This window comes from Vitis riparia, chromosome 12 (assembly GCF_004353265.1).
Source record: "Vitis riparia cultivar Riparia Gloire de Montpellier isolate 1030 chromosome 12, EGFV_Vit.rip_1.0, whole genome shotgun sequence".
In the NCBI taxonomy this organism is placed as follows: Eukaryota; Viridiplantae; Streptophyta; class Magnoliopsida; order Vitales; family Vitaceae; genus Vitis; species Vitis riparia.
This window is the reverse complement of record NC_048442.1, coordinates 20,001,745-20,117,896: the sequence shown is the minus strand read 5'-3', so window position 1 is coordinate 20,117,896 and position 116,152 is coordinate 20,001,745. Positions and strand designations below refer to the sequence as shown.

Genomic DNA, 116,152 nt, shown 5'->3' with positions numbered 1-116,152 from the left:
ATAGACTATAAGAGACGATTTCTCAAAAAAAAAATTAATTAATGATATATATATATATATATATATTATAATTATTTAGATATTTATCAATAATAATATTTATAAAAATATAAATTAAGTTTAATATTTATATATTGATTTTTTATTATTATTTCTTTGTTGATGGTTGATATGAACAAAGTTATTGGTTTTTTACGCTCATGATAATAATTGATTTTTATCATGGTTGATACTTTATTAATTGTCGGGATATTTGTTGGTTTTTTAGTATTTACATGAACAATTATTGGTCTTATAATTATGGTAGTGACTTGGATTCTTTAAAATTAAAAATATTTTATAATTAAGGATTGACTTGGTGTTTACATTTTTGATATTGTGTGTTTGAATTTTAAGGCGTTTATTTGGATATATAGTTTTTGAAAAAATGATTTCTTAATTTTTATTTATTCTTTCTTATTTGATCGATATTCTTGAAACATATAACATTAAAAATAAAAAACAGATTAAAAATTTTATATAACAAAATATTTCCTCAATTTTTTCTTAATAAAAAATAGTTAATAATTTCTAAATTTAAGTGTATTAAATTATTTTTAAAGAAATATTTTATTATTTTTTCAAATTACTTTAGTTGTTTATCATTTATAATTACTAAATAAAATATTTTAATATAAAAATGATTATTATTTCTTTTTAAATTGATTAATACTTAAAAAATTATATCTCTTAATGCTGAAAATTTTATTGAAAATTAATTTATTTTTCTATATTGTATTCCTTTTATAGTTAAATTTTGAATTAAAGATTAATATTTTTAAATTTAAAAATTATATAATAAAATTAATTTAAAAATTAAAATAAAAACAAATGTATTTATTTTGTAAATAATTATTTAATAAATTAATAACAATTTTTTTATAAACGCATTTTTCACATAAAATTGATAATAATTTTTTTTTAAATTACAAAGCAAAAAATAATTAGATAAATATTATTTATCTTATAAATAAAAAAATATCAAAGTAATTAATTTTATTAGTTACAATTAATTGAATTAATTTAAAGAAAAGATTGAAGATTAAGAAGAAAATATTTTTTAAATCAATATGTAAAGATTAAACATAATTTATATTTTTATAAATATTATTGCTGATAAATATCTCAATAATCATAATTTTTTTATATATTAAATTTAGTAAATAAAATTAATTAATTTTATAATATATATTTATAATAATTAAATTATTAAAAAAATATATCATTAATTAAAAAATTTATAGGGAATGAAAAAAAAAAATTTCTTTTTATGGAAATCATCTCTTGAAGAGACAATTTTTCTCAATTTTTTTTAATAGAAAATCATCTCTTCAAGAAATGATTTCTCCCAAATTATTATTTAAAGAAATGTCTAAATTAAAAAAAAATGAATTTTAGAAATCGTATCTTCAAAAGAAATTTCTTTGGTATATAAATAATCTTTTGAAAAGAAAATTTTAAAAAGAAATAACGGTCTCTTTCCTACTTGGCAAAAACTATGATAAATTTGGAATTATTTTTTTCTCCACAATGGTAGTTTAAGAATTATTTTTTTAAACTACCGTATCTTATAAAAAATCCGAAATAGGTAGTTTAGGAATTATTTTTTTAAACTACCACACTCTTATAAAAAATCCGGAATATGGTGGAATATAAGAAGATATTTCACGTAACTTATTTTTAAAAACTGTTTTTGAAGTTAAAAAACAAAATATAATTTATTAATATTTTATTAAATTAAGGGTATTTGACATATTGTTTTTAAAAATAAAAAATAAAAAACTTATTTGGATAAATTATTTTTCAAAATATTTTTCTTTTGTTTTGGTTTTGTAAAAATATTACAATGCAATTTATATAATATAAATTAAATTTAATTAAAGTTTTATTAAAAATGAAAATATTTTTGTAATTACAAATAAATTAAAGAATAAATAGTTTTTAGTAAAACATGAATAATAATATTATAATAAAATTATAAATTATATATATATATATATATATATATATATATATATATATATATATATAATATTATTTTAGTATATATTAGAAACATGAGGCTTCATATTTTTTTTTTTTTGGTTAAAAATGAATAATAATAATTTTTAAAAATATTTTATTTAGAATCAATAATAAATAAAGTTGATTTTTTTTTTTTAACATGTAAATGAGTTAGTTTTTCATCTCATGTACATATTTAATATTGAGCAACAAAAATAATGTTTTAGAATGCTTTGATTTAATATGTAATTAATTGGATCGATTTTTTGAATTCAAAATTATTCTTAAAAATTGTTAAACTCGTTAATAAATTTAATACAAAGTATCACTTGATTTGAAGTATATTTTTATAGCGATAAAATTTATAAAAAAAAAAATATAATTATATGAAAATAATAATAATAATAATATATCTATTATGAATCAATTTTTATCCATTAATTTATGATATTACTAAGTTGATTATTTGAGTTTCGAATTACTAAACTTGTTAATGAATTCAATTCATTAAGTCTTGTTTAATTTAGAATTATTCTCTAAAATTTTGTAAAACAAAAGTCTACTTGGGATTCTAAAATATTATTAATATATTTTCTATGTTTTTAAATATGTTTAAAAATAAATTTTATATGTAATGCTTTATTTTTAATTATTTGTATAATTGTTTTTGAAAACAAGAAAAAACAACCAAAAACAACTAAAAGATGTTATTTGAAATACCTTATTTTTTTGTTGTCAAATATGTTTTTCTATTTTTTTTATTCTAAAAAATAGAAAACTATTTTAAAAAATTATTACCAAATAGGATCTAAGTATAAAATAAACTAAAAGTAATGAGATTTTTTCCTTAAAATTTTCTATGATATGATAATATTACAATGACACCATTAGCAAAATAAAATTTTAAAACTAAATATAAATTCCCATAACATGAATAATTAAATAGCATACAATGTAATATAATTATTTAATTTATGTCTAATTTAGACATTATTTAATTAAGTCTCGAAATAAAAAATAAAAATTCAAACTTAAAATTGAAGTGAACATACAATTTTAAACAATTATTTAATAAATTATCAAATACAAAATTACTAAAAAATTAATATTATTAGAAAAGTTATGATAATATATATATGTAAATGATGAAATAATGAAAAATAAATAAGATGTTGCATGCATATAAAAATTAAATTAAATTTTAAAAATTCAAAATTAAATTTATCTTTTTTGTAGTACAAAGTTTATATTTTATTATTTATTATCAAATAACCTTTAATTATATGTATGAGTATTTTTTGGGGAAAAAAAATTTGGAATGGGGCATGTGCCCACGGCCCCTATTAGCCCCACTAGTATACATATCTATTTACTACACATCAATCCTAGTTTTATCTTGTATTCATAAGATGTTAAACTTGTACTAAGATTTTGTGAAACCAATTTTCTATCATTTAATTTGTAACGTTGTGAGGCTTAGCAAATATGGGGATCATGTGAGGAACTTAAGAGTAGGGTATCTCCTAAGAGGTTCCATTGGAACCATAATCCAAAAAATATGGTTTGAAAACTTTATCTTTAAATGTTTTATTGTTATAAGGGTCCCTTAGAACCATAATTCAACTATAAAGCTTAAAGATTTGTGTTGAAACCTTTGTAGGGTTGTTTAGGCCAAAGTATTATGAAAATATTAAATTTGCAATTTTTTTTCACTATTTAATTTATAAGCAATTCGTTATTTATGATTTTGTTATATTATTACATATAATAATTAATTGCATTCATAATTGTTAACTTTGTAAAAGGTAATAAATCACTCAATCCACATCCTCTTCCCCACCCTCTACACTCTTTTAGGTGATTACCTTAAGTTGATTAATATATAAATTTAACATTATTTGATTATCCTAAATGCCTAAGACAAAAGTGAGCAAGCCTAAAGGAGCCTTCATTTCACATAAATCAATGCCAATTGTTCAACTAATTTCGATTTTTTTCCCTAATTGCTCACTTCCTTCAAAACCCCAAATGAACCTAAAAGCAAATGCCTCTATAATCGCCACCATGCTTCCTTTTCACTTTTCTCTTTTCTTTTTCTTTTTCGTCTTTTCTCTCTCCATATTCATGGGCAAAATCTCGTCTTTTCTCCTCTTTATCATTCTCACTCTTTCTTACTCCATACCCACGAATAGTCATCATGGATTCTTTTGCTAATCAATTTCCTTCACACAACCATCTCACCACCATGGATTCTAAATCCACCCTCCTCAAATCCTACATTTTCTTTTATTTCTTCTAACAACATCATGATAGGAACGATGTTGTAGTCCATGGCGATCATTCCACTATAGCTCCTTCAATGATGTTGTCCCCTCTCCCATTTCACTTTGTACAACATCGTGGCTGCCACAACTTCCCTTCATTCCATTAGATCAAGAATCTCTAATGTAGTAAAGCATTTTTTTTCAATTAAAAAAAAAAAAAAAAAAGAACATGTAAACCTAAGGAATTGTCCTAACTAGACCAGGGTTTAGCAGTTGAATCATTGAATGGTCTAATTTAGTATTGGGCTAACTCATTTTCAATCCAAATGGTAAATTAGGGTTTGACAACTTGATAAACCAAGACAAGGAAATCTCATTCCCTTTAAGGAAATTCAAGACTTTTGAGGTTTGACAACTTGATAAATTGAAGCATTACATTTTTTTAACTTGTTCCTGATTATTATTAAAAAAGTACATGATTTGGATGTTAAAATACGATATATGTTACATATTTTGGATAGTAATCATGTCCTTTTAACTCAATTGAAAAATTAATACTCTTGTAATTTTACTAACAAATCTTTTACATCGTGAAGTGGTTTTTAAGGATACATTGAAGTGAAATTGACAAGAGGATTTGGACTAACTTTTGTGGAAAGAGGAAACCAAGTTGTTTGAAAAAGAAGCCATTCAAAGGAAGATGAATTGTTGGAATAAAAATTGTTTTGATAAAAATGCACATGTTTAAGTAATGTTGGTATGCATTTCTAACATAAAGGAGGTTAAGTTCACATAACAAGGGTGCATTTATAAAGAGCATTGTGTTTGAATTTCACATACTATATGAAGTTCCCATAGCCATGCCAAATATAGAATCAAACATGAGTTTTAAAAGGACATTTTTACATGGGAGGAAATGATCTCACATGGCTTATGTTTTAGATGAATTTTTCATGTGAAGAAAATCAAGTTTGCATGCCAATACCAACATGACCAAAAAGGTGCACTCTATAGATTTTTGGAAGCTATTTTATGTTTTCAATTTCACATACCCATGCGAAACATGAAGTTCTTATGTGAAATTTGATTGTAACTCAAATTGTAGCCTTTAATTTTAAAGGAATGTTCTAGATGTTATTAAGGATGTTGTCAAGTATTCATTTGACCATGGAGAATAAATAAGAGTTTGAGACTCTCATTTAAAACTTTTTATTTTATTTTATCTTTTAATCAATTCTAGTTGTTTTGTATTGGAGATATTTTTTATCACATACAATTTTCTTTCATTTTATCTCATTTTCTCGCTAGCCAAACATGTATTATGAGGTTAAATCTTCAAATATGAGTACCTAAATCTCATTTTTCTTAGAGGAAAAATGATTTAGAGGTGAGATTTATGATAATTTAGGGCAATGAAGCTTGATTTGTCAAAGTATCTTGATCCAATTGATTGATTAAGTGAATTTTGAGGATTTTTCTTTTTCAGTTATCTCGAGTGACTAATACAATACAAACTAGGTAAATTCATTAAATTCTTAAAGTTAGATTTAATGAGATTGAATAGTTCCAATGAATTTAGATGAATTGAATTGATATTTTGGATTAAATTACCTAATTTGAAGAAAAAATTTAGATCTAAACTTCAAGTTAAATAAAAAATACATTTAAATGAGAACTTATATTTTCAATCTAACTTGATGAAGAATAGATCTCAAACCCTATTCACCATAAAGATTGTTCCTTAAAGAATCCTAACTCCAAGAGGTTTTATTTTCATATTAATCTCCTTTAAAAATTTGCTTGTTTTAGATTGAAATGTTTTTCCCGATTTGAACTCATTGTCATTTTCATTTTTTTAATCATAATTTTTCACATTTTCACCTGATTACACTAATTTTTTTACTTCCCATTCAAGCCTTAATCACCAGAATTAATCTTTCCTAGTGTACGACACTTAAAATCACTATATTATCTTAACTTTTTCTAAAAGTCATTTTTGATCAAGTAAAAGCTACCTTAGCATAGTTGAATTAGATTAAATTTTTTTGTTTTGATATGATAAAGAACAAAATCTATCAATAAAAAATGGTGTTATTGCCAAGAATGGTGCCAAGGTGATTGAGACAAATTTTCATTGGTGAAGATTATCCCTTGTGATCCACATCACAAAATTGATGACACTCTCTTTACGGATTCTCCATTTTTCATCTTATAAACCCTAAGGGGGTATTTATAAGGCTCCTAATCGGGCTTAAGTGACTTGAGTCCATTATCAGTTTAGGTCATTAAATGTAACCTAAAAATGGTCTAATTGATTAATTAACCCAATAGGGTTATCTAATAAATCAATTAGCCCAATTAAAAAATATGGTTCATTAACCCCTATGTAACCTTACAAAATTACCAAAATACCCTTATACGTATAAGTGATCCGAGAGCTAATCCAACCCTCATAAATCATGTCATCACGGTACATGAGCTTGAACGTGGACCATTGAGACCCATAGAAAAGTATTGACTCTATCATAATGCAATTATGAAGTTGATTCAACATCCAACAATAGAAAATCAACCGCACTCTAGTATCCTATGTAAATAACAAGACACTAATTGCTTCAGTTCGTGACATGCTATCTGCTATATATAGTCTCTTTATAAATAAGTGTCTGTAATCTAATGAGGTAAAAACTATTAGCCTCTTAAGATTACCTCTACTATTCTTGAGTTTCAAATCCTCATATAATGTGATCAATTGACATATCTTAGCTCATAAAGAGCTTATGATGAGTTTTACTTAAGGAACTATTATGGTTATAGTTTTCATAAATACACATCCTTAGGATCGCCCAAAGGAACATATTATCTCAATCCCATGAACTATCATGGTGCCTCTATTGAGAATATTTATTACTACTAGCTTCCATCAATAATGATACAATCTATAGAGAATTATGACTGCTTAAGGATCTCACCCGTAGGTCAAAGTTAATTGTGGCATACGCTTAATATTATCTCAAGGTTAAGAGACCATACAACATTGCAGTTTGATGAAGTCATGACTACCCGCTAGCCTTATATCATGACTCACCGTAAGTCTTATCTAATGTGTAACCATACACACTAGTGCATTCAATATGGGAAACTCATCCTAATGGTTAAGATCAATCATCCCTCCAATTAGCAAGTAGCACACTACAACGTCAAATAGGTTGCCTAAGCCCCTAAACTAGCAATGAACAAATCATCTACTTACAAGGAACCCTTGACTTGGATGTTATGTGCAACTCCTAATGCACCCAACTCATGTACAATGCAAGAAAGACGAGTCAAAATGCTCATAATGTACAATACATGAAATAATGATAGATTAAAGTACAATTGAAACTTTATTAAATAAATAATAAACTCCAAATTTGTTACATCATATCATACTTTAAAGGGCTCTATCCTAATAGCTTCCTTTATCATTACATCATGAGCATATGTTTTCTTTCATTTAGGTTCCAATTACACGTCTGGTTGCTACTTAAAGTGTATCCAATGGAAGGTGCTACTATTATAGTTATCATAAGGCTTTAGTATATGAGATTCAAACCCATTATGGAAATTTACTCTAAAGCTTCTCAAAATTTTGTAATGATCATCCTATAAGGTAAAAAAAATTTCTTATTTTCACAACATTATTTCATATGTTAGAAAATGACATATTCTAGATCATTTTCTTGCTAACCAAAAATAATGTCAATAAAAAAACCGTCAAAAAAGGAAACATCATACTTGCATCCATCCTTAGGAACAACAATATAGCTAGTCATATGATGTATAAGTATACTAGCAATGGTTAGAGATTGAGTTGGAGGTCAAGCTATGATATTGGAGAAAGGTAATCAACATAAACTTTGTACTAAACTTTGGCTAGTTCTTGGATTTGTAAATACATAGTCATTTGGTATCTCCGAAACGAAACACTACCTTAGAACTTCAAATGAAATCTCTACTCTAACTTTAGTGAAGATTGATCCTCAAAATCATATCTCATGTTGGAGCAAAAACACTAGATCAACCTTGGGTACATAATCTTAGTCTAAGAAAGCACAAAAAGTAGCCCATCTCCACAAACAATCTATCAAAACCAAAATATCTCAATTTAGAAAAATCAATATTTCATCCCATAATTACTTTCTTCGTCAAGAATAACTTGGAGAAACAATTAACTTAAGCATTGGTAGTGAAAAAGTTAGGGTTGAATCTAGCTTTGGTATGAGCCTCAATCTTCGAATCTTCAACTCATCATTTTTCTTTGCACGTGTCTACGATCAGAGCCTTTCATGGAGCCATAGAGTGAAAGCTAGGGTTTTAAAGGCTAAAAGTGTCAATCTCTAGGAACTACAAAACCTCATGAAGAAAATTTGAGAGTTAGGAAAATGAAAAATCTGTGCACTTTTAAAGGGCTCAATCCCAACTTAACCGACTTGGTCAACACTTAGGTCAAACCTTATCCGAAATTGCTTTTATGCTCAGTTTTTGCTTCCTTTCTCTAAGTACACATGATTTCCTCAACTTTTGATGCTTAAGAGTGACACAAAATTTTAATTTTGGGTCAATTTAACTTCTCAATGAAAAATCATAATAGGATGCAATAAATGTATAAGTTATCTTATAAACATAAATTGTGCATGAAAAGTAAATATTTTGGGACATTGAGCCTTGTTTGTATGTTGACAATTTTGTTTCAAGTTACTTTGGCCTTAGAAATTTTTTTAGATAGTGACTTACTCTTAATTAAAGATCAAGGGTTATTGTTCATCTAACCTAGAAGTCACACGTTCGTTTAAAAATGTTTAGTTTGTGGCAAGTTAGGCTCTTAAAGGGTACAAAGAGGAACAATATTCTTTATAAAACAATAGGACCGCTCGAGCGGGGAACAACGCTCAAGTGATGGGATTGCTCAAGCACTTGACCAACACTCAAGTGATTGACTAGCGCTCGAGGCACTCAAGCAATGGTTAAGTGCCCTGAAGCTTTCATGCCAATTTTATTGAAAATTGGTAGAATATTTTCGAAGATTTCACCCAATTTTTTTTCAAAACCTTAAGATACCAACCCTTTTTAGCCTCTAAGCTTATATATACTTCATTATAATCCTTTTAGGGTTAGAGATTGGAGAGATTTCAAAAGGACACTTTGAGATGAGAAAGCCTAATAAGCCACACCATTCTCGATATCTCAATCAAGGAGGATTTAAGCGTTGAATCTAGTTGGTTGAAAAACTGCATTCCTTCAACGAGATTGAGGTGTATTCACTGAAGTAATCAGAGGTTGCTATGTCGTAGACACGAACACTTTGTAGGTACTAGAGGATAAGTCTTTAGGGTAAAGTGGTAAGATAAATCTATATAATTTGATCTCGAATAATGGGTTTTGATTAATGGTCTTAGACATTGTTGTTTTTTATCTCCATAGTTAGTGTTGATGTTTTCCACATAAAAATCCCGTGTCCATTACTATATCTTTTGATTATCTTGATTGTTTGGATATTATGTTTATTCTTATTATCTTGCAAGGCAAACATTTGGTATAACATATAATTTTTTTAATTATACCCATTCACCCCCTTTTGGATGTTACCCTACCAGACTCTTGTTTTTCAAAATCAACATCCATATATTAGCAATTTGTTAACCAAACCATCAATAAAAAAAAAACAATTAAGCAAGCATTAAAGATTAATTAAAATTTAATTATCTTTAATTCCTTTTTAATTTCAATAAACCTTTTTTCACTTAAGAGTTTAAAAAAAACGTTGGTCAATTGATCTTTTGGGCTAACAAATTCTAAAGTATAAATCACATTATGGTCTTTAAGAAAGTAAAACATATTCCTTATGTGCTTAGTTCTAGTGTATTGAATCGAGTTAAAGTGATAATTACACTTAATAGACACATGATCATACAATATACGTACCAAAATCATGCAATATTTGTTTCATCCACAAAATTTGGGCATAACAAAGACTAGTTGCAATATATTCAACTTGGGGTAATTATAATGAAAAATGTTAATTAAATATTAGTGTATTAGGAAGAATTTGGATAATTTTTAATAGATAATTGTGCATTTATAAGATGTGAAATATTTTTCCTAAATTAATTAAGGATTAATTGATTTTTTTTATTGTTTAAATAAGATTATTTATTCATTCTTGGGGCATAGATCACTTCAAGTGGAAAAATTCTCTATAACCCTCAAGGGGTTAATAATAATTCTATACCCAACAAAATATTATATATATATATATATAATATCAATAACAAAATATTGGTGTAAAACAAATAATAAAAAGAATGCATTAAGCCTTAAAAATGAAATTAAAAACTAACAAAGTTTTTATTCGACTTTCATGGAAAGAGATAAGAAGAGGATGCATTTTAATAAATAAAAAAAATTGAATTATTAGAATACTAGATACCAAATTATTATTAATTGCATGAGGATATCTAGGAGAATCTGTAGTAATTCTTGATAAATATGAATACTATTTTTTTCTTTCCACCTACATACTTAAGTAAGGGTATTATATACTTTTTTCACCAACAAACCATGCCCTATCTCCCAAGTCCCATCTTAACTCATTTTATCTAGTATTTAATAATCCCTATGTAATAAGATGGAACTAAGATATAAAGTAACGAGTCTTCATGTGTGGTACAAAAGAGTAATGAGACCTGAGTTGCATGCATAGTACCACTTGATTAGTGGAACCTTTTTGGTAGGTACCCAAAAAAAAATATTTTGATAACCCTTTATTATATGTATTGATCTAATCTATATGAGATGGATATTTATAAAAACTAATAGCATCATATCGCTCTAGGATATATGTAACCATAGTGTGTTGTATATAGGTGATATTTCATTCTGTTTGTCTTTTAAGGCACAAATCTTTATTATTGAAAAGGACTTGTCATGAATGGTTATGATGTGCTCCAAAGGTGATTGATAAAGTGTTTAATTATTAAGCATAAAACTTGGATAGCTTCAATTCAATTCAACACGTACACAACTCAATTTTGATAGTGTTTGGGTACTGTTTTTTTTTTTTTTTTTTTAATTTGGTTTGATATTAGGCAAAGTTAGGCTCGGGTTGGGATGTCGAGCAACCCAAATCCAAATTGACTATTTAATAATTTTAATTAAACAATTATATTTTATTTTATATATATATATATAATTTAATTAGTGATATTTAAACTTAATTAACTTTGGAATTTAATTAATACTCGGATAATTTATCTTATATAAAAATAGATAAATTAACTTTTTATCTATTAAAATTAAGTGGTTTATCTTACACCAAATTTGTTGCATTAGATTGATAACTTTGATGTTTATATTAATGATATGATTTATTTTTCAATGGACAAGTTTTCTCTTTACCTACTAATATATTACACACTCTTCTCTCCATAGTGAATCCGACTTGACCCAATCCAACCTAAGTTTTGACTTGATTAACCCATCTAACTTGACCAACACAAATCTAAACGCCCAATTAGATAATTTTAACTTGAGTTTAAGAAAAAAGTTTGAGTTGAGTTTGACTTAAATAACTCAAATTACAAATCATATAGGACTGAGCTTCAAACATTTTTTTTTTCTTGAGTCGAGCATGGAATGGTGAATGGCCCAACCCAGCCAGTTTCACCCCTTCTAATAATGTATGTTTTGAATTTTCAACTACGACACAATGTCCTTTTGCTCCTCTTCTGCATCTATATATTGCTGGTCTAGGCCTTTATAATTTGTCTTCTGTCCTTGGATGAAGGAAGAAGCTGGAGGACTGGCAATTTTTTTCAATTAATCACTCATTTAATCACCGATTATCGACGATCGACTGCGAGAGACTGACTTAGTGCAACGTGGGCCAAGCTTTCTAAAACACATTTTTCCCTTCTTTCCAGTAAAATCAGCTATTTTCTCTCCCAGCAAACGTCCTTCCATTGTATATTGAAATTCCGCTGACATTTACCTATTATTTTGTCCTTGCCCCAAGACTGTTAAATTAGGACATACAAATTCTGAAGCTCCATCAGGGAAGCCTCCTATTGGTTATGTGTAGCACCTCACTGCTACCGTATGATGAGTTAGTACTGAGTATGTTTCACCACATTCCAGCAGCTAGCACAGGAACCCTTGATGAGTAATATGATATCCGAATGATTTGAATCAGTATCATAAACTTCAATGTTTGGAATTCTATCCGCTTCTGCCGTGTAAGTGTTAGGCATCTTGATAATGATTTGAATGGTTCCATTATTGCTTTGCTGTGGATCAAGAACCATAACTCATAGGAAAAGATGTCCATGCACATTCACCATCCAAATTTATGGCGGATTCTGAAACTGAGTGGGCCTATTCCTGTTTGTTCCACAGTATTATGAAATGTCATAATATAGACTAGATTCCAGAACGTAGCACAAGTGAGTCATGTAGATTGGCCCCGTTCCGTGGGGCTGGACTCCAACAGACATGGGCTGACTCATGATTCGACATTTTGGCACCGGTGGATCCGTCACTGCCACGTCTCAGTTGTGGTACTGCTTGCTGTTGTGATGATAAATTGTCTACAGCTAGCTAAGCACCCAATTTAGCTTTCCACTGTGACAATAATTGACACAATTTTTCTGGTCAGCGTTTTAAGCTCAAAGATGGCATAGTCTATATCATTTAGGCATCATTGGGTAGAGATTACGGATTTTTTTTTTCTTCCTTGAGAAAGAGTTGTCTCCACGCAAAGAATTCCATGGGTCATCTTTGGAGTGCTTTTAACGGGGTTACTTATGGTAAAAGTGCTTTTAACATGTAACATTTTTGTTAATATGTAAAATGAATACCTTTTAGGGTTGTAATTTAGGTGGGTTGATCGGATTAATCGGGTTAATGGCTAATCTAGACTCGATCCAAATTAAAAAAAAAACAATCAACCCAATCCCAACTTGATTTGATTTCTAACCCAAATATTCAACTCAAGAAAACTCAACCTTATTTCTTTAAGTTCATATTGGTCAGGTTATATTCGGATTGGTTGAATTGATGAGGTTATATAATTCAAAATACATCTATATAATTCTTTTCTATACATTTATGTAAAAATTTAAATAATAAATATGACAAAATTTTCAAAATAGCAACAAAAATGTAAGAAATAAATTTATATATCTTTCTAAAATAATGAAAAAATATATGATATAATATAATTTGATTTAAAAAAAATGAAAAGAAAATGAATATTATTAATATAGGATAATATATATACATTATAAATATTGTAAAATCATTAAATTAGGTTTAAGTTATTCAAATCTTAGTCCAAACTCAACCCAAATTGACAAGTTCGAGTTAAAAAAAAATTAACCTAAATCCAATCCAAATATTAAAAACAATTATCTAAGTCCATCCAAATGTCAGGTTGCATTACAATTAAGTTAGATCAACTCATCCAAGGTTCACCCCTAATTCTTTCATGTATTAAGCACTTTTAATCCTCCAATATATATTAATTTTTAAATGGATTTTATATATTTTTTAAAAAAATCATCTTATAAAATTTTGCTTTGACTCTTAGAAAAATCACTTCTCCATTAATTAATTAATTCTAAATATCAAAAAAAGTTTTTAGCTCTTTTCAAAACCTTTCTAAAAAATGCTCATAATCTCATTGGAGTTTATAACTCTCCAACCTTCTTATTTTAAAATATTTTAGGCTCTTTTGATAAAGTTTATTCTTCCTCTTAAAAGGGTGATGATGAGTTTTATATTTCAATTAATTAAAAAAAAAAGCTATAAATCACTATCAACAACTTGCCGGAAACCACCAAAATGGCATACGTAATGAAACCTAATCCCTGACCAGGTTGAGCTTATCCGATGAGCTTTCATGCTTTGGAACTACTCAAACCTGCAAATCATTGTCCAACAAATGCACAATAAATTACCTCTCCAAAACTGCATGCCTTTATTTAATTATTAGTTAGGTAAATGCATCCAAGTTCATATCATGAAAGCATGCAACCATAATTTGAGGAGGGACACGCCCCATATTTCAAATTAATTAATGGGAAGGAAGGCAAATGGAAGGATGTTTCCTTATTGAATAAGCAACTTCTATGATGACCACTCAAAGTGGGGCGCACCCTTTTGAAGATACGGCTCATTTATTCCAAACCCAGCTACCCCAATTTGAAAGCTGCATGCCCTTAACTTGACTTGAAGATCCCAAATTCTTTTATTCTTCCCAATCCATCAACTTGGGTATTAGATATGTTATAAGAACAATCAGCCAATCACTCACAACATGATGAAAACCCTAGGGAACCAGCCATCTAGAACAAAGGCCCATCTATTGGGTGATGGCTGTGGTTTTAGCTGGCAGGATCTGACCAAGACTTGCAAGCCGGCCCTAATTCAACAGCTTTTTTCATGGCTTTCGTTTTTCTTTGAACCAAAACGTGGGGATTGGGTTGTTTGATACAATGGATGAATCACATGATGTCTATAATATTTACTACTTTTGGGTTGTAGGGCATAATTGGATTATTATTCTTCTCCAATTCACACTACCAACACGTTTTTTGAATAGAAAGTTTTGAGAATTTACTTTTACTTTTGAAAATTTCTTCTTAAAAAAAATGTTAACTTCAAGAATAAATGAAGTTTCAACTTGACCCAAATGATGAGCTTTCTGAGTTAATTGGGGACATTGCATATCGCTCACTAGCTGGCTAGTCTTTGGGCCCATGCATTTGAAAATGAGTATAGAGATGAAACAGTTATACAATAATGAAATGGTTGATTTGAAGACAAGTAATTAATAACCATGTCCAAGTTTCTATATGTATATCTTAATCAACAAACCAAACTCAAGAATTAATAATAAGCCCATTTTTCCAAAGCCTTGAAAAGCCTTCAACATCGGTGACAAATGGTTCAATGGGTGTCAAATGGGGCCACCATAATGTGGGCAATCATGTGAATTGAGGGAGCATTGAAAGAAACTATATATGGAATGGGGTCATAATTAGCAGCCTTGTAACGCACTATTTGTTAGTCTTTTTGTGTAGAGGTTTTCTCTTGGACTCTGATTCCATTGGGACGTGGACACCCAAATACTAAACTCATTGCTTCTTCCATTAAGTCGCGTATGGTTGGGGACTACTTCAAATCCCGTGACAAAAATGAATATCTTCACAGGGCAACTTTTTTTTTTTTTTTCACCTTTTGCCTCGACTTGCTTTTGTTTGGGGACGGCCGCTTGAAGACACAAATGGAGGTTTGATTTACTAAAGTGAAACCATTTAATGCTAAAGAGAATCAATGGGCATGCCCCAGAGGATTTTTTAAAGCTCCTTTGGTCAACCTTTATAATTGCTCCGGGACCCAATTTTCTAAATTGAATATGTATTATAATATGGAATATTTTATAAGGGCGCCTGCCAAACTTTTCAGACACCGCGATTGAAGAAAGTATATGGAGGTAACATTTAACTTATGGGGTTACAAATCAAGGCATAAAAGGATGGGATCATTAGGTAGAAAACAATAGGTCTAATGCTTAAAGTATGTATTACAATATGTGACTCGAGAAAGACATATATGAAAAAATATGGGCAAATACTGCAACGAAATAATAACATTTGTCATTTATGTTTAAATTTTTATTATTAAAGACGAACGATAGATTGGGGGTGCAGGTGTTACCCTCTATGGCATGATTTAAGGGTATTTTTTAAATTTAATTACGTAAGAGTTAATATAAATACCCTTTTATATAATTCTAATTTGATATATAATGAAAGTTTTTTTTTCTTATTTTTGTGGACGTAAGTAATCTATCAAATCTATGTAGTTCTTTTTTTTTTTCTTTTTTTTCTAATTTCTTAACCAAGAATGTTACACGAAGATCCACGATATGGGATCAAACTTGGTATAAATAAGATGCAGAAGATGGTGCCTTCACGGTGTTACTAAAAAGGTACATTTTTGTTCTTAATGTTTAAGTAAACGCATTAGACTGTAGAGTTGCGTGGAATGGCTTTCACATTTGTCTCAAGTTTTCAGGCTTCTATCTAATCACCACTGTGGATGAAATGGGCAACATATTGCTCAGATAAGAAGAGGAATTGGGGCGGTCGCAGTCAGTCATCGTCCTAATTTTAACAACATTTCATCAGCTTGTACAATAACCCTACAGGACGACAAATCACACCAGAGAGAAAAGTATTTGGCCGGCCTGGTTCCGCGCACATGGCAGATGGTGAGCGTAGTGGCACTGTCCACCACCTGTCGGCCATCCATCTAATCCTATCCCACCCACATGATTGCCTTTCCTTCCTTTGATCCCACCATCACCTTCATCCTCTTAAATCTCTTCCATATCCTTTAGTTTGTACAAGTCTTTTGGTTTATAATTTAAAAATATTATGACAAATCATTTCATAAAGTTATTTTCCTTTAAATTTTTAAAAATTTTCCATTTTTGAAAACAAACTTTTTAATTTAGTGAATAAAAAAAGATGTGCTTTTCGAACTTTTCTTTCGTCAATGACAGCTAATATACAATTTTTTTTATTTGAAAATTTAAAGTATTCAAGAGAGAGTGTTTAAAAAAATAGCTGGTTAGTCTAACTTAGCCTTACCCCCTTGATGAGAGAGCAATAAATGCTCAATTATTGAAAAAATAAAATAAAATGAAAAGGAAGTTCAAAGACTTGGAATATTTAAAAATTGTCTAATATATACCTTTGGAATAGTTTAAAGATAAGATTGGTTTGAAACCTTGGAATATTTAAAATTTGTCTAATATATACCTTGGAAGAAAGATCTACTTTCTTCAAGAAAAAAAAAAAAGAAAAAAGAAAAACGGTTTCTAACCTTTTTAAAAAAGAAAAAAAAAATTAAATTCTTAAAAATATAATTTTTTTTTAAAGAAAAAATTGATAAAATAGTGTTTTAAGATTTGTTTGGTAATTTTCTATTCTCCAAAATAAATAAATAAATAAATCAATAAAGTATGTTAAACAAAAAAAAAATTTATTTTTCATGTATAAGAATATAAAAATATATTGTTTTTAAATAATATTTTTTTGAGGTTTTTCTATTATTTTTTAAGGATTGTTTTAAAAAAAAATTATATAAACATGTAAAATGATTAAAAATAAAATATTAGACATAAAATTATTTTTAAAATATATTTAAATATAAGTTAAAACATATTTTAGGTTTGTAAATAAATTTTTGTTCTACAAAAATCAAATTACAGTTTTCAAAAATTGTTTTTTAAATTATTTATTAAAACAGTTATCAAATATGTTCAATCTCTATCAGACAAGTGTTTTGGGAAACAATTTTATTTTAAAATGTTTTTTAATGTTTTATAGAATAACAATTTATTCGAAAATTTGAAATATTTTTTAAATATATTTAAAAAATGACTTTTTATATGTGGTATTTTACATTAAATTATTATTTATATTTATATAATTAATTTTTAAAATAATCTTCAAAAAATAAGTAAAAAACAATAAAAGATATTTTCTATATAAAACAATTTTTAATTTTCTTGCACCTCATATACTTTCCGACAAATAAAAGATCCACAAAGTTTTAATATTTTCTTTACAAAAACAATATTTCATATCATAAAACACATATATTAATCATATGTTTATAGAATACAATTAACTTTAGTCTTATGTTCGATCCCATCAACTTGATCCCATTCCAACTTCTTTTAATAATCAATTAATCAAACATATTCCACAATTCCATTCGGTCTGCACTCAACTGCACAGGATCGACCTAAACCCCGAATTCATCGACCCACATGGACCATTGTCATTAATTAATTAATTAATTAATTTTTTAATTTAATAATCTTGCTAACACATACGATAAAAGTACCGGATTAGACTCCTGAATGTTGTAATTTAGCTTTGTCCTTACACTTTGACTCCACACATTGGCCATGTGGCCCCCCTAAAATTCATTCGACCTATGTGAAATGGGTGATCCTATATTAATTAATGCCATGGTTGGCCCTTGATTTTTGAACCTCTGTACTAAATTGGATTTAATTTTGTCATTTGATTCCATCATGTTTGAATAGTGACACAAAAACTTCAACTTAGTTCAAGTATTTACTTGAATGAATTTATTAGTGTACTATAATCTTATAATAAAGTTTTTATACCACATGCCCATGAATTAAATTCATTAGAGAGATAAGGGGAAACAATCTTTCCCCACATCTTAACTAGCAAGCATCTTTAAAAAGCAAATGCTTTTGTATGATGTAAGGTTAAATAAATTAATTTAAAAAAAAAATTAATTAATTCCCACCACCTTTACCTTTAAGAAATAAATTCATCAGCAACATATAATGTCAAAAATGGTAAAGTGTTTTTTAACAAATTTATGAGACTATTGACATTTATTTAAGCATATTTTTTAAAAACATGTTTCGTACATATAGGAATAAAAAAACATGTTTCGTGCGCATAAAAATCAAAATAGAGAAAATGAACACAAATCAAAACCCTGATTAGTATAAATTTGATTTAAATTTTTAGAAAAAATGATAATTCAATATATTATCAAGATTTGGTTTGACTAGATGTTTTAGGTTTGATTTACCTTCCTCTCTACCATTTGTATTTTTATTTATTTGTTTGTTAAATATGAATTCAAATTTTGTTTGTCTCTCTAGGTTTGAGGGAGGATACTGGGAAAATTGTAAACTTAAATTTTAAAAAAAATTGATAATTCAATACGGTATCAGAACTTGATTTAATAGAAAGTCTTAGATTTGAGTCACTTCTATGCAATTTGAATGTTTATTTACTAAATATCTCTTTTTGTCTGATTGCAGTGAATCACATGTTGAAATATCGAAATATATTTATATCACGCAATGTATTTTTTTTAAATATGTGAATAAAACTTTGTTAAATCATTGGACGAATCCCAAAAGGGGACAAATTTTAGTGGATTGGATTTCAAAATTGAAATGTGAGATCATGAGGGAATGAAAGAAAAGGGAAACATGCAAGATAAAGAAAGGGAGAGGGGAAGAATAAGCGTAAAAAGAAAGGCGAGATGTGGTAATCATCTCCTTTGAAAAATGGTATTGAATCACCAACCACTCAATCCACCAATGCCCAACTTTTGAAGACTAAATTCCCTTTTTTTTTTTTTTAGACTAACAAACCAACATGAATGATTAATTTTCATTTTTCAAAACAAAAAAGCAGAGGATCCAACCCACATGCTACAGTAAAACGAATCCATCCAAGATTTAAAAAAAAAAAAAAAAAGAAAAAGTCAAGAAAAAAAAAGTCATAAAACTAAAAATACTAAATACACAGACCATGTGATTCCCTCTCACTCCTCCCTTGTTTTCTCTCTCTAGAATTCATTATATATATACGCATATCTCAGACAACTTTTCTTCAGTCTTAAATTCTGGATCGAAATCCAAGATGGGTCTGTTGTTCAAACCCATGTTCCTCTCTTTACTGTTGTTTCTGCTTTGGCACCAAACAGAAGGGGAGAATTTCAGTAATGCAAACACTACCAGGCTCTCCAGAGCTAGAGAGCTTGCTGGTAGGTGCAATTTCTTTAGAGGTAAATGGGTCTATGACTCTTCTTATCCTCTCTATGATTCTTCAAGCTGCCCCTTCATAGATCCAGAATTCGACTGCATCAAGTATGGCAGACCTGATAAACAGTACCTCAAATATAGGTGGCAGCCCCTTTCCTGCAACTTACCAAGGTACTTACTTCTCATCTCTCCTTCTCTTTCTCTTTCTTTTACAAACTTCCTTCTTAATTTAACAATTTTTTTTTTCTTGCAGGTTTAATGGGCTGGATTTCTTGGAGAGGTGGAGGGGGAAGAGGATAATGTTTGTGGGAGACTCGCTGAGTTTCAACCAGTGGCAGTCTCTATCATGTATGATACACTCATCGGTACCCAACGCCAGGACCTCTCTGATGAAGAGCGGGCCTCTTTCTTCACTCACATTTGAGGTTTGCTTTGCTTCTCCTCATTATTTCCTCCCCCTTTCTTTTCCTTAATAATTTTGTCAAATCATTGCCCTTCTCCAGTGCATGCATGCCATGTCCCTTTCTCTGTCCCCCCCCCCCACAATTTTGCTTTGATTTTCGGCCCAACTTTGCTACTTCCACTCCACCACTGTCCCGTAAGACGCATCATGAATAACACCCACCGCAACCAGAAAATTCAGGCACTGTTTATTTTGAGGAAGGAGGAGGTTTAAACTAGGAAAAGGTCAAAAGGAGAAGCCGTAAGAGCTTGGGAACAGGGAGTGAAGAGGATCACATGAGGTTGCCGCTTGTGGGCTGGAATTGGTCTTTATCAAATGTGTGTTGGGGCGTGATTGGTGCCGAGCCCTTTTCACTTGTCTGCCCGTATGCATCACTGGATCTTATAGTAATTTTTTTTTAACTGTTGGAAAAGTTACCTTTGTTTTCAAATTAAGATTTGGAATGCTTTTCAGACAATTTTCAGCCCGATTTATAATCATACACCAAATGCCCGCTTCTTTCATTCGGTGCATTCAAACTTCTTTTAAAAAGTCAAAAATTAAAAATAAGACAAAAAATATTTTCATTATCTTTTTTTATTTTATACGTTATCATTTTGGTCTCGATGTTGACTTTTCTTGTTTGCCATAGCTTTGTGGACCCATGTACCCTCCAACATTGGCTTGGCTCTTTGATGATCATCGAAATCACAACTTTTTTTTTTTTTTAATTTTGGTGAATTGGTCAGGACTATGGGGTGAAGTTAATGTTGTACCGTACAACATACCTAGTGGATTTGGTGAGGGAAAACGTGGGGCGAGTCTTGAAGCTTGACTCAATCCAAAGCGGAAATGCATGGAAGGGCATGGACATGCTGATCTTCAACACGTGGCACTGGTGGACCCACACCGGAAGAACACAGCCGTAAGATTTTTTTATCTCTATCATACCACTGGGTGTGATTAAGGTTTCATCTCTAGATCTGACGGAGAGTGTTGCATTTGTACAGATGGGATTACGTGCAAGAGGGGAATAAGCTGTACAAGGATATGAACCGTCTGATTGCATATTATAAAGGGCTGACCACATGGGCGAGGTGGGTCAACATCAACGTTGACCCTTCTAAAACCAAAGTCTTCTTCCAGGGCATTTCTCCCACCCATTATGAGTAAGCAAATCTCTTAATCTACAAACCTCCTCTCTGGTTTAATTGATTTTAGTTTACTGATGGAAAACTGAAACCAGGGGAAAGGACTGGAACCAGCCATCAAGGTCATGTGATGGAGAAATGCAGCCATACATCGGCGCAAGCTACCCAGCCGGCATACCCATGGCCGCGGTGGTGGTCAACAAAGTTCTAAGTCGGATTAAGAAGCCTGTATATTTACTTGATGTCACCACTCTCTCGCAATATCGCATAGACGCACACCCGTCCGACTATAGCGGCGAGCGTGATGGCATCACCGACTGCAGCCACTGGTGCCTTCCTGGCCTGCCCGACACTTGGAATCAACTCTTATATGCCGCTCTTGTTAGCTAGAGCTACATCGTCATTTATGATTAATTTCATCTTGTTAGTACTTTTGTTCACAATTGGAAGGGGAAAAAAAAAAAAAAATCATTGTTTAGGCATTAGGGGTTTTCCAATAAGAGGTTGGTTGAATTGATTCATCATTGATGATATGGTTTAATTGTAAAGAAATATATTATTATGGCATCAAGTTGCCTTGATCTTAAGAAATGTATCTCTAGCAATTTTGAAATCATTGCCTGTTCTTATTAACATTACGTTGGAATGCTCATTTGCTTGACCTCTGGCCTAGGTTTAAGCCCACGCTCCCGTCTAAAAAGGGAATGTGGGAATCATATGATTATGAAATTAATATCAATCAAATATAATAAATGAGTATATCAATTATTAATGTCAAATGAAAAAAAGAAGAAAGGAGCACAAATTGATAGAGTTTGCTTAGCCCATAGCTAGATTAGGGATTGTGGGGACTCCTTTTCCACATGTTAGTGTCCACGTGTCACTTCTCTTCAATACTGCTCCAATAACTGTCACAGTGCCCGGAGCCCTCCATTCGAACCACATGGACATACGACAAATGACATCAGACTCCCTGAGCGGATGACATCTCCCAGCCAGCCTTCAAGGCCCCTTGCTACGTGTAATTATTTATATCTGACATGAAAGTGGCTGATGAGATCTCCCTTGATCCTCACGTCCATGTCAATTAATTATCACACACTGTCCCATACTTCTAACAAGTTGAAATGACGGGTAATTGCATTATGATACAACTTTTGACAACACTTGTCGACCACCCAAAATTGTAATGATTGCCTTATCACCTCCAAGGTAACCATCATTATAGAGAATGTCAAAATGCTTAATCAACACTACAATGGCTTTCTCTTAAGCACTATAAAAAGCCCTCCTAATGCAATACCCAAGTACGCACGCATAAGCAAACCTATTCACTCTCTCTTTTGAGGGACCTGACCTATCCTTGCCTGACTTAAGTTTTGGAGGGACGTGCCCGGACATCCTTTGTGTAGGAAGAGGCTTACCTAGTTCTCCATCGTTGGACAGAAGCTCTAAGAGGCACAACGTAAGGAGGATCTAACCTCAGTTGACCTTGCATCTTCCATTATATACTAGAAGGTGTTGTATAAGAGATTTGTTATCCATGTGATAGATAATAACAAAATAGCTATAAAGTTACACCCTGAGATGTCAAGAATCAAGATGAGGTCAACAGTTTAGTTAGTCATGATATTGGCCACTTGACCAATTGATAGAGTGTATTCAACTGTTAACTTTTTGTCAATGACACACTCTAGTACAAAATGGTAGTCAATCTCAACGTGTTTCATTTTTACGTGCAAGACAAGATTTGTGGCCAAATGAAGGATACTAATGTTGTCACAAATGAGAGCAAGATGTGAGGAAGAGGAAATGCAAATATCATGCAGTAAAGTTTGAAGCTATAACACTTTTGTTGGCACATTTGCAAGACCACGATACTAGAGAATTATTATCCATGTGGCAAATAATAACAAAATAGCTACAATGTTACACTCATAATAATATCAATTGACTATAGGTCTTGAAGAAACTTAGACCATAGAAGCCAAAACCCACTAACCAAGGATTTTTATTTATTTATTGAAGTATGGATAATTTAAAAAAATTATTTCTAAACTATCACACTTTTCAAATTAATTCCAAATTTACCACAAACAAGAATTTTTTTAAAAAGTAATTTGCAAAATATAGGAGTCAAAAAACTATTTAAAAGATTGATATAATTTGAGTGAGGTAGGATAGCAGAAATTGTCACGTAGGAAAATATCTTTTGAAATTATCTTGTTTGCTTAAGAAAATTTTTTATAAACAAATTTCATAAGTCTTCTTTCAAAGGGATGATTTCAGCTCAATAAGAAAAAAATAGGACAAAAAAATTTCCTGCACAAAAATCGATACTAGCCAAGAAAAAAACCTATCTCTTAGAGTATATATATATATCAACTCCAAAATAATTATTTTTTTAAATAAAACCCCAAAAGAAAAACCATTTCTTTAAAAATAAAAATATTTATATAATTATATTTTACTGTGATATTTATTGAAAGTGGGTTTGGATGTCTAGAGTTGATCTTATCCAACCCAATAAATAGAAAATGAGGATAGTAATTTATGAGAGTTTTATAACTAAAAAAAAAAAAAAAAACCTATCACTATAAATTTAAAAATAATAAGAAAGATCATTTTGAGAAAATTGGAAGGGAACATGATTCTTCTTTCTCATCTCTTAAAGTCTTTCTATTTTGTCTATGAAAGTGAGATCTTACGTTAAGAAAATAGAATGATTATCGCATTTTTAGTTTTATTTACAACTCGAGGTAGAAAATTTGCTAATGAAACAACTAATGGAGATTTTTGGCCATCTTAGAGGGAAAATGAAACTTTTTTTTCTTTGATACTAACATTAATCCATCTAATAGAAACTTAAATTAATTAATTCTCTTTTACTATAATTAAAGAATTGAATAAATAACAAATAAACAAATTATTGATGATTTAGGAAAATACTGCATTAATCTATAATAGAATGATGATTTAGGAAAATACCACTTATTATTATTATTATTATTAGTAAAGACAAATATGATTTAAAAAATTAAGTTTTTTTTTTCAAACATATTATCAAAAAGAAACTTTACCCATTTATAAATACAAGGGGAAATCGTTTCCCTAAGAAACGATTTTCATATACTAAATATGTGAACATGAAACATGTTTCATGTGATGAAACAAATCCCATGTTTTGGTTTCATCCCATGAAACATGTTCTTAACTACTATTTTGTTTGTGAACAAGCCAATAAAAGGTTGTTATGTGAAGCTCATATTTCTAGTCATCATGGCTAAGCCACTCCCCAAGTCGTGTTTCTGTCTTTTGTGATCCAAGGATTGGTACCTCTCTAATGGGAGCACTATCTTCCAAGGAATTTTCCACATTAATCTCCTCATGAACAATACCTCAATCTCATATAGATGTATAGAATCTTCTTGTTTTTGTTTCTATATAATTCATTATGATTGACATAATTCTTTCTTTGATTAATTAATACTTGATACATTTAGCTCATGTAAAAATGAAACAAAAATGTGCAAAATAAATATGGTGAGATTGTGTAAAATTGTAAATCATTAGCATGGTTTTTTTGGGCCTCTCTTGAGATGGTGTTGGATCATGAATGTGAGCCCAATGAAACCTCGCAAGAATCCAACCTCAGAACTTCCATCTTCACATATATGGGTTGGGCTGTGCCTACAGCTTACCTCATCGCAGAGGATCATGAACCTGTCTAGAGATCAACACAGCGCAAACGACGTCGTTTTAATGGTGTGCAACTCTCCTCGGTCATGCCAACACGTGTATTTCAGCTTAAGTACTTTATGGATGAGTCACCTCTCAAGTTTTCACAACCCTAACACGTTGCAGAACACAGCCACCACATGTCCACCTGTGCATGTCATCACAACTTTCTCCTTTTCAGACCGCCATGGCTTCTTCTTCTTAAGAGCTTGTTCTTGCTTCACTTCGTTTTCATACACAACCCACAACGACCCTTGTCGAAAACAATGGCATCTGAGCAAGAAAGGAGAGACAACACGACTAAGGAGAGGGAGACTCATCTGGAGGTGGAAAGAGTCCCCAAGATGACGAGCCACTTTGAGTCTCTCTCTGAGAGAGTGAAAGGTGGTGATATGGCCAGAAGTGAAAGTACAGTCCCTCCGAGTGAAGAGGGGTCTGGGAAAGGAGGAGAAGCACGAGGAGGGGAGTCAAGAGGGCCTCGTGCCATAGGGAAGTTCGAAATGAATGTTGGAGAAGAGAAGGGGTCCAGTAGAGGAGGAAGGGAAGAACGAGAAGTTGATACAGAGAGGAGTAGCAAAGAAGGTGGTCGTGATGAGGAGAAAGAAACCACACCTTCACTAGAAGAGATCTCCAAGTTCAGAGAAAAGGCGCAACAGAATTCGATAGAGGCTATTAGGGCCGCTGAAGAGAGGTACCAGAAGGCCAAGGAGCTGGGTGCGTCGAAGTTGCAGGATGTGAAAGAATCAGTGGCTCCTCGAGTGGAATCTGCAACTACTTATGCCACAGAGAAGGGTGCCCAAGTAAAGGACACAGCCTTAGAGAAGAGTCAACAAGGCTACACCACTGCCAAGGACACCCTTGTAACTGCAGGCAAGACTGCAGCGGATTACACAAAGCAAACAGCTGAGCAAGCGAAGGACTACACCTTGCGAAAGGCCACACAAGCCAAAGATGTGAGCTTGGAGACTAGCAAGGGAGCTGCGGGGTATGCAGGGAAGAAGGCTGCGGAGTTGAAAGACAAGACATTGGCCACTGGATGGGGTGCGGCTCATTACACTACTGAGAAAGCTGTGGAGGCTACTAAAGCAGCTGCTGGTGCTATTCAGAGTACTGCCGAGTATACGGGTGAGAAGGTGGTGGACTACACTGGCAGGAAAAGGGAGGAGGCTCAGCAAGAGTTGGCAGCCAAGCAATCACCTGAAACCAAGGTATTCTTTACCAATTATCCGTCCATTGTATGTGTGCTATTCTGCTCTTCTCCTAAAGCAGTAGACATTATATTTGGACTTATTTTTCTACCGTTAGATTCATGAAAATAATGCCCATATACCGTGGTCTCAGTTTATGATATTAACTGTACAGGGAAAGCCAGAAATGTCGCCAAGGGGAACTGAACATAAGAGCATTGAAGGCGTTGGCGGAGTGCTGGAAGCTGTTGGCGAAACCGTGCTTGAAATCGCACAGGCAACTAAAGAGCTTGTTATTGGGAAGGATCAAACTAGAGCAGGAGAGAAGGGTGGACATGGAGAGAGTCCAATGGAAAGCACCAAAGCGGAACTGAGATGAGAGAAAGGGAAGAAGGATGCGTCACAAATGCGTGGGGAGAGAAGACATATTAGACTAAATGAAGGTTTATGCGATAGATTCTGTTTGTAAATATTGGAACCCCTGAGAATAAAATCTGAATATGTGATAGAAGTTCAGAACCATATGCTGCTCTTTATTGCTATATGTATATATCAATTTCAATTTTTGAATTTATTTATTCATAAAAGTATAATGTAATTATTATGACACAAAATTTTAAAATATTTCATAAAAAATAATTAAAAATATATACATTTTGTTTCCAAAAATAATGTATGCTCAAACCGAATTTTCAAATAAATAAATAAATAAAATCCAAAATTTCTGTTTCTTTCTATGGAAATGAAGTACTTGATGCTAATAGTAAAAAATATGAAACCAAAAAAAAAAAAAAAAAAAGACAAAGTACTCTAGAATTTATGTTGTTTGATATAAAAGCTACATCTAATGGCCAAGGAAAACTTTCTTTATGATTCAAGAAGATATGCAATTCTAAAGCTTTTAAATCCCAAAATCTGCACAAAAAAATTATCATCTTTTAATCAAAATATCCTTCTTATTTTTTCTAATTATACAAGAAATTAATTGTATAATTATTAAATCTAAAAGAAATACTTATTATAGGGATATTTTCTCTATGATAATAGGAAAGATCTAACTTACAAGAACATATCTTAAAATATTCTTTTATAATGATAAGAAAGTTTTTTTTTATATAAATATTTCTTATTAGGAAAATGTAATGACTCACATATTAACTCAAAATAGAATTTTAGATACTTTCCGACAATCTTCATTTTTGCCCAAATTCCTGGATTCAAACAAACTCAAAAAGTTTTCTATGTTATTTTGTTCTACACTTTTAAGGAGCCTTCAAATTCCATTGTACCAATTAAGCTCATACAATCTTAAATTTAAAATATAGGAATAAATTGGGTAGTCACACCTATTGGACTCTCTAATACAATGATATTTTTTTTTTAGTATTTGTCATGTTAAGTGTGTAAGCAACAAAATTATTAGACGCATACCCTTGGGGTGGTTCAATTTGCCTCCTCATTTTGTCCTTAATCAAATTGTATTTTTGCTCCAATGACACATTTTCTTTATCATACTATTGTTGTATCGTTTCCTTTTTTTATTTTATTGAAAACTTTTTTCTATGATTTTCAAAGTTTTAGGCTCAAACTCCACATTTTCTCTCACTAGTTTTTTTTAATCAAAATAAATTAGCAAGGGAACCAAGTCATATTTCTTTAGGAGTCTTGCAACTAATAAAAATTAAAGGAGATTTATTCACAAGATAACAAGATGAATTAACTACATCAGCCTAAAATTCCTTTGAGAACTTTGAAAACATCCATCGTGTCCTCTTTAGAAAAGTTTTCTTCATTCATTATTCAATACTTCTGTTGTGCCCACCTATGCAATGTCTCGCAATACCTCAATTCTTTCAAGACTTATTGAACTTTTTCCCTTGAAACTCAATGTCATTGTTAGTTCTTAAGTGTTTGATTTGTTTCTTTGCCAACTTCTCAATCATATATATATATATATATATATATATATATATATATATATATTAATATTAATTATGTGATATAATCGGAGAAGCACCCCAAAGATCTGAATGAATGTAATTCAAAGTACCTTTAATCTTATGAATTGTTGTAGTGAATTTAACCATGCATTGTAGTAGTTATGTGTTATACAATGTTTTGTTATTATTATTTTAATTATTTTCATGTAAAACTGTCATTAAAATAATGATGATTAATAAAAAATCATAAAAAATAATTTAGTTCAAAGAAAATATAAGAACAAAAATCATTTTCTTCAAAAATATAAATACAAATTATTACAACATTTAAAGACAAAAAAGTCTTACCACCAATGATATTTAGGGATAAAATCTCAATATTGAATATTTTTAATGACAAATTCATCAAAAAAAAAAAAAAAAAAAAACACTTTTAGTGATGACATATTGTTGTGAAAACAAAGTGATGAATTTTTGGTTTATTTGCTAATCAACAACATAAATTTTATATATTTAGCAACTTAATGTTTAGTCCTTAAAACTTTGTGTTAACTTGATGATAGAAACAAAAGTATTATCAAGAAACATGTATTATTGATGATGATGTTTTCACTATTAGATTGTAATAAAAAATTTCTCATCATAAAATATATATAGGAATTAAATATTTAATCATTTTGGGAAACAATATATTTTGTCCCTTATACTAGATTCCTTATGGAAAAATGACTCATCTATCTTGCATGAAGTAGAGTTTTGCGCAATTTTTGGAAATGTGACATGTTACTCATACTTTATTTTCACTTAATTTGTTTGTGGAATAAACTATTAGGTTTAATCTATGAACTCATATAGTGAAACCAAGTACATTTTTAAATGGAAGCTTTAGGCCGATCTTGAGGCATCTCAATGTGATCTTGCCCTAGCAATGGAGGAGGCCATGGGGTTACAATCCAAGGTGTTGATTGTTGAGAAAGAGCTAACTAACCTTACACCTAAGTACATAGAAGAGGTTGATTGAATCTTTGAGATAACCTATGAAAATTGCATGAAGAAGCACAGGATTGAAAACGATTGAGTTACAAGTGAAAAAAAGTTACAAAGGTTGTCGAGGATGGCACAACTACTAGTGATAACGCTAAAGGGGTTACCCAACCCTATGTTATGGGTTTGTCTACTTTTTGGATAACTTGAGACTATTTTTTACGTTTTTGACTTTGTTGTTGCTTAGATGATTTGTTGTTTAAATTATCTATTCAAATTACTTGTCAAGTATTGTAAGGACATACCTTAGTTGAATGGGCTAAATGACCTTATAGGATGTTAAGAGGGTACACCTTGGTTAGATAGGCTAAATAGCTTTGGCCAAATACAAGAGCACACCTTGGTAAGATGCTACAAGGGCATACCTTTTGCTAAATGGATTGAATGACCATGTTGGGCGCTATGAGAGCTTACTTAGCTAAATAAGCTAAATAGCATAGGTTGAGTACTCCAAGAACACACCTTGGCTAAATAGGTTGAATAGCCTTGGCCAAGTGCTACGAGGGCACAACTTGTCTAAATGGGCTAGAGAGCGTTACTTGATGCTATAAGGGCATGCTTTGGTTGAATAGGTTGAACCTTGGTTGAATGGATTGAATAGGCTTTGTTGAGTGTAGGGCATAACTTGGCAGAATGGGTTAGATAGCCTTTTTGGGTGCTACAAAAACATACCTTGGCTGAATGGGTTTACCTTGGTCGAGTGCTACAAGAGCACAACTTGGTTGAATGGGTTGGAGAGCCTTGCTAGGTGCTATGAGGGCACACTTTGGTTGAATGGGCTTTATAGCCTTGATTGAGTGCTATGAGGTTACACCTTGGCTAAATGGGTTGAACCTTGCCAAGTTCTATGAGGGCATGCCTTGGTTGAATGGTTGAATAACCTTGTTGGGTGCTATAAGGGTACATCTTGGCTTAATTGATTGAATAACCTAGGCTAAATGGGTTAGATAGCCTTATCAAGTGCTACAAAGGCACGCTTTCACTAAATAGGCTAAATAGCCTTAGAAGGCACAACATGGTTGAATGTGTTGGATAACCTTAGTTTTGAATATATTCAAGTTACCATGCAATTTGGTTGCAAGAGATATATTATAGGTAAAATTTCTTTATGTAAAGTAGTTGAGCAAATTTGAGGCTAAGCTCCATGAACTGTGGGATTATTAGTCATTCAGTTTGATCTTAGCCATTCAGTTCGAGGTGTGACATTGGAGAAGTTGTTACTATTTGTTGTAATGTCATGTGCAAATCATCTTCAAGCATCGCATACTTATTGGCCCTATGGAAAAGGTCATCCATGATTTCCAAAGGTTTCTTAGAGATGGATTCAAAAATGGAGTTCTTAGGATGATATTTCATTTAAAGGCTTGCATTATTGTGTCCATGGTACACAAACTCATTTAAATTGCCACCTTCTTGAATATTTTGTAAAGTCATGAAGGGATTTTGATTCCATCATCTTGATATTGGTAAGGCTACTCATGCCTTGCTTTTGTTGAATCAAGTAGAGGTAGCTAGTGGGCTACAAAGATTTCATATAGTTCTTGAAAGCAATGGATAGAATTAGGGGGCAAACAGTGAAACTAGGCTACGACTAGTTGTGAATGATTGTCGAAAACACTTTGCACAATTGTGGACTATACTTAACGTCCAAAGTCATTACTTGACGGTAGTGTATCAAGTGGTCAAAGGGATTTATTATGTTGTTGTACATTGAGAACTTAGTAAAACTTGATAGGTGATTTTGTTACCTAAAGTGTGTCGTTAATAGGGTGGAAAACATGTCATCTAATATCTAAGAGGCAATTCCAAATGGTGTTTGAATAGGATGGTTGGGGAAAAATGCTCTAGTTGGCTTAGTGAATGTGTATGTTTGGACTATATATCTTAATTAGGCGACAATGCTTTGGTTTCTCCCAGGTGAGGCTAGTGTCTTCACTTAGTTTGCACACCTCTCACAAGGAGTTTGGGGCTTCCCTAGTTTCCCAAGATTATGCAACATCACATCTTGCATTGAGATCCTTAGAGTTGGGTCAACATGGCTTGCTCGAGATATTAGTGTACTAATACTTCTTAACCAGCTTGTGTGATGCCTTGTCACCAACCGAGTGTGTCTATGCTATTGCATTAAGTTAGGTGACCATGATTTTATTCTCTCATCTAAGCTTATCAATGGTTCTTTTCATTTTGTCCAATTGCTCTTGATAAGCGGCTAGTTAGGATTCAATCATCCATTACGCAGCTAAGGATTGTTCTTCTTGTTTTGACAACGATGTCTATGTTTGTTTTGCATGGTTGACTACTCAAGTGGTCACTATAGCGGCTCCTAGTTTTCAGTCCATTCCCACATACAATGCCAATTGTTAGTGTGTAGCCTTCTAGGGCCTCGATTGCTACTATCTAAATCCAACATTATTATGTGATGACTATAAAGCCCTTTGAATGCTTTTAAGCTTGGGAGTAAGGGGTGGAAAAGTGAACACAAACTTTCAATGGGGATATGATGTGTTTTTTCTCCCTTTCTTTTCTTAATTTTTGGGAAGGACTTGCCTCTTTGAATCCAAGAGACCTACTTATATAGTTTTTGTCTACTAGATCTTGATTGGTTAAAGAAAAGGACAATCTTTCCCTTGGGAAAGAACAAACAAGTGGGTGAGATGTTGGAAAACTCACCAAGCTTGTTATTGGTTGATTAAGTCTATGTTATAGAGAAATAAAATATGGCATACTATTCTTATTGATAATGATGGATATTTATATACAAATACATTTGAGTTCTACTATAATTCTAACTCTGTCTCCTATTGTAATTCAAACTAATAGTAAACTTCTCTATTTCAAATTCTATATTCTATTCTAATTCAAACTAATATATAATAAATAAATAAATACCAATATGTAAATTAAGGATAATATTAACTTTCTCTAATATGCCTCTGCAAGATGGAGTTCTGATTGGAGGTTCCAATCTTGGTCTTGAAAGAAAGAAAATAAATCCGCTTTGGTGGAGGGCAGTTAGGCATTCTCCCTATTTCTGTGGAGAGTCGTCTCCCTGTTTCTATGGACGGTAGTCTCCCTATTTTTGTGGGGCCAATTTCTTGACCGAAATTCTCTATTGTACCAAAATACTTAGCCTTTTTACGTAGTAACTCTGGTCAAGAAAAACTAGAGAAAGAGTCACTACGGCTTTTGTAGTATTCCGGGTATCGTTTTCAAAGACTGGCTTATGAAAATTGTCAATACTAAAATAAATGAATTGTTTTTGTTTAAATCTTTAAGTGAAAAACAATATGTGAATAATGTGAAACTAAGTAAAAGAAATTAAATTAATAAGAAAAAAAATGAATATTGATTTTAAATTCAATTTATTCAAGTTGGGGTTTTCCACAATCCAACCTAGGGTATAGAAATTAGAGAAAACAAGGGTATTTTAAGTAATATGATCTTAAGGTTTTGGGATCCTTGGCCACTCGCGATCAAGTTGAGTTCTATAACTCAAAATTGCATCCAAAACCTAATTTTTCCTTTTTAAAATAGATTCCTAAAACCATCAAATGAATGAGATTGATTATCAATTTAAGATTTGGCTTTTTAACCCTTCCTACTCCTTATAGCTTTGTTTAGGGGCAAATAACGGTAGGTAAGACAAGGATAACTAATGATCAAGAATTACCAAGAATCACTAGTATCAAGTAATAACCTACCGTATCATTCCTTAAACGAACTCACAAGGATAGGATAAAAAAAATGATAAATTGTCACCCAACCAATAATTAATCTCATTGTTATAATAATTTACCCATTGTCCCTATAGATTTCCTAGCCCTTAGGTTTTCATGCTTCAAGCCCTAAGTTGGCTCTTAGCCTCTCATGGGGGTGATGTCACATTCACAATCCATAATAGGGTAAAAATCCATAATTTGAATAAAAAGAAACTAAAAACAATATATTCAATAGAGAATAAAAAGAAAACAAACCAAAGTTCTCGTCTTCTTCCACCTTCAATGTCAAACTCTCTAGAAAAAAAATCCAAGATCCCTAAAACCTAAAATTGAGAGAGTTTATATAATATCCTTAATTACCTAACATGTGGCACACTCTCATTGGCCACTTATTACAAAATAATTTCCTAAAAATGATTAAAAAAATAATAAAATGGTGATTTCTAGTCGTGTGGGGTCCACCTAGGGCGGATGGAGTGCTTTAGATGCAATTCCTAAGGTAGAGGAGGCGAAACATCAAAGTGGTAGTAGGTGAATTCGAAATTGGTGTCATTTCGAAGTGGATTTCGAATTCATAAGTTGAATAGATGCAATTCCCGGGGCAGAGGAGGCGGAACATCAAAGTGGCAGTGGGTGAATTCGAAATTGGTGTCATTTCAAAGTGGATTTCGAATTCATAAGTTGAATTTCGAAATCATTTCGAAATGACCCTCCAGCTTGGTGCAGTTGTCTTCAAATGACCATAACTTCTTCATTTCAGCTCCGATTTGCAAACCGTTTGAAGTGTTGGACTTTTGACTTCCCGAGCTTCGAAATTATATATAGTATGTATATAATGGACTCCATAAAGTGCTCCAAATTTGTCCTCAAAGTCAGAGTATATAATGTCATCAGATTTTTTGAGTTCTAAATTTCCATGCAGCTAAATCTTACTTCATGCCTCATTTCCCACGCTTTCTTGCCTTCTTTCTTACTCCATAATGGTCATTTATCATCTTCCAACCTCATGATATCCTTGTTTTGCCTTTCCTTACGTTCAATGAGTCTTGACTTACTTATTTCCTCATTTAGCCCTTTTTTGATTTTTCAAAATCTAAAGTCATTCAATTTGCACAATTTTCTTCCCTTGAATCTGAGATAAGTCTCCAAAGTACAGATTAAACTCATGGCTAGGGCCTTAGCATTGATTTAGGTCAAGTTGGGTGATTTGAATGTCCTTTGGTGCACAAATCATATCGAATATGTGTTATTATAGCACATATTTTGGCTCTAATCAAAGTCAATCTCCCTGTTTTTGTGGGGAGTCAATATCCTTGTTTCTGTGGAGGGCGGTCTCCCTGGGTCTAGACGACAAGTAGATTCGACTTGATAACTGAAAGATCAGGTAAGAGTAGTGGGATCTTTCTAAGCCGAATTTCCAAAAACTTTGAAGAACCTTATAGAAAGAAAGTTTGTTGAAGGAATAGTAGGATTAAGAGCCTTATTTGGCATCAAACTAAATAATATTTCAGAAGCTAATGTAGATGATATAGAAGGTAAACAAGAAGGTAGAGTATAAGGCAAATCTCAAGTAGAGGTAACAAAACATGAGCATGTTTGTTTTCCCAAAACATACAAGAAAGCAATCAAATCTCTAAGAAAGCTTTTAGAGAAAGAATATATATATATATATATATATATATATATATATTAAATTAAGGGAACTAATACTGGTAGGAAGCAAAGGAGAAGAAAATTATGTTAGATTTGAATCAAGAAAATTTGGAGCTCTTGGCTATAAAGAGGTATTGAAATCAAGATATTGCATTGAAGACCGTAAGAAAAATGACATTGAAACCAAGATATTACATTGGAGACGATAAGGAAGAAGGCATTGTCAACACATAGACATAGTAAGGTCACTACCATTTGCGGTAGGGTTAGGAGGAGACCTGTAGGGCCTAAGCTTTGCATTCTAAATTTGAGACTAGGTTTTAGGGTTCAAAGACTCATAGAAATAAAATATGACATACTATTCTCATTAATAATGATGAATATTTATATATAAACACATTTGTGTTCTAGTATTATTTCCTACTATAATTCAAACTAATAGTGAACTTCTCTAATTCAAATTCTATATTCTATTCTAACTTAAACTAATTCCAATATGTAAATTAAGAATAACATTAACTTTCTCTAATATATGTCAGGCAGTACGTGGTAGATTTGTAGGAATGTTCTCTGTTAATGGGATGAATCCTAGCCTCAAATTCAGTCCTCAGTATATGGTCATAGGTAGAGAGACCCTTGGTAATTGTGTCCCATGAGTCTAGCATCATCTGAATGCTTGCCGGATAACTCTTGTTAGTCAATCCATCTGTGGAATCTGCGACCACTTTGCTGTCCAAGAGTTATCTTCCGGCACAGTTAAAAGCATTCGGGCCAGACACATACGACAAGCATTTGATCCGGATGTAAATGACACTGTTTGGGTTTGGGGGTCGGATGTGCACGGCGAGCATTTGGTCCAGATGCATATGACACCGTTCGGGTATGGGTACCTCCACATACTATAATTTTTTAAGCTAGGGTAACGTCATTATACATAATTGCAAGGGAAAAAGATGCAAATTGAGTACAGCGTTATTTTCCTGTATCATCTCCATGATGTTGCAGGAGCAACTTCATTGAGCCAATTGATGGATGTGACCCAGTCCGATAAGAAAAGTAATCCAATCTAGCAACTTATAATTAGCTTCTTAGAAGTTAAATCACCCCAAAAGATCGCGTGACCTACCCGCTGCTGTCCACTGATATCATGTTACTGCTTTGGGGCCTAACTGAAATGGTAGGTACACATTTAAAAGTGATGGGAATTGAAGGTAAGTAGAAGTACGGCATGGCAATGCAAGACCCATTTCTGAACCCCTAAACCTAAAAATGTTATATATTCATTGGACACTGTAAATGAAGGTAAGTATTAGTCTGGTATAGCAAGCAAACTCCATTCCTCAGGTTGCTTCATACAGCTTTCTTACTGGTAACATTATGTTAATGTAGGTTCTTTTTCTTTAGGTCTATGCTAATCTCTTATTCACATTGGAGGTTGTTGGGGTTGGACACGAAGGGAACTCCTGAACCCGGCTAATCTGGGAAGCCCTTATCATCAAAGCTTGGATGGTTTCGGATCATAATTCTATGTTTTCCGTCTTTGACCCAGATGATGGATATGGAGTACTGACTCAGGTTTGCAAGGTTCACAAGGTGAAAAGAAACCCAGAACTGCAGTTTTAAAGAACTGCCCCAACTGATAAGGAGCAGCTGAACCTTGACTAGGTAGGTTTGCTGGCGGAAATGATAAGAAGCATAGCAAAAAGATGGCGGACTCTAAGCGGACAGGATGACTGGAAGAACCTCCTGGACCCTCTTGATATTGATCTCCGACAATACATTATTCACTATGGTGAAATGGCTCAGGCAACCTACGACACTTTCAATAGAGAGCTGAAGTCAAAATTTGCTGGAAGTAGCATATATTCAAGGCGGATATTGAAGCCCAATCATAGGAGCTATTCTTTAGCTGTTAGTTTTTTGTTGTAACAGATTACTTCTGATGTATTCAAATGTATTCAAATGTTTGTTTTCATTGTAATTGACTTGATCACGTTTTGTGGGATATTTTCTGTAACCGTTTGGGATGTTTATGTTATATAAACCCCATTCAATGTGTTTAATAGTAAGAACATAATTTAGCAATTACTCTTAATATCTTTCATGGTATCAGAATAGTAAAGACTCTAACGAGTTTTTTTCTTGATCCAAAACCTCTCTTTGCAAATATCCTGCACCATGGCCGAAAACACAACCAGCAGTCACTCATTTCTTCTACTTCTTACTTTGATGGAATTATCTCCATTAATGCAACTGCTCAACTACCCATCAAATTGAACAACAACAACTTTCCCTCTTGGAAAGCACAATTTGGCGCCCTACTATATGGTTATGACCTCATGGGATTTCTTGATGGGACTAAGACATGCCCATCCAAGGAAATTATTGCCGAAGATGGAACAACTGTTTCAAATCCAAATTTTGCTATTTGGACTAGGCAAGACAAATTGCTCCTTCATGCAATCCTTGCATCTCTTTCAGAAGGAGTTGTGCCTTTGATTGCTGCTGCTACTTCTTCTCGTGATGCTTGGGTAAAGCTTCACAAGCTTTATGCTAACAAATCCAGATCACGAGTAATGAATCTCAAGGAGAAGCTTACCAACATCACTTGCAATACTCGTTCTGTTGCAGAGTATCTTCAAACCATCAAAGGAATTGCTGATGAGGTAGCTCTCATTGACACTCATTTAAGTGATGATGATCTGACTATTTTTGCTCTCAATGGCCTTGGTAGTGGCTTTAAGGAGATTTCTGCTGCAATAAGAGCCCGAGACACTCCTATTTCATTTGAAGAACTTCATGACAAGCTGGTAGAACATGAATCTTTCTTGAAAAGAGAAGAGTCACATGGTGGTTCAAATGTCACTGTGAATAATACTCGCACAAGTCTTGGCAACACCCAACCTTGATATGGCAATGGACAAAGTTATAATGGGAAAAGGTTCTTTAATAACCACAATCACCAAGGAAGGAAGTTCAACAACAATGGTAACCATAACAATCAGTTTCACTCAAATGTTGTATGTCAATTTTGTCAGAAAAAGGGGCATACTAATAGACAATGCAATTCAATCAATAGGCTCCTGCAACAATAGCCAGAGGTTCATCACACCTCTTTTGGGAACTCGTCGTCTTCAAATTGGATTGTGGACTCTGGCGCCTCTCATCATGTTACTGGCGATTTAACTAATCTTTCCCACCACCAGCCTTATGAAGGTCCTGATGACATTCTCTTGGGTGATGGTTCAAGCCTCGAAATTACTCACACTGGTTCTTCTAAACTCCTTGCTCCTTCTAAGTCTTTTTGTTTGTCTAATGTGTTATGTGTTCCCTCCATAAAGCAACACTTAATTTATGTCTCTAAGTTTTGTAAAACCAACAATGCTTCTATTGAGTTTTTTCCTTCTTCTTTTGTTGTCAAGGATCTCAAAACGGGGGCACGTCTCACTCAAGGGCGGAGCAAGGATGATGTGTATGAGTGGCCTTGGCCTAAAAAGGGAAACGCAATGGGTACCTCTCCTAAACAAGCCTGTGTTAGTGTCAAGACATCACTTGCCAATTGGCATCATCGTTTAGGACATCCATCATCTCGTATTTTTCAGTTTTTAATTCACAAACATAATCTTCCAATTTATCCCACTGAGTCATTCCACAGTTTCTTTTGTGAGTCATGTTTATGTAATAAGAGCCACAAGTTGCCTTTTGGAGTTTCTTCACTTCAAAGTCGTGGTCCTCTTGATTTAGTTTATTCGGATGTATGGGGGCCTTCCCCAATTGAATCAATTGATGGCTTTCGGTACTATCTTATTTTCATCGATTATTTTACAAAATATGTTTGGTTATTTCCTATGGCTTACAAGTCTGATGTTTACACAGTTTTTCCCAAATTCAAGTCTATGGTCGAAAAATACTTTAAAGCATCATTGGTAACTCTTTACACAAATGGTGGCATTGAATATAAAAGTCTTAAATCCTACTTTGTATCACAAGGTATTCAACATCAAGTGTTTCCCCCTTACACACCCGAACATGTAGGCTCTGCTGAAAGGAAACATCGTCACGTTGTTGAAACAGGTTTGGCCATGCTCCACAAAGCTTCTCTACTTTTAAAATATTGGTCTCATGCTTTCCTTGCTGCTGCATACTTAATCAATCGTTTGCCCACTCCAGTTCTTAAACATCAAACACCTTTTGAGTCTCTCTTTCAACAACTGTCAAACTATGATAAGTCACGAGCTTTTCGGTGCTTATGTTTTCCTTGGTTGCGTCCTTATTTTGATCATAAACTTGATAAACGCTCCAAGCCCTATGTCTTTATAGGATATTCCAACACTCACAATGCTTATAAGTGTTTAGACTTGTCTTCCAACCGTGTGTACATTTCTCGTCATGTCTAATTCATTGAACATCAATTTCCTTTTGCCTCAAATACTTCGCCTACAGATCTTGACCAAGTTGTCTCCACTTGGTCTTCGTGTTCCCCAGCTCTTGCTACTATCCAACCTTTTTTTGTGGTTCCCACTCCTCTGAATCTTTCCCACACCAAGGATCTTCTTCCACTACCACACAGCCTAATCAGGGGTTGCTCTCATCACGTTCTCCTGCTAGTTCCAGTCCATCTACTATGACTTCAGCTCCTCTCTCGGTGTGTGATGCTACTCCAAGGTATGATATCTCCTCTTCCCCTCTCCCTCTGTCTTCTGACTCCTCTAATACTTCCTCTCCATCTTTGTCCTTGTCACCACCTACCCAAACCCAAGGGTCCAATCCTCCACTCAAGCCATTTCATTGAATTGTAACCCGTTGTCAAAATAATATCCATTGTCCCAAACAGTTTCCCAGCTTTAAGACAAGTTTTCATGTCACCAAACATCCGCTTCCTGCGGCCCTTGAGCCTACTACTGCCTCTCAAGCTCTTCAAGATCCCAACTGGTGTGCTGCCATGGATGATGAGCTTGCTGCTCTTGCTCGCAACTGTACGTGGGTTCTTGTACCTCCTCCTTCCAACCATAACATTGTGGGGTGTAAATGGGTGTTTCGTATCAAACAAAATCCAGATGGTTCTATTTCTTGATACAAAGCCCGTTTGGTTGTCAAAGGATTCCATCAACGCCCTGGGGTCGATTATCATGACACTTTTAGCCCAGTTGTTAAGCCAACCACCATTCGAGTTGTTCTATCCATTGCCTTGAGTAACGGTTGGCCTATTTCACAGCTTGATGTTAATGATGCTTTTCTTCATGGAAATTTAACCGAGGATGTTTACATGGCTCAACCACCTGGGTATGTTGATAAGGATAATCCTACTCATGTTTGTCGCTTGCAAAAAGCTCTTTATGGTTTGAAACAAGCCCCTCGAGCTTGGTACAGAGTTAAAGACATTTCTCCTCAACTTTAGGTTTATCAATTCTAAATCTGATACTTCATTATTCATCTATCAATGTCGATCAGTCACAATTTATTTTCTGGTATATGTGGATGATTTACTTGTAATAGGAAATTGTTCTCAGTCCATTCGGAAGTTCGTTGATGCTCTTGCTCATCGTTTTTCCCTAAAGGATCTTGGTCCTTTGAGCTACTTCTTGGGAGTTGAGGCCATTTCCATTTCTGATGGCATGTTTTTATCTCAACATAAATATGTTCGTGACTTGTTGGCAAAGTTTCATTTAGAAGGCATAAAGAATTCTTCCACCCTAATGTCTTCAACTAGCCATCTAACTCTCAATGATGGTTCTCCTCCAGCTAATGCTACTCAATTTCGGAGCTTGGTTGGTGGACTTCAATATCTCCAGCTCACTCGTCCTGATATTGCTTTCGCCATCAACAAACTTGCCCAATTCATGCATGCCCCCACTCAAACTCATTGGACTGCAGCTAAAAGGTTGCTTTGTTACCTCAAACATACAATACATTTTGGTCTCACTTTCCAACGACCACAACCTCTCCATCTTCAAGCTTATTCAGATGTCACTCCACCTCTTGATCTTCAAGCTTATTCCGATGCCGATTGAGCTGGCGACCAAGATTCTTACAAGTTTACCATTGCTTTTGTTCTTTTTCTTGGTGGCAATCCAATCTCTTGGTGTTCAAAGAAACAGAAGAAGGTAGCTCGTTCTTCAACAGAGGTCAAGTATCGGGCTGTCGCTTCTACCGCTGCTGAAGTCACTTGGGTTTCTCATCTCCTTTCTGAGCTTGGTATCACTCTTCAACAATCTCCTACTATTTATTGTGATAATTTAAGTGCCACCTATTTGTGTGTAAATCCGCTATTCCACAGTCGAATGAAGCACATCGCGTTGGATTACCATTTTGTTCAGGAAAAAGTTGTTGATGGTTCTCTTAAAGTTTCTCATATTAACACTCACTCTCAGTTGGCTGATGTCCTTACTAAACCTCTCTCCAAAGGTCGGTTCCTTTTTCTTCGCTCCAAGATTGGCATTTCAGATGGAATTGCCATCTTGCGGGGGCGTATTGAAGCCCAATCATAGGAGCTATTCTTTAGCTGTTAGTTTTTTGTTGTAATAGATTACTTCTGATGTATTCAAATGTAGTCAAATGTTTGTTTTCATTGTAATTGACTTGATCACGTTTTGTGGGATATTTTCTGTAACCATTTGGGATGTTTATGTTATATAAACCCCATTCAATGTGTTTAGTAGTAAGAACATAATTCAGCAATTACTCCTGTTAATATCTTTCAACGGAACCTATTCTCACAAGTTGGTTTAGCCAAACCCAACCCTTATACATACACGCCTACCAAGTATTTATATGCCACATCTGAAATCAAGGTTCCAACAGCATTTATTTTGAAACCAATTCCAATTGACGCTTGGAGCAAGCAATCGAATTGGATAGGGTACGTTGCGGTGGCCACAGATGAGGGAAAGACTGCATTAGGAAGGAGGGATATTGTGGTTGCATGGAGAGGATCCGTCCAGATAGTGGAATGGCTTAAAGATTTTGATTTCCCCTTGGCATCAGCTTCCATGATAGTTGGGGAGAAGGGTAATCCTTATGCGCATAGAGGTTGGCTTTCTATCTACACTTCTCATGATCCCAAGTTACGGTTTAACAAACAAAGTGCGAGGGATCAGGTGTGTATATATATATATATTCCAACAGTCCTCATTCCTAGTATTTGTCAGGTAAAATGAATGGCAATTTTGTTTGAAGATGTATAATAATCAATTTCACCAGGTTTTGTCCGAGGTGAAGCGGCTGGTGGACAAGTACAAGGATGAAGAAATCAGCATAACTATTACTGGACACAGCTTGGGTGCAGCGCTTGGAACACTATGTGCAGCTGGCATTGTTGCAAACAAATTTAACAAGCCCAAAGACAAGCCCCAAAAGTCCTGCCCGGTAACCGCCTTTCTGTTTGGCAGTCCCCGTGTTGGAGACTTGAACTTCCGAAATGTGTTGTTGTCTCTGGAAAATCTTCACCTTATACGAGTGACCAATGTGCCAGATATAGTTACTACCTTGCCACCGGAGGGATATTACTCAGAAGTTGGACAAGAGCTAGTCATTGACACCCGATTTTCAAACTTCTTGAAGCTTCCTGGATGTTATGATACCTGGCATAGCTTAGAGGCCCATCTGCATGGAGTTGCAGGAACACAAGGGAGCAAAGGAGGATTCCATTTGGAAGTAGATCGCAGTATTGCACTTGTGAACAAAATGCTAGATGCTCTGAAGGATGAATATCCAGTGCCTGCTTCTTGGTGGTGTATGAGGAATAAAGGGATGAGGCGACTGGCTGATGGTTCTTGGGAGTTGAAGGATCATGAGAAAGATGATAATAAGCCTTGATCATAACTCATTTGGCTAATTGGTTAAATAATACTCCCAATTTTCATTTTAGGTTGTTTCAGTCCAGTATAAACTTCCAAGCTAGTAAATGTTTTTCCCCTTGTTGCTTTGTGGTTATTGCAATAGCCCTAAAATCCCCTCAGGAATGTGAGGTCTAAGAAAAATCCTAATTAGTGCGATCACTTCTTTCCATTGGCATAGTGCTTTTTTTTTAAAAAAAAAAAAAAGACCCAATGAGTTAAGACCTATTTGGTAACTGTTTTTTAAAACAGTTTTGAAAACAATTTTTAAAAATAGTTTTATAATGTTTTATAAAACAAAAGTTTGTTTGAAAACTTAAAATATTTTTAACTTATTTTTAATATTTTAAATATGTTTTAACAATAATTTTTATTTTTAATCATTCTACATGTTTATATAATTATTTTTAAAAATAACTATAACAAAATAACTAAAAATAACTAAAAAATATTATCTAAAAACATATTATTTTTTGTTCTAAAAAAACATAAAACATAAAATAGTTTTTGGTTGTTAAACATATTTTCTAGTTAAAAACAACAAAGAGAAAATAATTTTTTGTTGTTAATATGTTTTCCTTGTTTTTTTGTTCTAAAAAACAAAATCTATTCTCAAAAACAATTACTAAACAGAACTTAATGTCGGACATAAGTAAATTTTTTGTCATGTTGAATTGTTGGCCTCTGCTTGAGAACAAAGTTCAACTAAAACCAATTAAAAGTCATCATACATTCTACCAATAAAATAATATTATGTGTATCATAGTCCTCGCATAAATATATGATAAGTTGTCTTCCATTTAAATAAAAATATATATAAATTTTGACAATTACAATATAATAATTAGATTAAACAAAAATGGTAAATTTGATATTAAAGAAAAAGTCATTATCAACTCTTACTAAAAAAAATTAATTGAAGATTATCAAATATAGTGTTCTAAATCTTATGCTAAAAGTACTAAATATAATTTTTCAAATTTCCTTAAATAGGAAAAATATTTATAAGTAATTACAAAACTATCTATATGGTGTTTTCAATCCCTATAAATAAGACTAATTTCAACGCTTTTAGACTACAAATCACAAGAAAATTCGAAAGACAAGTATTAGAAGCCATGCCGGTTCTTCTAAGGAGATCCAATGGCATCTTTAAAGTATCTTTGAATTGTTAAGATTTTCAAAACTTCCAAGTTTCAAGCTTTAAAATAAAAATACGCCAAAACCTTATCGATCTAATATGACATTCCTTAAACTCTTAATTGATATTGTTCAAGTCAATCGAAGGCCCAAGTCATTCCAAGTCTCAAATCATGCCAAGGTTGAAGTTACACCAAAGCCTAAATCAAGTTGAAACTCATATTCACACCATGGCTCAAGTCATATCAAGGCCCAAGCTAAAGCAAGATTCAAATCATGCTAAGATGTAAGTTTAAAAGAGACCTAAGTTAAGTAAAGACTTCAAACTCAAGTTAAAGTTCAAATTAAACTCAAGTCATTCACGATTAAGCTTGCTCAAGCTCTCAGTTGACAACTAGAGAAGAAAAAATTAGAGGATAAAAAAAAATTGTACCTACTTCATTCTTTAAGTCAACAAAAATCTAACTTGATCATTTTTCTTGTAATTAGTTGTTTTACCTAGTGTTACTACCTCTTGAGACTTTTAATATTTATACCTACACTTTGGTGGTGTTTGTTTTTTTTTTTTTTTTTTTTACTTAATTGTAAATAGAATTTTAATGCTTAATAGTATTAGGAATTAGGTTGTTTGTTTTTTAATATTTTATTTTTATGAAACATTAAAAAGTAAAGAAAAATCAACATTTTACTTTTTCCATTTAGAAAAAAATCAAATATTTTGATCTTTTCTATTTAGTAAAAAGTTTATAGTAAGTAATGAAAAAGTAAAAAATCAAACAACGTAAAATATGAAAGCAAATCACTTTTAGAAAAAAGTTAAAAAAACAAATACCCTCTTACTCACATTTCACAACCTAGCACTTCTAAGCTAGCTCCTTAATAAACTCCTCAATATCCAGAGGGGATGTGATCCTCTACCACAAACTCAATAAACAATGATGAATTCCTTGTGAGAATGTTGGGTTAAGTTGAGAGTGGCAAAGTAAAGCTTAGGCACATAAAAGAGTAAATTGCACAATATTAGACATATATATATATATATAGGACCAGCCCTAATGGACTTGGACACAATTTAAAAACATTATTTTACCCAAAAAAAAATCAATTTCAAAATCTTAGAAGAACTGGGAAACTTGGAAAAACTAGGCAAATCCATGTTGAACGCTCAAGTACCTTTTAAGGCTTCATGAGAGCCAAGAGTGCTTGAGCAATCCTCCATGGAAATCGAGCACTCTTATAAAAATTTCTATTTTTTCAAAAATTTCAACACTTAGTTTCCTTTTTCCCAAGCTATATAATTAAAATTTGTTTCCAAAATAATTATATTTATGATTTCTAAATCCACCTTATATCATTTCTGTCATTATTCATAATTAACTCAATCATGCTTATCTATGTAATTTTGAGTTGATTCTATAGCAACTTTAAGCCTTTAAAGATAATATAAATCACAAAAACATACATACACAAAATTCCAAATCATGATGAATGGGATAAAATTGTCAACTTAGCTAAATAATCTAATAATTTCCAATGTTACCGTTGTAATACTCCTAGCGCAAGTATATGAAAAATATTATATAAATACCAAAATAACTAATTAAATTTTTTACATTAACATGTATACTATAACATTTAATATCTTCTACTTTAGTAAAATGGAATTCATGGTTAATTAATTAAATTCAAAAATAAAATCAGTTGAACAATAAATGGGCCACCGACCCTGTGATTATATGCCCTGATTTTATTAAAGAAAATGGTGGAGGTCATTAATCCATGCACCATGATCACTTATTAGAGGTTAAGAATCACTTTCTTGGCAATGAAAGCATATGCGGCCTCTGTTAAATGGATGCCATCCCAATTCACATATGTCGAAGGATCATCACAGGCTTTGGACCCAGGTTTCCCACACATAGCAGAGAGATTGAGATTGTATGCCTCACCTCCTCCACAGCAAGCTGATAGCACATGATCCTTTATAAATCCTGCCAATAAATACATGCTTCACAATGTTATATATAGATCATAGACTTTGATGTTAGATCCCCTAATTAAAAAGGCATTGTTTTGAAGTTAGAGATAAGGAAATTTCTATAGATTATATATCTTTGGTACCATACCCAAATTTTAATTCGGGAGATACAAATCAAGAAGTAAAATATCAAAATATATAGAAATAAGACCTAAAAGAAAAAAAAAATATTCAAACATAGGAGTTGAGAAAAGGGAGACTATATTACTAACATACAAAGAGATGAATATGTGACCAGGTGACCATTTCCAATGTGTTAATATGAGTTACCCAAGTTTTTTGGAACTCAGTTAAATGAAATTGTCAGTAAGATCCAATGGAGTACCACCATTAATGGAGAGCTCACCAAACTTTTCTGGAGAATTGAAGAAAGGCATTGCAATATTGTAATAATCCACATAGATGATGTTGGCATGGGTGAGCTGTCTTTGCAACTTGATCAAAGCAGCTTTGAGACGCCTATTGTGATATTGAGAGAAGTGGTTGTAAGCCACCAGACATTTGTTATGTGAGTCATAGTCCTCTTTGTTTCTACTCTGAAACAAACTTTGATAAACTGTTAAACAACCAACCGGAAAATTCCCCGGTATAACCAGATTCACCGCGCCTTCCTTGATCAGTGTCTTGCATAGAAAAAATGCCTATTTTGTTAGTGTTCAGGATACAACTATACCTCACCAATACGAATTAATATGATCGAAGAAATCGGGTCGTAGTTCTGTTCAGCTGGCATACCTTGGTAGCTTCAACAATGGCTCTGACAACTCTGGGGACAATTTTTTTCACATCTTCTATGGTTTGTCCCATTAAGAAGGCGAAGTTATAGTCATTGCCTCCAATCTCTCCCACGAGGAAAAGAGATTTTCTGAGAAATTTGGTGCAATCTGTTGAAGAAAGGATGAAGAAACAATTAGTTATAAGAAATACATTTTCTTCAACATTTTTTTTTCCTTTTTTAAAACTTCCCGAGAACCAAACAAGGGAAAATCCACAGTTGAGCTGCAGTGGCAAATTAATGGGATTATATACTAAACCTGTTGCTTGTTTGCATATAGAGGGTTTCAACTTCTTGAACCAACCAAGCTGAATACTTAGTGAACTATTTGTCCATAGAAATGCATCAAGGCCCCGTTCATAGAAGAAGGACGTATCCAGCGCTGTGGCGCCTGCTACTGCAAAATTTACTCCATGCCTGAGATTTTGCCCTTCTGCAGTTGCCAAGTATGGTGGCAATTCAGGAACTCCAAAAGCCTCAGCTACGTACAATGAAGTAACAGAAATAAGCAGTCATTTGATTATATGAATAATGAATGTAGGTCATTCAAAATTATAAAATGGGTTACCAATGAAGTCAACAACCAAGCGGCCATCGGAGCATCGCCCTGTTGGTCTGTGAAAGTAGGTTATACCATAAGGAGACTTGTCAATGGCCAAAATGGCTTCCCTGCCATACGTGAGATAGTTCCCGGTATCCGCTAGCGAGTCACCGAAACTGAAAATAGTCTTGTAGTTAGAGGAGGTGGAGATGTTCATGAAGATACAGAGGGTGGAAGGAAGAGAAATGAGGAGGAAGAGAAGATGAATCCTCATTGTAATTGGAGTAAGAAAGAATGGACATTGCTTCGTTTGTGTGTTATACTTCACTCATTTATGAGAGAATACAGAGGTACACGCGTGGCTGTGGATATGGCGGTCCACGGTAACTGATGACATGACATGACCTAAAGGGTGAAAATAAATGACGACATGACCTAAAGGATGAAAATAATTCGCTTGGTTTGGACTTTGGATATGAATTGGAATTTATATTGTGCCGTAAACTAGCAAATCATAAAGAAAGTTATCATTGCTTTTAACTTAAAATTGACTATTAGAAGAGCTATTTTCCACTATCAAAGTAAAGAAAGAGGTGTTTCTAATGCCTGAATTCACGATGGGATACAAAATTTAGGTTATGTTTAGTCCTTGGAAAGTATTTAAAAAAAAAAAAGAGATTAAAGAAAATGATATTCTTATATTTGATTGTCTTAAGAAAAATTCAAAAAGAAAAATTATATAATTGAAATTAGTTAGAAACTTATGCATTTTTAAATTATTTAATTTTTATATTAATGAATTAAAATAAATAATTTAAGTTCGAAATATCAAATAAAAATAATTTATCAACTTTAACTCTATTTTTTCTTCTTCTTATATTTATCCTTTATATTTTCTTTCCCTCACATTTTTAAGAACCAATATTTGGTAAATCAATTTAATCAAGTAATATGATTTGAGATTTAAAAGTAATTATATTTGTAAAATGAATAATGTCACATAAAATCGAAATTATTAAAAGCAATCATCTTTTTCAAATCCAAAGTAGTTTCATATCCTACTTCTCGATAGTCTCGATTTAATTATCATTAATTTTTTATTATGAGCATCAACAACTCTTTCTCTACTTTTTCTTATAATGCTACAACTTGGATAATTTTGACCACCCAAGATGTTCGAGTTGGCATTAGGACTAGCGCAAATTGAAGGTCTCAGCAACACATTGAAGGTCCAAGCAATCTACTTCGGTTTTTTCCTTTTGGTAAAGTAAAAGGTGAGCTCCTTTGTTTAAATGCTAATTTTACAAAATGGTAGTCACCATCTTGGGATGCTTAGAGCCACACCAACTTGACAACTACGATGAGCATCAAAAGCCAGCCCCCACGTTAAGCTGGAGGACAGGGATGGTTCCTTAAGAGGTCCAGACGTAAATAAATATGCCGAGCTGGATGTTGTACCAGCCATGATTTTAAAATTTGCAATTAGTTCGCGGTACTATCCTGTGACCATGATAACTTTTCAAAATTGGTGAACAGCCACACAATAAGTGCACTCCCATGCCTACACGGAGTTGATCTCCTTCAAGCCTCAAGACTTCATGTATATGTTGATTTGATCCACAATTTCAATCTTTAAGCCTCTGCTAAAATGAATAAATAAAATCCGGAAACCTCGTGACAGAGACGACAGAAGGCTCTTTGCGGCAAGAGTCTGTTGAGTTTTTAACATATCAGACGATGAAGTGGTTGTGGTATTATTTTTTTTTCCTATTTTTGGATAAAAATATCAATATATATATATATATGTATGTATGTATATTGGGCTGATGGATTGTTAAATGAGAAGCAACGCAACTATGCTCAAGGTGAGGATCAACTCTGGCTGCTATAAGGCCACTGGTTTTCTTCTGTCTTTTTCTTTCTGTACATTTTTTTTTATTGGAGACAATATCGGCCAAAAAGAACAATTGTTGAAGAGGAACTTACACATCTCTAGGTGTAAAAACAATGGTAGATGTAAAATTGGTGTTTGATTTATTTATTTAAGCTATGTTTGGTTCTCGGAAAATATGAGAAAAAATGCGAGGGAAAAAATAAAGAAGAAAAGTAGAAGGAAAGAAAAAATGAAGAAAAAAAAAAAGATTTAAAATCAATAAATTATTTTATATGCTACTTCAAATTCATTTCACTTATTTTTTTTCTTTTTTTATGTAAAGTTTAAATAATTTAAAAATATATAAATTTTTATCTAATTTTAATTATATTTGATTTTCTTTCTTATTTTCCATGTTGAAACCAAACATGAGAAAATCATTTTTCCCAATATTTTTTTTTTCTTTCCTTAGTATTTTCCGAGAATCAAACATAGCCTTAGTTGTGACAAAAAATTAGAAAAAGAATATAACAAAAATGAGAAACATTTTATGATTCCTTTCTAGTGAAAATGAGAACTCCATACCATTAATTTATTTGGCTAGGGTTTTTTCCGTGCTACTCAATTTGTGAGTAGCTTTTTCATTTTGAAAGGTAAAGTGGGACCTTAAATGCATTTTCAATAAAAATATCTAATTGAAAATGAAAGTAAAAATGTCTAGTTGCAAGAAACCATCTAGTTTCATCATATAGATGTTTTCATCAAGACAACCATTCAAGAAAGCTATGTCAATATCCATTTGTCATATCTCATAAATGAGATGCACCACAATGGATAAGAGCACTCGGATGAATTTAAGCATGACTACTAACAAGAAGGTTTCCTATAGTTGACTACTAAAAAAAAGGGTTTTCCAAAGTTGAAACCAAGTTTTAAACGGTAAACCTTTAGCTACAAGCTTAGCTACATAAGTCTCAATCTTTCCAAATACTCATCTCTTCCTCTTATAAACCTACTTACATCCCATAGGTTCTATCCCTTCATCTGCTTCTATAAGATCCCAAACTTTGTTAGAATACTAGTATTCTAACTTTCCCCATAACTCCTTGTCATAAATAAGCATCAAACTTTGTTAGAATACTACTATTCTAACTTTCCTCATAACTCCTTGTCATAAATAAGCATCAAAGTCGCTCATTACTTTATTGTAATATGTGGGATACAATTCTCCCACTATGACGATGCTCTTGCGTGTTGGAATTGTCAAAAATAGTATAGCTAGTACCCCCGAATCTACAGTATCCTATGCAAATGTGAGACTATTTTCCCATGTCATCCACTCTATATCACCATTTGTTTTATTACTTATCAAATAATCTTTATCTAAAAATCTAGTATTTGTATTTACCTTCTAATAATCCTAACTATTAAACTAATAAACCCTAAGACTCTCTTGTATATCCTAAAAACTAATATACCTCTTATCTTGCTTCCATCTTGTCTATTTTTGGTTTCAACATGTATACAAAATACTCTCATTGGCGAATATGTCATAAACTAAGTTTACAACCTATACACATCTCGATGAGAGTTAAAAGGTATTCACTTAGAAGTTAAGATTTAATTATATGTGTGCATAAGGGCATTTTGGTCAGAAGATAAGGTTGCAAAGGAGCTTAGAACGGTCTTTTTGAATTAGAATAATTAATTAATTGGAATCTAATAGAGTTAATTAATTAATTTATGGCCTAAGTCCAAAATGAATTCAAGCCACTTCAATCCACAAGAAAGTCTTTATAAATCCCCTAAAGGTTTAATGTTAGACAATAATTCATTCATTTCATCTCCTTGAAAATATATTAAGTTTAAAATATAGTTATAATCAAGTTAATTAACATAATTATTAAATATGTCAAACTTGTATTATGCAAATTGACCCAAAAATAACCTATTTATTAAATGGACTATGCAAGTTGATAGAAATTTAACCCAAACATGATTATACTCAACCTAAAGCCTTGAAAAACATGTTAAGTTTAAATTGTGTTAATAAATTGTATCAAACTTTGTTATCCCTAGGCTTAAATTGTAAGCAAGGAACTCAAGTGACACAGGGAGAGACCAAAAATATGGCAAATGATATCACTAGTTACATTAGATAGCTTAACAAAATAATGAATTGGTTTAACAAAACTTCTAACAATTTCCTTAATATTTAGGAAGCTAACAATAATAGTTATAACCATTATTAATCTTCAAGTAGCTTAGTTGTTAAAGATTGATATTAGCTCTAAGAACACATGACAATTGAGGTGGAAACCTGCTATCTATCATCCTCCTACAAGATCATAAGTCTTGGGACAATGGAAAGCTTAGTTTGAAAACCTAAGGATCGAAAGCTTGGCAAATGCTTGGTGATGATATCTATGATCCGGTCAACAAATAGAACTTAGTGAATACTAAGATCTTTCTTTAAGACTCTATCTCAAATGAAGTGAAGATCAAACTCTATATGATTTGATTGAGTATGAAACACAGGTTTATCTGCTAAATAAGTAACACTTTTATTATCAAACCAAACAAGGGAGAGCAAATTGAGGAATGCAGAGTTTGTTGAGAACTGATTGAATATACACAATTTAATTGTAACAAAGGCTAATCCACGATACTCAGAATCAACACTACTCCAAAAGACCATACCTTGTTTTGTAGATGACTGAGAGGCTAAGTTAGATCCAAAAAACACACAATAACCACCCTTGCTCTTACAATCTTTAGGGTAAAAAACCTAATCAACATCAATATAGTCTTGAAGATTAAGAGAAAGATGATTGCAATTGGAAGCCATGAGACAAAATCTAGATTTGGCTCATATATTGTATCACCATGGAAGGATAGACCTTCAATCCTTCAATATGCTCTTCAAAGCCATTGGCAAAGATCACATTCTCTATGTGTACCAAAGAGTATAATTGCTTCTATTGAGCATGATCATGAGAGCAACATGATTGAACATCTAAAATGGCTAAATCGAATGAAAGGATAGGGAAGAAGTGAAGTTTGTAGTGGCTTGAGAGGATTGCAAGCTAGAATATTGGAATGAAGTTGCCATATGAGTAGCAAAAGTGTTTGGAAAAAGAGAAAATGTAAGGAAACTCAAGAAAACTAAAAAAGAAAATCATAGAATTGAGAGTCTCTAGCGAGAGGTGCTCTCATACCAATAAAGTTTATGACGAAACTTGAGAACAAAATTTGGAAATCATTCGCTTAGTCACTTTTTGAGGTAAGATTTATTATATTTATAAAAGAGTTACATTAGATAGCTTAACAAAATGATTAACTAATTTAACAAAACTAATTTTAGGAAGCTAACAATAATAGTTATCTTCATCACGTAGCTTGGCTATGGAAGATTGATAATGGCTGTGAGAACACATGTAGCTTCTTGTCTATCGCATTCATATGTCTAAGCTTAGAGTTTGTATTGGACATGATCAAAGGAAACTTGTTTCAAAGTTTTGCCCCAAATGGATCGGGCTTGTATACCAACTCAGCCCAATAAACTGGAGTAGGCCTGACCCAATCGGCCTGTTTTTATCCCTAACTTTATAGAACAAGGCTGTCCTCAAAATCAATACGCAGAATCCATCTAGGACAACTTGACCGCAAAAGAAGATGATAATTATAATAATCACAGCAAGATAAAACTTATTTCTTAATTAGAAAATTTATTATTATGTTTTTTTTTAATTAATTTTTTTTTCAAATATTAAAAGTAATGAAAACGTTTTCTAAAATCACTACTAAATGGACTCTTAGAGCACGTTTGGTAGAAATTTTAGGAAACGCTTTTGCTATTTCTAATACTTGAAAAATTTTATCATTTAAGTATTAAAAATGTTAAAAACGTTTTGTAGAATTACTCTGAAATGCACTCTTAGAACCCGTTTGACAGTGATTTTAGGAAACATACCCAATATTTTTAATACTTGAAAATTTTTATCATTTAAATGTTAATTAGAAAATTTATTATCGTATTATTTTTCTTAATTAAATTTTTTTTTAAATATTAAAAATATTGAAAACCTTTTCTAAAATCACTACTAAATAGACTTTTAAAACCCGTTTGACAATGATTTTAGAAAACACTTCCAATATTTTTAACACTTGAAAAATTTTATCATTCAAGTGTTAAAAAAATTAAAAACGTTTTTTAAAATCACATCATGTTATCCAAGTTCCTTTAATTCACCAAAACTTAATTTAAAACTACCATTAATTCATTGGACAAATTGGCATGGTCCATTTTCCACCTAATGAAAGGAGACTAAGCTCCTTATCCCAATTAAAAGAATCAATCATAAAACCCTCAAGGGATGTTGTGGTTCAATTCCCCTATGACATCTTTCATTCTTCACAAATAAAATAATGCATTGAATCATTTTCTTGAGGGATGCTTCAAGAAGAGTGACTCTCAAGGCTCAAACCTTCATAATTAGGTATGTTGATTCATATTTAAATAACGATCTCATATCATGGTTTGAAGTTTGAACCCACAGCCAAAAGAATTGTGGATAAAGCTTCCAATCTACTTTTTTCAAAAGTTAGAATCATGAAAGCCCAATGGTCTGTACTACTTTAGTTAAAGTGATCCTCAGAAAGCAATCCTGATGGATCACAGAAAATTTCTTTATAGAATTCTGAAACCCACTTAAAAATGAAGAATAGATTCATTAATTTCAATTCAAATATAAGCTTAAATAAATCATCCAAAAATAATAATAATAACAATCAAATGAAACAAGCCCAATATTCATTCACACAGATCAGGAGATTGGAACAAATCAAATTCCATCTACTTTTCTTAGGATTTGAAATACAGGAGTGGAGATTTGAGGGAAATCATCCATACATACATAGATATAACGATTGTACAGGGGAGAATCAGAGAAACAGATGAAAATTAGGAGGAGGCAATATCAAAATGAAGAAGAGAAAAGAAGGGAGAAGGAAAAAGGCTAACAAGGGATCTGAGATGTGAACCACTCCATCACATGAATGGGGGCCTTGATCAGCTCCAGCGCAAGCTCTACTAGTACCGTCACGCACAAGCAACAGGGGCATATGCACGTCAACAACAACCTGAAAATCAAAACCCCGAAATCAGGGAAATCAAGAAAAATCAAAATCAAAAATCGGAAATCAGAGGGAAAGAAAGAGCACAGACCCGACGATCCAGATGACGACGCCGACGATGGAGATGAGGAGAGAGAGGAAAGCGAAGGGAAGGCCTAATAGAAACCCCAAGGGCCTGCAATCTCCGTCGCAGCACATCTTCAGTTATGTCAAGTTTTTTTCCTTTTTTTGGGGGGGGTTTCTTGTTTGTTTTGCAGGGATTCGTTTTTTCTCTCCAAAGGGACACACGTTCTCAAGGCTTTTAGCCCCACGCGACGATAATGCTTGACCTAGGAATGGGAATGGGAAAGGGAAAGGGAATGGGAAACGGGAAACGGGAATCGGGAAACGTAACCTCTTTATATTCCCATTCTTGGAAAGTTGCTTGCTTTTATCTCATCCTCTTCCCCCTTTCTCTTCACTTCTCTTTCACGTACTCTCTGTTGATTCAATTTTGCAAATAGGGAGTTCCAGAATTATAAAAATACTAAGAATGGGATTTTTCAAAACTATTTTTTGAGGACAATTTCAAAAAATATTTGCAAAGAAACCCCTTTATCACATATCAATTTTTTAAAAGATAAAATTATCAAAAAGTCAAATTGGCATCCCTTTACTAACATGGCCGAATTATTTATCTACTTATTTATTGGTTGTCCTCATGTAACCCATGTTGCCATGACTCATGAGTTGGCACTTGGCACTATCGAATCGAAGGGAGACTGTGAGTCACAAAAACAATAAAAAATAAAGTGGCCAAAACGACAGCATCCACTGATAATCTTATCCTGAAGGGTCTTAAGAGGATGAATTGTAGTAGCCTGTAGGCCCCCAGAGGGGCAGACGACTCCCAAATTTCAAACAGGAGCAGATGCACATGTCTATATCAAATACTTCCAACTCAGATTTTTATCAGGGCATTAGTACCTACTGAAGAAGGGTAAGTTTGAAAATTATCAACATTTACAGTAAAATAAACCCTGATTATGAATGGAAAAATGCCCAAAGAGAAGAAAATTGGAAAAAGAAAAGCAGTGGTCCCCCAGTTCACACCTTCCTGCAGGTCAGGTAGAATTGTTTGGTATGTCTGATGTTGTGCTGAGACTCTGTGATGCACATAAAACAGATTCAGCAAACACCTGGCCTTGGATGTATTGGAGGTATGACATCAAACAACAGAATTCATATGAGTATAGGGGGAGAGCCTGCTTTGTACCAGCTGCCCACATGTGAGAGAATTTTCAAGCTTGAGCTGATTGTGTCAAACAAAACTTATCCAGGAGGCCTATTCAAACTTGAGTTCTCATTTTCCATAGAGATGATGCAAGCAAGCCTTTCATAAACCTGTCATGTATTTGGATTTTATGATTTCCTTTGTAAAGAAAGAGGAGATAAAACAGACAATTTAATGGTATTAACAAGTGGAATTTTGAGGATTACTTACCTCGGACAGTGGCTCACTTTTATCCTGTTTAACCTCAGATGTAGATGATGTGTCATACCTACACAACATATGAGTCATGAAGCACATGAAAAAAAAAAATTCCAAGCTTTACAGATGTAAAAAGGAAAATTTGAGTATAATCAAACAGGGGAAAGAGAAGTGATTCTTGGAAATAGATTTCAACCTACAACCAAATTGATCATGAAAACATCCAATTTTCTCACCAATCACGAGGAATTCCAGCTTCATCTCGAGCTGAATAATTGAAGGGTCCTTTCAATTCCACATTGTATTCTTTTAACAAGTCTGCATGGTTACTCAAAATAAAATTCTGTATAAAAAGGCTGTACCCCTTAAAATGGAATTTATGCACTCGATCATAAGTTTGATGAGCTACTAGACCTTTGAAAGTGGAGCAAGGAGCACGGCCCATTTTCTGGCAAACCGAAACAAACCAGTGGACACCAACTGCAACATGTGCAACTTCCTCATCAGCAATTCTAGCAACAATGTTAGATGTCCTAGAATCCCCAAAGCCAATGAGTTTTTGCACCAGCCGTGGCCCAGCATCCAGTCCTCGAGCCTCCTACACCAATAACAGAAGAAAATTCTCATATATAAATAAACTAAAACATATCCAGAAACTTGATTACATGTGCAACTCAACGGCAGTGGTCCTATGGGAACTATATGGAACTTTCTTAGGCTGCTTCAGCCAGAATTTGACAGAGGAACAGTTGTTTCTCTTCTCTTCTCATACAGAATAACTTCTGTAACAAGGGGAAAAATATTAAAGCAGTTTAGGAAATACATCAATTAATATAAGGAATCTCATGCTAAAACAGATGCCTCAACCTGCTACAGATACACATACAGATAGAGGCCTTGATTCTATAAGAACCCCCTCAAGTTATCCAAATATCTAAAAAGGATGGTTATGTAAACAACCCATCATTCATACAAATACAGAGAGTAAGTACAACAAAAAAACCAAAAGAGAGAAGGAAACACATTTAAATCAAATAAAAACATGATCACAATTGAGTTTCTTTGTGTGCTCCTTGTTGATAGTTTTAAAATCATGGATGAGGAATTTGTATAAAACTTAGCAAACTATATTGAAGGGCATGTTCAGAAGCACGAACGAACTCCAAATAACCTGCTTAATTTTGTCTTAAAAAGTGACATTCAAATCGTAGGTGTAGGAATGCAGCTTCAGCAAGAATCCTAGCCCTTTCTCAACATCTACCAAAAGAACAGATCATAGCCTGTTTTCCCTTTTTCCTTTTTCTTTCCTTTTTTTTTCTTTTAGAAAATCAACATTAAAATGGTTTTAGTCATAAAAATGATAAATGAAGTTTAAAGTTGTATATAACTGCAGCATTTGGGTTTCAGCAAAGGCTTAGAGAAACTCCTAATAAGCAATTTAGAAGTGCTTGCCTGCTCCCAAGCACCTGTAAACAAAATATACAGATTTATCCTATATCATCATCATCCAAAGACATCGATTAATTAGGCTATAGCAATTTGTATTGTATGTTTCCAGCAGCACATTGTCTTTTGAATTCCACATTTTAATCAGCTTCTCCCATTTCTTAAAAGTGCAAGTGCAACCATCCATCCATCACAAAAATAATATGGGGAAACCAAAGCAGAAAGCAAGCAACCAAAAAACAGTTAGAAGAAATTAGAGAGGTGATACTCATTAAAGTTTGACTAAAGCATGATATGTCACTGTCCTTAAAGTAGTTCTATTATCCTTTAAGACATCCTAAGTGCAGCAAGATGATAGGTGTTCTACCTCTAAGATTCAACAGCCAACAATGCTAGTAGAGGTGCACTCCTTAGGAAAACAGTAAAGACAACTCTTTGAGTTTGTTCCTCCAAGATTAGTGATGAACAGCCGAGATGGAATGTAAAGGCAATTATTTGGGTTTGTTCCTCCAAGATTAGTGATGAACAGCCGAGATGGAATGTAAAGGCAATTCTTTGGGTTTGTTCCTCCAGGACTTGAATGAACAACAGAGATGAAATGCTGTCAGATATGAGTAGGAGAGAGCAATCACAATGGCACTCACAGCAAAACTCATAAAGGAGACTCTCAGGTAGAAGGCTATAGAACTTAGATGCTCTCAGAAGGAAGAATAAGAAACTCAAAGGAGCCTGTGTGTCCGTGTGCGAGGTGGGGGAAAAGGCTAGATAAATGAATCACTCAAGGGATTTAATTTCATCAATCAATGGTGATTGCACTTGGTTAAGTAATAAAATTGTACTGCATAACCAAAATTTGAAATTCAAATTTCATATATCCAAATCCAAAAAAAAAATAGTGTGGATGGGGTTTCCCATTTGTTCTTGTAATGAATCCCAGTTAAATGGTCTCTAGTCCAACCCCCTAAAAATCAGGCCTCATGAGCACATGTGCCTTTCCATTATCTGGTCACAAGCCCTTGAGGCTTAGTTCAATATAAAGCACTTCCTGACTCCTATTCCTTATCCAATGTGGGACAAGGAAATAAGCCTTTATGTACTCTTTCTACACTGTTAACGTGCATCATCAAGCTTTTGAAGTTATCATATCAATGCACCTTTGATATGACATGAAGTTCTTTCAAGACAAGGAATCATAGTCACATAACATTTGATTCCAAATATAAACAATAATAAGACAAGGAAGAGGATGAATAAGAGGTCAAAGGAATGAAGATAGACTTAGGAAGATGAAGGGTATTAAAAAAAAAAGAATTTAAGGATACAAATGGAGACCCTTAACAAGTGTTTTCCAACCTTGAGCAGCACCTTCAAGGAAGAAGCATTTATTTAACTTTCGACAATAAAGCCTTATTAATAGAATCCATGGTAATGAAGTCAAACTATTACTAGATAAAAAATGTCAAAAAAGTGTCTCAAATTCCTAATTTTTGGTTTAATTGTCAATTGCATGAGAGCTAATTTTAGTCTAAAATATTGTATATATTTTTTTGTTTGATCAGTAAATGAAAATAGTATTGAAAAGTGCCAAAAAGGGTTGTACCAAAGTACACACAATGTATACAACGGCCGCCAAAAAGTGCCAAAAAAAGGAAGAGAAAACAAAAAACCACTCCCTCCCTCAAACTGAACTCAACCAATCAATGAAATCAATTATAGACATTAAGCTTTCACCTATAAATAGTTTAGTCTAGGTTAACAAGTTACACAAAAATAAGAATTTCAGCATTTGGATAGAGAGCTCCACATTCTCAAAAGATCTTTTATTTCTCTCTTTCCACATTATGTAGAAGAGACATAAAGGTGCTACTCTTCAAACTTTTTTCCAGTTTGTTCCAATAAAAGAGTCATGCCAACTTAACAGTCTCTCTAACAATAGATTGAATCACCTAATAAACCCTAAAAAAAAGAACAATAGCTCCCACAACACCCTTGCCTTGCCACAATGCAAAAGGATGTGGTCTAAAATATTGTATAGTATATTTCTCATTTTAATATATACTTATGAAAATAGGTTTCTTTATTGGATAAAGAAAATGATTTAGGCAATTTTTGTTAAAAGGCTAAAGGTGGTCATGGGCATTTTAACCAAAAATGGTGAAGCATAAGACTCAAGGTGGAATAAGGAAAATAATAAATAAATAATAAAGAAAAAAATCTTAAATTTTTCAAAATAAAAAAAATACTAATAAAAGGACAAAAATTGAATAATAAGAAAATTATGAAATTCATAACAACCAAATTAGTTGGTTTTCATTATCAAAGGTTTCTAATCTAATTCCTCTTTCTCCCTTTGAAAATCCAACCATCTCTTATGGCTTCATCAAATTCTTTTCAATAATACCATAACAATCTCTAGTAGTGCCCTTCAATGAATCATAATCATATCTAATTACTCTATTAGCCTAAATACTCACTCATTCTTCTTCATCCGTCAACTAGGTGGTTTTTTTCCTATATCTATTAATAATAAGATAAATATTATACATAAGCTCAAATACTACAATATCCAACAACTCCTTTATTTTTTCTTTTTTCCTACTCCATTTAAAGGGTTAATTTGAAACCAACAAAGCCATTATTTTAAAAGGTTTAACCCTAGCATTGGACCCAAGTTAAAACATATAAAATCTATAACCAAACCTCACAAAAGCATAAAACCATTAAATATTAAGGCTTAAATCTCTTATAAAATATATATATCAAAAGCTCACAAAGGTTCTAAAACCATTAAAATCCTTTGAATATTTGAGGCTTAAGCCTTGAGTCTCGAGATTATAGCCTCAAGTATCCCAATGTTGAGTCTACAGCCTAGTGGCTAATTCATAGAGTCTCACCTTAAAGCATAAGCCTCAATAGCCTTTTAAAACACCGGATTGAGGAATATCTCTATAAATATTCTTACAAAGAAAAACATTATTAGATAGAGATAGACATATAAAGTCATAACTAAGGATGAAGAGATATTAGAAAGAATAGGAGACATCCAATGGAGTATAGCTTGAATTTAATATATGGATACTAGAAGCGACGAAACAGGAATTGTCTCGGAACTTGATCTTATATCTATGTTCTCTTTCCTCTGTAATTTTCTCTATGATTAGATTTGTTCTATCTCATTTATCGATTGAGGCGTAGTGGGTCAAATCATATTAAAACCTTACATATATTAAGGAATGGATTTGTTGATCTTTATGTTATTGCACAACAAAATGGTATCAAATCTTTTGTGGCCACAACAAAAAACATTCAACCATGAAAGAGTTTTTATTTATTTTCTTCCTTCATATAATAATAATTAAATATGTTTCCCTCATTTAAATTCTTAACATTGGCAGCATTATCTGCAATAAAAACCTTTAGTTCTATTAAACTAAGGTTTGGTTAATCTTGATTTTGATGATAACAAAATAAGGTTTGGATCTAATGATTATATTTAAGTGTTATAGGAAAGAAGACCTCCTTGGAACCATCAAGAAGAAGATACATGAAGAAAAATACATGAAAAAAAAAAGATACATGAAGAAAAAGAGGATTTCAAGAAAATGTTTATCAAGTTTATCATCGGGATACTTTATGTAAGATGATGGATGCATTAAATTAGGAATGCATGTTTTTGTTAAAGCACCAAAACATTCATCCATAAGTTTCTAATTGGTTTTATACTTTTATAATTTGTATGAAAATAATTTTGAGTATGGAAAGACCTACCTAGCCTAGGAAACTACCTTGAACTTCAAGATTTTCACGAAAATCTTTACAGTTTCTTAAAAATTATCGACTTAACTAAAGTGCTTTACACTTGAAAAATGCTCAAAATATCGGTTAAGAATGTGTTAGAAGGTTATCTACATTCATATAAGTTAGTTAAAAAAGGTCTTAAGCCCAAAACATGCATAAACTTTCAAAAAATATTGGGTTAGATGACATACGGATGACTAGGCAATCATCCAATTATTATGCAGATACCTAGGTGGTTATCTAATTGTCATGCAGATGTCCAAACAGTCATCTAGTTGTCATATGGATATCTAGGTGGTCATCCACTTGCCTTGTTTTGGGACAAAATGGCTATTGGAAATTTCAAAGCAAAACAGGCGTTCACCTTAACAGCCACTTACCTTGAGAAGTGATTTTTGGCTACTAGAGGCCATGTGGGGACGTCCACCTAGACGATCACTTGGCAATGTGGATGACCAGGTGGACATGCACGTCTTCTTTATGGCCTCCAATGGCTAATATGCGGATGACCACACGAACGTCTAGTTTTAGGAAACTTATTTCCAATGGCTAGTTTGACTTTTAACTCTTATATAAAAGCTTTACACTTCATTTATAAATAAGAGAAGATTTCCAAACTATTATTGAATCAACTTTTGAGCCTTAGGAAAATAGTTTTGAGTGCATAGGGCTTAAACTTGCATTCTATTCTTAATGCACCTAATCAATTATAGTTTTCTTTGTATCCTTAAGCAAAAATTTGTAAACAGGAATTTGTATCGAAAAATTCACTTCTTGTAAAGCTTGTGAAGTGAGATAAAGTATAAGGTATCACTTAAGGGAAAGATCTAAATCTAAGGTATCACTTAGGGAATTCAAGAATGAGGCATCTCTCAAGGAAAATTGTAAATGCTCATTAGAGCCAATCAATCCAACTGTAAAGCTTGAAGGCTTGGTTTGGAAACCTTGGTATAGTGGAACCTCAAGCTTGGGATTGAAGCTAAAGGAGAGTGTATATAGGCTAGGATTGAGCTGAACCACTCTAAATTGGAGTTTGCAATCTCTTTTCTCTAATCTCTTTATTTGTTGTCCTTTATTATTTTTAGTATCTAATTGCTTATATTGTCATTTGCATTCTCTAAGTTTAAATTTTTAAAAAGTGATTATCACTCTATTCAACCCCCTCCCCCATAGTGATTACCTTAAGTTGATATAGCTAGAATCCTAACAAGTTTCTACTTAAATAATAAAAAATTGTAGAGAAAAAAGGAAGATAAAGCAAGTAATGCTGCAAGTTATTATTTCCTTAAAAGCAATGCATTATTGTGCCTTAAGTACTCTGCATTATCATGCCTTAGAATTGTGTTCCTAAAGCATGAGGTTACCTGGACCAGTGGGATTGCCACCAGACGTGCAGCAACATTGTTAGATGATTTTGCACATTCCTTCCAAAGAAGATTATGAGCAGGCATATCTCCATAACTGTTATCGAGAAGAAGAAAAATGAAAATCAGTTGAGTCAACAGGACCCAATTATAAAACCCAAATTAACAGCCATGCTCACCTGAAACCTAGTTCAGCCAGTCTCTGTGAACACCAAGCAAAATGGCGACTCTCGTCATCAGCAACATGAGCAAAATCAGCAAAAAAGCCCTCTCCAAGAATCTTGCTGTAAGGTGAAAAGCGGACAACCGTGTCCCATGCCAAATCAATTGCATTTAGCTCCACATGAGCAAGATTATGGAGCATGTATGCATTTAGAGGCAAACCTGAGTTTTTGGGAGCTGGAATTTCCTTTGGAGAAACCTGAATTTCACAAAAACAGGCCTAAAATGAGCATACCCACATTTCTACCTACTCCCTAATCAAGACACGAGTAACCAACACATTGCACAATCAGGAAAAGCATCAAACACAGACGTTCAAAAATATATATATAAGGAACAAAACCCATCAAAATAACAGCCACTAATCAATAGATATCAAAATTATGGAAAAGAAAAACCCCAATTCAAAATGCTTATGCATTAGAAGAAATCAGCCCATAGCAAATCCATCCCCCACCCTTCAAAAATTTTAATTTCAGATGTTTAAAAGATTAAAAGGGACAAATTGCATTGAAAATTAACCACCAATATAAATGAGCAATCCCCATATCTCAAAACCATTAATAACTTCAATTCTGGATGTTAAAGAAGGTAAAAAAGAAATCAAAAACTATTAAAATTGGCATTGCCACAATCCTCATAGACCATTTTGAATCCCAAAATGAAATTATCTGCGATTTCGTGGTCTTACCAACCAAATTTAAAATCCAACAATAACAATTAAAAATGTCAAAATCAATAAATTTTATAGTTGCCCATCAGAGAACAAAACGCAAAAAGTTGAAAACCAATAAGGGTTTTGAGAATGAGAAGAGAAACCAGCTGGGGTTTGGCAGGGCGAGCGGGCCGATCGGGCGCTTGGGAGTCCCCAATGGGGAGATGCTCTGTCCGCCACCTAGAGTAGGCGAGATGAGATAGTTTGGACTTGGTGAGAGGGTCACTGGTGGAGAGAACCAGAGAGCCCATTTCAGCCAGAGAAGAAGCCAAAGCCATTGGGCCCTCACAGACTTCAAGTGGTGTGCAGGGCGATGGTGGTAAAGGTTCTGGACCATTGGGTCCCCATAGCCGGTTTTTATTGAGTGGATTCTCTCTCCAGCTCTTGAGACCCGACCATGGAGAGTAGTTCAAAGAAGACGAAGAAGAAGAAGAAGAAGACAAGGGCTTTGTACTGAGGGTAAGGGGTGGATATAATGAAGAGCACCAAGCGCAGCGCAGGGTTGTGGAGAGCATGGGCCTGAGCTTCAGCGGTTGAATTGCCATTGCCTCTGCCTTTTCATCTACAGACCTAATTTGTGGGGAAATTGGATTTTTTTATCATTGTAATAATCATATTTCCAACGTAACTGTGAATAACTTAAAAATAATTTAAGAAAAATAAAAGGGATATAAATGATATGGTATTAATTCCCCCGAAAAAAATTGATAAATTACGTATGCTAATAAATAAAATTTAGGTTATATTTGTTTGGGACAATTGTATTTTGGACCCAGGCCCAAAAATTAAAATTTGGTCAATAAAAATTGCATAATTAATGGGGATGATCTAAAATATGAAGATATCAATATACCCTTCAAAACTTTTCTATCATAATGTTTGAGAAATTCTTTTATCTTAATTTTTTTAATAATTATTCTGAAAATTTATTATTTTAAAAAAAAATATTATAAAAATATATCATTTTTAAAAAATAATTTTGATATATTTTTAGTTATTTTTTATATACACAATTTTAAAATTATATATTTTTCAAGAAGTTTGATTTTAAAATAATAATAATTTATTTTTATTTATTTGGAAAATAGTGTATTTTTTTTCAAATCACTAAATTATATTAAATTTTATTGAAGTTTACAAAAGGAATAAAATTTAAATTAATGTTTTTTTACTCTATTTTTTTTCATTATCAATAAATGTCATTTTTAGAAAAATAAAAAATTCATATCCTTCTTAATTTTCATACTTCCTCTAAGTCTTGGGTTTAAATAGCAAATTTATATGGACCAAAACATAATTTTTAACCCAACTAGATGTAAAACACAATTGTTCATATTTGTTTTCCAATTTGGTTAAAGAATTCAATTCATTAAAAAACCAACTGGAATTTCAAGGATTTAGATTTTAGAGTTATAGGGCCTCTTTAAAAAGTGTTTTCAAAAACAATTTTTGAAAATCATTTTTTAATATTTTATAAAATAAAAATATTTAAAAATTTAAGATCCTCTTCACCTAATTTTTTATATTTTTAAATATATTTTAAAAATAATTTTATATATGGCACCTCATTTTTAGTTTTTCTGTGTAGTACCTCAAACGTTTATGAACCATGGACATGGCTGAGGCTGATAATGTTTAGGGACCTCAAAAGCCATTCAATCCATCAAATGAATGCCTGGATTCCAGTCGTAACATTCCCTGCAACAATTCTTTGCCTTCGTAATACATCAAAAGAAGTAGGAAAAAAAAAATACAAGCCTACTCAAATCATTTGATAATCCAATGCACCTCATAAACCTACCATGGTAACAACGATTCCATTTATTACGCTCACCAGAAGAGCATTTGCTTGGGTAACCGTGGTGGGGCAGGAGTTAAATGTCATCCTGCCTTTAACAAAGACCACAGTTTTTTATCTGCCCAACAGCCAAAACTCAGCAACTTGACACTACTCAGTAAAAAATATTTCATGTGAAGCGATTATAACTACATGTACTAGGATTACAGACAATATTGTGTATGATGGCAAAGAATAGGGCCTGAATCTTCAAAGACAAGACCAATAAACAGCTGCAGCTTACATGAGTAGCAGTAGTTAGCAATGTACATGTGCTGAGATTAACTAACCAACCCACTGTATCTAATCAACACTACATCCTACCATTATCATACAAATTCCCAATGCTATTTGATGGGGCGGCACCCATTGATGATGATTGCAAAGTTGATAAAATGATGAGAAACAAATTGCACTCTGCCAGCAAAGTGGGGGGAGACCTCGATACTCTTTCCACTATACAACCACCAGATGTGAGTGCTCATCATTCTCTGAAAACTTCAGACAACAAAATGTGGATTCGTCGTCTAAACTTCTAACTTCTGCAAAAGCAAAAAACAACTAAATAAACAAATAAACAAAATTAAAAAAACCAAAAAAAATATAATTAATAATTTACTTAGAATTATATGGTTAACAAATCTAGCAACTTCAACCAAAGCTGTTTGATGACCAAATAGAAGTTTAGTGTGGTTGGTACAATGTTTCACCACACAAAGGGAGGAAAATAACCCGTCTAAAAGGCTTTCCTTGGGGGAGGGGGGGATCATGGCAAACACAGTATAAAAAGATATACATCACCGCACCTGCCACCAGCAAGAAAATACTTCAATCAAAGCTGTTTGGTGATGAAATAGAAGTTTAGTGTGGTTGGTACAATTTTCACCACACAATGGGAGGAAAATAACCCCTCTAAAATACTTTCCTTGGGGGATTTCACATAGCAAACACAGTATAAAAAGATATACAATCATTGCTCCTGCCACCCACAAGAAAATATGGGAAAATTTTTTCTTCCCTTATTCTAATGAGAAAAATCGCCAAAGTGTTCTCTTCTTCTTTGCATTATATGATTAACAAACTTGGCAACTTCAATTAAAGCTATTAGGTGACAGAACTGGAGTTTAGTTTGATCGCCAAAATGTTTCATCACAGAATGTGAAGAAGACTTGGGGGAAAATCTTACATTACAAACACAATATAAAAAAGATGAACAATTACAGCTCCTGCACCCACAAGAATACATGGGAAAATTTTACACCCTTTTTACATAAGAAAAAACATTAGGAATCTCCTCCTCCTCACCCATTGGAGTTATGGTGCAAATGGGGTTAGGTGGGTAAGATTAGAAGGATATGGGAAGACAACTAGACATTAGCAAGCTAGTTTTCCTACAAAGGTGCCCTAGAGCTCATCATAAAATGGAAATGATTCTGTCCTATACATTGAAACTATCCAATTCAGAATCTCATTCTCCAAAATCTCCGGTTCTCCACCTGAGACTCTTCATGCAGACTAATTTCATTCTCTCCAACCTTCTCACCTTTCACTTTGGCCAACACATTCTTGACAGTTGTTTTATCCCTCTAGAAGGCTGCTTAACTGTAGACTCATAAGAAAAAAGCATTATATAAACTAAATAGAATAGTAGACAAGATATGCTCAAAAAAGGGTATTTGTTCTCATCCAAGGATAAAAGTATCGGTTTTGACAAATATATTGATAACTCGGTTTTATGGATATATTGGAATATGTCAAGAAATATCAGTGGATATTCTGACACAAAATATCAGTAGGAAAAAAATTGTTCAAAAATCATAAATTTGGGAAAACTCCGAGAAAATTATAGAAGAAACAATAATATATGTATTAAAGTTGTTTTAATGTAAAAATTGATATATATGTATGATAAATTTGTAACATTAGGTAACTTATCAAAAAAAAATTTGTAACATTAGGTAATAATGTATAGAGGGGAAAGCAATTGCCTATTTAATAAGATGGTGCCCCTTGATAAAATCACCTGTTGCTTGTGGGCCAGTGGGGCTGAGGCCCATCACTTGATCCAACTCGTCATTAGATTAGGATTTTTGTAAAAATTGGGGAAGATGTGGTGCTGATGTGGCACCAAAATAATCGGTGATATTACTGATTTTTTGGTAAAATATCTGTATATTGCCAATTTATCAGTGAAAATCAGGTAAATTTTCCAAAATTTTGGATGAAGGAGATATTGGCCCCACTTATCGTGTTAGGGCCATCCGATACCCGTCAAATCAACGATATTTCGCCGATTTATCCCAATGTTTTCTTCCTTGTTCACATCTAACTTGAACAATCCAAACAACCTAACTGAACACATGATCAGGAAAAGTATCTTATTCTAGAATGCACAGCCCACAACCTTAAGAGTTGGGATTGGGTTGGTATTTAACATGACCAATGCACTCAAGATGCAGTTCTACCTAGTTCCTGCATCAAACCAATAGAGATAATAGTACTAGCCACCTCTGGTCCACAAAGCACATGCTTGCTGATTGAACAATTCAATTTAATGTTTAGTTCAACATAGGTTTTTTATGCACTCCAACTATACTTGGAAGATCTAAAGTAGCAAAGCAAAACCTATTCTCCCACTAAAAGCCTTAACCATATGTGACGAATTCTGTAGAGGAAAAAAAGAAGTAGCAAAATAAAAAAAGAAAAAAGAAAAAGAAAAAGAAAGGGCTAAACAGTAGTCCAATGTTTGGCACATGATGGGAAACCATCCATCTGAGGACTCACCGTTACGCATCAGATTTTAAAATAACCACATGTCCAAACCATGTAAGCTATCAGTACTCAGTCTTAGAACAAGCAAAAAAATAAATCTCATGATTAGCACTTCTAGGTACTTAATCAAGGAAGCAATTTTCATTTTTATTTTTTTACTTTTACGTATCACATATAAATTTTCCTTCCAACAATCCAAAGGTGTTACAAATGCCAGATCATGTGCACTAGAAAACTAAAACTCACCATCATTATTGGATCCTAAATTTGATCTTTTGCTCCAAGTAGGCATTATCAGGGTGCATCTTGCTTTTTAGTGAAAGAGACATCCATTATTTTTGTGCCATTTCAGCAGTAATGAAGATATCTCAACCAGCCTCTTGAAAAGATAGCCTCATCAAATAAGATCAAAATATCCTATCTCAATAACTTTTTACCACCGAACATATCAGAAATTTTTACTGTTCAAATTTTCAGAAATACTTGCTTGAGTTCATATATCAAAGTTACTAGAACAATATGGTATTTGGTACACAATTATTCAACTAAATGTAACCATCATAATATTAGTCCCTCCTTTTACACCAAATGTATAGAATATGTAGAAAACAAGAAATAATAGACCCTTCCATTAAATTTTAGTTAAGGAGAGGAGCCTATCTGAGTCATCTAAAATAGAGATTAAGGGTCAAAATTAGGGGAACAGAACCCTGAACTTCAAATAAATTATCACTCCAACCTTCTAATTATAGATAGATTTTTTTCTTTATATATATATATATATATGTTTAACGCCCCTGGAAGCTGAACTAGATCAATCAAATCCACCGTTAGTGCAAAGCATTGATCAAAAACCCAAATATGAAAGCAGGCTTGTGGGCATTATATCTATGCCTACAGCCCATTATTGTCTCACAAAAACATGCTATCAGGCTGTTTATAGACCTTGCTTTCCACATAATAAAGGATAGTTTGTGAAGAAATCAAGTTCAAGGGCAGAAATAGGAAGGAAAAACCATACAAACTTTGCATCAAAATTCTCCAATAAGTACATGGTCATACCTTAACTGAATACAATCAAGTCCTAGGTGAAGGCCTAGCATCAGATCCATCAGCTGACGAAGTTTCGCTATCGGAGTCTGAAATGATACACAGAGACAAGAATAATACACAGAGATGAGAAAAGAAAACCCAAACTTCATTTGAACATACATTAAATTGTCATTACTACAGGACCCAACAATATAAGATGGACAACATGATTCTCTATCAGCAAGTAAGAAATTTATCACATTACCACTTGAAGAGGATCCAGAGTCGCTGTCAGAGCTGCTTGAACTACTCGAACCACTTACATTCTCTCCTTGCTTTTCTCCTTGTACTGGAGATGAGGAGGAAATATTCCTTTCATCTGTTTGCATGCAGAACACAATCAATTGATCATATTAAAAAACATCAGGCTATCACCAAAAGAGATTAACCAATTTGCATGGTATAAGAGTTTTTACCTATATTAGTTTCTCTTGCTGCCTCTGTCACAACTGGGACAGGATTCTGAAAAAATACAATGAATGATACATTAAGACCCTAGTGATTCAGCATGAAAAAATATATATATTGGATTGGAAAATATAAACTCAAATCTTACCCTTTCCTGGATTTTCCGGGCAGCTTCTGCTCTGGCCTGAGCAAGTTCAGCTTTTCTCTTGTTCTTGCTCAGACTCTTTTTGTAATTCGTAACATACCTGTCCAACTCCCATAGAGTCTCTGCATCAACGCTATCAATGTCCACTTCAATTTCATCATTGTCTTGGCAGAGGGCCGAATTATTCCTTTTGATAATATGTACAATATTGTCCAACTTTTCTGAAGGTAAATTCTGAAGGTTTGTGCTGAGTTTCTGCTTCTCCTCAAAAGTCATGTCCCTTTTATTGGGATCCTTGGCCTTGGGCTTCTTCAAAGAAGGAGTCCTGACTAATGGAGTATAATTCATGGGTTTAATTTTGGGGTCAACTGCATATGTCATTGATTCCGATCTATCCAACACCCTTCTCATTTCATGTGAGGGCAACATTGGTGGTGGGGCAGGTAGTTTCCTTGATGTAGGTGTAGGAAGACCCATTTCATATTCATATCCAAGCCTCAATTCCCGACTATACTCAGCCTCTATGGCTGCCCATTTGTCCTCGAATATCTTTGATAACACCTCTGCCATTACATGAACATCTTGCCCTTTCGGATTATATGTCATAGCATTGCGAAAAGTAAGTCTTACATCCTCTGCAAACTCTCTCGGTGACTTGTACCAATTCTTGTTCAACCTAGATTTCACAGTACCTAAATCCATTGGATCCGTGATAATACTAAAATAGTCATGCAAACCAAGACCTTTTACATCAACTGGGCTATTAAAAACCCAACCATGTTTGTGCTTCATCAACCTCTCAAGCAAAGCACCACAATTCTTAAAACACTTGTTCATTGCAGACCCATATCCTGGTTCTACTCCCCCGTGCTTCTTTCCATTCAATTTCGTCTTCTTGTTACTCTCGGTGGGGAACTTCTCTTTACCAAGAAGAAACTCTGAAGTCCGATAAAACTGATTTGCCTTGGGTGTTCTCTTCTCTTTCTCCACGACATCACTCCCACCCTGACTATTCTCTATGACAGATATACTTAGCTGGTGCAAAGGCCTCGACAGTGACAAAGATTTCGCCTGTGGGAAAGACCTCGATTGTTGCAAAGGTCTTGACTGTTGTAAAGGTCTAGACTCATTCACCGATGCCACTTCCGAACTAACTCTCTTCGCCACACTATCATCAACAACACCGCCCTCACTTCCCAACACATCCTTGGCTTCAATCTTCTTCACTAAAGACCTAACCAAATCAAGCTCAGTCTGCAGCTTCCTTCGAAGCTCCCGCGTCTCTTGCTTCGACCTTGTCGCCAGATTGATCTTTATTCGATTTTCCAATCTCGAAATACCAGGTTTAACGGCCCCGTTTCCAGCCGGAGGAGCCTCAATGGAACTGGGCTCTGCGAGATGTGCCCGGCTGAGGCTCGACGAATCGTCCGACACCGCAGTTTCTGCGTTGATCTCGCGCGGTTGCTGAGACGAGTTCGCGTGTTCGGAAGCTACGGCTTGAACGGGCTGTTGAGGGGTGCTGTTGTTATCGCTGTTGTTTGGGGCTGTGGTGGTGGCCGTGGCTGTGGCTGTGGCTGTGGCGAGCGCGGCGGTGGTGGCTGTGTCGGTGGGGGTGGGTGGAGCAGTAGCCTTGGGACCCTTGAAGGCTTTTCTGGTATAGACCTTGCTTTCTTGCCATCTTTTCTTCTCTCGAGAACCATCACCTCCGCCACCGCCACCACCACCGACTATAGGGCCCGAAGCCATACATGTAACTCCGAAACCCTAACCCGATCCTCACCGATTCTTCCCACAACACAGATCGATTCGAGCTAGAGTTCCAATACGCACAAAGAATCGACAAAGAATCCCAAAAAATTTTAAGAAAAACCCTAAATTTCGCGAGAAAATCAACGATCAGGATTTTCTCGAGAAACAAACGCTAGGGCTTCCAGCCAAAAGTAGGGTTTCGAAGACCAAACCCAATCCTCACCTACTCTCTCTCCAGAACTTTCTCTCTCTAAATCTAATCCCCTTATCTTACAAACTGTACGGCTCCCAATGACTTAAAAAGAACCGCAGAGTTTTGGTGCGCTAGGAAGACGTGAAGGCCAAGTTTCTTTTCCATATGCTCTCGATTCCGGTGGAAGTGGAGCGTGTTCTACACGACGCATTCACAAAGCAGGGAATTCATATATTCTCTCTTTGACGGCTGAGATTGGCTGTATGGTGGGGATTTCGATTCTTACGGTCTGACAAGTCCCCAGCGCGTTAACACGGCGCGTGAGATGGTCGACCGCTAAGTAACAAGCTGGAGGGTAGTTGATTCCACTTCGTGTTTCTTGGTTGGAATATTCCATGAGTTGGGATCCAAATTTCTCATGTTGTTTTCATTATAAAAAATAAATCATAAAAATTAACATAAATCACACGCTTGTTTGTAATACTATTTATTTGGAGCTTAGTCATGTCATTAAACTTATGTGACATTAATTTAAGCTATATTAATGATTTTCGCAAATTTAGAAGCACATAATCTCATAAATTCCTTAGGATGAAGGCAAACTTAAACCTAATCTAATGATTCAATAAAATAAGACAAATGTTTTTATTGTTTCATGACAGACGACAATTGTGTATTTTTTAATAAAGATAAATTATGGGTAAAGATTATACTGTCGTAGGTGAATGTGAAACTTCTTTAAAGCTTTGGTTATGGAAAGAAATCCAAAAATGGTTATTGGTGCAATTAATAGAATCTTAAAGTTTCATGATGTTTCATTATTACTTTGATACATGATATTCGATCTCTTACAAGATAGAGTATATTTTTAATGTTTAAATTTATTTTTGTGAATTTAGTGGAGTTCTTTACACGCCTTAGTCATGATAATGATAGCAATTTATCATCTCTATCCTTTGATGGATTTCCTATCATTTTTCAATACATGGTGCTTCCAAACAATCAAAGCTATGATAAAATCTAATTAGATCATATCCAGATTTCAACAAATCCAACTTATCGAGTCCATTAGTTGATATGAATTAATGAATCTAAATCTAGATCATTCACATCTATGGGAATTAACCAATTATTTGGAATAAGAAGATTGCACTAGTTGTATCACACATACACTTAGATATGATTAGGAAATATATTCACCAATACCTCACTATTCTAAGAGAGAATGAGATATGGGAGAAACTCTAAAACTTGAGAAAAAAAAAACTTTGGGTAGAGCTTAATTAGGTAGATAACATGATGCAAGGCATGACAAGAGCAATCAATTAGCTGAATGATTCAAATAATCTCAAATAGTAGATATTCATGATGTATGAGTTCAAAATGCATCCCTAAATAGAATTAGTCGATTTGTAATTCAATTCCATTTGATCTACATGCATTGTGCCTAGATCATAAGAAATATTGAATTGTATATTTATAATAATAGAAATAGTTCATTTATGTAATGAATAGTTTCCTACTTAAAGGTTTAGATCAGATTGTAAGAAATTGGTAATACATTCATGCGTCTCATAAGCTAATTCCTTATAGCATTAACCTTAACAAATTGAACAACTAATTGATTAAGCCAATAAAGGGTTAAATAATTAGCTGATTAAAACTTTAAGTATTAAGTTTATACGTTGGACAATTAGAGTGGAGTCAAATGTGGTCAATGATTTGTAGAAAATAAAGTGTGGTTTAACTCATTTTAAAGTGAACAAAGTTTTAAAAATGTAAAATGTGATTCTAATCAATGTAGGAAGAGGGTCCCCTCCACATGAGATGAACATGAATAATGTGTCATGTTAAATGGTTTCTAGATGAGCCTCTCAAAATCCCTTTAGGTGGGCTTGGTCCGAAGTTGCTCTTAGCCTTCCACTTACTTCTTCACAAGCCTATTAGGATAGGTAGTGGACTATAATATATGCCACATAAAGTTCTCCTTTTCTAATATGGGATTTAGATGAACAATTTACATATGCAGTCTTCCAACAATCCCCCGTAGAGTGCATGAGCAAAGGAAAAAATAAAGAAGCTCTTTGATCAAGATTTTTTGTGTGAGACAAAGAACTTACCCCCTAAATTGATTTTTCAACTCAAACTATATATAGTGAGCTAGCATAAATAGGTCATACACCCCACTTGGATATCGGTGAAAGCTTTAGGATTTTTTTGTGTGAGACAAAGAACTTGCCTCCTAAATTGATTTTTCAACTCAAACTATATATAGTGAGCTAGCATGAATAGGCCATACACCCTATTTAGATATTAGTGAAAGCTTTAGAGAACCTATTTAGGTTCTCAAAAGGAAAAGACCCCATCTCCACTATGGTTATTTGGTTAAGATGGTTGAAATTACACATATATTTGTAAAGTAACCCATACCCTTCAAAAGCATAAAATATGACCCTCATAGCACAAAAATACCCCTTATTTTCCATAACTCAAGTTTTCCCTCCATTTTCATCTTACCCTTTTTTTTTTTTTTTCTTTTTCTTTGTTTCTTTCAACAAAGAAAGTTAAGCTCTCGCTATTCTCTCCTTAGCTCTTAATTAATGACCATAAGAATGAGTTAAGAGATTCAAATAATCAACATTATTTTTTTTCTTCATTTTATTTTTTTCTTTTTCTTCCATGATAAATAAATCTAAAAACCTCATTTTACCATTGCAAACCAAGAAAAAGGAACTCTTTACTATTAGCTATGAAAATGTTGTGGAAAGAAAAAATGATAAGGTCAAATGATGGTAAACAATGAATTTCGTGTAGAGAAAATTATGTTGATTTCAATATTATTGGTTAGTTCTCTATCAAAATATTTATTTAAACTCAAATATGATTGAGTTTCATTTATAAATAACTTAATTAGAGTCAAATTTTCAATTAAAATATTCACCTGGACTTAGCTATGGTTAAATTCTATTTGTGAAGAACTTAATTAAGATTAGGTTTTCAATCAAAATATTTACCTGAACTTAACTAAGATTTAGTTTCATTAATTTACAAATAACTTAAGTAGGGTTAAGTTCTCAACTAGAATATTCATCCAGATTTATCTATAATTGGCTTATAATTTATGATGGACTTAAAAGGTTGAGTTCTCAATTAAAATATTCACACTTGAAACTATAATTGGTTAAATTTCATTTGTAAATAACTATTAGGTTAAGTTCCCTCAAATTAGAGTGTTTACATTTAAATTTAAATTCTCAATTAAAATTTTTTATGTGGGCTTACTTACAATTGTCATTTACAAAGAACTACCTATTAAGTTTTCAAAATCAAAATGTTCACTTGACTATAGTTACATTTTATATATAAAATTTCACCTCAACTTAAGTATTATAGTTCATATTCACTTACTTAAAAAGTACTAAGTTAAATTTTGTAAACTAAACTATTCACTTAAATTTTGATTATGTATTTATCAACAACATATAAAGTGCTAATAATAAAATGAATGATACTCTAATTAAAATGTTCACTTGGATCGAAAATATGTTTTACACATCAAACTACACTAAAAATATTAAAATTTTGAATACCACGTAAAATTCTTCCAAATTAAGATTCAACTTTTAACAAAATATGAACTTATTATTTGGGCAAAATTTGAAAGCAACACAATTCTGTTGTCATTTTCTTTTAAAACTAGTCTAGATGAACATTGATTGGTGACTTGGATAAATAATGTAAATAATGTAATTTATCCATGTGTTTTTAATTTTTTTTAAAATCTGGCTCATAATTATTATAGTATAGATTGATGATTTAAATCTTGTTGGAACTCTTGAAGAGCTCTAAGTTCCTTCATGGATGCTCGTTCACTTAAATTGAAGATAACTTATTTTATTCATTTCAAATACAATTGGTGACCTAATTTATCCTATAAACTTATACAACTACATATTAGGTTGTTTGTCAATTTTCTAATAGAATACAATTCTACATCAACTTGAAAACTTAGAATGATGTCCAATATGTTTTGTGACATCTTCTTAAAGTGACAAGTATGGGTTTAATATTTTATTTAAGAGGATTAAAATTGTAGTTGCTTGGATACATAGATTAATTACCATTATCTTTCACATCCTTATAAAACTCAATATCAAATAGGGTATGTATTTATTTGTGGTAATACTACAATACCATGAAAATCAATAAAAACAAATAATAGTTGTGGCTAGGGATGTAAATTCGGCCTATTGACCTAAAGCCTAACTCAGTTTGTCCAAAAATTTCAAGCAAGACATGTTTGGCTTAGCAAAGGGCGGCTCAAGCCTGTTAGTACCATTACTAAGATGACCCAAACTTGTCTCATTTACATACTTATTCGAAAATCATATAAACCATCTTCTATCAAAGACAATATAATAACATTACATGAATACCAAGTTGTATGTATTGCACATATTCAATGAAAAGATGTTAAAGGTAATAGTCAAATACATTTCAGTGAAGTTCTTTTCTACACACATGTTTTAGAAGAGAAATTAGTTCAAATTCAATATGAAAATTTAAGTAATGATCTAATTGACATTTTTATAGTCATTACCAACCATGACATTCAAGAAGCCCATATTCAATTCAAAGATATTTATGCTAAATTAAGCAAGAAAATACCATCATATCTCTATATAAGGAGATTATTCTAATAAAGATGTTAGCATGTTGTACTTTTGTTCTTACTCATCCAATTTTTGTCCCATGAATAAAGGTTTAGCTATAGTTTATTAAAAATATTGTATTCTTTTTCCTTAAAATAAAACAAAAAATATTTCCCATATGGTTATTTTCTAATAAGCTCTTAACCAGATATATGTTTTGTATACCATTTTGATAGCAAGGAAGTGTTATAATTTGCTAACAAATTTGTAAATTATCATACTATTACCAATAGTAGCTTTTGGTTTATCATTGAAGAATTTAATATGAAGATTTATACCCCTTCATTAAGAATAGGACACTTAGTTGATATAACTTTCATTCAAATAGAAGTATTTTTTTTCCTTATTTATTATTTTATTTTTCTTTTCTGCTTCTCTTTATGTTTGCTTCACATAACAGTATTCTCCTTAACACAATTCTTTCAACAATTTTTTGAGGTTTTCCGGTGCCTAGCTATGAACATCTGAACCTGGTTCAGAACATACCCACGTGCCAAGAAAAAGAAAATGCAAATTACATAGGATTTCGATTCACTTTAGTTTGTTTTATCCAACCTCTCTTTTGTTGTTCTCTTTGTTAAAGGCTATACATGGGTTAAGAGGAAAATGGCAGTTGTGACCATTTAGATTCTGAAGGGTCAAAGTTTACTTTTATAGATTTATTGTCAGCCAGTTGGGATGTATATATATAAATGCCCCCCTAACCACCCAACCAGGCCCTTTTAATGCTGGCCGGGGCCGTGTCCTTTTAAAGTTTTATGATGCATTAAGTTGTTTGGTTTGCAGGAAAGTAGTAAGAAAAATTTTCGAATCTAACCAAAAATTAATGGATGTATATTGAAATAAAAATGCCAACCACACTGAAAAAGGAAGATTGAAAGAATATATTCTTCCCTTACGTGGTTCTGGGGTTTTGTTAACTTATCCCAGGTGATCTGCAGATCAGAGATAAATATATATATTTCCACTGTAAGCCCAAAGATTATGGTTGGTCCAATATGGCATGAGTGCCTTCTCCTGATATATATATATATATATATATATATATATATATATATATATATATATATATATATATACGTGAATGGACACTAAATGTTAGACACATACTAAGAGTTACTTTACTTTAGCTAGGTGCCCAAGTGAGGTTCCACTGTAGCATGAAAACCTCATATGGAAATCAGTTGAAGTCATTCGGATGTTATACAAAATTAATTAATATTTACTTGTCCATGGGACTACAAGTTTTTTAACTATGAGTATGTGGGATAACTTAAAAATATTATGATGTAGTTCCATCTATTTATTGACATAACAATAAATTAGGATATTTTGTGGGCTTTTATAATATTTACAAAATTTATATATTGGTGACTTTACACCTAGTATAACATTATAATTTATTTATGAATTTACAATTTTTGCAACTTCATAATTTACTGGTAACTTTATAATTTTTATTTGTAATTTTACAATTTATTGTAAATTTATAACTTTTATAATTTTACAATTTATTTGTGAATTTCTAATTTTTTTAATTTTATAATTCATTAGTATCTTTACAATTTTTTTTATTTATTATAATCTAATACTTTATTTTAAACTTATAATTGCTTATAACTTTACAATTTATTGTATATTTACAATATTTTAACTCTTAAAGTAAATGAATAAAGTAGTTGCAACTTATTTATATATTATGAAACTTTTCATATTTCAAATTTAATTACCTCATCTCCATAACTATAGTGAGGATATGTGGCATGGGCCTTTGTGAGATTGCTATATTTCTAGTAAGTTTATTCTAAATAAATTGGTAATTATAATTACATTTAAAATAAATTACAATTTCACTCAAAAATACAAATATATAAAAGTGAGTAGCTACTTATATATTAACCATTCTATTAAATATGTAAATACATTGATGAAAAAAAAAAGTTTTGAGTTATCTTCTTAGATATCTAAGAATCTCGATTGGTTGTTTTAATGACCAATTTTTTTTATTCCAAATTATGAATGAAATTACAAATATGAAAACCACTCTTTTTTTCAACACACAAGTGTCTTGACTCTTATTTTCACAAAGAAATAGGAAAAAAAAAAAATTCAAGAGAGAACTTCTGTTCTAGAATGAAGCATAGTTTTCTTTTTGGTTTTTATAGGAAGAGACATGACTTTAGAGAGAGAGAGAGAGAACACATTTTTTTAATGGTATCAATTTCTGGATAGTTTTAATACTCCTAAAAACTGCACGCTTCCTCTCATTTCTAAGTTATTGGGTTGAGTCAGCTTATCCCACTCGGTATATTCAATTGGTATTTTAATCTAATTTATAGGTGAAACAATCTTGAATATTTAATGAATCTTTTATAAAACATCCACTAATTTTTATATATCATTTATAAAGTCAATTTATACCCATGCAACTCATTATTAAATATCTACTATTGACAATATCAAAACTATATAATCAAATATAAAATATAGTAACATCTTTAAGCCAAAAGACTTTATATGCCATTAAACAAAACAAATACTAACATGACAATAAGTTACCTTATAACGAGTCCTAAAGTTTAATAAGAGTGTCCACTATCTAGTGATTGAGATCCATCAGTTTATCACATATAGTAGTACGACCTATAATAACTTTTAATAAGCATATTTTTTATGATAAATTTAAAAGTTATAAACATATTTTAAAATTATAAGAAAATTAGAACATGTTTATTTATTAATAATCTCTATTATTAAGATGATTTTTATACAATATAAATTGAAAACAAATACTATCAGTTCTAACATATATAATTTGAACTCATACGAAATTTTATTTTTGCCTATTGGCTTTATATGATAAATAATTCTTTTAGAGGCAAATAGAATAAATGGTAAATTAAAAGTAAAAATAGTGTTGGTATGTTATTGTATTTAATGTGTTTTATGCCTTGTTACAATGGTCATCTTTTTCACTGTTGATAAGGTTACTCATTGTTTAATGTGTCAACATTTATAAAATGATCAAATGTTTTTTAGAAATTCAGAGACCAAGCATTTGTTTTTTCCTCCTCTCTTACTTTGTAAATTATACTCATCTCTCTATACAACCTGAGCTTTACATGGGTTAGGTAATTGGTTCGATTTTAATAGACACTGAGGAAAAGATAACCATTCATAGATTGGATTGATGCTCTAGTGCTATGTTATAAAATGATATTGGTTTCTTGTAAGTATCCTATGCATCATTTTTTAGAGGAATATATTCAAAAGATCATAAATGGAAGGAAAAGATTTTTATTATGTTGTTATATTTGTAAGAGATCCCTAATTGATTAAGTGTCAAGGATCAAAACAAAGTGACCCATTTGCAACTAATATCCATTGAAACATACATGGATTGTAACAAGGATTCTGAGCTGAACTTTTGCCAATTTATAGCCTGGATTTAGAGAAACTAGCAGAAAGGAAGTGCATGCTGTAGAATAGATTATCAGAGAAGAAAGACAGGAGTTAAAGATGACATTTCATTGCTTTTGAAACCACAATTTCAATCTCATCTCATTCCTTACACACATGGGATTGATTTATTTAGTTGCAGGGTCTTTATTGAGAAGTACAGATAGAAGTTTTTATCCAGAAAACATGCAGAAAGACATGCATGTTCCTTTGAATTACCGTACTTGCATATCAACTCAAAACCAGGAAAAAAATAAGGCAGAACTAGTAGTAATACTCCTGCAATCAAACAAAACCTGCTTGATGATCAGCAGCTACGGAGCTGTTGGTGGGTCATGAGAGTTATGCTGAGGGTCTGGCCCTCCAGGTGAGACTCTATCAGACCCTACACCTCCTGTCGTTCCTACATTGATAGAATTAAGTTTGGCAAGATCATAGCCTAACTCCAGCAAAATAAGCCGGCTGTTAATATTCTTCTTCATCACTGGGGGGCCATGAAGAATACGCCCATGGGAGCCCTTGAATAGCACTGGGCATACAACCAAGAACAGTATCCACATCCGTACAGCATTTGAGCTAGCCATTCAGTGATGGATGAGAAACCAGAATTGCTGCTAGGTGGAAACTAGAAGCTTGAGCTGTGAAAAGAAGAATGTAGTATGTTGAATTATAACAAGCCTTCTATTTATAGAATGACATGAATGGGAACAAAAGGTAGTGCTAGTGGAGAGAAGATGCATGCAAATTTTGTCTGATTCCATAAACAGACAAATAGGCTTCATGGCAGGCTGTCTTCTAGTCCATATAATATGGTGGAGTCCATCCTCCTACCCATCAAGTGGAGGAGCAATGGCTGGTTTGCAGATTATATTTGAGTTTCATGAAAAAGTTCAAGAGAATGATACATAAACAAAATTCGATACAGACATAAGTCCTCCAATCAACCCCAGGTGCCAAATTGTTAGTGGGGGTGTTGTAGCCCAGTCTTTAGTTATTTACTCAATGGAACTATCTAGTGATCATCTATTTGTCTTTATTTGCTGCCTTTGAACACCAGGATTTAAATTATAAACTACCCACTTAAGAAGAGATTCACATTTAGCAGAAGCACAAAGAATCATTGACACAAACAGTGTAAGTAATGCCAAAGTTGATATGTGATGCATATGCTTTTTGTTTTTCCTTTTCATATTCTATATTTCCTTAATGATTCACCAGGCATAACCCTCGTGGGATCTTGGATGAGTCTGCAACAAATTAGATATATAAACAAGCATATCCTAATTAATGGTCTTGGTTTTTTTCTTTTGTCTGGACTCATGCTAGTTAATAATTTGATTATCTAATTAACCTTTGCTTTCGGTTGCCTGTCATGATAGAAGTGGAGCGAATCTGCATAGATGAACAAGACACAGATTGATAAAGGCCTTAATCATATCTTCTGATCCGCGTCAAAAGGTATAAAAAGGACGATGCATGCCACACTAAATCTGATCAGATTTCAGTCCTTGTCCTTCAAAAACTCCTCTGTATATTCTTTACCATTACTGTCCATGCATGCTTGGAGAATTTTTTAATAGAACTTCATATTTCTGACTATATTGACAAAACTTCCTATCTTTCTACACAAAAACAACCTTGAAATACTTCAATATTTTGAGCCAAAAACTACAGAACTTTTGGTAAAACTGTTGTATTCATGTGAGTGTGCCTTTCAGAGGAAATCCTAAATACTTTGAATGATATAATTTGGTTCAACTGTATTATATTCATTCTATTATTTAATCTGTTATGCTGCATTTATTGCTTGGAACTTGCCCTAGTCCCCAACTCCAATTACCCTGAATCCACAGGAAAAGCAATTTGATCATGTGTGCTAATATGTGATAATAAATTGTCAGTACTTGGAGATTTTCCAGGAAAAACAAACTAGGCTCATATGCATGTTTCTCGTGGAAGCTGTTAGGTGACAAGACCCTGTCCTTGTTCAAATTCTAGTCATCATAACCAGTTGACACAGTATAGTAAAAAACCAATGTGGAAACCTTATACCAAAATCTCCTAATTTTTAGTTGTTCTTTCACAGTTGGCCAATCATCACCTTCAGAGCAGTTGCAAATGAACAGCAGACCTTTCAACCTCAAAGCACTATCAATTCTCTTTGTAGTATTTATTATAAAAGTAAGAGTAAAATTCCCAACCACTGTTTTCTTTTTTTTTTGGACAGTTGTATGTGGTAGCCAATTATACAAGAGAAATGGGAATTCTCTCTGGAAAAGCTTAATTATATCATCTGTTTTTCGAAGCCTAATGGAAGATTTTATGTTGGCTAAAGCAATATTTAATATAAGAACACTCTATAATGCAGTGGCGGATTAAATTTTAAATTTCCATGGATCTTGTATCTACTTTCAACAATTGAAAGCTACTCCTCTTTCACGATTCAAAGTTGCTTCTTTTATAAGTGAAAAAGAGGAAGCTCCACCTTATGTGGTCCTGTATAGATATGCTTTCTACCGAGAGGTTCATGTTGTGGGAAAGTTAATTGGGTGAACTTGTGTATAAATGCAACAGAAAAAAAGGCAAAATGGAAACATGCCACGAGCAATGATATGTAACTTGTTTGTGTGGAGACCTAACTCTGGGGCCAAAGGATTGGTCCCTTGTTAATAAACTACAATACCTACCAGCAGCATTGCAATAAAATTGATCTTTTAGTGTTCCTAAAGTTCACTGTTTAATTGTAACCTTTTTATCAGAACAGATGAAACAAATTTATCATCTATGTTTCAGTTAGCTTGTGAATCATTACTGGATTCCTGAAGAGTATAGACAAGTTTCAAATTACTCCCATAACATCTTAAGCTCTTTTGGATGTTTATAGGACACTTAAACATCCCCCTTTTCTTAAGGTGCATGCATGGCTTTTCTTCTTCCCACGTTCATTCTTTGGTCCCTTTCCAGATCATTTCCAACAGTTTTGCAGCTATATACTCATATCAACATGGCTTTAAGTTTATAGGACACTTAAATATTCCTTGTTACTTAAGTTGCATGCATGGTTTTTCTTCTTCCCAAGTTCATTCTTTGGTCCTTTCCAGATCATTCCCAGCAGTTTTGCAGCTATATCCTCATCTCAAAATCCTTAAAGTTGACTATTTACACAGGATAAGACCATCCAAGAACCAGGCCATAAACCAAAGCCATCTGAGAAGAATGAAAATTACTAATTACGAACAAATTCATCTGGTAAGTCTTATTTTATTGCATAGATAGGACAAATAGAGGAGGAAGACGACTAATCAAGTGTCAGTGGTATGAACATCACACTTGCATTTGCTGTTTTGTCCTAATTGATGCTTTTGTTTCTGATGTATATGGCAATGCAAGCCTCAGAAGGAGACAAATTCTTCTGACACATTCTCATTGTCCTCTCTGATGTGGAATTATCCGCAATTTTATGGATTTCCCATCACTTCAAATGAGATAAATTGTGCATATTCTTCATTAGAGTGGTCCTTGGATGTACACCTCTTTCACTCTTTCGTTACATTTGGAGAGTACTCCACTTCAGGAATAGGATAATTTTAAAAAACGAGTGGATAAAACTTACAATGATTTGGATTTTGGAGCCAGCCTTTAATCTGCATCCATTCAATATTAAAACATCAGCAAATATGTCAGATTTCCTATGAATCTCCTATATAATTAAGCTACTTTTCCAACCCAATGGCCTTGCACGAGTGGCTCTTTGCCAGCTATTACATTTAAGAGTAAGAAAATGAATTCTAACCTGAAGAGTGAATGCAACATTAATTTATTATTAGCATCTTGGATCCAGCAATGAAGGCCTTAATCAAAATCTTATCCACAACAAAGTTTCCGATAATACCAAATTAAATCTCACCAATTACCATATATCTGCGACTCCACGTACGTCCTTTAAGAATGTTCGACTTTAAGAAGTCTTATAACTAAAGCTATGGTGGTTGACAAGTTCTTTGAGTGTTGAATTGTGAAAAGAATTTCAATTTACTTATATGGCTTATGTTCTTTTGGAGGTCATGCAGAACTTAAATCTCAAGAAACCAAAGCTCTTATACCATCTTAAACGACTAACTTAAATCAAAAGTACTTTATCTTATCAGGGGATGGACCAACAATACGTCAGACCAACATATCCCAACTTTGAGTTCCTCTAAAACCAAATTAGTTGACTGAATAAACATCTGTTTATAGTGAAATAGGATGCAATTATGGGATAATTCTTTGGTTAATCTGAATCAGAGGCGATGGAGTAATAGACATCAAATGTACTCTTTGTCTAATCCATTAGCTTCCTCTCTTCCCAAGAAGATGCAGGAAAATAATTTTAGAACAATTGAGTTTGGACATTATTTGGAAATCTACGTCTTCTTTTCTCTCCCTCTCATCAAGTAACTAATATGGCATCGGGAGAACTGCTAAGAAGAAAAACTATAAGTGACACCAAGATCTCAACTATGAAGCATGCATGGAAACTGTTAAAGAGATTTCACTTCTCCCAGGAAGGAGAGAGAGAGATCTAACCTACATGATACCCGGTAAAGAAGGTGAACAAAGAAGACAAATGATAAAATTCTTATGCCAAAAAAAAAGGTTCTTCTATTACAACATGATAGGCCCCCCCACCTTCAAGCGAAAACCAAGCTTGCACAGTGGGCTGGGCTGGGCTTGATACACAAGGAGAAAAATGATAAAAAGAAAAAAAGAAAAAAAGGAAAAAAAGAAAAAGAAAAAAGAAGAAGAAGGGAGATACATCTGCAACCAAATACCCTCAATAGTCAATAGGGCAATATCTAAGGCAGTGCTGGTGGTTTTGAGTGATGCTGAGGATCTGGTCCTCCAGGTGACACTCTATTGGCTCCTGCATCCAGTGTTGACATCCGCTGAAGATGCTTTAGTTTAGACTCATCGTAGCCTAAGTCACGTAAAAGAATTTGGCTGTCAATCCTCATCTGCATGCGGATGCGCGCCTGCAAACTCATGAAGAAGGTTGAGAAGACTACCAAGAACAGTATCAACACTCGCACTCCAGTATGGTTGGCCATGCATGCAAAGGTTGATGAACTAGTGACCAAACTAGGTTCCAATATATAGCTCAAGCTGCAAGGAATATACGAATTAAAATTATACAACTAAATGCAAGTATGAGTGATCAATGCTAGTGGAGATAACATGACTCTGAATTATGCTTTGTCTTCTCTCAAAGCTTATGTCTTTTAACCATATAATAATAGAATCAAACAAATACTTCCAAGGCAGAGTGTTGTGTTCGACAAAAAATGGTGTTTAAACATAAAATGACTCCCAATCATTCCCATTTTCTCTCTCTCCCAACTCCCATATCTAGTCATCTTTTGTTTTAATCGACATACTTGGACGGTGGCGAGACATTAAATTTAAGGGGAAGTGATCCATATGAATCATGTCTACACAAAACGACTGATCCTCATAAAAACATCAACACATGTAGTAGAATTTCTTATGATTTTCTTTTGTCCACTCATGTTTCCTTTCATACCGATTCGCCACGCACAAGATGACCGTCCTGAATGGAATATTCAGAGTCACTTTCATATGACCCTAAGGAATAAAGAAATAACAAAATGAATCCTATCTTGGTATTCTGATTCCTGTGAATTTTCTCATCCAATCAGCTTTAACCTGCATTAAATAATAGAGGTGGAGGATCCTTAAACAGATATCTGTGTCAACGACAACTAATTAGCAGCAGTACAGGGTCATGATATTAGATAAGAACTACTAAATATGACCATTTCTGTTCATTGAAAGTCAGGAATATTTAAACTCTGAAGAGTCAAAGTTTACTATTGATCTTATCAATATCCACGTCAAAAGATGAACCTTAATGCTAAACTAACTGATCTGAATGATGTATCCATGTGCTTTTAAAAGTAATAATCCTAATGATAATTATAATAATAATATAGGAAGAACATCAGTTTTCTCCTTGTCTGCACTGGCTGGATTTTTCTATGTTTGCAGCAGATGGAGTTGAATTTTTTTCTCCCTACATTACATGTCCTGCAGCAGTTATTCTTGAAATTTACATTTGCAATTCCTAAGCCTTTTAGCCGATTCAACATTTATTGGGAAGTCAACTAGACCCAGGAGAGAACCTAGCTAAAAAATGAAGTTGAAAAAAAACAAATTTGATGAAAATGGAACGATTCATACCATCCTCAGAAATGCAGAACCAACCTTACATGCATGTAGCAACTTCACTCAGGCATTCCACATACCTGCAGAAGCACCAAAGACTACTCTATCAACATCATTAGAAAATGAAGGAAATCCTAAGAGGTAAAATTTCCAGTAATTTCTAGGTCACTTTGCTAGGTTCAATGCTTCAACAACATTAAGGGAGAAAGAGAAAAATCAGAAGCAACTTAAAAATAAGGTCAAAATCAAAATAGAAGTACCATAAAACAACTTTCTATTCATTCTCAGGCAAGGCCACAATATGTGCAAAAGGAGGCAGAAATGGATTAGAATAGTGGTATTGTAGTAGAACTTCAAAGCCAAAAACTTAAGTATTAAGGGAGTGAGGAACAAATAAATTCTCATGAATCATATTCCAAACAGTAAGATTATCAATGTGTCGAATATGAAAATTTCATTCTACTTCCCAACAGATTCTATACAACAAATAGATGTTAATCACATCTCATTAACATAAAGCTTTTACATCAAGGATGTAATGAATCAGTGAATGCTCTATCAATTTTCTTGTGCATTGCTTGTGCCTGATGGCAAGATAATTCAAAGAATATAATTCTCCTTAGTTTGTGTATCCACAACATCCGATTCAAAAAGTAAATGGAAACATTTAACTTTTGATTTTAACAATTATCTATTGAATAAATACAAATCTCTTTTCAATTTCTATTTGCAAGAGAGAGAGAAAGCTGTTGCCAATAGTCATCTGTCTCATACTTCTTTCAAATGCTGCACCCAAATCTTTCTTCATAACTTCTTTCAATCACTTCTTCCAAGTTCCAAACATGAAGGATTCCCCTAAGCCTTCAGAAACATTCTTGATACAATGAACCTTATAGGCCAAAAGATACACACACACCATGTGCTGAGATGATATGGTTGGAGGATGATAATGTGATGGCTCCCATGTGGCCTGAAATGACTCTTCAAGGCAAGCAAGAGTGACATGGACACCTCCATAGTATGTGTAAGATCCACTGCACCCCTGGTGGCTCAGGGTCAGACCAGGGACACACTTTTAGCTTGAGCCTCAGGGAGGCCCAGGCTCAGCTTGTGACTCTGTGAATTGAATAAAGGTGACATAAGGCCTGGTGAGATTTGCTTTGGTAGCAAGAGGTTGCAGACTTTCAAAGGCAAGGTTGCATGGATATTGATCCCCCAAAGACAAGAATGGAACCTAGATAGGCTATGATTGGTTACTTCCATTTCACCACACATGATGGTTAGCCCTCTAAAAAACCAAGAGTGAAGATGCACTTGAAAGTTCTGCCTGACATCAAAAACAGAGAAAGAGGAAAAGAAATACATCCTTGGAATCATATCTCTGCTCTGTCACCATCATCATCAAACTGCCTCAGAATATATTATTATAAGTGCATTCTCTCTTTATCTGGAAACAGGTGGGCCTAGGACCACATGGACCCCCAAAGTTGGTATGCTCAGGCAACCTGCCCGCAAGAAATATCTGGTCACAAAGCAATATGAAATTGTTGTTCTGATTTCAAGTTTACATCTACTGATTCTTGATTCTCTGCTGTTTTCCATCTCTTGCAGCCTTCAAGGAAACTACGCCATATAAGCGCATTTGGTGGGAAAGGCATGTTAGAAATCACTTGTTCTGCTTCCTGAAGATGTCCACATCTAGCCAGTAAATCCACCACACAATGATAATGATCTATGTTTGGTTCAATCCCGTAACTCTTTTTCATTTGCCAAAACAACTCCATTCCTTCTTTCACCAAGCCACCATGTCTGCAAGCTGAAAACACTGCAACAAGAGCAACTCCATCTGGCTTAAACCCAAGTGACTCCATTTCCCTGAAGAGCTTTAATGCCTCATTTGCATAACCATTAACTCCTAGGGCTGAGATTAGAGCTGTCCATGTGATAATGTTTCTATCAATAATTTTGTTGAAGATTTTCAATGAACTCTCAATACACCCACACTTTCCATACATGTCTATTAAGACATTGAATACAAAGGTGTCACAGAACTTAAAATCAGTCTTTATAATAAATCCATGAATAGAACTACCCAAAGCCAGGTTACAAAGTTTTGTGCAGACACTTAAGAGGCTCACTATAGTGTAATTGTCAGGATAAATTTGAGCCATCTGCATGTGTTTGAAAAGTTCAAAAACTTCTTTGTAATCACCATTTCTGGCACAAGCTGCAATCAAAATGTTCCAGGACACTATGTCAGGTTCTTCAAGTAGAGAAAACAAGTCCTGAGTTTTATGGTATTGGCCAATTTTGTTATAAACTCCAGCAATGGCATTAGATGGACCAACAAGGAGTGGTTTGTTAGAAGCAGCATCAAAGATCAAGGCATCAGATATGATACCATTTTTGGCATATGAGGTGATAAGAGCACTTGAGACATACTCATTTTGCTGATAACCCATTCTCATTATCAAACAGTGCAGCTGCTGCAGCTCAAAAACCAAGGATGACTTCAAAGCAGCTGAAAATGAAGATTCATTTGGGCGATAGCCTAATTGAAGCATTCTTTTCAATAACGAAACAGAAGAAAAGCACTTATTTGAGTAACCCAGAATCAATGCATTCCAACAAACCACATTCTTTTCATCTATCTCATCAAAACAGCAATGTGCAGATTCCAAGTTATCACATTTAGCATAGAAGTCAACCAATGCACTGCCCACAAAAACATTGGATTCAATTTTATTCCTGATTACTTTGGCATGGATGTATTCACCAAACACCAGAATCTGCAAGTTTGTACAGGAGTTAATAACACTAACAAATGTAGTCTCATTAGGCAAAACTCCATCAACAGACATTTTCAAGAAAAGCTCTAGCACTTTGCTCGGTCTCTCACTTTTTGCCAATGCCCCAATCATTGTGTTCCATGACACAACATCCCGAACACATCCCAGTTCAAACATTTTCTCCGCCAAACGAATGCAGGAGCATTTCACATACATATTAATAAGAGAATTGAGAACCGAAACTTCACAATCAAACCCATTTTTAATTAACAAATCATGTACTTGTTCTCCCAATTCCAAGTCTTGTTCTGATGCAAATCCAGATAAAACACCCATGAAAGAACATTCAGATAAACCAGCTCCCGTCCTCATAAGCTCACGAAATAAAAACACAGATTCTTCAGAAAACCCATAATTCCCAAACAAGGAAATCACTGTATTCCATGTTACCAAGTTCTTCTGCGGCATTTCTTCAAACGCACAAACCACCTCATCTATGCATCCATTCCTCCCAAATAAACTCAGCAAAGCTGTCCCGGCATAAGGATCAGCATGAAACAATCCACTCTTTATCATCTGTGCCTGCAATTGAAACCCCTGAGAAAGCTTCAACGAAGCACACGACAACAGACCCGCAAAGGTGTGCTGGGTTGGCTCGAACCCATAACGCCTCATCTCAGAAAACAAATTCCAAGCCTCCTCCACGCTTCCATTACAACTATAACCACCAATGATTGTATTGTACGATACCACGTTTCTTTGTGTCATTTCACCAAACACCTTACGCGCAGTTGATAACTCGCCCTGCAATACGTAGAGAGAAATGAGATTGTTGTAAAGAAAGATGGGTTGGGTTGAATTTGAGGCCATGGTGACGGTAAGTGCATGGAGAGGCTTGGTTTCTTTGAGAGTTGGAGCCTTTTTACATGCTTGTAGGAGCAGGAGGAGGCGTTGTTGCTGCATGAATTGGCCATGCAAGGACTGAGGGAGGACTTGGACTTCATTATAGGCATGGTTTCGAAAGGAGATTGAAGAGAAGAATTTGGAAAACGAATAGGGGTCGTTGGGGTTGAGGATTTGTACGGATCTTGAAGCGGCCTTTCTCATGCGGTCCCAATCTCTATTGTCAATTTCGTTGGAATAATGATTTCTATTTTATTTCTTCAAATGTGAATGATAAATAGTTTTCAAAGTGTTTGTATCATTATAAACAATAACTTAGTTGGCATTTGGTTATAAAAACGTATTTTATTTTTTCTTTTTCGAAAATGCTTTTGATTAAGAAAAAGAAAATAAAAACTATTTTTAAAAAATAAAGAGCTTGTTGAGTTATATGATTTAAAAATTTTTTTTTGTTTTTTTTTAAAAAAAACTATTTTTAAAAATTTTTAACATTGTTTGAATAACAATTTTTTAAAAATAAAGTGAAATAAAAAAATCATTTTTTAAAAATAAGTATAAATTATTTTAACTGATTTTTAAAAATAAAAGAAAAATATTAACTCGTTTGACCATATTTTTTAAAATTGTTTTTAAGTTAAAAAAGAAAAAAAAAAAACAGTTTTTAAAGGTTTAAAAAAAAATGTTCAAACGAACCAAAAATTTGTTAAAATGTTATTTGATTTTATTTTTTTATAATAAAATTATAAAAATAAAAATAATTATAATTTTATATAATAAATATAATTTTTTTAAATTTTCGTAATTTTATATAATAAAATTATATTTTATTCATATTAATATTTCTTTCATATTTGTAATATTCATTCTTTATATTGTTGGTCTCACGATATTATTTATATGATTTTATTTCCTTTTTTATTTTTAATTTTTTAGAAAAATATTTTCATTTTTAATTTTTAACAAAATTTGAAAATTTTTAATAATGATCAAATTGACCTTTTCAAAATTTTTAAATAGTTTGAACTCATTTAAAAAAAAAACATAAAAAAAAATATTATTCAAACTTGTTTTCATACATATTTTTTATTTTCTTTGAAAATGAATATAAAAATTTATATAAACAAAGGGTGCCTAATATTTTCCCCTTATGTACAACTTTAGCAATTTTTATTTGAAGAAATAATTATAGTTTTTAAACTGCTTTTGAAAAATAAATCAAAAAATTATTTAGGACAGTCTTTTTAACTTCTACTTCTACAAATAGCATAAATAGTCATCAATTTTATGTTTGAATATAAAAAGGTTATATAAAACATATTCTTAAAAAGAAAAGAAAAAGAGTTAAATTTTCTTGTATTTAAAGAAATTATTTTATCTAAAAGATTTAAAAAACAATACTCCTCAATGTCCATTACGTCCTTTGTATTTAAAAACCAATTGGGGACTCCTCAAAGCTATGGTTTAGAGGGAGGGATGTCAAAAATCATTGTCGATTGTTCTTTAGTTCAAACAAGAGTACAAGTTTTTGTTTAAAATATTATAACGATAAAAAAAAAAAATGTTTTTCAAAATATAGTACTTTCAAAACTATTTCCAAATCTATGACACATTGAATCAATAAAACGTCACATGAATATCATGTCTTGAAGACATGATTTTAGTGCATTTTATTGAAATTGTGTCTTGGAAACACGACTTTAATGTAAAAGTATTGAATCATGTCTTCAAGTCATGACTCTAGAGTAAAATAATGTAAACTAATAAAATCATGTTTTGAAGACATTGAAGATACAATTTTAATATATAATTGTTGGAAATCATATCTTGAAATCAAACTTGTGTTTTTCAAAACACAGCTCTAGTTTAAAAGTATTGAAATTATGTTTTCAAGGTACAAGTTTAGTTTACAAGACATGATTTCAATGTTAAAAATGAAATCATGTTTTCAAGACACGACTTTAATAAAAATTTTGCAAATTGCTTTTTTTAAACACTAAATTACATAAATACATCAACAATTTTTTTTGTTTGATCATCCAATAATAATTTATAATAATAAAGATCAACCAATATCATTTTAACTTGAAGTTAATTTAATTCACCTTTTCTAAGATTTGACTAAATACATCTAGCTCTCGTATGTTTGAACTTTCATCAAATACCTCCCTTATTTTGAATGAGATGAGAGGTGATTTAAAATTAGAAATAAAAACAATAAGGGAAGTATTTCATGAAATATCAAATAGGAGTTAAAACGCATTTAACCAAAATCTTAGGGAGCTGAATAAAATTAACCATTTTAACTTAATAGCTAGAAAATACATATCATTAACTATACTTACAATATTATATGTTCATATATAATAATCTTCAAAATATCTACAAGAATACATGTTATACGTGATAATCTCCAAAATAGCTCCAACTAGAAATTATGTTGCAAATAGTTTATATGTACGACACAATGTATAAAATCATCAATATGTGCCACATAAAGGACCTTCTTCTTTCGCCACGATTGTCTATGAAATGTTTTCAACTTTGATGGATCAAAGGACCGTCACATGCTACTTAACGTCCTCATACTTCTCTTCACCCAAGTCCATGTCCCTGAGGTTGTTCTCACTCTCTATTATAAACTACAGGAATGACCTGTGTACGAGTAATCCTCTCATCATTAAACATATGATATGATGGTTATGGTGGGACACAATCAAAGGTGTTGGTACTAGAGTGGATGGCCACTTGGTGCTAGATGGTAACTTTGAAAATGTATGTATAATAAGAGGTACTTTACGATGCATAAAGGACCCTTCTTGAGGTGGTGGGTTGACATGTAGTTGTGTCACCCCCTTGTCACAAAATAAAGGTTCCAATTAAGGTAGTGATTGTGTATCTATTTGTTGATGTGATCTACGTGCATGTGATGTATAAAATGATGGTATGTCAACACTACAAACCCTTTGAAAGGCTCTACCTCCCCCATCTATACCCTTTCTCCACTCATTTGTACCCTCTCTTACCTTGAGAGGGTAAGTGTGTCATAACAATAGTGGAGGATTCTTGAAGTCCATCAATCTCATGTATAGCTGCTAATGAAGAAATGCATAATTGATGAATAACATGATCATTTGGATGTGCTAGATGGTGCATTTGTTGTAAGTTGTTATTCTATAAATTAATTAAAAGAAGATAAAGTCAAGTATTTATTAACATTAAATAAAATTTTCCAAAAAAAAAAAAAAGGATTGTTTTTTTTATAGAAAGTACTAAATTTTTTGAAGTTTATGCTAATGACAATATATGAATGTTGTCATCTACATCTATGTTAGTTATTATATATTTGATATTTATGTTTTTAATGACGGTGATTATATTGTTAACCCTCTACCCTAAATTGTCCTTAGCGCTACATTCCAAGCTTTAGACTAGGTAAAATTGAACTTAAGGCTAAACCTAGCTTTATCCTTAATCCTTAAACCCAAAATGTCTATATGGTGACAAACATAATTGTCAAAGAAAATGGTGAAATATCAACTCATTTGAATTGGTACATCCTTAGTAATTACCCTAGAGGGTTGACAACAACATTTGGTACATATTCTTTGTGTCTGTGAAAAATCTATAACTAAATGTGAATGATTTGAAAATGCAAACATTTTATTTTATAGCATAACATGAAAAATCCTAATAACAACAAACTTATTATTCTAAAGAATGAATTACCTATTGAATGTAGTGATGAAAAATTTTGAAAGATAATATCTAACTCATTACAATGTCTAACCTAGAAAAAAAAAAAATCATCTTTATGGTTTACTTGGTCCCTATAGTTATGTTACTTTGTGGAGTTTTGATGGAAAGGAGCGTACTTTGTGACTTTGAAAGTTAATTATATTTGTATTATTAATTACATTAGAAATATTAATTTCCTAATAAATTTAGAATATATCCGTATCATGATTTAATTTTTCAATATTAAAAATAAAAAGATGAAATATATTTAAAATTTTTAATTATCTATATATTTTCTAACTTTTTATAATTATATATTTGTGATATTATGGTTGACCATGGTTCAACTATTAGTTTGATCAGTAAACCATGACTTCAATGATCGATTGGTTAGATTTTGAAAATATTGTAATAAATCATTTTAATTATAAAAGTATCTATATTATTCAACATGTGAAATATAATGATTTTTTAACGAGTTTTAAAAATAAATTACAAGCTTATTTGAGATACCTTTTTTAACTTCTATTGCTAAAAACAAAAGTAGCTATTTCTACCATGTAATTGACTCTAATGTCTGAAAATTTTATTTAAATGCAAATTGTGATGATTTTGATGATATATAATATTATAGTTAAATAGAAATCTCCTTTCCATCTTCACACATTTTTTTTAAGAAAAAAATGTGATCAAATAAAGATTTTGTTGAAGATTTGATTTTATTGAACCTTGACTCATGCAACTTAAGTTGAGTTGACATCCTGGCTCTAGTGACACTATTGGGTTCTCGACTTCTTGCATTGAAAGTGATTCGTGTATGGTTGTGCACTCCTTGTTTTAGCTGACCCACCAATGCCCATATTCAGTTGAGCTCAGTCCTCTCCTACACATTCTTTATGGGAGTAAGGGCTTTCAAATAGAGAGTTATTGGAAAAGGACATTTGTCAATGGTTGAACTTCCGTATTACTCCTCTATAGTCAGTTGTTGGGATGTCTTAATCGAAACCAAACTTTAGTGCCACCCAACTCTGATTCTATGCACCAGTTGGGAATTCCATTTTATACTTCTTGAATTCAATTTCTTCATGCTGCACTCCCAATCTTCTCTTTGGATTTCAAATTCTTTTGAAATCACCAACAATCATCCAAGAAAGTGAGTGAGCATAAGAACGCATTTCCTCCTAAAGCAACCTCCTTTCTACTCTGTTGCGTTTAGCATATATGAATGATGCGCATAAAATAGAAATTAATGCTTTAATTAACTTGACTTGGATTTTAGCTAAAAAAAAAGTGGGTTTTGACTCATTGATATGAAAATATATGGAAAAAAAGAACCCCAAAATTTTTAAATCAATATTATCTTCATCCATTTAAAAATAATTTGAAATACATGCACTTTTTTACTAGTCATATAATTATTCCCTAAATTACCATTTTTACAAAAATTTTAAAACAACAATATATTATTTTTTTTTATCTTATCTCTATCTCTTGAATTGAAGATGAAGCCAAAAAAAACTCTAAACAACCCATCTTTGAAATTAACCTCAACTTGTCCTAATAACAAAAAAAATCTTAAAGAGACCGTGGAAAAAAACCATAAACCTCATTCCCAACAAACTCAAACTCAAACTCAAACTCATCGACAGTCTTATAAGGTTTCACCTACTTCTAATGTCTATACTCTTCAAACTATCTCACTTTTACTATAGGATGTTTGTTTATGGAACAAAAAAAAAAGTCTGAACTTTTTGTATAGGGTGTTTGTTTCTGAAGAAAAAAAAACCTCAAATAATAATAATAATAATAATAATAATAATAATAATAAATATATAAAAGGATAGGAAATAATTACTTGGAGCAGTCTAATTGGTAATTAATATTGATGACATGAAAAGTAAAATGGATATTTTAAGGAATAATTAGATAATTTATTAAAAAATGCATGTATTTCAAATTATTTTAAAATAAATAAATATAATATCAATTTAAAAAATTTAGGGTGCTTTTTTTCATATATTTTCTTATCACTTAATCAAAACCCACTTTTCTCATTTTAGCTTAACTTGAGCTTCATCGTTATTTAAGTATGATGTAACTTAAGTTTTGACATGACTTGTGCACTGGTGTAATTGGGCCTTGATCGGACTCTACTCTAGTCTTAATTTGAATAACATTCATCAAGGCTTTAAATAACTTGATCATTAGAGGAGTCTTTTCATATATTTGGATCTTAAAGCTGAAAACTTGAAAGTTGGAAAAACTTAGACAATTAGGAGACACTTCGAAGAAATTCACGATCTTTTGAAACATGGATAGCTCTGGATCACAAAGAGGGACGGAGGAAGATTATAACGAAAAACTGGACGTGGCTGACATATGCATCAATTATCAAAAGTAAACTTTCAGGACTACAAGCCTAACAGTTTCCTTCTATTTTAATCCTTTTAGCCTTTTTCTCGTCTCTTTGGGCCTTTTAGGATCATGTTTGGCTTCTTCTATTTTGTACTCACACGGAAGCATTCACTAAAATGATTATTTTTGGAGACTAAAACTGAAATGCTTACGTGTTAATACATTTTTGGTTTCTGACCTCATTAGCATGAATGAATATTCAGTAACTTTTAAGGTCTTGATGATGACTTCAACTGTGAATATTGTTCTTAGCAGTACTAGGGAAGACTGCCATTATTGTAAGAAAACCCAACAAAAGAAAGTGATGATGATGTTCTCATCTTCAATATTGATTGCTGAGGGTGCCGAAGTACCACGTATACTGTTTTTTCTTTTCTCCTTTGCAGTCATCATATGGGAGTTCCTTGAATAAATATGAGCATATAAGGCTTTCAAGTCATTGTCATGAGTGCATATAATCTATCTTTTACGCAGAAGTGGTGTTCTTAAAGTGCCTTTCTTACCCCATTATATCAAAAGCCATTCTCAAAGTATCAAAGTCATTGATACATATATAGTTACAAAGGGAGAAAAGCAACAAAATGACCCACATTAGGAGCTAATAGTACAGGTTAAATATATGTATCTCCTCATGCTTGGATCATTGATCAGCATTGCCTGAACTTGCTTACTTAGACAGGGTCTTGGAGTGATGCTTGGGGTCGGGTCCTCCAGGGCTCACTCGCTTGGAGTCATATTGGCCACCCACTCTACCTTGTCCGCCAGCGCCTTCCTTGAGTGCTTTGGTCCGTTCCATTAGGAATGCTCGAAGAGATTCAATTCGGTTGTTCCTATCCAGTAATTGATCAAGAGGCCGAGCTTCAGACCATACAGATACAAGCAAGAGCAGAACAAAGCATACTAAAAACTTTGAGCTGGCCATTATCCTCTCAAGCTTTGAAAACTAGTAGTGTAATGATTCAAAGCTCTAGCTAAGAGACTCGTTTATATAGCTTCATTCTTCCTTTTCTTTTCCCTTAAAAATGAAGTGGGGGTCAACTGGATTAAGTTAGTTTGTCTCCACTGTGTACCCGAATTCCCTTTGCCTTTTGTGACACTACAAATTCAATATCATAAAAAAACAAAACGTCTGCCAATATCTACTCAGATAAGAGCTGTCCATTTCAGCAATTTATCAAGAGAATATAATTTTAACCCAAGACCTTTCAAATCCTGGAAACTTTTTTCTATCTATCCTCCAATCTCAATGTCTCGAGTCATTAATAGCTACAATGAGTGTGTGCCTAGTCAGCGGCTCGTGGCATTATTTTATCACATTATGATGTTGAAAGGCTCAAAGGGCCGCATCGCAATATGGAGCTCACTCTCTGAAGTTTCCCCTAGGAGGTTCTGAAAGGTCACCATCTTTTGGCTTCTTATTGAGCACTTTGCCAATGACAATTTAAGTTGTGTGATCTTAACTAATTTTAAGTGCAGAATGTTGTTTGCATTGGCCTTTACTATGGCTTCCAAGCAATCCTTTTGTATTGAGCTTTATGTTCTATGAGTGTCCACCATGGAGATGAATTCAGGTTATTGGAGCAACCCACTCAGCAATTGAATGAAATATTTCAAAGGGGGAGCAAGAAACAAGAGATTGTCTTAGTCCTAATGTTGGACAGTACGATAACTCCAATTTTCCTAGTCTGCATGACCATTATCAATTCTGAAACTCAGCCTAAAGAAGCCTTGAATCTAAATTACTTTGGACTGACTAGACACTGATGTTGTTGTCTATATTACACCTATTCATGGCCATATATCATCTCTTTATATGCTTGTATTAATCATGTTTTTTTGCAGAGTAAAATAGCCTTAGCCAGCATAAAATGGCAAAAAAGAACAATAAGCAGGGAAACCCAACAATAAGCATTGCCAATGTTATAGTCAGCCCAAAAGGCAAAATGCCATGAATATAATATAAAGATAATGAAAAACCATTGTTGACCATAGAAATGTTCTCAACTTACATATGTACAATAAAGCAATGCTGAGGTAACGATGGAACACCCATCCTTCTCAACTCTGTATATACATTTAAAGGACAATGGATGCTGACTGTTTCCAAGATTTATCTTCAGGAATCTCAATGCCTCGCCAAGTACCGAAATGGCCCTGGACAAACCAGAAATACAAATGTAAAAGACGACCCCTAATAGGTTGCAGCAAACAAAGAACGTACTGTTAGATAAGCATGGCTTCTTTTCGAGCAAGTTGATAAAGAGTAACGAGCATCGTATGGCAATCAAAGCCAGGCAGGCCTTTCAAGCTTCCAAAACCAAGAAAAACCCCCTCTTTCCTTTCTCTTTTGAATAGCAGGTTCAGCTTCATAATGCAAATTCATCCCCACAAAACCAACTGCTTGTTTATTCTTACTGATTCCACAATATGTTCCTTCAGCAACCTAGGAGATCATTTCATCAATGGCAAGAAGCTGTGATATTGAAAAACCATGTCAAGACAAGAAAAATGCGTCTCTCTAATGAGAATCTTGCAAAGTGGTTGTTAAAGATATATATCAAATTCAACTTTCTCCTACTTTTCGCCGCACCAAACTATTAAATAGACAGAATTAAAGAAAGTTGATGAAGTCAGAAATAATTGTCAAAGTCTGACATTCAAGTGGTGATGCGCAAAGATTTGTATATTCCAGTTTCCCTTCGGCGTGGTTTAACTGTTTAAGAATGGGCTCCTTTTAATTACTTTAAGCGCTTTCAATTAATAAAGCAAGATTATAATATAACAGTACGGACTTCTGGTAAGCCATTGAGACCAAGAGTCGGAGGTCTGCTTACAAGGAATCCTTCTGTATCAGCCCATTACCATTTAAAATACATTTTTGCCACCATCAAATTGAGTCGGAAGCACCTTTCATCAAGCTTAAAATAACTCATTTTAGATACTACAAGCCTCTTGGGCAAGAACGTTGGAAACTCAAGTTAATTTGGAAATTTTTTCAAAAATTAGGATTTTGATTTGTTTTTAAAAATTTAATTAGGATATTTTTAATTTAAGTGGTTAATTTCATTTCCCTTGGGGCATTTTCTGCTTTTAGTTGCATCTTGTAGAAAATAAATAAATAAATAAAAGATTTATCTTATATTTTAAAAATTACTTTAAGAAAATTTCAAATTTGAAGGTGTAAATTTTTTTTTAAATAGGACATATTTTAGAATTGTTTTTTAAAACAGTTTTCTCTTCTCTATAACAAAAAACACAAAAAGTACTATTAGCAACCAAAAATTTGTTTTTTGTTCTTAAAAATAGAAAACATAGTATTTTCATAAAACATCTTTTAGTTGTTTTATGTTGTTTTCACTTGTTTTCTGATAGTTGTTTTAAAAAATAATTATATAAATATATAGAATGATTAAAAATAAAATCTAGATATAAAACATTTAAAAATATTAAAAATAGTCTAAGAATATTTTTTGTTTTCAAACAAACTTTTGTTTTACAAAAATCAGAAAACAACTTTCAAAAACTATTCTCAAAAACTATTTTTCAGAATTGTTTTTGAAGCAGTTATCAAACAGACTCTAAGCTTTTTTAAATAGCTTTTAAAATCATTACCTTCTTAATGTAAGCAACTAAGAATTCTTGTGTCTTATATAAAAGCTATTATTATTTTTTGACTTTAAAAATAAAAAATAAGAAATATGTTTGAACATTTAATATTTATTTATAAATAATTGAGTACTTAAGGTTTATATATATATATATATATATATATATATATATATATATATATATATATATATATATATATTATTGGGCACCTTTATTTGTTAAATATAATTACTATAAATAAATGATTATATAATAATTTACTAAGAATGATGAAGATGGTATCTATCTTTTTTTTTGGGTTATGTAATTTTGTGTAATTTCATATATAATCTACTTACCACTTTCCCAATATACAATAAATTCATATAATTTTCCTAGGAGATCTTTGTAAAATATGTGTTAAATGGTGCTTGTTTCTTCTTGAAATTGATGTCAATTTGAATCTCATCTCTTTAACTTTTCATAATATGGAAAGGAGTTTTGGTATGACATTCTCGTATTGTAATAAAAAAATTATTCAATATCATTATCAATTTGAGTGTTTCTTTGTGTGAGAGGGGCTCAATTATAGAATTATTTAAGAGGTTCAGCGAATAAGGAATACCTTGATAAATTAATAATCTATTAATTAATACTTGCTTAATTAATAAATTTCCCTTGCTCCCAAATAACCATACCAAAATATGTGTGAATACCTTAGGAATCTTGAAGTGCAAGTGAAGTGAAAAGATTAAAAAAAAAATGAATGAAATTGGTGGTGAAAAATAAAACTTTCTTGAATTCTCGCTTTGGGCAAAGAAGTGATTGGAAAGTTATTAAGTAAAAAACAAGAATTGGTTTAAAAGTTAAAACTTTAACTAACTTGCAACTAATAGTTGAGAAATTGACAATCCTTAGGATCTCTTCCTTACCTTAGAATGATCTTTGTCATTAATATACCATCTAACAAAGTTCACTCATCAATTGAATTCCATTATATAACCTTAAGTTTTCCCAAAATATTAGTGATTTTGAAAATTGTTATCCTCAGCTTACATAAGGTTGTTCCAAGTTAAAATAGCTTCCCATTAAATGTTTGGAATATCTTATGAGACGTTGGACTTCAATTTCTAATTAGGTATAAAAATTTAGTGGTTTCATGAACTTAATATCTCAACCATTTGCATATCTAGGGCTTAATCAAGGTCATCCCAAGTCAAAATGACTTTTAAGTGCTTAAGTTACCCTATTGAGACTTACAATCATAAATTGTCAAATGTTTAAATGAGGTGTTTTATATTGAATGAATGAGATTATTTTAAATTAAAAACAATTGTTAATAAAAGATACATTCCAATGGAAGAATGGGAAGCCCTAAGGTTCCTTTTACTCAACCTAAATAACTACATTGAATTTAAATTAACTTGAAAGAATAAAATGGAAAGCAAGAAATTGAACATCAAACCTTAAATCAAATGTAAAATTACAATGATCAATGATAATAAAAAGATTCAATTATGTATTAAATAAAACCAATTCAAGACAAAGGAAATAAATGAAAGCAATGATAAGAAAATAAAGAAAACCTAACAATAAAAGTGTATCCAAGATCTCCCCTACCCAAGGTTGAGTACTCCAAGAACGTGCAAGAATTCCCCCTTAAGGGAGAAGATCCAAACCTCTTTCAATGGCTACCCATTTCTCCTTTTATATTCTTTCCAAGCAAGCCCTAAGTTCTCTCATGTGAGAGCATTTCCCATGCAAGTCAATGGCTAAAAAATGGGCTGAAATTGGTCCCCCACTTTGGAGCCCATCTCCCTTTTAAGAAGATTAAAAGGCCTCTCATGTGCTACAATTATGTAAGTTTTACGGCCCAAAGCGTGGCTACAAGTGGTGAGGCACCTTCAGATGCTAAAACATCACTTGTGTTTCTAAAATTTATTCTTTTAGCAAACAACTTCCAAAAATTCTGAAAATTAATCGGATATAAGTTTGAAAAGTAAGGAATCGATTTTCATAAGGTATTAGCTTTCATTACTCATGTAGAAATAAAAGATTAATAATATTCTCTTTAGCGGCTCAAAATATTTGGAGAGTTTTTGAAATGGATGTGAATTTTTTTTTCTTTTTCTTTTATTTTATTTTGAATGAATGAATGAAGTACACTAAACCATGAGGTATGTGTTAAAATGCATGAGAACAAGGTTTTATAATTAAAAAGATTCTTATATGGACTAAAACAAACACCAAAGCCTAGAATAATAAAGTTGACAAATATTTTCAAGAAAATAATTTTATTAAATGTCTTCAAGAACATGCTTTTCTACATGAAAGTGAATAAAGAATGTAATATATTCTCCTATTTTTTTTGTAGATGATTTGATCTTTACTAGCAATAATATATTCAAAAAAGTTCTTCCTTACATAAAAAAATACTTTTGATTATGATTCACATTACGTCTAATAATTTTAAGTTGTGGTGACAATGATAGTGGTAGAGACTTGGATGATCAAAGACCATCAATGACTTTGTGTTTTTTTGGAAGATACCACATGTACTTAAACTTAAAAAAAAAAAAAAAAAATTATTTCTCATATAATTTGACTCCAAAAATTTATTGAATAAGCTGAAGTTATCGCAAGAAAAACACTCAAAAATCTATATTGACAATAGAATTGTTAAAAAAAAATCCAATGTTTCATGGTTGAAGAGAGTACATTATGAAAAAAGAAGTGTAATTAAAATTTAAACTAATTTTTTATAATTTTACAAAGCCTCTCAAGTGTAAAGATTTTTGAAGATTTAAAATGCTATATAAAATTACAAATCAAGTTGAATAAAACATATTCTAACACAAAATTGATTTTAAGAAGGTTTCAAAGCTTAGGGTCTAATGTGATTTTCAAAAGTCAATTAAATTATTATTAGTTTAAGAGATTGATTTAATTTTTATATTTAAATAATTGAGTTGTATAAGATTTGTATAGTTTTTTGTTATTAGATAATATTATTTGATAAATATAATTTCTATATTTAAATAAAAGATTGTATAATAATTGAATAAGAAACTTCTCTTCTTAAATTGTTGTATGATGTTAACCCTCTTCCTCCAACATAGACAAAACAAATTTCATTCATTCAACTCAACCCAAGTTTGCTAGGAATGCCCATAAAAATATATCAAATACAAAAATGGAAATAAAAAATTTGTTAAATGCCTTTTGGAAGTAGAGATGAAACTAGAGATGAGTAGAACAAATAAATTGTGCACTTTGATGAAATTCAATCTTGAATGATACAATAATCTGGTATAATTGTTTATGGGCGAAGGGCAAGAGATAAATTCCTCAACCCCATTTATAGGAAGAACAGAGAAGAAATTTCAGGGAAAAAGAAGAGAGTTTGAACTATCTGAAATCCCTCCTCAATGTCTTGAAAAGTGTACATTGCATTGAATCAGTATCTCCAACTGCTTTTCTCTTTCGGGAATTTGGTGCACAAACTGATACAGATGGGGGAAGATGAGAGCCACTGTGGGAAGCTGAAGCTGATTGAGGTGAGGAGTTGAAGAGGTTGGTGATATCAGCAAGAGGCTTCCTAAATCTTCTCCTGAAAGTTTTGGTGGAAGATGGGGTGATTCCAAGAACAGGGTGGGTTTGCTTTGAAGAGAAAGGAGGGATGTTCTCCTTGTTCTCGCTTTCGCAGAGAGCCATGGTCTCCATTTCTGATTATGGTGATTGTGTATGGAGTTTGGAGAAGGGGAGATGATGAAATGAGACTGCGAGGGGATTGAGGTATTTGTAAAGGTAAGGCAATGGGTGGTATTTGGAGGGATGATTTGAAAGTTGATTCTTCCATTTGTCCAAAATTTTGAGTATTTTTCCATTTGGGTGTCAGGAGAATAGGAGAGGGAGAAGTGTTTTCACTTCCGTGTACTTAGTTTTTGGTTTGAATTTTGGGGTGTAGCTCAAATTTTCATTGGAGAGAGGGAGGTTTTGAATTTTAGAAGGAGCCAAAAAGGGGGGAATTCAAAAGGATTTTAATTTTAGACATTCCGAATCTACAGCCGTTTGATTTTGCCTTTTTTACATTGGGCGCCCAGTGGGGGACCCAAAACAATTGGTGATTTATCTCCATGTACATTTAGGTGATTGCGAAATCCCTTTTTTTTAATAATTAATTATAAAAAATGCCATTAAAGTATTTTTTTTAAAAAAATTATATTCATACACCAAAAAAAAGTAATGTTTTTAATTTTATATTAACTTATATATACTAGGGTTGTAGCTAAAAAACGGATAATCAGTTGGGTACAACGACGGTGATGTTTGAGATAAATTGATAAGTTGATTTTTTTTTTTTTAACACGGGGCATAAATGATGAGTTTAGGGGTAATTTTGGAAAAAAAGAAATTAATAAGGGTAGTTTTAGGAAACAAAAGATGTAAAACACCATGTATTTTCATATGTAGTATAGATAATGAAAGATTTAAAAAAAATGTAATAATTGAGGTACTTCAAATTTTAAAATTTTTGAAAATAATTTTTAAAAATAGGCTAAATCTATATCTTTTATATAAAATGTATCATGCTAAAGGATTCTCTTTAAAATCATTTCTAATAATAGAATATTAAAAAAAATACTAAGTACCTTAACTAGAATTTTTCCCAACAGACTTTTAGAACTTGTTTGGGATTAATTTTGAAAGCAGTTGAAAGTGTTTTTTTTTAATGTTTGAAAGCACTTTTTTTTACAAAATTAATTATTTGATAAATTTTTAAAAATTACTTTTTAAAATTTTAAAAATTTAAAAATCACTTGAAATGATTTTTGGATAATCTAAGTGACTTTTCTATTTTTTATTTTCTTATATAATATATTACTAAAATACCATTGAATCACCTTTTTTTTAGTTTATATCCAAACAATTAAAAACACTTCTAATCAAAGAAGTATTAATAAAAACGCTACACATAAAAATGATTTTAACTAGGATAGTCCCAAATATGTTTTTAATAAGCTTGATTTGGTAAAAAAATGAAAGAGAAAAAAAATTACTATAATAATTACTATTTTTATAATTGTTAATGAGATTTAAAGGAAATAGATACATGCATATGAACGTATGTATATATATAAAATAAAAGAAAATTTGGTTTTATTGTAATTTCATTTTATTAGAAATTGTTCTTCAAAACAATTTTTAAATTTAAAAATTAAATTTAATTGATTTTTTACTCTCTTTAAGAATTCGTTCCTAAATTAAATTTAATTTTTTTCCTTTAAATTCACACTTCATCTAAATTTTTTTTAAAAAAATCATTTTTAAATTTATTTGCACCGGTTATAATTTTTTTAAACAAATGATTACTTTGTAAAGATGTGTAACATTATTTTATTTCAATAATATTTTTATTCGTATATATAATAAACTCCTTAATCATTTTAAAAATATTTATTTTAATTATAAGTGCATCATACTAATACATGTTTTCATTAAAAAAAATCATCTGAATTACATGTATATTAATACAATCAATATTTACACAAATAAATAGTATAAGTATTATGATATCAACATCATATTTTAATATAATATACTAAAATTCTAGAGTTCATAAATAATAATTTTTTAGACAATATGTTCATTCACTTAGCAATAATTAAAATTAAAAGAAGAAATATGATAAAATAATAATAATAAAAAACACACGAAAATGCTACACTCATAACAACCAAATAAGTAGAAGACAACTTTGACGATTTATTGTGTGCATTGAGCATCATAAGTTGACAACTGGTTTGTGAATCCATATAAAGCATTGAGGATATTCTTACAATATATAAATTGTTAAAAAGAATAAAATATGATGTGTGTATTTCATTAATATCAATATATTTTTATGTGATAATTAAATATATTTACATGATATAATGGGCAACAATAAAACCAATAACCATTATTCTTTTGTGTTTTCGACATGAAAATATGCATACATCCACACCCATAATAACACATGAGTCTTTTGTCAATTATACTTTTACAATTATAAATCAAATTTATAAGTACTATTTAATCATTAGAAAGTACAACATAGATCACATAACACTAATGACAACTAGTTAACAAATATATTTATAAATTCTAACATATAATTAAAGTATCAACAAATATTTAGAATTAAAAATAGTCATGGATTGACATTGATATGATTTGCCCACATCACTTGAGCAATTTGATCTCTACAAGTTGTCATAGTGATTGCATTCTCATTTGTTAAATCAATTGAGTGACTTATGCTACCTATACCCTCTTTTTCATCTTGGATTGAAAGGTTTTTTACCTCATATTTTCTAAACAATTGGTCATTTCAAGTTGATAGATGAATCCAATTATGAAAGGTACAACATACAACAACAATGAATGGTTGTCTACTTGGCTTATAATAAGACATCATCCTTAATATTAGAAACTACATGTATCTTAAAACATCAAAGTACCTTTTATTAATATTTTGAAAAGATGAATATCTATAATTAAAAAGTTCTTTATACTTGATAGGTTGATTACATCTACCTTGATGTTCTTGTAAATGATATAGCTCACCTCGATATGATGATGGAAATCCATATGTATAAGGATAACCAAAATCAACTAAATAATTTATTTCATTTGGCCAAGGAAAATAGACTTCTAGTCTAGTTAATACATCCAAAAAGATACATGCATTAGTCGTTATTCTTTCCCAATCATCATAAACAAATGCAAACATCATGTCAAAATCACATATGCACACATAACATTTTATGTTATAATTTTTCTACCCCTCAAAAATTGGTTTGTTTATTAGTTAGGATGTATGCACTAATATGGGTGTTATCAATTGTATTGATGCAGTCCTACAACAAAAAATATTTATTAGTATTAAGGATAAATAAAATAATGTTATGAAAACTTCTTATGTACATGAAATTTACATTTATGAATATTTTTTTTTTATAAAATCTTATCTTAAACCATGGAAAATATTTATGATTACTAAGAACATATGAAGACACCTCATTAGCTATACTGCTAAAACGTATGAGAATTTTGCCTCATCTACATAATGCTCGTTTGACTTTCTTAAAGTGTTGAGCAATAATCTCTATGGAGTGTTGAAATGGTATGCTACAATTCTTATTCTCACATTATATTCTATTATTAGCAAGAACATAGCAACTGTCTTTTCAACTATCACTAATCGTGTATCTTGTAAGTTTTCATGTCTTTTAAGACGTTCACAAAGTTTCATAATGGTTTCTTTATCCATTCAAAATAGCTCATAATATGTCTAAAGGAGACCATCTATCACATCCCTTACAAATTGTGCATCACTTAATATTGATGTCCTTTGGGATGTTTTGTATAAAAATATTTCTTCATACTTATTTATTATGTGAACAATAAAAAATTCATATATTTCCTCATACTTACTTGTAATGTGAGCCATAAAAAAATTCATTTACATCATCATTTCCTTCATAAAATGAAGCATATAGTGAAAGGAGAGATGTTTTCTTTGTTGCATTCACAAAGAGCCATGGCCACCGTCTCTGATGATGGTGATGATGTTTGGAGGAGAGATGATGAAGTGGGGGTGGAGGGGAAATGCAATGGACTGTATTTTGGAGGAATGATTTCAAGGTTGATTCTTCTTTTTCTCCTAAATTTTGAGTTCTTCCAGTTGGGTTTTGGTCCGGAAAAGGAGAAGTATTTTCATTTTAATTTTTCATGGGCGCTTGGATTTTGGGTTATAGCTCAAATTTTCATTGGAGAGAGGGGCAAGAGGGAGGTTTTGAATTTCAGGACTTGCCCAGAAAGGGAGGTGGCTCAAAAGATTAATAGATTTTCCCACTTCCCATTTGGTGATCTTTATATAAGTTGTATATTTTTCTTAAAAGTAGAATTAAGACGCTAAAAAGGTATTATTTCTTTCCTATCTTATAAGGGCAGTATAGAAGAAAATACTTGATCTCATTTCAATTTGCTTTTATAAAAAATAGGATGAAAGAATTGAAATTCAATCTCTTTGACATAAAATTTTGTTAATGGACTTTTCCTTTTCGATTTGGTTCTAAACCATAAGAGGTGTTTATCGTCAATAGTCATTGTGCATTTGGGTGAACAATTCTCAGGCTATCCCACATCGAAAGCCAATATAAAAAATGAATTGTTTAAATGGGCTTCAGTTTACCACCTTGAAACGCCGGGCCTGGTAACGTGGGCTTGTGACTCGAGTGAGGGCATGAAGGTGGTTGAAGGTTGGTTTGGCTGGAGAGGTAGGGTGCGGTGGGGTTGAGACACTGGCTCGCCCGTTCCAAGTGGGGAGTTTGAATCTAGTAATCCGACCGAAGGGTTGGGTGACGTGGTTCCTAGAGCGGAGGGCACCGCGTGAGGCTGGATTCACAGAGCAGCGGTCACCTCCCGCTCCCTTCGGTGGAAGGATAACGTGCTGGTACTCCACGGGCCCAACGACGCCTCCTCAGCCGCTCACAACCCGACAACCACTTTTTCCCTCTTTTTATTTTTCCTTCATTCCAGCCAGTGGTGGAACAATCGACATTCAGAGTGAAATATCATGGAAGAGAAGGCTTCACCAGAATCCTATAGACTGTTGTGATTACTTGAAGCAAAGAAGCTCCAAGCAAATCGCCTCAACGTGGAGCTCTCTTTGCTCTTTCTGCTGTGATCAATCACAATCCACATGCGAAATTTCCCAGGTCTGCATGGGGCTCTGAATGTTGGTGGACTGAGAGGTGGGCAGTGTGACAAGAATGGATGCAAAATCTTTGGCTTCATTAAGGGGGAAAAAAAATAAAGCAAGGGCCTAGGATATTGCCATCATCTGTCCCAGCTACTTATGGCACCTTCTTCAGAAGGATCACTTGTTTTTAGGAACGCCTCGTCCTACTATTTAGTTACTTAATGAGGTGAATAATAATTTCTTCCTCAAGAGAGACAATGTCTTGAGGGATATATAAAATAAGAAAAGAACTTTCCAGTACATTATGCCAAATGTTGATTTAGAAAACAAAAGGACTATTTCAAAATTGAATGTAAATTCACCAGCCTATTTGACTTCCATGGGGTATGCAAATGCCCTGTTAATGGATGGAACATATACGTGCTTTTGATGCATTTATGTTGCTGAAGTAGTAAGATAATTTGAATGCTCATTTGGTATGTCTACACATCGTAATCAGAAACAAGAGATAATTCTTGTTCAAACTTCATGCCTAACAAGTGCTTCTCGACCTACTCTTCTTTCATTCATGCACCTAATGAGTTGAAGAAAATTTATTGTATGGTTTGAAGTGTATGCAGAGAAGCTTTGTGACATCAAAATAAGGAATGGCAGGAAGCAAACTTATTGGAAAATGTTTTTTCCACAAAGATGGATTTTTCTCACTGAGAGTTGGTTTTGTGTGCATGAGTTCGCTCTTGCTTGATATTTAATGGTGAGATTGGATCTAAGCATGTTGAGAGGGTACAATGTTTGAAATGGTTCATGTCAAAGGGCATTTCGGAGTGTGAGGATACTCAAATTTGAAATGTTTGTTTGGAATGTGTTGATAGATTGAAGGGATTATTTGAAGTCCACAAGGGGAAACAAAAATCATCCCATATACTTTTTCAAGCTTTATGGATGAGTCAATTCCTTTGCATGTATAAGATCCTTCCAGGGTTTGAAAATGTACCAATTTTCTGTTATGGTTCATGTTTTGTCCCATTTTCATAGGATGAGTTCGTGGATTTAAATATTTTCAAATGCAAAGTAACTGTGGCTTGAATTCACAGGTTTCCAACTTAGTTGGGGATGTGGCAGTTCTCTTGCAGATTTATCTTCTGGGGCATGTCAATGAGTAAAAGGTTGTTTGGTAAGTCTTGTGTGGTATGGGATGGAGCCTTTTCTATCTGACATCTTTGTTGCTTTGATCTCTGTTCAATTGAAGGCATGGTCTTTTCTGGAGGCATGAACAAGCAGCTATAGATGTCCTGATGGAAGCTTATACCCTTGTACTCTCGGGAAGGAAATATTCTCTATCAGGTTATATCAAACTCACTAAGTCCATTATCCATTTTCTAGAGGCATGAACTGCATTTTTTTTTTCTTTTAAAGCTAATTTTGGTTGCAATTCTGTGCATAGTATTTGGAACAACCTCCTTGAGAGCTCTTCATTTAGTTGAAGGCTTCCCTTTGTGGCATTGCTGCTTTATGCCTACTAGAAATATTTAGGCATCATTAAACTATCATCTGAATAGTTTCACTTAGTGTCATTCAAAATATGATTCTCTTTCTTGTGTTTATCTGTTCTATGCAGAAGAGTCTTTGCTCTGTCCTAAAAGAAGGCCATTCAACCATTCTTGAGATGAAACTAGCCAGAAATTAGGTATTGGAAATGTGTGTTCCAAAATATGAAAAAAGTTGTAGGTAAAATTTCAATTTCAATGTTGAGTCCCAACACCTCAAAAATAGGTCCATGCTTGAAAGTTGCAGCATGTTGCGCTAGGAAATAGAGCAGCAAGAAGGTTTACTTTGAATTTATATGAAATATGTTTGCATAAATTAAGGATACAGGCTGAGAAACCTCTTGGTTTTTGAATTCTGTTGATGAATTCCTTACACCAAAACCTTTAGATTGACATAAGGACCTGCTTATGCGGTTACTAGATTTATATCTTGCAACCCTTATGGTCATCACCGCCTAAGAAAGCTTGCCCTGGACTTTTATATTTTGATCTTGTCACCTAAGCTCAGAGAGAATTGGCTGAAACTGTGACATCTTATAGAAGCTATGCAGGTAAAGTCTTTGCCCTTTCCTCATCAAACAGTAAGTTGACCTGAATCTATTCCAACTGGTTACCAGTTTCAAGTGCCATCTGTACATATCATGCAGTCGAGAGGGTAATGACATGCTTAGCTTGTTATCTATGCAATATAATCTATATAAACTATCCATAATCGTCAATAAAAGTAAGTTTTAAAAAAGTGCAAAAACTTTGGATCTAGTGGTGCAACTTGTGTGTTGAAAGCTACAGCCAGTATGTATTCCAAGTCCAATTTATGTCTTCTAGCTAGTGTTTAATGCATAGTGACAAATACAGCTCAAGAAGGATGAGGACAGAAGGAGAAAGAGAAGGAAAGCAAGTTATGAATGCAATGACTTTCCATGAATTACTTGCATGGTTTCTAACTTTCACTATCAAAATCAAAATAAAAGACTATACAAGGGATCAAAATGAGGGGATTGGAAGAAATCTGCTATCTCCCGGCAAGTAGGGATATCATGAGTTGCATGCCTGCTACCCAGCATGTCTGCACTCCTAGGGATTATTTGCTCCAGAAACTTAAACCAATAGGAATAAGTCAATGCTATATATCAGACAACCTAATACTTAACACTGTTTAACTTGCAACCTTTCTGTCTACCCCATGAGCTTCAGCTTTGATGCTACATCAAATTTTCATTTATCCCAAAATATCAAGTTATTTAAGAATAGATGATATCCAACTGAGACACAGCAATTAATCATGTTTTTCTATTGTCTTTTTTTTCAGAGAAATTACCCAAAACCTTGGGAGGCTGTTGAGTGTGATTTGATCAGGCAAGGAGCATACTTTTTATGGGTGTTCATGTGTTACAAATGCACAAATCTGTTCACCAAAAAGTTTGGGAAAACTCAAAGTGCATAATCTAAACCATAGAGTATAAGTACTAGTTTTTCTGATCTCAAAATCTCTAGTAATTTCTTTGCTGATAATATGATTTTAGTGTAATTGCTTTTCCTTGTACCTTTCACTGTGAAAAACTGTTGCTTGTTCAAAATTCTCACTGCTAGCTTTGCTTGGTTTTGAAAAGAATAGAGAATGTTGGAAAGTTGATCTACAAAATAGAGTGGACACCCCCTCTTGCTCAACTTGTTGGGTCACAGTCACCAATGAAGAAAGTACTGGATCCACTATTAACATGATTGGGACGGTCACTGCCTATCAGAGCCAAAAGATTTGTTACAGCACCTTCATAGTTTTACTTAGGCTTTTAGCTTGGGAAACATTATGTTTCATCTGAGTGTTATTAGTCCATTCAATTCCATTCATTTTCTTGGTGCAATAAATACTTTCCATTGTTCTACTTTCTTTGTCTGCAAAAGGGTGTAAGAACCCTATGTGTATGGCTATGGAGCCATCCAATCAGTTCCATTAACACCCCCAATGAGTCTTGAACTCTCAATAGTAGTCATCATTCTCAGTTACCATTGCCCTTTTAGTAGAACAGTTTAGTGAAAGCCATTGTTTCATTATCTCAATCTTGGTTCTTTGATAGGGAAGAACCAAGGCAATGAAGGTTGCCTTTGTTGGGCTAAAGAGAGAGGTCTCCATGATCTCAACCTTACCTCCAATGAATGTTGCAACCAGATATTGATGTGAGCAAAAGGCAATTTTACATTGAAAACCTCTTAGAAAAAAATAACCACCAGAAACTCTCTCAACATCAACAACCAAAGGTGGTTTTCTTCTGCCGTTCCCTCTTAGATCTGGATGTGTGCTATGTGCAGATGTGGGGCTTTGGGACATTATTTGATTGGTTGCCATGTGTAATGAATTACTAGGGCGTAGATGGTTACCACGACAACATGGGCATTGTCAAATTGTTTGGACTACTCAATCAAGATTCCTAATCAAGACTAGATCAACAGGTCTCAAAACTTTTCTTTTGTGTAAAGAGGAAACTTTGGATTGATCTTAGAGCTGCAATGGTTTGCCTTAGGGTTAAATGTTTTCTTTCTTTTTCTTCTGTCCCCTATTGCAACCAAGTGGAGCATGTGAATGAAGGAAAAGGTGAGAAAAAGAGGAGAAAGTAAAAGCAAAAAAATCTCCAAAGTTGAATAGGAAAAGTTGCTTGATTCCATTCTGTTGAATTAGACTGTTCAAAATGTTGGGATAGAGCTGTCAAAACAAACTCCATTTTTCATTTCATTTGCATTCATTCTGACTGTAAAGTTATACATGATCCAGATGTGCCATCCATTGTTAAGCAAGTTACAGGTTCTTCCCTTCAGTTTCTTAAATGAATAAACAGAGTGGTTGTCAAATATCAATGCCCTGGTCTACTCCAATATTGAAGCAGAGTCACACACTAACACTGGAAAGTGGAAACACCTTTTATGCGACATGGCTTGCTCATTTGAAGAATTGGGGGACCAACTCCTAATGAGACTGTTTCAGAAGTGGGTGATTTTAGTCATTCAAATGCTGTAAATTGCCCATTAGATAATGAAACTTAATCCTTCTAAATATGAGCCAGAAAAGGGGGTCAGGATGCAGAGTCAAGTATTAAACTTAAAACCTTTACAGTTCAGTTTCGAATTAACAACTTAAAATTTTGAATTAACCCATAAGGGCCACAACTTATCTGATGAACTAAAACTATAATTTGGGGTACCCAGAGGAAGTAGAGTTCATGGGTAGAAAAAGAGAGAATGAGACTCTTCCATATCCCTTGTGTATCAATGAGCCTCCCTTTAGTGGAGACCCTTCTCTTAAGAAAGAGGTGTCGGCCTGTTGGGTGTTTGAACCTCAACTTTGTCCACACATTCTCCTTATTACATATTTGATAGGTAATACTAATTCCATGAACATGTGTGGGGGAAAATGGGAGAGATAGTTCAGTTTGTCATGAAATGCTATTTGGAGAGGAATGAGTTGATGGTAACACAAGTGGGGTTTTTGGTTACTGAAACAAATTCATATCATATGATAAAAAATGAAAGAGGGTGGCCTCAGAGGGTGAGAAAAGGCCAAATAGAAATAGTGTGAATGCAGATTGCAGACTTCATTCATCTTTCATCTGTAAATGGGTGGCTTATAATTAGAGAGTCATTAAACTTAGGCAGAGAACCACAAAGCTGTTATGAAAGCAACATCAGCAAAACCACAGAGACAGAGACAGAGAGAGATGATGATAAATTGCATTGATAGAGTCTCTGTCACACACACAAGATACACCCAGAATTTCAGTGGATATTAATCATCTTGGATCACGAGCTTGATTGGTGACTTTCACGTTTTTAACAGACATCGCTCAGAGCCTCCCTGCCATTGTCCTTTTTCTAGGATTGCAGCTCTGCATGCCCTCCATGTACTGCACCTAACCCTCTTATCTCCCTCTCTCTACTTTCCCACCCTTCGTCTTCTTCTTTCTTCCTCTTCCTCTCTTTTTCTCTTTCTTTTTTCCTTTTTTTTTTTTTGTCAACTTTGTCATTTACCTTTACAATCATCTTCATCTCTTAAATTCCTACTAAAATTTCAACTCAAATTCATGCTATGATCTGGGCAAGATATAAAAAAAGGAAGAAAAAAAAATGTCCACTAAAATTTAAGTGCATAGATGAATGTGAAAACTTTGAACAGATAGTCCTATTGTTTCATGGATGGTGACACTTGAGCCACAAATAAGGCTCTTCATAAACAATTTCTTTTTCAGTTTTTCAGGTTTATAATTTTTTCATATGTCACATTCAATGGTGGGTCTTCAGGCCCACTGCTTCCACTCAAGCAATTCTAGTATGAACCCATTGCTATATTGATGGCAACACATAGCTAAGCCCCACACAATTATTTCTTGAAATTTCCATATATTACTTGAATTCTTCTCAATTAGTAGTATTGTTTTCTCTAAATAAAATATTCATCATTCTCTACACATAACACATTGATTCTTCTGCAGATGGGTATATAGTATATTCATATACCAATATTTTTAAAATTGTCCAAAATTGACTTATTGAATTATGTTGATAGATAGAATCTTTTTCCATTTTAAATAAAGTTTCTATCTTGTTTAAATGTCAATCTAATCATGATTTGGCTCTCTCCTTAAGTGAGAACAAGAAAAGTTTGTTTTGAGCATACTCAATGCAACAATTAAAGTCTTAGAAGGTTGAGCTGTCAAAGAGCATACATCAAATTCCATTTAGGGAATTACTCCAGTCATTTCATCATCACATATCTTTAGAATCATCTAAAGGAACATACTATCTTAAACCCATAATATAACATAATGTCTATATTAAGAATATCTATTGCCACTTACGTTGATCAACAATAACCCAATTCATAGAGAATATGTGACCACCTTGATCAATACATATTATCTCTTCTTAGAATTTCTCATCGTTTATATTTTTCCATTTCAATACTTTTCAATAAAAAATAAAAATTATATGCAAGTATGGATGCATCAACACTTTTTCAGTAGTTTAATAAATGTAACTCACATGCAAATAAATTAACACTTTCCAACCAAAATTTATAAGAACATTCAACTACTTAAAACACATTTCCAATTATTCAATAATATCATAATCAATCCAAAAATATTATCTAAGATTTCCAAAGAATATTTGAACACATATCAATTCATTTTTTTCAACCATCCAACATGTAAGTAATAATGTGAAATTAAGATTAATACACATGGACATAAATAAATTAGAAGAAAGAGAGAAATAGACAATAACACTTGGTTTTAACGTCGAAAATCTCCTAAGAGATAAAAAAACCATGAACCTATAAATTATCAAATGCATCTACTATGAAAAGCAAGGACTTACCTAACTCAAGTCCACCAATTTTTCATAGGCTATTTGACCAACACCTTTTCATATTAGCTACATGTCTTCTTTGTAAGTATGCTTGGAGTCCACACCACACCAAACTTGATCTTAGCCTATTCTTGAAGCTCAATTAAGAAGAAAAATAAGTTTTCACCTAAACCCAAACCATTAAGAACTCAAAAAATGAATGAAAGAAATGAATCATCCCATTTTTTAAGAAAATCTAATCCAAATATTGATTTGGAAATCAAAGTAAAGGAAATTTCTAGAAAACTAAACAATCCTAGTTTCGATTGAAAAAAGAGCTCAAAGGGACTAAGAGAGATAACTACCGGTGATAGTCAACCCTAAAATAGAAAGTTTTGGTTTAAATAATGATCAAAAAAATATCCAAGAGTACATGGATTCATCCTACATAAATCTAGATACATGTTGGAATAAGGTACAAAAATACTTAATAAAAACACTATTGCCCAAGTCTCCTCAAGCTTCTTAAAAAGAAAAAATAATCAATAATTTGAAAAACTCAATTAATTCGATTTTATCTTTAATCTATAAGTGCTTTGAATATCTTAAAGTTTTCCATTAGACAAGTAATTCAAGGGAGAATTTCGAAGATTCGAGTTAGGAGACAATTAAGAATTTTATCCGAAATTGTCAACCTAATTAAAACACTCATAGGTTTATATAATCCATTAAAATAATAATAAAATATTCATATATCTTGAAAACCCTATTACACTATAAATTTATTTATTTATTGCATGGCATCCCACTTATCTAGAAACAAAATCAAGGTCCACCTATACACCATATTAATTGTAGCAAGGTACTTTGATTTTATATTGTAGCCCTAATTTTCCTAAGAAATGGAGCTGAAAAATTTCTTCTAATTAAAGTTTCACCAATCAAACTTATTCTCAAATCAACACAACACTTTCACTTAACATTATTTCAATTAACCTTTCATTTAGGTTAAATATAAGGGATGAAATCCAGTTCCTCTCACTTTCTTAGTTGTTAAAAGAAAATGAAATGTTGAGATTGTATGTGTATTTTTCATGATTTTAGAAATCAGACTGGATCGGTCGATCAAAGTTTTGGTTCGGTCCAACGAATTTGATCGGAAAGTGTTGAATCGGTTGAATCGGCAATCTGATTGGTGAATCAGATAAACTGACCGATTCTTTTTGAACCGTTCAATTCAACCTTTTTTTTTTATATATATATTTTTTCCCAGCATCAAAACAACGTCGTTTTGATATGTATAAAAG

General features: G+C 32.8%; 8 protein-coding genes across 11 annotated transcripts; 3 read left to right on the top strand and 5 right to left on the bottom strand.

Moving 5' to 3' along the window:
* Positions 1-19,807: 19,807 nt before the first annotated feature.
* On the top strand, positions 19,808-22,191 carry LOC117927315 (protein trichome birefringence-like 39). The gene is made up of 5 exons (XM_034846797.1): positions 19,808-20,136; positions 20,219-20,390; positions 21,157-21,332; positions 21,418-21,576; positions 21,654-22,191. The coding sequence occupies exons 1-5, from the start codon at positions 19,844-19,846 to the stop codon at positions 21,946-21,948; spliced, it is 1,095 nt and encodes a 364-aa protein (XP_034702688.1). The 5' UTR covers positions 19,808-19,843; the 3' UTR covers positions 21,949-22,191.
* A 3,306-nt stretch (positions 22,192-25,497) lies between these two features.
* On the top strand, positions 25,498-27,005 carry LOC117927247 (seed biotin-containing protein SBP65-like). Its single transcript, XM_034846700.1, has 2 exons — positions 25,498-26,504; positions 26,659-27,005. Exons 1-2 carry the CDS (start codon positions 25,563-25,565, stop codon positions 26,860-26,862), a joined length of 1,146 nt encoding a protein of 381 aa, XP_034702591.1. The 5' UTR covers positions 25,498-25,562; the 3' UTR covers positions 26,863-27,005.
* A 9,223-nt stretch (positions 27,006-36,228) lies between these two features.
* On the top strand, positions 36,229-42,820 carry LOC117927265 (phospholipase A1-IIgamma-like). The gene is made up of 3 exons (XM_034846718.1): positions 36,229-36,711; positions 41,541-41,936; positions 42,040-42,820. The coding sequence occupies exons 1-3, from the start codon at positions 36,523-36,525 to the stop codon at positions 42,652-42,654; spliced, it is 1,200 nt and encodes a 399-aa protein (XP_034702609.1). The 5' UTR covers positions 36,229-36,522; the 3' UTR covers positions 42,655-42,820.
* A 2,643-nt stretch (positions 42,821-45,463) lies between these two features.
* On the bottom strand, positions 45,464-47,462 carry LOC117926408 (GDSL esterase/lipase At5g45910-like). Its single transcript, XM_034845496.1, has 5 exons — positions 47,196-47,462; positions 46,887-47,108; positions 46,588-46,736; positions 46,199-46,475; positions 45,464-45,805 (listed from the first exon to the last, which is right to left on the bottom strand). Exons 1-5 carry the CDS (start codon positions 47,440-47,442, stop codon positions 45,612-45,614), a joined length of 1,089 nt encoding a protein of 362 aa, XP_034701387.1. The 5' UTR covers positions 47,443-47,462; the 3' UTR covers positions 45,464-45,611.
* Positions 47,463-53,837: 6,375 nt separating this feature from the next.
* Positions 53,838-54,398, bottom strand: LOC117926892 (signaling peptide TAXIMIN 1). Its single transcript, XM_034846197.1, has 2 exons — positions 54,269-54,398; positions 53,838-54,183 (listed from the first exon to the last, which is right to left on the bottom strand). Exons 1-2 carry the CDS (start codon positions 54,373-54,375, stop codon positions 54,060-54,062), a joined length of 231 nt encoding a protein of 76 aa, XP_034702088.1. The 5' UTR covers positions 54,376-54,398; the 3' UTR covers positions 53,838-54,059.
* A 566-nt stretch (positions 54,399-54,964) lies between these two features.
* Positions 54,965-63,748, bottom strand: LOC117926891 (uncharacterized protein HI_0077). Of its 2 annotated transcripts, XR_004653247.1 has the most exons (8): positions 63,298-63,748; positions 62,436-62,677; positions 62,257-62,353; positions 56,063-56,246; positions 55,885-55,966; positions 55,661-55,718; positions 55,270-55,560; positions 54,965-55,146 (listed from the first exon to the last, which is right to left on the bottom strand). XR_004653247.1 is itself a non-coding variant. In XM_034846196.1 (7 exons), the coding sequence occupies exons 1-7, from the start codon at positions 63,736-63,738 to the stop codon at positions 55,489-55,491; spliced, it is 1,176 nt and encodes a 391-aa protein (XP_034702087.1). In that variant the 5' UTR covers positions 63,739-63,748; the 3' UTR covers positions 54,970-55,488. The 2 variants fall into 2 exon arrangements, 1 of the variants encoding a protein (XP_034702087.1); XM_034846196.1 differs by having other exon boundaries at positions 54,970-55,560.
* A 1,248-nt stretch (positions 63,749-64,996) lies between these two features.
* On the bottom strand, positions 64,997-71,475 carry LOC117926628 (transcription factor GTE4-like). 3 transcript variants are annotated; one of them, XR_004653199.1, is made up of 6 exons: positions 69,451-71,475; positions 69,311-69,356; positions 69,100-69,213; positions 68,865-68,941; positions 65,763-65,836; positions 64,997-65,572 (listed from the first exon to the last, which is right to left on the bottom strand). XR_004653199.1 is itself a non-coding variant. In XM_034845797.1 (5 exons), exons 1-4 carry the CDS (start codon positions 71,191-71,193, stop codon positions 68,880-68,882), a joined length of 1,965 nt encoding a protein of 654 aa, XP_034701688.1. In that variant the 5' UTR covers positions 71,194-71,473; the 3' UTR covers positions 64,997-65,572; positions 68,865-68,879. The 3 variants fall into 3 exon arrangements, 2 of the variants coding, with proteins under 2 accessions (XP_034701688.1, XP_034701689.1); XM_034845797.1 differs by lacking the exon at positions 65,763-65,836 and having other exon boundaries at positions 69,451-71,473; XM_034845798.1 differs by lacking the exons at positions 64,997-65,572; positions 65,763-65,836 and adding an exon at positions 66,140-66,632.
* A 14,754-nt stretch (positions 71,476-86,229) lies between these two features.
* LOC117926441 (pentatricopeptide repeat-containing protein At3g58590) lies at positions 86,230-89,692 on the bottom strand. Its single transcript, XM_034845537.1, has one exon. It carries the CDS (start codon positions 89,679-89,681, stop codon positions 87,312-87,314), a length of 2,370 nt encoding a protein of 789 aa, XP_034701428.1. The 5' UTR covers positions 89,682-89,692; the 3' UTR covers positions 86,230-87,311.
* Between the last annotated feature and the right edge of the window lie 26,460 nt (positions 89,693-116,152).

Excerpts from the sequence above, each read along its gene's own strand:
- LOC117927315 (XM_034846797.1), top strand. The coding sequence starts at position 19,844 with ATGGGTCTGTTGTTCAAACCCATGTTCCTCTCTTTACTGTTGTTTCTG. Across the intron at positions 20,137-20,218 it reads CTTTCCTGCAACTTACCAAG|GTTTAATGGGCTGGATTTCT; the intron begins GTACTTACTTCT and ends TTTTTCTTGCAG. Across the intron at positions 21,577-21,653 it reads ATTTCTCCCACCCATTATGA|GGGAAAGGACTGGAACCAGC; the intron begins GTAAGCAAATCT and ends AACTGAAACCAG.
- LOC117927247 (XM_034846700.1), top strand. The coding sequence starts at position 25,563 with ATGGCATCTGAGCAAGAAAGGAGAGACAACACGACTAAGGAGAGGGAG. Across the intron at positions 26,505-26,658 it reads AGCAATCACCTGAAACCAAG|GGAAAGCCAGAAATGTCGCC; the intron begins GTATTCTTTACC and ends TTAACTGTACAG.
- LOC117927265 (XM_034846718.1), top strand. The coding sequence starts at position 36,523 with ATGATAAGAAGCATAGCAAAAAGATGGCGGACTCTAAGCGGACAGGAT. Across the intron at positions 36,712-41,540 it reads GAAGTAGCATATATTCAAGG|CGGAACCTATTCTCACAAGT; the intron begins CGGATATTGAAG and ends AATATCTTTCAA. Across the intron at positions 41,937-42,039 it reads AACAAAGTGCGAGGGATCAG|GTTTTGTCCGAGGTGAAGCG; the intron begins GTGTGTATATAT and ends CAATTTCACCAG.
- LOC117926408 (XM_034845496.1), bottom strand. The coding sequence starts at position 47,442 with ATGAGGATTCATCTTCTCTTCCTCCTCATTTCTCTTCCTTCCACCCTC. Across the intron at positions 47,109-47,195 it reads CTTGGTTGTTGACTTCATTG|CTGAGGCTTTTGGAGTTCCT; the intron begins GTAACCCATTTT and ends CATTGTACGTAG. Across the intron at positions 45,806-46,198 it reads CAATTCTCCAGAAAAGTTTG|GATTTATAAAGGATCATGTG; the intron begins GTGAGCTCTCCA and ends ATTTATTGGCAG.
- LOC117926892 (XM_034846197.1), bottom strand. The coding sequence starts at position 54,375 with ATGTGCTGCGACGGAGATTGCAGGCCCTTGGGGTTTCTATTAGGCCTT. Across the intron at positions 54,184-54,268 it reads GTCGTCATCTGGATCGTCGG|GTTGTTGTTGACGTGCATAT; the intron begins GTCTGTGCTCTT and ends TTTGATTTTCAG.
- LOC117926891 (XM_034846196.1), bottom strand. The coding sequence starts at position 63,738 with ATGGCAATTCAACCGCTGAAGCTCAGGCCCATGCTCTCCACAACCCTG. Across the intron at positions 62,678-63,297 it reads GCCCTGCCAAACCCCAGCTG|GTTTCTCCAAAGGAAATTCC; the intron begins GTTTCTCTTCTC and ends TGTGAAATTCAG. Across the intron at positions 55,967-56,062 it reads TCCTTGCTCCACTTTCAAAG|ACTTGTTAAAAGAATACAAT; the intron begins GTCTAGTAGCTC and ends GTAACCATGCAG.
- LOC117926628 (XM_034845798.1), bottom strand. The coding sequence starts at position 71,193 with ATGGCTTCGGGCCCTATAGTCGGTGGTGGTGGCGGTGGCGGAGGTGAT. Across the intron at positions 69,357-69,450 it reads CCCGGAAAATCCAGGAAAGG|AATCCTGTCCCAGTTGTGAC; the intron begins GTAAGATTTGAG and ends GTATTTTTTCAG. Across the intron at positions 68,942-69,099 it reads CTCTGGATCCTCTTCAAGTG|ACTCCGATAGCGAAACTTCG; the intron begins GTAATGTGATAA and ends GTATCATTTCAG.
- LOC117926441 (XM_034845537.1), bottom strand. The coding sequence starts at position 89,681 with ATGAGAAAGGCCGCTTCAAGATCCGTACAAATCCTCAACCCCAACGAC.